The following is a 144,179-nucleotide window of genomic DNA, read 5'->3' as shown; positions in this document are numbered from 1 at the left end:
CCACCGGTGGTGGCTACCATCACTTCCGCTAGAGCATCGTCCATGAGACATGCCTATGCGTTGAAGTGGAACCTCTTCGTCAACCTGGTGCTCTTCCTGCCGAGAAGACCCCAGAAAATGCCCGATCAGTGTCGTGCTTTCCTTTCTGCAAGAAGGGTTGGAGCGAAGGCTGTCTCCCTCCACCCTCAAAGTGTATGTTGCCGCTATAGTCGCATATCACAACGCAGTTGAAGGTAAGTCCGTGGGGAAGCACGACCTGGTCATCAGGATCCTGAGAGGAGCAGTGGTGGAAAGAGTACTAAATAATTGTACTTAAGTAAAAGTATTGCTACTTAAGTAATAATTTACTTGAGTACAAGTAGAAGTACTGAAAAATAATATGACTCAAGTAAGAGTAAATAAGTAGTTTGCTTAAAAAACTACTCAAGTAACTACGTTACAAAGTACTTTAGTATTATTTTTTTTATTTTTACCCAAAATGAGGAGATGATAGCGATATGGAGTGCTAAACACTCTCATGTCAATTCTGTTTCATTCATACTGGAAGCCCAGTACACACTGATTCATACCTCGCGCAGAAAGTCCACAAGTGAGATTCATAGAATGATTCACTTATGACGTTTCAGGAAATGCCAATATGGATATAATAACATGCAAATAGAAATATTTGACTGAAGAAACATGAGGACAAACACATGATAGCGATATCTTAGGTATTTTCATAAGAATGATGTATGTCTTTAAAGGGATAGTTCACGAAAAAAGGAAAATTAGCCCATGATTTACTCACCCTCAAGCCATCCTAGGTGTATATGACATTCTTCTTTCAGATGAATACAATCAGAGTTATATTAAAAAATGTCCTGGCTCTTCCAAGCTTTATAATGGCAGTGAATGGCTAGAGAAAATCTGAAGCCCAAAAAAGTGCACCCATCCATGATAAAAGTGCTCCACTTTTACTCCAGGGGGTTAATAAAGGCCTTCTGAAGTGAAGCCATGTGTTTGTGTAAGGAACAAAATTTAAAACCCAAAAAAGTGCATCCATTCATGATAAAAAAAAAAATACTCCACATTGCTCCAGTGGGTTAATAAAGGCCTTTGGAAGCGAAGCCATGGGTTTTTGAAAAATACCCATATTTATAACTTTATAATCTAAAATAACTATCTTCAGCCAGACGACCGACCATACGCATCGATTTACGGTGGAAGACTAACCCCTGACTCGACGCACAACGTATATATATTATAGAAGAGGAGCTTCAGTTTGTTGCACAGCCCTATTTGTTTAAACCACGAGAGGCGTCTAATCTTACGATACTCCTATATTCTACATCATACATGTGTTACAGGTTACTCTTGTGGCGCAAGTCAATTTGCTTAGTATGCGTACGATCGTCTGGCGGAAGCTAGTTATTTTAGATTATAAAGTTATAAATATGGGTATTTTTCAAAAACCCATGGCTTCGCTTCCGAAGGCCTTTATTAACCCACTGGAGCAATGTGGAGTATTTTTTTTATTTTATCATGAATGGATGCCGTTTTTTGGGTTTTAAATTTTTTCCAGCCATTCAACTTGGAGGAGCCAGGACATTTAATTATGTGTGAGTAAATCATGGGCTAATTTTCATTTTTGGGTGAACTAACCCATTAATGCAATGCTAATCAACATAGCCTGTATTATAGAATTTAATAAAATAATATAATCTCACACATGAAACCACAGAAGTAATTTCAAGTAATTTTGATTTTGAAGCAAAACATGATATTAAACTCATAAATTGTAGTTTTTGACGGTATGCTAAGCAAACATACTAGCTTTCCCTGTTGTCAAGAGAAAATGTTTTATTACTAATCTTTAAAAGTAAGTCCAGGTAAGATCATTTGAATGTTTTTATTTGAATAATTTCATATTTGAAAGCAAAGAAGGTTAAGTGAAAGGTCCGATAAAAAAGAGATGTAGTATGAATAAAAAAGTGCCAGTAAAAAAAAAAAAAAAAAAAAACATTAAGTGGGGTATGGTTAACGTTAAATTAAATGCTCTTTTTTTTTCGTTCTACCGAAAATGTGCTGGGAGCCTACTATTGCTTTTACATGCATCTGATTGACAGACAAATCATGCGATCTTATTTCACTGTTGTTGAGGGTTTTTCAGCTTTGTACAAAGTTTGCTTCATACATTTAGTTTAACTGTATTGTTAAAGAGGGCGAGCTTTACCTTTCAGTTTAACTGTGTTAATGTTTTCAAGATACTTACATTGTTTTTGCTCCGTCCAAGCAATAACGGTGTCCATGTTATGAGCCGAGTTTTTTTTATTTACTTCAACTGCTCAATGCTCTGATAATATCAATGGGATGATCCATTTCAGGAGTTGCCACAATTACATTTTAAAATCAGAATATGAGCATAGCTCACTTATATTCAATAAAATATTGAAACGTTAGCAATACAATATTCTAAACAGGAGCGCCAGTGATTGAATTTCAAAGCGCGGTTTGAACACCCCGCCCCCCAGCTAAACTGGAAGTTTTGATTGGTTTTGCACCCGAGTATGAAAAATAAATGTAGCGAAGTTGAATACTTTATTTTAATTCTACTCAAGTAAAAGTAAAAGTACCACAATTTAATTATACTCAAGAAAGTAGAAAAAATCTAAAAATCTACTCAAGTACTGTAACAAAATTATTTGTAATTAGTTACTTTCCACCACTGGAGAGGAGCGAGGAGACTGAATCCGCCTCGCCCTCCTCTCGTACCCTCTTGGGACCTCTCAGTGGTTCTAAACGCCCTGCAGAGTGCTCCCTTTGAGCCTCTGCAATCAGTGGAGTTTAAGTTCCTGTCAATAAAGACAACACTCCTGGTTGCATTGGCCTCCATCAAGAGGGTAGGGGACCTGCAGGCATTTTCGGTTGACGAAGCGTGCCTGGAGTTCGGGCCCGCCAATTCTCACATGATTCTGAGACCCCGGCCTGGATACATGCCCAAGGTTCCCACCACTCCCTTTCGAGACCAGGTGGTGAACCTGCAAGTGCTGCCCTTGGAGGAGGCAGACCCAGCCTTGGCACTGCTCTGTCCAGTACGCGCCCTCCATGCTTACGTAGACAGAACGCAGTGTTTCAGGACCTCAGACCAGCTCTTTGTTATGGTGGGAAGGTGAAGGGAAAGGCCCTCTCCAAGCAAAGGTTGTCTCACTGGATAGTGGACGCCATTGCTTTGGCATACCAGCAGCAAGGTCGACCATGCCCCCTTGGTGTGAAGGCACACTCCACCCGGAGAGTGGCTTCCTCTTGGGCTCTAGCGCATGGCGCCTCGCTAACAGACATCTGCAAAGCTGCAGGCTGGTCGACACCCAACACCTTCGCGAGATTCTACAATCTCTGAGTGGAGCCAGTGTCCTCTCGTGTACTCGCTTCAACTAGCAGGTACTAGGATCTGCTCATCGAACTGGATACGTGCGATATTCTCCTCAGGTGAGCTTCTCCGAGAAGCCCTGAGTTCCTCCAGCGCCGTTGACGTCAACGCCAGATTTATGCCACCGGCAGCTTTCGCGTTGGCTAGGTGCCTCCATGTGCATGGTTCACACTTTGGGTGACCCCCACATGTGTATTTCCACTGTAAGCCTCTCTGAGCATGTGTCTTTCTCTTGGCAAGCCACCTTGTCACCCCTGAGGTTGAAACATTCCACCCTGCGGGCTGGACACCCTAGTGTTTCTCCATATGCAGCCCGCCCCCATATGCTTACCAGTGTACCTTGGAATTCCTGTGTTAAGTAGGAGTCCTTCGTCCATGCCAGTCTCACGACAGGGAGCTCAGACTTACGCAGGGCACTGGAAGACAGCCAAGGTGGCGTGATTAGATTGGGAACCCCATTCGTCGTCACAATGTAACTCGTAATGACCATGAAAGGGAATGTCTCGTTTACGTATGTAACCCTCATTCCCTGAGTAGGGCACGGAGACGTTACGTCTCCTTGCCACTTCCACTGTACCGCTGGAATGCCTGAGTTAAGTCTCGGCTCCTCAGCGAAGAAACATATCTGCAAGTTGCCAGCGTACTTCCTTATATACCCACGAGGTGGTGCGGAGTTACGCTATGCAAATTACGCAGACCCATGGCATTTCCTTGCCATTGGCTCGTTTCGTAATACTCAAAGGTGAGAGGCTTTCTAAGCAAAACCCCATTCGTCGTCACGACGTAACGTCTCCGTTCCCTACTCAGGGAATGAGGGTTACATACATAACCGAGACGTTCATTCAGTAAAGAATACAACTCAGTCCATTTCATTTTGGTGTTAACATGCTACTAAGTTGATGTTGTGATAGCATAACAAAATACATAAATATTGGTCTAAATAGTCTATTTTAATTAGATTTAAATATTTGTCAAGAAAGATCAGACCTTAAACATTTGCTGGCACTTTGATGGACCAGGCAAACTGTATGGTGCCAATGTCACTTTCAAGGAATCACAACTTGAAAAGTGAAGTGCCACAACGTGAGCCAATGTGGCTTGTGAATGCCTCAACGGATGTTGTCGGCTAACAACTGGACATGAAGAAGAATTGACATTCTGTACTTTTTGAAAAGAAGCTCTGCATTCTGGGAAATTAAGTGTTCTATCACACAGTAAATTGATTTGATACTATGAAATATATAAACCAAACAATTTTGTATAGGTAGGCATTTCAAATACCTATCCATCCAATTATCCATCATCCATCCAATCATCCATCCATCCGATTATCCATCTAATCATCCATATATCCATCCATCCATCTGATTATCCATCTAATCATCCATTTATCCGATTATCCATCCGATTATCCATCCAATCACCCATCCATCCGATTACCCATCCATCAGTCCATCTAATTAACAACCCATTCAGACCATGCAATCTCATGTCTGAAGACCCATGTGTTCTGAAGGCCACTGTTGCATTGGCATCTTGTTCCTTCTCTGCCAATGGGTGGTTTGCAGCTGAAAATTTTCCCTGCAAAATTCAAGGAAACAAAGGCCTTTATCAGAACACTTTGTCATTACTATATAGCATCCGATTCTGTACTTCTAAGAATATGCAAATCTAAAATTCTGACTGAAGGACTGATTATGACTATTACTGCTATCTGATTATGAGTGCTGCAGAAGCAAAGCACATCAAAATTGAGCCTCAATACTTGGAACGGCTTGAAACTAAATGACTGCTGACCTAACATTTCGCATTTAGACAAGAGGTGTCAACAGGGCACAAAAAGCTGGATTTTCTAAAATGATAAAGTTTACAGCTGACCTTTTTGAACACTTTGACCAAGGTTGAGACATGTCAAGCTCATGTCCACTCCTGGTAAAGTGATTTATTTTGAGCTGTAATGAGTGGGCCGGAAGAAATTATCATTTACAAAAATGTATTTAGTCATAATTATACATTTTAAATGACTTGCTATGAGGTATTGGAAAAATAACTGCAAAGATATTAATGTAACTCTTCGTAATGTACTGCACTAGCATTAGTACATCAAGGTATCATGTGAAGCATTATGATATTGAAGGTGGAGTGACTTGTTTTACCCTTGTTTGCATAATATATTGTTTGTAGCTGTTGGCATCTGGTGGGAGGACCGCACCAAAGCCACTTCCTGAAATGTTTAACGTCTGGCAAAACCAAAGTGAGAATTGTAGATAAGGAACAAATAAACCCACCTCACCTGTTTGAGAAAGGAGACAGTCCAGGTACAAACACTGTGAAGTAGGGGTGGGCTTAGCTGTTCAGGCACTCCCTAAGTAAATGTTCTGTTCCCCCCTCCAAATCCAGTTCCTCTTGCAAAACAATCATTTACACACAAAGGAATTAAAAAAAACAAAACTCGGGGGATTCTCTATTAAGGTAATTCCCAAAATAGCCCACGGGGGCTCTTCAAAGGCTCACTGGACATGCAGACAGGTAATTTGGATCAAGACGTTAAGGAATGTGAGTGGGTGTCACTCTCCAGCAGTGCAATATTCACAAACTGACAATTATGAGCATACCTAGATAGTCAAATATCCCATTTTGCATGCTTGGCTGCATTGCATTGACTACTGCACTTGTCATAACAAGTAAGAACAGGACACCCTGCTGGAGAAACGGCTCCTAAGCTTTTAGGTAAGAGTGACTCAGGTGTGAAGGAAGGCCATGAATTTACATACCATTCATAGCAAGTGTCAAAGGTCGTTCTGACATAACCTGCATACATAAAACAGAAATAGTTTATTAACATTTATTTTAGAATTTAATAAAAGAAATAAACTACTGTTGAAAAGTTTGGGGTCGGAACGTTTTTTAAAATGCTCACCAAAGCTGCATTTATTCTGACAAAATTACAGTAAAAACAGTAATATCATAAAATATTATTACAATTTAAAATAACTGTTTTCTATCTTAATATATTGAAAATGTAATTTATTTCTGTGATGGCAAAGCTACATTTGCAGCAGTAATTACTCCGGTCTTCAGTGTCAAATGATCCTTCAGAAATCATTCTAATATGCTGATTTATATGAACATTTCTTATTACACTAAAAAAAATTATAAACGCAACACTTTTGTTTTTGCCCCCATTTTTCATGAGTAGAACTCAAAGATCTAAGACTTTTTCTATGTACACAAAAGGCCTGTTTCTCTCAAATATTGTTCACAAATCTGTGTTAGTGAGCACTTCTCCTTTGTCGAGATAATCCATCCCCCTCACAGGTGTGGCATATCAAGATGCTGATTAGACAGTATGATAATTGCACAGGTGTGCCTTAGGCTGGCCACAATATAAGGCCACTCTAAAATGTGCAGTTTTACTGTATTGGGGGGTTGGGGGGTCTGGGGTCCGGTTCATCTGTGAAGAGATCACCTCTCCAAAGTGCCAGACACCATCGAATGTGAGCAGTTGCCCACTCAAGTCGGTTACGACGACGAACTGCAGTCAGGTCGAGACCCCGATGAGGACGATGAGCATGCAGATGAGCTTCCCTGTGACGGTTTCTGACAGTTTGTGCAGAAATTCTTTGATTATGCAAGCCGATTGTTGCAGCAGCTGTCCGGGTGGCTGGTCTCAGACGATCTTGGAGGTGAAGATGATGGATGTGGAGGTCCTGGGCTGGTGTGGTTACACGTGGTCTGCGGTTGTGAGGCCGGTTGGATGTACTGCCAAATTCTCTGAAACGCCTTTGGAGACGGCTTATGGTAGAGAAATGAACATTCAATTCACAGGCAACAGCTCTGGTGGACATTCCTGCAGTCAGCATGAATGAATGTGTTTGGGATGCTCTGAATCGGTGTATACGACAGCATGTTCCAGGTCCTGCCAATATCCAGCAACTTCGCACAGCCATTGAAGAGGACCCCCCCCCCCAATACAGTAAAACTGCACGTTTTAGAGTGGCCTTTTATTGTGGCCAGCCTAAGGAACACCTGTGCAATAATCATGCTGTCTAATCAGCATCTTGATATGCCACACCTGTGTGGTGGATGGATTATCCCGGCAAAGGAGAAGGGCTCACTAACACAGATTTGTGAACAATATTTGAGAGAAATAGGCCTTTTGTGTACATAGAAAAAGTCTCAGATCTTTGAGTTCAGCTCATGAAAAATGGACAGAACTTTACACACAGTTTGATCTAATATTTTGTAAAATTACTCTAGAGCAAATAAATAAACTCTCAAACCTAGCTGAAAAGCAGAATCCATTGCAATATTAAAACAAAAAACAAAACAGAAAACACACTATAAGAAAATAATATAAGTGGTTTTAAGCTTTAAGATTGGATTTAGTCTGCCTCAGTTTTCTCTGTTTCTTCATGTAATCCCAGATGGACTCAGATCTCCGTGTGGCCCATACTGACTATTGTCAGACTCCTTGTGCATACAAAAATCTCACTGGATTATTACAATTAATGGCAAAAGGAATGTTTGGAAATATAAACTGATATTTCATACTGATACACAAAAGCAAAAGATATAAATAACTGTAAAATAAAGAAATGTGTGTGTGTGAAAATACTAATGTGCCTAAGATTTTTTCAATATGGTATTACTGTAGAATTGTAGCAAATTGATGTCTTATTCAGATGTGTATTATGTTAGGTTTTGAACTTAAGTTTGACATTAACATATGCAAATTGGTCATTTAAATTCTGTAGGTACAGAGAATTTTGGCAGTAGTTGTGTTTGATTGGGAAAAGAATTCATGCAATTTGAGAGATATAGTCCTTGAATGTATTCTGTGCCAGATCAATGAAAAATGATCCAGAGTCTAACCCACTTATATTGCTTTTTTTTGCTCACTGTAAGAGAAGTTTTGACTTGAGTATTGAGAAATTGGTTCTAGTGAGTGTTAAAAAAACTGTATATGAATAGATACATCAATCCATGCCGGCAATTTCAAAATCAGTAAAATAAGGTAAGTTTGATTTGGTCTTTCTTTTATTTGGGGTCAGGATGAGGTTACAGATCAAAGACTTTGGAATGCCATTCTCCCACATGAGGACTCATGTGATTGTGTGCTCATGCCCGCTATCTGCCATCCTCTGGATCTTCCTTTCTTATATCACACTCTGACTGTGACTGTGCCAATTCCACTTTTTCCATGACTGTGCCAATTCCACTTTGCCCTATATCATTTACGTGTGATTCCCTGTATCTGCTCTGAAACATCCCACTGTTATGCGCGTCTCCCCCATGTCGCCTCTTCCCAGGGCTGAGTCAGTGCAGATGAAGCTTCCTGTGCTGTGACTCACTGAACATAGTGATCTACACTACTCAAAACACAAGCTTGGCTAGTCCAATCAGCTGAGAAGATCTGGGACAGAAGGAAACACTTCTTTAGAAATGTGGAGACCTTATAATGAGACCATATGGCATGATTGGGTTGCAGGGTTGTTGTATGTGGCTGCCAGTGCTTATTCCAGAGTATAAACCTGGAACCACACAAGAAACTTATGTTCAGATCCACATGACACAATCTATTTAAAGTATCTGTTCCATCATGCTTGTAAAGGTCTCATTTTATTTTGATAGGCTATATCAAGGACATTCCTAAGGAGGAAAGTCAGGGATAATTAAGAAGTGTTTTCACACATCTCAAAAAATAACGCCATTGATAATGAGAAATGGGATATCAAGTTTCATAGTAATACAAATATTGTCATTTCATTTTCCGCAGCCAATGGCAGAAGAAATGTGTAAACCAAAGGCCATAGGATTTAATGAGAACAGCAAAACATGTGAGAACATGGTCATTCTGACATGCCATTTTACACATTCATCAAGACTCTGAAACCAGCATGTATGGTGTGAAATGCAGGAACACTGGGTAAGGTCCAAGTGTCTTGTGCACTGTGAAGTGGACTTCACAAGGTGTTCAGCCATCTTAAGTGAGATTCCAAATAGGTGTTTGCTCAGTCCAATGGGCATTATGTTTAATTCACCTCCGAAATATCAAAGAAGCATCAAATTTGAATTTTTTAAATACAATTTATAAAAAGCTTTGTTAACATTAGTTAATGCATTAGGTATCATTAGGTATTTTACACCATTTAGTAATCTAGGTTAATTAATAAATGTTCTAAAATTTAGTTTTCATTTTCATGCACACATAAACAATGATTGTAATGAGGAGTCATCGGATTGAGGATCCATCTGCAGAGTCGAAAACAGGTACAAGCAAGGTCGAGGCAGGCAGCAAACATTCACAGAACAAAGGACAGGCAAGAGGTCTGGGCAGGAAGCTGACAATCGCAATCCAAAAGACAGGCAAAGGTCGAGGCAGGCGGCAAGGAATCAAACAACGAGAAACAGTCCAAGATCAAACACAGTAAATAATCCACAGAAGAAACGCTCAGAAATGATCACCACGGCAAATCAAGACTTCGCAAAGGTGGTGTGTGTGTGGAGTGATTAAATAGTGTTTGTGAGATGAGTTGCAGGTGTGTGTGTAATCAGTCCCAGGTATGAGGGCCTATGGGATTTGTAGTCCGAATAGCAACAGTCAATATTCTGGTGAGATCTCCCTCTGATGACCTAGAGGAGGCGGAGAGGAAGCCTCTCCTGTAACAATGATACAGTAGCCTATATACAAATTAACATTAAGCAATAAAAAAATGGATAGTTTGTGATACCTAATACATTATTCTTTTTGCATTTTGCAAAGCTTAACTATTACTATTACATATTAATATTCTGATTAGTTATATATTATATAACTAACTATGATTAATTTATCAGAATATTTTTAATAAAAAAAAAAAAAATAAACTATATGTTTTTAGAACAAATCATATTGCTTTGGATATGATTTTGCATCAATATTAATATTAATAGACTCAATAAAAATACTGGATGAAAACCAGACTCACCAAATAGCACAAATATTTTGCACAAACTATATACATTTTTAAACATTTTAGTTTGAAATTACAGCTTATTCCAGGTTCATTTCAGTAGTACTTTTCTTAAACTAAAAAAGTGCAGTTGTAAAAACAAAAACAAAAAACATGGTTTTACTGTGAGTTTACAGTATTGGAAAACACAATACTGTATTTCTACATTGCAAATGTACTAAGGTACCCAGCATGCAGTGTGGCATGAATAGATTATGCTGTGGAGTTTCTTGATTCTTGTTCATTTTTATCTGTGCAGCTGAACTTCTTTTTGCTTTGCTTTTAGCAGTTTGTGTTGTTGATTTATTTTGTAATGTTGGTTTATGTTTTTATTATTTGTTGAGTGTCACCATTGTTGTGTTTTGTATGTCAAGTATTGATGTCTGTGCATCATTAGGTGATGATTATAAGACGACGTCACATCTTTAGATGAATCTCAGCTGTTGCTTCACTATTGTGAAAGGTCCATCTACAACCAATTATGAAGTTATTGGTAAATCTTCATGCTTAAATAATACTAAAACAAAATCTTACTATTCATGCTAACAATAGTTTGACTAAACTATTTCATATTCTAGCTTGTCATCATTTTATTAAATGTTTTTTATTTGTCACATTTCTGACTTGAACATAGCTAGAACATAAATTTGAATATGAACAGAGGGTCCAAGACCCCAAGCAAATGGAACACTAATCACCATTATGTTGACTTCAAACCAATTACAGTAGTAAATAATTACATTTATTACAGCGGCATGGTTAAAGACAACATTATAATGTGAAATCGCAGTAAAACAAGAGCAGTAAGTTACTGTTATTCCATCATCATCCTGCTATTGATTCCCAGTAATTTGTAAGAAAATGACCCAGCATGCATTGATTTCACAGTAAATTTCTGACTACAGTATTTTATTGTAAAATTTTAATCCTGTAAATTCCTGGCAATTTTTTACAGTGTAGCCAGGGTATATTATATATATACACACACACATATAAACTATATTTTACATTAGAATACAATACACTTTATTCTATGCATTGCACAAATTAATGTATTAAATATATTCATAAATATTAATAACTCATTATCATGAGGCAAACTTCTGCAGATATCCCTACTCAGTAGAGCAGCGAACACTATGTATGGAGTTTGTGAATTGGATCACAGCTACTTTAAATACACAAACCTCCCTCTCTCCCTCCATCTGTGGCTGAGGGGCATTACAGCCGGGACAATCTGTGTCAGCCCTCGTGCCTGATTATGAACATGTGCCATTGTTATTGAGGAGAGGTTGCACGAGGGGTGACCTTTCCCTTCGATGTTCGTGTGTGTTTGTGAGTGGGGGTTTGCAGGGTTGTTAGGTGGGCTGTCAGTCACAGAGGGGAAGTGAAGAGAGGGATGTGGGTGGATGGGGGCGGGTAAGTAGGTGGTGGCAGCAGGAAGCCACTGAAAATGTGTATGTTTACGCTTGAACACGCCTGCATGTTTGTTTGGGGTCAAAGAGAATCCGTGATACGCATGTGGAACAATTAATGCAACGCCAGTGATGGAGTGGGCATGGCCTGCATTTACGCCCACAGAAGACCACTTATAGCCACAGAGTTGTATATTAAATTTGCGAGAATCTCTGCAAATCTGCATGAGAACTCAACAGTTATAAATGTTATCATTTATTTACCAACGCAACATTAAGATTCTTCACCAAAATATAGTGAGCTGGCTTGATGTCAACAGATAAGTTGCTGCTTTCAAAGGCAACTTCTAAACGTTTTATGGAATCTCATAGTGACTGATTCATGGGCAGCAGTTTAATATAAAAAAACACATGAAGCACATACGACTTGACTCAAAAGTGAATTGAGTTCAATTAGCAAGGTGTTGAACTGTAAATTTTACTACTAAACATATTGAATAGTAAAAAAAAAAAAAAAAATCCCCCCAAAATATCAGCACAACTGTTTTTAACATTGATAACAACCTGAAATTTTTCTTCAAAATCAGCATATTAGAATGATTTCTGAAAGATCATGTGACACTGAATCCTGCTGAATACTGAATACTAAAATATATTAAAACATTACATAGATGTTTTAATTTGTTAAAACTGTTTTTAGTATATTTTTTAATCAAATAAATGCAGCCTTGTTGTGCATAAAATATTGAAAAAAACCCAAAAATTTAGCATAAAATCTTTAGAACAGTTGTGTGTATTACAGTGGTCATGGAGTTTCTTGCCTACAGCTTGCTCTCCCTGATACTCCACCCAAAACTCATCCCATGTACCAGATAAGAGAGACCACAGTCTGACAGTGCCTCATCTGCTCAGTGGGAGTGCTGGTGGTAAGTAAATGACAGAGGAGGAGGTAGCATTGACGGAGGCCACCCCACACAGCCCACAAACTAGCACAGTGCCATGGCCTTTCAGCCGTGGCTCCAGAGATGCAAAACCTCACAGTACAGCCCAACACTCAGTAGGATGAAAGTCAGTGGAACTTCTGGTACACGCCAATGTGACACCCACGTGCAGACTGGAAACCACAACTTATTACACTGAAAAAAAGAAAAAAAAAAAGAAAAAAAGAAATGGTTTTGACGTGGGGTAGCCAGAAAAGTAAAAAAGCAGTAGACAGCGGAGACAGTCCTGCCTTTATTTAGAGAGAAATGTTAGTTTGTGTTGTCAGCATTTCAGATGATATATTTTAACGCTGGATACTATAGGGTGCTATAAAACAAGCAGGTGGCTGACAAATGTCCCACACTAATGAGGCAAGGCTCTCTGGTGCTCACAAGCTTAGACTGGAGCAGCGTCACAACGGCACAGTAGGACAATTGAACGAGCTGGCAAAACTCACCTGGCACCCTGTGGCCCATTGCTAGCTCTGTCATTGAGAGGTCACCAAATAGTAAAGAGTGCCAAAGGACACTGTAAGAGTCTGGCCCCCTCGCTTGTGGCTTTTAATGTCTCCTGGTGGAAAAAAATACTGATGTCAGTGAAAATTTAGCCTAGTTGTACCAAGAAAGCATATGAAAATGCACAATTCAGCCAATATGATGATGGATAAGAGCTTTCATATATAATCACAGGCAAAAAAAAAAAAAAAAACAGGGCCTGGAACTCTCTAAAAAACAAATGATCAGTAATTTAAATGGTCAGCTCAATATTTAAAAAATAATGATATGAAAATATATAAAATAAAGAAGGTCATTTAATGTTCTATAATTGTCTCTGGCTATAGGTTCTCCAAAATCAGAGTCATAATTTGAGTCTAAATACAGCTTAAAACTGATTTTTCTAGCAATAAACATAAAAAACAAACAAATAAACAAACAGTGCTGCAGATTTGGCCATCCAACTCAGTAGGGTGTGAAATTACTGATAAACTTATTTTTCTCATAAAAAAAAATAAGAAAATAAAAAATAAAGTAGATTTGGTTGATAATTCTTACAATAACATTGGTAACTGGTTTGCAAAAACTGAGGAAACAGAATGAGAATATTTACTTGTCCTTCCTCCATTCTATAGAAAGAGTTCTTGGGTGTCATTATTTTAAGGCATTTAAGGAATTTTTTCAATGGGAGGGGATTGAGGGTGGTGATATGTGGTTACAAGGTTGCACATTGTTCAACACATTGTCCAAAAACAGATTTGTACATCTAAATGGTTTAAGAAGTCATGTGTACCATACTGGTGGAATGTCACACCACACAATGTCAAAAGATGGATGAAACCCAAGAGACCAATTGGAAAGAAACCTTCAGCCTGAGTGAAACCTTCAGGTTTTGATGTGTTCTCTTATATTTCAAGGTTAAAAAAAACTGTTGGTCATGTAAACACACACAAAAAAAGATGTTTCTTACATTAATAGGTCTATTAGCAGTAATAGGCCACTTTCATTTTCAACCGAAGAGAGTTTTATAGGCTAAGATTCCGAAATAATTGCATCCTTGTTTTTGTCGCTTAAGCACTACAAATGTCTTCTTATGCATTACGTTTACTGCAAATCATGGCTAATACAGATAGTATGGAATTAAAACGATTCATTTAAGTTCTCCCTGATTTCCCTCTCTGAAAACAGTGAAATTCCACAGCTTTGGTGGAATGTTCTCAGTGCCCCTTTGGAGCAGGGGTTTGGCAGGAGGGACTCTAATAGCTAACAGTGGATTTACATTCTTTGTTGAACATAATGGGGGAGCCAGAGGGGCCGTGAGCCAGGAGGGAGCTGCCCCACTGCGATTCCTCCTGTGAAAACAGCAACCCCGTCACTCACTGCACAAGTACCTCATTATCATCCACAGTCAGTTGTAAGTAAATCACTCCAATGCGCTGCAGCAGAGGCAAGCGCCCAGACCGACATGTTCAATGCAAATCATACATACAAACATTTCAGCAGCAGAGGTTTCAGAGCGGGTAGGACATAATACAAAACATAAGACAAACACTTCTGGTTTCCAAGCAACAGAGCCACTCTGAACGAACCCTGAGGGAGGTTTTTCAATGTTTCGGGGTTCATCTCGAGGAGATTTCCTTGTGGTATTTGACTCCTCTGACCTCTCTCAAAAGATCTGGATTTGCGTACCTTGGGAAAGCAGAATTTTTTCACCTGAGGTTCATTTAAAGTACCATCAAACTTTTTATCTGTTGCAATGATTTATTGCGGCATCTGTCTTTGTCATAGAACCGTGAGTGTTGACCTAATGGCTCTTTCATAAACATGGCTCTCATTTGATGTGATTTATTCCTCTCACAGGCACCACAAGCAAGTTTGTGTTAATGCTGCGCTGCTGTGCTACTGACCGAGTTTATAATAAACATCTAGACTGCTTAATATTTTACAGGAGGGAGACAGTTTGAGTAATTTGTGCAAAAGAACAGGATGTCATTGTCTAATAGCTTCTGAAGTCGGCCATAAAAGTCACTTTTTAATTTGCCTGTTATGATTGCCATTCTGGGAAAACAAATCTACACACACACACACACACACACACACACACACACACACACACACACACACACACACACACACACACACACACACACACACACACACAAAGAATTACTTGAAACTGTTACATGAGTCATTTGGTATATTAAACTTTTCGAGATTTTCCTACACTGAAAAGTATTCAAACACTTCTCATATTAGCAAAAAGATATGGATAAGTTCCAGTTAAGAAAGCGGACAGTACAGGTCAAACTGCAGGACAAAAATATGTTCACATATTTGTTTACATATTTTCTCAAGATTGTTTCAGACATAATGATGTCCCTAGTGAAAAATAAATATACTAAAATGTATTTAAAATACATTTATTTTATGCTAAGTATACTGCAAATGCATTTACATATTTATGTACTTAATATAAATACCCTGCAATTATACTTTTGGTATACTAAATTGGTATACTTAAAGTCTGCTAAATTGGAACAACTAATTTTGTACTTAATATACTTTAGTTATCCAGAAATCAGTGCTGAGGTCCAACTAAAGATATTATAAAGTCCATATAAAGTATATTAGAATGTGCTAAAATGGAACTTTTACAAGTATACTTTAGGTACACTTAATATATATTGCATTTAAAGACAGATCATATCCTTACTAATAGTGATATTAAACACATGGGCTTAATATTAAGAAATGTGCATTGTGCAATAAAGAAGTAACTCCAAATAAAGTTGAATTATAATATTTATATCAGTAAGTCTCAAGCGATATGTCGGTACATATGTTAATGGATTTGTAGTATACTTAGAATGAAATAAATGTATTTTAAATGCATTTTGGTATAGGTTTATTTTCACTAGGGGTGAACAGAAAAAATATATGTTCAGGCATCACACTACAGGACTGAAGAAATGACAAAATAAGCATAAAAAAGTTCCAAAAACACATTACTAATAAAAAGAGGTAAAACTATGATGAACTTTCAAGCTTTGAAAATGTCCTCAGTATCTCCTGTTGTGGTCCTTATTAGCACTTCAAGGATCCAAGAGACTGCCTGTTTAAAAATTGATTTTGTCACGCCAAGGAACTATATAATAATTGGAATAATTGGAGTTTTTTTAACACACATTTATAACTGGACTCATTTGTGAAAGCAGAATTGTATTTTTGAATCCTTAAATCTCTGATATATGTACTGTATATCTAGCAGGAAGATATTTGACATAAAATTTGAACAGATTGTTTTATGTTTGTAAATCTGTTTGCTGTCCAACCAAATGCTAAATATCTAAGAGTTGCTTCAGAATAACTGAGGTAATACCTGTTAAAATTGGTGTGAATATATTTTATTGTCTTACTGTCATTTAAACCAGTCAGTATATGAAATGATACTGCTGTTTTTGATAGAAAGTACATTTCTGCAGTATTTTAAAGGTGCTCTAAGCGATGTCATGCGTTTTTTAGGCCAAAACATTTTTTGTCACATACAGCAAACATCTCCTCACTATCCGCTAGCTGCCTCTCCCCTGAACACACTGTAAAAAAAACGTGGTCTGTGTAGCCCAGCCCAGGCTCCACAAACGGCAACAAAAGCAAACTGGCCCAGCCTGGACCACGAAACATAACAAACAGTGTTCCAGCCAATAACCGACAAGAATGATTTGGGTTGGGGGGTTAGTGTGCATGCACATGAAGGGAGGTGTGGGGAGTGGAGGAGAGAGAAGTATGAAGAGCGAAGTTAGCTAGAGGAGAGATGTCCTAGACAACGACAACGACTAACGTTAAAAATGTATAACCTTGAGAATTTTGATATGGCCGACACACGACCAAAGAGACAACGTTCCGATGAACAAATAACAAAGAATTGGGAAAAGGAGAAGGAACGCGCAAAGTCCCGAATTTACATCAGGAAAATTCAGGTGGCTCTGTTTTTGCTGGACAGGCGGGTAAATCCAGTTTGTTTTTTCTAAATGGTTCATGACTGTTTCAGGAAGCACGGAAGGGAGGGGGGTGGGGGGACGGGATGAGGAGGAGGGAGGGTCGAGCTAGCCTCCGTTTTGTTTGACAGTACTTTGAACGTCAACAAGAAGTGACGTCACCCAACATCGCTTAGATCACCTTTAAGTGCTAATAAATTGCATTGTGCCACCTCAAATAATAATATGTCTAGATATACCGAACTTGTGACAGTAGTGAAATACGACAGGGCGGAATGTCACACAACAAAATGCCTACTGTTCTACTTGTTTTTAAGGTTATGGCATCCTGCAATTTGCATTTAATAACATGACTTTTCTATAAATAGATGTTGATATGTTATGCTTAACATTCACATGAAATATATATTTAAAAAAAAAAATATATATATTATTGTATAGTCTTTGTATACTCTTTTTTTCATAAATTCAAATACTAAAGCCAGCAAAACATTTAGTAGAAAATGTGTGTATTATATTTCTATAAATGTGGGGAAGATGGCAGTGGCACCATGTATCCAGCTTCGCCTTCGTCTTTAGGTGAAATATTTTTTTTTAAGAATTTAAATTACCAAAGTATAGTTCAACTCAATGCCACAGCCAGACTATGGGTAACAGCAACTCAGCTTTAGAAAAACTAAGAGATTAATTTGATGGATCTTTCAGCAGAGCACTTTAGTCTATAGTACCCTGACACACGTCTCCTCCCTCCAGCCAAGTGTTCTTCGTACATTTCCTTTTATTTCCTGATTGAGGCCGCCCTCCTGCACTCAGTCCCCCTACCTGTCACACGTTCAATTATCGCCAGCCACCCCGAACATTAGATCTGCTCTTTGCCTTAAATATAATAAAAAAAACTCATTTATGTCACATTTACTTTTGCTCAAACACCAGAGAGTGGCTGCACGTGGAGAGCAAATGTAAGCTTTGGAAGTACGTCAAACAATTCATGAAACGACACTTCGAAATTTGCTCTTTTCTTATCTGAAATTTCAGTTTCAAAAAGTATGTGCAACATAACCAGCTTGTAGCCGTTTCGCTCCTGATTTTCGGCGAGCGTGTGATGCTCTCGCACACATACACACGCGCATCGCGGGGGTGTTCACTGAATCGCTGAGTACCGAATTGAAATGCACTCAGTGGATTATTGCTATTTGAGAGAGGAGTGCCTCTCCGAGGGGCTGAATGTGCCGCAGGAAAACTGACCTGCGCCCATATCACGATTAAAGCCGCCCAGTTTGTTATGCAACAGCGCTACAAGTGCAGTCAGACAACTCCTACAGCTGTTTCATGCAGGAGTCACGACTCAAATGTGTAGGCTCTCCATTACCTTTTGTCCGCTACTGGCGATGCTTTTTCACAGACTGCCGCTGCGACCCATTGTAGCCCTCCTCCACCCCCACACACTGGATTGTGAGCCCCCGTTTTGTAGTGTTTCAAATGGAGATGGAGGTGGTGGGGTGACCCCTCGACAGAGTGTGGGAAGCCCGTTTGGGCACCGAAGGGCTGATTAAGCCTTCCATATCCCCTGTTGTGCTCCACTGTGATGTAACACCTTCTCCTAGACGAATGTGTTGCACAAAAGCTTCAGAAACCCTGATGGATATAATAGGAGAAAACATCAGTATGTGAGTGTTTGAGACGAGAAACTAAGGGTGATGAATAAATATGAAGCCAGTCGCTCAATTCATCCCCATCTGGTTGGACCAGGAAAGAGACATACGAAGGCTCCCAGTTCCATTCGTCTCTTTGTCTTTGCACTCTGCGCCAATGATCGAGTGTATACTGGCGTCTATGTATGCATGTGTGTGGGTGTTTGGTAATGTGATTCTGCAGCACTATCCTAACACTCACTCTTACAGAGCGAGCCTATGGCGTCACCTGTCTAATGATCCAGAAGGTTCTGTGGCATACATGATTTGTCCTTGATGGTACCTCAAATTCTCATTAAAGAGAAAATTGAGAGAATAAGAATTCAGCCTAACAAAGTTCTTCTTTTTGGAGTCTTTATTCCGAAAAGTTATTGCATTCCAGAATATTATTCCTGGTTCTTTATGATTTACTATCTATGGGCAGCATTCAAATTTGTTTATTTAATCTGCTTAGGAAATGCATTTGAAAAAACACTGGGGAAAAAAGTCATCCATTTTGAAACGACCCTAATGCAGCACTCAAAAATCAGGGATCCACCGATATTAAAAAAACATAGGGATCCACCGATATTAAAATTCGAAACAAATAAGCTAACTATTTTCATGTAATGGCTGATAACTAATAAATGGCATATTAAAGTTCTATACTATTTTGTCTAAATATATAATAAAAAATAAAAAGGAAAAACCAACTGTTTTAAAGGCTACAAGAAAATTGTGTCATCACAATGTTAAAATGTACAGTGTGAAAATGTCTATTCATTTTGAGATTGGCTAAAGATTACTTTTACAGTGATAATACATTTTATTTAAAAAGATTCAATTGAGTGTTAGATGACGACCTTATTTAAATGTAAAAATGAACATGCACAATCAAATATTGATAAATTAAAAACAATCTCTAATATCGGCTCATAACCGATATGATACAGATATATATTGTGTATCCTTATTTAAATGTTCTGGTAATAATGGTATGGTAGAATTACTCACTATTTGTCCTTGTTTTAATCACATTCTTTTGTTCACCAGTTTTTCCACTTCCAGCTGGTGCAGGGAGCTCATGAAGGGGATGCGTCTGAAACATCTCTCTTATCAGTCTCACAGTGGCTCAATCTCTTCAAGTCAGCAGGCCAGGAAACGGCAACAAGATACCAGAGTTCCTCTTAATTATTTTTAATGTCTTGTTTCGTACCCTTTCAAAGGTAGCTGCTTGATTTTTTGTGCAACCCACTAGCAACACACTTCCATACTCAAGGCATGTCTGATTATTAGAGAACAATATAGTCTGAACAATAGCATCTTACTGTTGATTACCACACAAAATAGTTTTGACATCCCTCAGTGTGTAGAAATGAATAGAAAACCTCAGTTTGTAAAAATGAACAGAAAACTAGTTTACAGTGGGAGCCAGTGGGCAATTTGGAATGGAATTATAAAAACATTTCTGTTAAAGCACGGCAATAATTTGTTTTATTTAAAAATAGTTTGTTATTTGATCTGTGAAGTTCTGTCAAATTGTTCTTACCCTGTGATTACTTCATTATTATGTGTACTACTAAATAACAACAGACAATGTTGGTAAGTAGTTCCTGGCAGCAGGTTTCATGCAAACATGTGTAATGTTTTATGGTTATATACTTTCAAACAGTGTTGTAGTTGCAGATTCAACATTAATTCAACATGCTGCCCGCTTTGGTGCTAGTGTTCTATTGTAAAGCGCATTACTGTGAACATCCATTGTTTCACAGAATGAGGGACAAGACTAAATTACTGTAATCAACAATATGCCACAGATGCTGTCCATAGCCATTCAATTGTAAACAATCAAGAATATCCCTTTTTGTACATCAAGCTACCATCAAGTAGCATGACTTTACTAACTAACTAACTAACTAAATGTTGGGTTGTTGTGACATGGTGGGCTGTGCACATTCTCAGAACATATACATTGTATACAACATATACACAGAACATTGTTCCGATCTAAGTCATGTAAAGGCGAAAAAGATTAAAAATAAAACAATAACAATAATAATATAACCAACACATGAATTAATGAGATGATCAATTAACATTCCTTGTGTGTATAAGCATTAGTGTTAAAGTCCCCTGACAAAAGCAATTCTATTTATATATTTTATGTTTTATAAATACTAACATGGCAACACTAATCCTCATAGCAAGGCAACCGGCTCTTCAGACTAACTTAACATTTTATGTTCATTAATCACATTAAAGGCTGCTTCCCACTGAGCCAACAGTAGCAGTATTAAGAGATAATGCAAATTAATTAAGTTAGAGAACAGTATCTGTTTATCGTCAATTATAAATAAAAGACTTTTAAGTGTTCTGTCCAGCAACATGACAGCATCTTTATTTAAACCAGGTCTATTAAATCTTGAAAAGATGTGCACACTATATATCACTGGTATTTCGCCATGAACATATACTGACACAGGAACATGAACCAACAGGATTGTTATCATTTTTGTACTGTTTGCCTTGAATGAACTTGTGGGTTGGTATGATTTAGTCTCACATGCTTAAGGGGCTGGAAGATTCGTTGAATGACAGTGAAAGGGAACAATAAAAGCTAAACTAAACCTAAAGTAAATAAACATGTGCATATGTTTAGAATAAATGTAACAGATTGTGAAGGAAAAAAGGTTTTTGGGGGCGGTGTTAACGTAAAGAATATTAAACCGATAAAGCAGCAAGGAAGTCTCACTGTAAAAGTTTACAATAATACAAATTGTAAACTTTTACAGTGAGACTTCCTCGCTGCCTTATCGGTTTAACATTCTTAGCTCATCTTCACACACAGATTAGTGGCTTCAAACGAGATCAACCTGGGGGGCCTCTCTAGATCAGGTGTCTCTGAGGCCATTTCCTAAGGGTCAAGTAGAACTTTAAATAAAAGCATTCTGGAGCCTAATGTAGACACCTCAGCCCTGCGCAGTGTTGTACACACATCGCTTCCCACATAAATTACACAAAGGCACGATCACCCTCTCACTTCCTCTGTTTACCCAGCACTTAGTGATGAATGACCATTAGTCTGCTTCCTTTCAAAGACCCTGCTGGGAATTTTACCGATCAGGGTCAGAGGAGATTGACACATTATCGGATCAATGCTCCGAGTCCTGAAAGCGATAATCTACCGTCACTCTTCACATAGACATTTAATTAATTCCACACAATGCATCAAATTTATACCTTTCATTAATAAATCATTAAACATTATATAATGCTTAACATATCATTAGTTCATATATATTCAAATAGCTTGAAATATAAGATAATGTGCTTGTTCATGTTTACTAATGAACTTTATATGAAACATTGTTTAATGATTAACAGATCATTATTTAATGTAAATTGAAATGCTTAATGTCATTAAACTTCAGTTCACTATAACATAATGCACTTTTTTACATTTAAAAGTGTAGAAATGCAAAAAAATGGATGTTAAACAGAAAATTGAACAATAACAACTACTTGTGTCAAAAGAATTGTTAGGTGTACTTGTGTTCAGGTTCTATTGCAAAACACTTTTGCTGCAATTGAGGTGTGATACAGGTTAGGGACAGGTTTTCTGAGAGAGGTTTTAAGGCTTGGTACAACAGTGTACAGGGGTCAGTTTGATTACTATATGGGAACACTGTTCAAACTTACATTGTTTTGAGAAAGTTACAGCAAAGTTACTTATTGTCAGTAGAATGTCTGTTGGGGAGCATTAAAATAAAGAGATATTTAGAAGACAGTCTACTAATAATCTAATGTGAGTAGACAACAGATAGTATAGTCAACAGACTGTTCTGAAGGGACCATCAAATTAAAGTGTAACCATCCCTAAAAAAGTAGTATACTTAAGCACAATTTATCCGTAAGTACTTTAGTATAGCTAAATTTGTGCACACTATAAATTGGTATACTTAAAGTATGTTAAATTGGAACAACTCATTTTGTACTAAATGCATTTTAGTTGTCCAAAAGGAGGGCTGAAGTTCAACTAAAGTTGTATTAAATATAATTGTTTGTGGAATTCCAAGTATAATTAAGTACACTTTAAATATAGCCTACTCTTGTATTTAAGTTTTGAAATGCAGAATTCACTCAGCTTAAACTTCAAATGTATTTTGGTGACATTACAATTGAAATTCAATTACACCGTAATTGAGTGTTGAACATACATTAATATTATACAGATAACAAATTTTAAAACAAGCAAACTTAAAGTGTGCTAATGGCCTCATTATCGTGTGCTTCAGATAGGCTACAATAAAGTAATCTTTATAAATAATGGCACAGCTTAAGAATTTGCCTTTTACTGACACTATACAGACCCCAACCTGCCCCCCCACCCACCCCCCACCACCACCAAATTTAACCCATTTAGGCTACCCATGAGCATTAATACATAGAGGCAGGAAGAAGTACTTTAGAAACCAGCCTTTATTAATTATTATTGCAGAGATGGGGTTTGGGGCTGGGTCCGTGGGACTGTTTCTGGGGATTCACTTTTTATTTTGCCCACCTTTTGTCTTCTGCATTCTCCTTACCATTGTCTCCTGTTCTTCCCTCAGACTCGTCCCCCAGAAACAGTCCCATGGATCCAGCACCCAAACCCAATCTCTTAAAAATTAATAAAGGCTTCCGCATTTTGTCTCAGCCCTCCCAGTTACATCCGGTGTGGTGAACAAATGAACAAATGAGTCCCACTGAAGAGATGGGTCCCAGCTTAGGACCCATTAGTATGCCAGTAGTATGCCTGATCAGCACACCGGTGCTGCGTCGGAAGCCGTTTTAACATTAGGTGGAGATAATGGCAAATTACACTCGCTGTTTACAAGAACTTCCAGCAGTTAACGTGAATGAGGTTAACGTGAAGGCAGTTAGCTGTCACACCTAAGAGTAAGAAAGGGAAGGGCTTTAAATTATATATTTCGAGCTACATCGACAACTTTGAGGGTGAACATTCTCTCATATCATGCAAAATCCGACTAGCGAATCGGTTTCTAAAATTGTTATCTCCATTTCTGAGAAAATTAATTTTATGAAAGTTTTGCCGCTAGTACACTTTGCTATAGAACGCGGAAGTAAAGACTCTGGCTGAGATTCTACCGGAAATACGCCAGCAGCGTTCGTGCATAGAGCGTATTCATTCTTACTTTTGAAAAACAATAACTTTATATACGGTGCACTTTCAGATTTAAAACTTTGCAGGATGTTTTCATTCACTTAGAGCAATGTTACACACATGAAAGGTCATTTTCAAAAATCCATAATAAGGGCCCTTTAAGAGTTTCAGAGTTAGGTGAGTGACGTGAGAAAACATATGGCAATGGATGCAGAGTCTGCCCTAGTGAAAAAAACCTTTGCCAAAATGTATTTAAAATAGGCCTGTTGTTGGTTGTTTAAAAGAAGGTACTTTACTTAAAGCAGACAAAGACCACTTATAAATATAATGACCACATTATTAAGCTTTTTAGAAGACTTTGAAGAAGAAGAAGACTTTGTCATTTTCAGCAGAGACCACTCAATGTAGTATGATACTGTGAAGATCTTATGTAAACAACGTCAAGATATGAGATTTAGGAAAGCAAAAGATATGAATTTATGGGATAAAATCCATTATAAATTAAGAGGATAAAATTATGTTCATTGTGTGTTATAAATCATCATACTCTTAATTGTTATAACCACAAATACACAAGTATTTTTACTGTTGTAACGATTATTCATGAGATGATACAACACATTATTAGGTTGTTTATAAGGAATTGTGCGTGCATTATAATGCATTAAGAATACCCTTATGATGCATTATAAATGCAGGCTTCATCTGGTGTTATAATGCATTGTACTCTTAAAAGTTATAATCACAAATAAGTATTATAATGTATGGTAACTGTTGTTATGATTTATCAGATGATAGAACATATTTCTAAAGGTTGTTTATAAGGCATTATGCAATGCATTATGAGTTAATGAATAAAACGTTAACATGAATAGTTTGTGAGAACTGCTTAAAGTGACTGCTTAAAATTAAGCTTAATTTGTAAATGTAAAAATGGTCATTAGGTAATGTGAAGTTTAAAGAAATTTAGCATTCAAAACAAATGTAACAAAAAAGTGCATATGAATTGAAAGCATTTTAATTTATATTAAACAATGATCTGTTAATCATTATGTAATGTTTATCACGTTTTTATCACGTTTAACATGTTATCTCATTGCTATTTAAATATACACTCACCTAAAGGATTATTAGGAACACCATACTAATACTGTGTTTGACCCCCTTTCGCCTTCAGAACTGCCTTAATTCTACGTGGCATTGATTCAACAAGGTGCTGAAAGCATTCTTTAGAAATGTTGGCCCATATTGATAGGATTGCATCTTGCAGTTGATGGAGATTTGTGGGATGCACATCCAGGGCACGAAGCTCCCGTTCCACCACATCCCAAAGATGCTCTATTGGGTTGAGATCTGGTGACTGTGGGGGCCATTTTAGTACAGTGAACTCATTGTCATGTTCAAGAAACCAATTTGAAATGATTCGAGCTTTGTGACATGGTGCATTATCCTGCTGGAAGTAGCCATCAGAAGATGGGTACATGGTGGTCATAAAGGGATGGACATGGTCAGAAACAATGCTCAGGTAGGCCGTGGCATTTAAACGATGCCCAATTGGCACTAAGGGGCCTAAAGTGTGCCAAGAAAACATCCCCCACACCATTACACCACCACCACCACCAGCCTGCACAGTGGTAACAAGGCATGATGGATCCATGTTCTCATTCTGTTTACGCCAAATTCTGACTCTACCATCTGAATGTCTCAACAGAAATCGAGACTCATCAGACCAGGCAACATTTTTCCAGTCTTCAACTGTCCAATTTTGGTGAGCTTGTGCAAACTGTAGCCTCTTTTTCCTATTTGTAGTGGAGATGAGTGGTACCCGGTGGGGTCTTCTGCTGTTGTAGCCCATCCGCCTCAAGGTTGTGCGTGTTGTGGCTTCACAAATGCTTTGCTGCATACCTCGGTTGTAACGAGTGGTTATTTCAGTCAAAGTTGCTCTTCTATCAGCTTGAATCAATCGGCCCATTCTCCTCTGACCTCTAGCATCAACAAGGCATTTTCGCCCACAGGACTGCCGCATACTGGATGTTTTTGCCTTTTCACACCATTCTTTGTAAATCCTAGAAATGGTTGTGCGTGAAAATCCCAGTAACTGAGCAGATTGTGAAATACTCAGACCGGCCCGTCTGGCACCAACAACCATGCCACGCTCAAAATTGCTTAAATCACCTTTCATTCCCATTCTGACATTCAGTTTGGAGTTCAGGAGATTGTCTTGACCAGGACCACACCCCTAAATGCATTGAAGCAACTGCCATGTGATTGGTTGATTAGATAATTGCATTAATGAGAAATTGAACAGGTGTTCCTAATAATCTTTTAGGTGAGTGTATATCAACTGATCTATTAGGCACTATATGTTTCTTAATGATTTATTAATTTATAATTTTTTTATTTTATGTAAACCATCTGTCAAAATCATTTGTACATTTTTAAAAAGTGCATGATCATATGAATTGAAAGTTGAATGACATTTGCAAGCATTTCAATTTACATTAAATAATTTTCTGCTAATCATGATGTACTGTTCAATACATTAATTAGTAAACATGAACAACCACATTATCTCATATTTGTGTGAATATATATACAAACTAATGATATGTTAGGCATTATATGTTTGTTAATGATTTATTAATGAAAGTTATTATAAAGTGTTACCCAATATAATGTGCATATTAAAGTTATTTAGCATAGTTGTAGTTAGTATATATTTGGCACTTTCCACAAAACTGGGTAATAAGACCTGAAACACTTGTCAATACATATTTTTTTATTTATTTCTCAACAAATTGTCAGTGAAAACCTTTAGAACATGTTAATATCAGCCTTAGGAGGTTGTAAATACTGTATGACCCGTTTTATTTTTTTTAAATTTTATAGGAAATGCAACCATTTCCCAAAAATTTAGGACATTTATAAATACAGTTGAAAAGTTCCAAGAAATTTTTAAATTGTAAAACATTAAGTAAACATTGAAAGGAAAAAAATATTAAACAAAATAAAAGCTAAAACAAAACTATGCCAAAACCGGCAAGCTTTGGTTTGTAGTTACTTTTCTCATAAATTAAAGAAAAAATGTTTGCTTGATTATTAAAAACTAACCGTGTTGAATTTGAGCTTGACTAATATGGTCAAAACAACATTTGAAAAAAATTATATAAAACTGGATGATTTACTTGTCTTTCTTTCATACTGCAGAAAGGGACCAAATATTGTTTGTCGCACTTTTAAGAAATGTAAATTCTTCATTAAATGGGGGGAAAAGACATTTGATAGATGATAGGTTTACAATTAACTGATAATAGCTAATCCAACAGTTCTCACAACAATAAACATGGGATTTGTGCTTTTAACCGTTAAAAAAAAGTGCCATATTCTTCGAAAGTGCCACACATAATACGTACATTAAAATAATTATGTAAAAAAATAGTAATGATGCTGACTCGAAACTACAGGTGCATTAATCTATCAGTGAATTTAGTTGCCTGGACTACGGACATTTGGATGTAACTTGGCAAAGAATGAGAGAGAGAGAAAGAGATAGAACGAGCAAGAGAGAGGCGTCATCTCTCTGCCTCTTCACCAGCTGCTCGGTGCAGCCCGGCTCTCCTCTCCAGGACTCGCAGAAGTGGGCTGTATTGGCGCAGATAGGCTGAGGAGGGTCAGGGGGGTCCTCTCCTGGGACAGCTGTGGGGGGTGGGGGCTGTGGAGTGGGCTAGAGTGCTTGAAGCAAGGTGGGAAGTTCAACCGCAGAAAAGTAATTCCACTGAGACAGACAGAAAAAACAAAGAGACAATAGATTTGTTTTATTTTTTGCACTTTCTCTCTCTTTTGCACCATCTCTCTGTCTCTCTCTCTCTCTCTCTCTCTCTCTCTCTCTCAGAATCTTTTTATTTCAGAAGTTAACATGCTAATGTAATCCTTAAGTGCAATGACAGTAAACAGATTTGGCTTGCAATGGATGAGACTCGACTCTAAGCTCTTAATTCCCCTCTGACTTCTTAATTAATTAGTGGAAATTAATGAATGTGTAATAAAAATATTAGACATGGTGGAGTTTGAACTGCATAGGAGTCACAGAAGGGAATAAAATGGCTGCTTGTATATCTTCACACTGTGATACTCAGGATTAGATAAACATCCTCACAAAATGCAATTTAGAAGTAGGTGAAGGGGGAAAAGGGTCAGAAAACATTGCAAGCCAAATTCGAACTCACACCACCCAGAAGCCCTTACCACTATGCAAAAACACCAACCACTCTCATTCTGTTTTTGTAACTTCGTCCATTGTTCAGCTCACATCACTTTTCTTATTCTAACATACACTACCATTCAAAAATGAAACAAAATGTATGATTTGATCAAATGTAACAGTAAAGACATTTATATTGCTATGAAAAATATTTCAAATAAATGCTTCTTATTTTTAAGAACTTTAAAAGGTTATTTTGACCTTTCTATTCATCAAAAAATCCTGTATCACAGTTTCCACAAAAAATAAAGCAGACTGTTTTGACAATGTTGCACAACATTGAAAATAAGAAGAAATGTTTCTTGAGTATACCAAATCAGAATGATTTCCGAAGGATCATGACTGAAGACTGGAGTAAAGCTTTGGTTCTTGAAAGAATATAAATTGCATTTTAAAATATATCAAAATAGAATTTTTTTAAATCAAATTGTAACAATATTTCACAATGTTTTCATTTTTACTGTAGTTCTGATCTGTAAATCCTATGAGCTTTTTGGCCTATGTTCATGTGCGGATCTTTGTTCAGATTTTTGAGTTCCTTTTGGATCTACGCACCACAAGAAGATATTACTCATCAGTTTGGGACTAATGTTTGGCGCTACGCCTTTCCATCCCACTGTAGTTCTGATCAAATATGCAGTCTTGTCAACAAGATTAGTGTATATAGCATGACTATGAAAAAATATATATAAATAATGGCACAAAGTAGTTATTCATATCTTGTTAAGACACATCAGAAACAGGTTCTAACATATGCTCATAATTTTTTTTTTTTATCTTAAATGCTCCATAAATTATGGATTATACATGGTTCTGAATTTTATTTGAAGCTTGTGTGTGAACTGTGAACTGTGGATGTATCATACTCATACAGTGGGACATAAATTAGTCGATGACAGGGTCTTTCTCTGGTGAGTCCTATGTAATCTGTGGATGGGGAACTCATTTCATAACCCATGTTGTCGTGTCATCTGTATGTCTGTGATAAAGTGGAGGACAATGCAAGTGTTTTAAACCTCAGAGAAGACAGACTATACTCGAATGCTGAGGGAACATGATATCACAAGTTTGCTATGATACTGGAGAACATTTGACGGTTGGGGAAAAAAGTAACAGCTGAACCTCAGCATGAAAAACCAGAAAGAACGAAACGATCCCCCATGAGGCGAGATGGTTTGCACTTCCTACAGTGGGTAAAAAGGGCTTTCCTTTTTCTGAAAGATCCTGCTAATTTGTCTTGGAGGATTATATAGACGTGGCAGAGTGCTGACAGAAATTTTTCGCCTGCATCCCGCTTTTTTTCTCTTTGCTCGTGGCCTTGATGACAGGAGGTCTGTCTGTCTGCGGGAGGTTTCTAGGCTGTGACAAACAGGGCTCCCTGTTAATTCAGTCATTCAATAACAGCAAATCCACAGCACATATACACCTGCGCAACCTGAGCCTTTTGAGACGAGGCATCAAACTCAGCCTCACGCTCTGTCTTATTGCATTCCAGTGGGAATGAGAGGCTTTGTCTGGCTAAAGAGGGACACTCGTTTTCAATGTAGCTGAAGGCAGCGGCATCCGAGGAGATAAAAAGCTTGCTCGTGCATCACAGACGCAAGTTGCTTGATTAAAGTAGGATTGGACCTTGAATATCCCATTTTGCAAAAAAAAAAGGTGGTAGCGGTAGTCGACTTTTATGTTTAAAATTACATGCGAAAAGCATCAGTCAATGCAAAAAGGGGGGAAAGTCCAAGTCTCTCCCAGCATGTAAAAATACATCAATGCCGTTGACATATTCTAAATTCTGGGGGCAACATGTAGCAACAAAGAACACCTGGGTGAATCATACAGAGAGAAATTGGTCTGACATTTCACAATGATGAGCTAACAGCTCTTGATAAGTGAAAAGCTTTCGCATACATTAGCGCTCGTGTCAACCCTTCCTACTTCAGACACCGCTGAGGGTGATGAGTCACACCGAGACCCTTATGCGAGTCTGCCTTGATAATGTTTAGAGGCCAGACCATCATGACCATTCTCTACTGTTTACTAAAGGCCACCAACTTCTCCAGTCAGGTGTTACAGCCTGAAGCAGGAATCAAAATCACTTTTTGTATTGTTCTTCAAAGGGGAAAAATAAATATTTATTGCTCTGAACTACAAAAAAGAATAAAACTATTAAAAATAACATGAAACAAAAATGTACACTTTTTTACTGTCTTTATGCAGTTTTCTAGTGTACGATTCATTGGTGCACATTCAAAATGTTGCCTTCATATCCTTGTAATCCTTTAATCATTTAAAATAAGGAATAAGTATTTATACACATATATACTTACCCACATACACTTTGGGGGTTTGGGGTCAGTAAGAATTTATTTATTTATTTATTTTGAAAGAAAATGATATATTTATGACATTTTTATTCAACAAGGATGCATTAACTGACAGAAAAGATTGATAATGTAACAAATAAAAAAAAATGCTGTTCTTTTTAACTTTCTTCAAAGGATCTTAAAAATGCATCATGGTGTCCAATTAAATATAAATATTAAGCAACAAATATAGCAGTCTGTTAAGCATGAGAGATTTTTTCATAAACATTTAAAAATTTTACCGATCCAAAACCTTTTGAACCTTGTTTTGAGTGTATTCAGTAAACTACCATTCATTTCTGGCTCCTTCCATTATGCAACGCCCACTTTTCATGATCGAAACAATTACGGATAAAATCAAGCCCATCCTACATTTTTGCTCATTTAATCACTCAGAAATATGACAGATTAAAGGAGCAAAATTGGTTGTGAATGACTCTTCAAGCTAATTTTAATACCAACATATATGCCTTTAGGATTTTCATACTGTACAAATACTATCAATATACTTCAGCACTGCCTGCCTTTATTAAGACTTGAGAAAGCCAACTATCTAATCTTTTTCTTTCTTTCTAACTATTCTTTCTTTCTAACAAATCTTTCTTTCTTTTTAACTAATCTTTCTTTCTTTCTAACTAATCTTTCTTTCTTTCTAATTAATCTTTCTTTCTTTCTAACTAATCTTTCTATTTTTTCTAACTAATATTTCTTTCTTACTAATCTTTCTTTCTTTTTCTTTCTAACTAATCTTTCTTTCTAATTAATCTTTCTCTTTTTTTCTTATCCATCTATCTATCCATCTATCAATCAATCAATCAATCAATCAATCAATCAATCAATCAAATCAATCAATCAATCAATCTATCTAACCTTTTTCTTTCTTTCTAACGAATCTTTCTTTCTATTATTTCTAATCTTTCTATTTATCTATCTAATCTTTTCTTTCTTTCTAATGAATCTTTCTTTCTTACTAATCTTTCTTTCTTTCTAACTAATCTTTCTTTCTTACTAATCTTTCTTTCTTACTTACTTATCCATCTATCAATCTAATATTTTTCTTTCTAACTATTCTTTCTTTGTTTCTAACTAATCTTTCTTCCGTGGAAAACTAATCTATCCATCTATCTATCTATCAATTATTTATCTATCTTTCTAACTAATCTTTCTTTTTTCTAACTTATCTTTTTCTTTCTTTCTAACTATTCTTTCTTTCTAACGAATCTTTCTTTCTATTATTTCTAATCTTTCTATCTATCTAATCTTTTCTTTCTTTCTTTCTAACTAATCTTTCTTTCTAACGAATCTTTCTTTCTTACTAATCTTTCTTTCTTACTAATCTTTCTTTCTTTCTTACTTATCCATCTATCAAGCTAATGTTTTTCTTTCTAACTAATCTTTCTTCTGTGGAAAACTAATCTATCCATCTATCTATCTATCAATTATTTATCTATCTTTCTAACTAATCTTTCTTTTTTCTAACTTATCTTTTTCTTTCTTTCTAACTAACTATTCATTCTTTCTAACTAATCTATCTATCAAACTTCAAACTACTTTAAACTTCAAACTACTTTAGCCAACTTAAAGTTTGTCTCAACAAACTGTTTTTTTTTCAAGACTACATTTACATTTATTAATTTAGTAGACACTACAAAGCAACTTGTAGTGCATTCAAGGTATGCATGTTTCAATTAGCATGTGCATTGGGACTTGATCTCCTGCTCTACCAACTGAGCAACAGGAAATATAATGTATATCTGTGTTTGACAGATGCATATCTCATATATCCTATAAATATTTTACTGGTTTTCACAAAAGACTGTTTAAGACTGCAACACACAGAAAAAAACAACAACATTTAACCTGAAATCCCCATTTTATGGAAAATATGATTAAACAAACTGAGTGATAGACAAAGTAGGCATATTTCCTTTTAGCATTGTCTTCGGAGGTCAGCCTCACATCAGTTCACTTCAGCCACAGTCATTTTCCCATCACTCACACATAAAAAACTGAAAGTGCTCATCTCTGGACATCCCAGAGTGGCCCCAGAGAAGTAGTACATCATTTCTCATCTGCACCATGTGGGTGAAGGGACAGAACAGACAATCTCTCTTTCCTGGAAACTAAGACACTATTGATGTCATACTTCTGTGGCAAGTATGCTATAAAAACAGAGCATAGAACACAAACGTATGATACATTTTTGGGGTTTCTCTGATTAAACAAAGGACATTCAGCATCACACAAAAAAAGTACCATGAGTCTCTAGATAATATCATGATGGCAATACCATTGTATGTGAATATAGCACAGTATCATACAGAACCATGGTGTGTGTGTATGTATGTGTGTGTATATATATATATATACACACACACACACACACACATACATATATATATATATCAAAGTACCACCTCGGTAAGGGTTGTTTGTCCATTTAAAAAGAAACAAAACTGTACTAATTCTTCAAATAAGCATCCTGTTTTAAGAAGTATTTTTGTACTTTTTCCAAAGGTTCAAGGCCTGTTAGAGCCTACACATTGAGATTTTAAAAAAGGTCAAAGTGATCTGAGGTTTAACCTTTGCTGGTGTTTTGATGTGATTGCAGTTTAAGTTGCATGTGGGATTGGGAAATTCTGAGTGTGGATTTTTTTTTTTTTTACAAACACTTGTCCTCTCACACTCTCTCTCTCTCTCTCTCTCTCTCTCTCTCTCTCTCTCTCTCTCTCTCTCTCTCTCTCTCTCTCTCTCTCTCTCTCTCTATTCAGAAACAAACAGTAAAATGCAGTGAAAGCCCATTGGGAGACAAGGCACCCTAGTAACCATGGCCGTTGCTAGGGTAACAGCGGAGAATGGGAGGGTGGCGAGTAGGTGTCCAAATTGAGTCTGCAACAGAAACATGATGGGCTCAATAAGACAGAATGACATAATGTCAGCTTTTTCATTGAAACATTACTCTAAAATAAACAACAAAGTAAACTAACATATTATATTGTTGTTAAAATAGTATTTCATTATCATATAAAATATTTAAAGCAATACCATATTCACAATCATGTTGTGCCAGCTATAAACCAAGAGTCTTTTATACGACAATTGTATAAACAAGGAGTAAATATCAACTTGCATTCTGTAAGGGAGAAGTAAATAGAAGTATTGGTCTCATTCAATATTTGAATGATAGCAATCCACAATCTGTTTTCTGACTTGTGATGCAACCTGGAATTAAACCACACCATGTTCGTTCATTGGCCAGACGAGAACTGTCCCCCGACTGAGCCTGGTTTCTCCCGATGTTTTTTTTTTCTCCATATACAATTACGTTTAATCATTTAGCAGACACTTTTATCCAAAGCAGCTTACAAATGAGGAGAATAGAAGCAATCAAACTAACAATAGGGCAACAATATGCAAGTGACGTGACCAGTCCCACAGTACACATAGCAATTTATTTATTTATTTTTATAGATATAAAATAATAAGTGTTAGTATTAATGGGTCAAGTGTTGCTGAAAACTATGCGTCTTCAGCAGTTTCTTGAAAATGCTTCGGGTAGAGGTGGGCAGGTCATTCCACCAGCAGACAACAGTCCAGGTAAAGGTCCGAAAATTTGTGCCTCTTTGGTATGGCACCAAAAGGCGCCGTTCACTTGCAGAATGCAAGCTTCTGGATGGCACGTAGGTCTGGATTAATGAGTTTAGGTATAGGGGTGGAGAGCCAGTGGTTTTTCTGTAGGCAAACCTCAGTGCCTTGAATTTGATGCACGCACGTAAGAGGAGAGGTGTAACGTGCTCTCTTCGGCTCGTTAAAGCCCACTCTTGCTGCAACATTCTAGATCCGTTGTAGTGGTTTGACAGTGCATACTGGAGGGCCACGCAAGAGACCATTACAATAGTCCAGTCTGGATAGAACAAAGGAGTTGTGTAGCAAGCTCCGATAGGAAGGGCCTGATCTTCCTAATGTTGTATAAGGCGAATCTCCGGGACCGGGCAGTTCTAGCAGTGTGGTCTGTGAAGATAACCCCAAGATTCCTGGCTGTCCTGGATGAAGTTATGGTTGATGAACCTAGCTGAACGGAGAAGTTGTGATGAAGTGTTAGGTTGGCTGAGACCACAAGCAGTTCTGTCTTTGCAAGGTTTAGTTGAAGGTGGCGGTCCTTCATCCAGCAGTAAATGTCTGTCAGGCAGGCTGAGATGTGAGCCTCAACTGCCAGATCATCTGGTTGTTGTTTTTTTTATAAAGAATGTGGCAAAGTCGTCAGCTGTTATGGTTGATGAAAGAAGGAGGAGGGTTAAGAAGAGAGGAGAAGGTTTTGAAAAGCGTGCGAGAGTCCGAAGAATTGTTAATTTTGATGTGGTAGTAAGTCATTTTAGCAGTAGAGACATCAGCAGAGAAGGAAGAGAGGGGGGATTGATACAAACCAAGGTCAGTGGGATCTTATGATTTATGCTGCTTTCTCTCTGCAGTCGTGAATTCAGAATGATGCTCGCAGAGAACATCAGATAACCAGGGGGCAGAGGGGGTGGCGCGGGTTGGCCTGGATGAAAAGGGTCAGAAGTTGTCTATGCAAGATGTTAGAGTGGAGAAAAGAGTATCAGTTGCACTGTTAGTATCTAGTGATGAGAGCTGATTAGGGGGAGGAAGTGTGGATGAGACCAAATAGGATAGGCAGGAGGGGGAGGGGGAGAGTGAGCATAGGTTATGCCAAAAGGTGATCTGTGGAGGAGTGTTTGTTGTATTCTGAGCCAGGTTAAGGTTAAGAATGAGGAGGAAGTGATCTGAGGTTTGCAGTGTAGTGACCAGTGTATGGTCAGTGGAGTAGTAGCACATGTAAATAAGGTCCAGTTGGTTACCTGATTTGTGAGTAGCCGTAGTACATAATTGCTTGAGGCCAAACGAGGCAAGCAGAGTGTGGAAATCAACAGCCTGAGGTTTTTTATGTGGATGTTGAAGTCTCCTTGAACTACCAGAGGAGTACCATCCTCAGAGAAGGATGAGAGTAACACATCAAACTCCTCCAAGTTTGTGGGGAGGGCTGCAGGTGTGGCAGTGTTCTCTGGTCTGATCCAGGTCTCAGTCAGGGCCATGAGGTTGAGACCTGAATGACTAGTAATAGATGTAATGAAGTCTGCTTTGTTTACAGCAGACTGGCAATTTTGTCATTACTTACTTACTTAATTCTGTCACCTGATGGAGTTTGCCACCTTGCCACTACCGCCTTTTGGCTTGGCCCATTGACTCACTGACACAATTGGATGAGAACTGAACTGAGCTGGACGACGACATCACTGTTTTCTGCAGAGCTGCTTTACAGCCGAATTTAACTAATTTAATAATTGATGATCTTTATAAAGGAACTGAACCAACACTGAACTGACAATTACTTTTTCTTTGGTTCTACTTTATTTCGATAGTCCACTTTAGACATTCTACTAACTATAAGTAACTTTGCAACTACATGTCAACTAACTGTCATTAGAGTATTAGTATACTGTAGTAGACTGTTAGGTTATGGTTAGGTGTTAGGGTTCGGGTTAGTAGAATAAATTGACTTGTAGTTGCCAAGTTACTTATAGTCAGAAGAATTTCTGTTGGGGGACCATCAAAATAAAGTGTTAGCAGATATTAAGCATACAGTCTACTAATACTCTAATGACGGTTAGTTGACATGTTGCAAAGTTACTAATAGTTAGCAGAATGTCTAAAGTGGACTATCGAATGGACTTTTTCTAACTCTGTTTGTATCACTGAATCATTATTTTCCTGTTGATCACAGTAAAGCTGCTTTGAAACAATCTGTATTGTATAAAGAGCTATAAAAAAAAAAGTAAAACATTTACCAATCAGAATAAATTATTCCAGAGAGCCACCTAATAATGCCAGCAACATTTTTGCTCTACCAATAAAAATATATAATATAATAATATAATATAATATAATATAATATAATATAATACATTTACCTGAGAAGCAAAACTGCCATAAGTTTCAAGTTTCAATAAATCAGTGTTTTTTTCTTGGTACATTTGTCACTTGTTAAACATGAAACTCACTAAATATATCACTTTATCTCTTATTTTCATACAGATATTCCTGGCAGTATGCACACGTTTACATATAGATTTGGTGTACATGTATCTCACCTCACTGTGCACTGCTATAAAGGACTCCATCATGCGAGTGTGAAAGGATCTGAGGACCCGAGTATAGCCCTGTGCTTTTTACACGATGAATATTGAAAGGCTGTACGACTCCTCTAAGAGTAGAGTGACAGGGAGGTGAGAGGCATATCTACATGTGTCGGTGTGTCTAAGTGTGTCACTCTTTAATAGCGGTTGTGTGGGCTGCCGTACATTCTTCTAGCCTTATTCACAGGACTCGTGTAGGCGGTAAATTCGTGTTTGTGTTCCGCAGGTTTACCTTAGGGGGGAAACGTTTTATTATACACTCTCTTTGAAATCGATGACTAATTGCTTTCTTTTTTTCCCTCTCCCTCTCTCAGCCATGGTCCATTTCTAGATTGCACATTTTCTTGGGTGTGGGGGTGAGAAAAGGTGGGGGGTGGACGTCTCAAGGTGACTAGAGCAGATGGTGAATTGGGCTGGTGAAGAGGTGCCTGAGCAGATCTTTGTTTCTTTGTGTGGATTCTTCCAGTTCTTCGCTTTTGGAGAGAAGACAGGCAAGAGGCTAAAGCTCCAAAGTGATATGCAAACACAGGGGTTCAGTCATTGTGAGCATTTGCATACAAGTGCATGGAAATAAACTGACAATTAACAGAAATATGCAGCCAAATATGTAGTAATGACAATCAGAGGTCCAACAATGAATCAAACAATGAATGGAATTAGTGTTAGCATCTGACATCATCAAGATAAAAAAAAAGGATTTTAACCCAATTACTTCTGATGCTATTACTACCCAATGCTATTCCTGGTACTGTTAAAAGAAGAGTTCACCCAAAAACAAAATTCTATCATCATTTACTCACTCTCATGTCATTGCAAACCTGTAGTATGACTTTCTTTTATGGAAACAAATTTTTGAATAATATGCTGGGGTTTTTTTTTTTCTTCAATTTAATGTAACTGACTGTGGACTGGGACTATGGGAGGCCACATAATTACAAATAAAAGTATCATAAAAGTGGTTAATACTACTTGTGCACTATATTCTAAGTCTTCTGAAGTTATAAGACAAGCACTTTGTGAGGAAAAGACCATAAAGCCCACTGATGATCTTGACATCTGGCCTGGTTCTCCATATGTTCAGAAAAGTTCAAAATAATAATTGAACAAATCACTATTCATTGAAAAGACTGTGACATTGAAATTGGTCATTTGTGAAAGAATTGGTAATTTGAGTCAGATCTTCAGTGATTCATTCAAAGGATTCGTTCACAGTCTCAATGATAGTCACAGCAACTGGAAGAGAAAAAAATCAGTGAACTCTAAGAAAGCTATATGGCTTCAGAAAATGTAAATCTAACACAACTTTACTAATACTTTAATAGTGTGTGTTTTGTCATTTTGGAGCTAGACAGCCCCAGTCCTCATTCCTCCTCTTTATTGTTTCCAAAAATTCACCTTTTGTGTTTTACAGAAGAAAGATGAGGGAAAATTTGTCACATTTAATTGGGTGAACGATTCCTTTTTCAAGATTGTCATGACAACACTTATTAACATATCACAATTTTTGATAAAAAGGAATCTGCTTTTCTATGTGAGACAATGAATAGCATCCTTCCAGTACATAGAAACAAACAAACAGTAAGAGTCCATACATAAGAGCTTTTCCTATGAGTAACACCAAACAAACTGAAGCTTAACATGCTGCAGGAAATTACAAAATGCCTTCATCCAAAGCAAATAATCTAGAATCATTTAAAATGCATTGACAAAGTCCAAATGAATCGTGCATATCAAAGTTGTCAAAATGTATGAATGATTGTGCCTATAATTATGCTCTTGCTGCATGAGTTTCCCTGCTCCTTATTTCAAATGATTGCACTGGCAAAATAAAAACATGTTAAATGTGACAGAGTAAAAGCTGAATTTGGCGCGTTCCTGAGAAATGTGTCTATCATAACCCAATAATATATTGGTTAAATTTTCCTCATATTTGGCATTTAAAAACAGAGCTTTTTCCCTCAAGAATTACAAAATATTAAATAATTATATCTAATCTTTTTCAATTGTAATAATAATTATGTCCTACTACCTGAAGATGCATTTTTCTTATTGCAGAATGATTGCATCCCAAATCATAGTACATTAAAAATAGTTTGTCAAAGGTGTACAAAAGAGGAGGGCTGAGTCTTAAATTTCAGTAAATACAGTATGTGACAAAATAAGTATGTCCGAATTCACAGTACTCATGAAAGATTAGACAAAAAGTACCCGGATAACCTACTACTTCCGGCAAGATTCTGAAGTGTGCATACGATGAACACTTTAATATCCCATGAGATTCCCCCTTCCATGTAAAGTGCATTGAGTGCCAAGAAAAGCGCTATATAAATGTAACAAATGATTATTTAATTATAAATGTATTAAGTTAATATTAATACCTTTTGAATGCTATTCATTTAAATGCTAACACATGCAAGCTAATGTAAACAGTGTTTCAACAAGTTGAAATTCATCAAGGCCTTCACAAATACAGTTAACAGTGTTCATAAAAGACATAATCAACATTTTACAATAAGGTCAATGCATTAGGATTCATGAAGTATAACAATGAACATTACTTTTACAGCATTTACAGTAATAGTGTTAGCTTCTACACACAATAATACAATTTTGGCATTGCAAGTTATATGAATTAACATCCATGAACTAACATTAAATTAAAAAATATATTTGTAAATTAACATTAACCTACATTAATAAATTCTGTATAAAAATTATATTAATTGTTACCTATTCAACTACCTTTAGGTGTTTTCGGTAACAAGTGAAAGCAGAAATTTGAATGTCTGTTGCATGTAAACACCACAGCAACCCCATCTTTTAATTTATGAACATTATTGCTTGGCTTAACTTTGCATTAAACAGACCACATCTTACTACTTATGCTGACTTTCTAAACACTGCTAATATTTGGAAGTCATTACTGGGCTACAAACAGGGTCCGAATTTGTTGAAGACCCAGGCAAATATCAATTTTAAAAGATTTGTAAATGCGTAAAAACATATCTAGACGGGATATTTGACACACTCACAAATAAACGAAAACTCAAAGTGTGTGCCAAAGGCTAGAGGCCAAAACTAAACCCACAAGTGTTTTGGTCTTTGATGGCAGGCTGGCATGTGAATGACTCTGTAGTTTCAAAGGTGACAGTGATGTATGACGTACATTTGTCAGTAACCTAGAGGTCAGCGAATCAGCCTGTGTGTTTGTTTATGTAAAGGGGCAGGGGGGATACCACACAAATATTAGACCATTGCCCTCACATGACTAAAGTCTCTCTCGAAGACAAGCCAGCAGCGTCATAGGCTTCTATAACTAATCAACAGCAGTGAACAAACAACACAGAGTAAGCTAGGAGTCATGCAGGTCTGCTGAATAATAGTGAGGTTTAGCACACTGTGAATAAGGAAGCAAAAACGAAGTGGTGTGTGAGAGAGAGAGACGGCCAAATGAAAGAGGGAGGGAGTGGTTTCTTCATAGCGGTTCAACCACAGTCCATCACTGCCGAAGATAATATGACCTATACTCCAAGAGGGACGTCAAAGGCCTTTGACACGTTCAGATCTGTTTGCTTTGTGTGGGCTGAGTGACGTCCAGTGTTATCAAGCCTTTTTCCCCCATCAATTAAACCGCTTCAGCTGACGGTCAACTGCCTCATCGTACACCTCCTGTAAAGGTCTCATATTGCCTTCCCCATGCTGGTTTTTGTATCGCAAATGGTACAAACTATTTTCAAAAATGCCACAACATTTGGGTAGTTTTACAAGGCAAAAATAAATGTCTGCATGACATAGTTGTGGTGGCTTTTTCCTGAGACATGGCATGCTAAACACATGCAGAGGAGAGAAAATTGGGTGTGCAGAGTACAGAATTGACGACAGAAAACTCTGCTGGCAAGTCATGAAACACACCATTATACACATTTTATCATTAAATGCAACTGCAGAATGATAACGCAGGTGCAGGTTATATTTTGCACAAAATGAACGGGTCACTGCTAAACAACGAACAATTAATTGAAAAGCTGAAAACAGTTCAACGCACTCAGTTAAAGGCTTTAAACAGAATATTACATTTAATAACCACTGTGGTCTCTGGAACCATATCTGCTAGGTGAAAATACTGCTGTAACAGAACAAAGCGATTCCACTCACTTCAGGATGCCAGACTGTCAAAATAAGCACATCTTCCTTGAGAAGCAGCTAGCATCCAACTAATAAGCGGAAGTCTTAAGGTGCGGTCACCGCAGACTTTGAGCTCCGTTCACTCACAACACGCGTGCAAATGTGGGAGAGCAGAAACACAAGCACGTGAAGTTGTTTCATCTTCCACTGTGTAGCAAAGTTCAAGTTTGCTGATCTCTAACCTAATGAAAAGACATTTGACAAATAGAGCATGTAAACATCATATATCTTGGCTCAATACAAAGAATACAAGTAAGATGTTTTATATTCAGCGAGGATGCATTAAATTCGGCAAAACTGACAGTAAAGACATTTATAATGTTACAAAAGATTTCTATTTCAAATAAATGCTGTTGTTTTGAAATTTCTATTCATCAAAGAATCCTGAAAGAAAAAAGAAAAAAAGAAAAACGCATCACGGTTTCCACAAACACATTGAGAAGCTGTTTTAAGCATTGATGATAAGAAATGTTTCTTGTGCACCAAATCAGCATATTAGAATGTTTTCTGTAGGATCATGTGACACTGAAGACTGGAGCAATGGCTGCTGAATATTCCAGTGATAGCAAAGCTGAATTAATTATATAAATATATTCAAATAGAAAACAGTTGCGTTTTGCATTTGGATTTAAATAGGCGAATGCTTAAGAGTATATGATTGGATCATTATTTCAGTGATTATTATGTTTCTAGCATGTTATATGTTTGGCAACAGTTCTTCTAACAAAAATCAATTTTTGGTCAAGATCTTGTATTGACAATACAAGAGTCGAGCACTCTGTAAAGGCTCCTCCAGCACATCCCAAAGACTTTCAATGAATTTAAGGTCTGGACTCAGAGGTGCCAATTCATGTGTGAGAATGATTCTTCATGCTCCTTCCCAACCATCTTTCACAATTTGAGACTTGCAATTGTCATCCTGGAATATGACCATGATGTGTCTTCCTACATGATAAATGAAAACTACACACTCCATCAATTAGGGTTAGAAGAACTGTTGCCAAACATATACTGTAACATGCTACAAACATAATAATCACTGCAATAATGATCCAATCATAGACTCTTAAGGATTTGCCTATTTAAATCCAAAAATAAATCCTTTTTTTTTTCGCCATTTATGTCAGTACTGTGTGTTTCTGATCAATGGATATGTGCTGTAAAACTGGCACCTTCTACACATACATCTATCTAGGGAGAGAATAAACATCTGATTTGCTCAGATAAATTCCTAAAGCATACCTGAATTGGCAGTAGCGTTAATAAGTGATACCTTTTTAATCAATAACTTTATTTAAATTAATTGTTCATCGCAGAATTCCAAAGGCTCTAAATACTTTATTCTCACAATTGTAACTGACTGTATATAAGACAATGAGTGAATCTAAAACCTTCCTGACCTAATTTAAGAAGATAAGATAACGATTAATAGAACATTGTCATCCGTAGTACAGATATCTTCAACACAAGGGGAAAAAAAGAAGCAGAACAATGGTCAAAAACTGAATAAAAAAAGGCCTGATTGTTTCAGCTACTATAGCTTATCATAGTCATGAAATGAATTTTTGGAAGCCAAATTATTTGCACTCATTGCATCATTATGCATAAATGTAACATACCATTAGCAGAAGTAATTTCATTTTAAAAAAAGAGAAAAAAAACTGTACGTTAAGTCTTTTCTCCTCAAATTAAATAATGTTACATCATCTGTGATACAACAGCTTAGAATTGAACACTGAGCAGAATGTGTGAAGATGCAAGATGAAAGAAATAATAAATAAATAAATCACAGCCAACATCACACCTGCTATGTTGGCCGTGATTTTATTCCCTGCCTACAAGTCAGCAAGAATTCTTTCTAAATACCAGCTAAGGGCTTCGATGGTAAAGGGATACTTGTATAACATGTGACGTTTGCTACTCACTGCACAGTTTCTAGGCTATTCTCTGCACAATTCTGTAATCTCGTCACACCACCAATGGCGTGTGAGGGCTGCTGTGATCCCAGCTGATCAGATCAAGGCAAACCGATAAAACCATGCCACGTTTAGTCCGAAAAGGAGAAATGATTTTGCCGCAAGTGTTTCATGTGCCCATAATCAAATGGTTTCGAAGGGCACGAAGGAAAACATAACTCAGATAAGACCATCCCCTGCCCTTTTATTTGGCTAGTCAGGAGGTCGCTTTATCAGGTCGGCCCACTTTGAAACACTTTACAAGGCCATAAATGTGTAAAAAAAGGTATTTGAATATTGAAGAAGCCAGCCCACGCACTCACACCTTTCTTATATTGGTTTTGGATTCTTCGACTGAAGTCTCAAAAGTTTCTGAAACCTACATTTAAAAAGTAATACTGACTTGAATTTGTATGAAACAGGTAATTTTTTACACAGGGGGGTTGATTGTTTGTAAAACCCATGATTTTACAGATGATAAAAGAGATCAGATGGGATAAGGTTACTTGAGTGCCTAGCAACAATGTTCAGTACACAATTAAAAAAATTCGGAGAAGCGAACTGTTTTGTTACCGCACCGTTGACATCAGTGGGCTTTCACAAGCTGATGTGACATAATCAGACTGTAAACTGGAAAGGGCACAAAATGTCATTGACCCCTTAGAAAAACCACTGCACAGAGCCAAAACAAAGAAAATGCCAACAGTGCAAAGCATAGTTCAAACCAACATGATAAGAGCATTGGATGTAAAAGATCACTCTCAAGGGCTCATTTAATTTGAATGCTTTCATAACTATTTTCTTACACATACAGTGAGTAGGCCTAAATTTTCCAATGTAAGGAAAATGTGAGGAGAGTAAACCTAATGCTTTTTTCAGACACGGAAATTAGCCTACTTGAAAAATGTTTCTTGAAATCGGTGGCCTTCTTAGCATGGCTGTCCTGTACTCGTCTCCTCTCACCTGGCCTTACTCATCATCACTAAAGTCGAGGGCTTTATGTAAAGCACTGTGACATCTTTACGGCATCAATCATCCGAGAGAACGGAGAGGGTGGCTAAAGTAGATGCTCTTGACCTGAGGTAGGCAGTGTGTGGGCTTGTCTAATAAGCACACACTCCTGGCCCCTCAAAGGATGTCATCCACACAGGTCTGAGTCGAGAATACGGCAGGTTAATGAGGACTGGCTGAGAGCTGCATGCAGCATTCTGCTGGATTATGCACCGGTTTGACTGTATTGGCTGATGCCTGCTCGTAGTCGCAGAGTCTGAGTTTAGGTCTCGCACGGGGGTTTGACAAAATGACAGAAAGCATCACGTGGATCTATCAAACTTAGTCTCAGACAACGCACCCACGGTGGCCATCTGATGCATACCGCAGTGCACACAGAAGGGGCTGAAATTGCCACTTCTGATTGGCTGATCACCTCGCCACATGCATCACGTGACAAATTACTTGGGAGCAGCAGAAAAGCAACGACCTGACAACTGACAGAAAACAAATTTAACACTTCTAAGAGCCCTCAAAATGTTTTTTTAAATTAAAAACCAGTCAATCAAACAGTCATCATGTACAACAACATCTACTACAATCAGGTGGGTAATCGGGAGAATCGGGAGAATTTCCGGTGGGCCGCTTCACTTTTGGGCCGGTCGAGGAATTTTTTTTTTCTTTTCACATTTGTCACGTTAGTTACATTACACGTTCCGCATTCTGACACCGCAACGCGCAGCCTCTGCATGGGTTGTACCATGTGAGGGAGTTCTCCCCTCCCCTCCTATAGAGTTGGTTGGGTCCATAGTCCGTCTTTTCCAAAAACGTTTTCTCAGGTAGGCTACCGCGGCACCGCCGGCGCCTACCGATAGCTGGGCCGGCCCTACCGTAACGGTACGCGTCAGGGAGGATGGGAGGAAGAGGCCAGGAGGTATGGAAGCTTGTTTCCGCCACAGAATAAAACATTTTAAAAGATAATTGCGACTTTTTATCTCACAATTGCGAGTTTACATCTCGCAATTCTGACTTTATTTCTCAGAATTGCAAGATATAAAGTCAGAATTGCGTGAAATAAAGTCGCAATTGCGTGTTATAAAGTCAGAATTGCGAGATATAAAGTCAGAATTGCCTGAAATAAAGTCGCAATTGCGTGTTATAAAGTAAAAATTGCGAGATATAGAGTCAGAATTGCGTGACAAAGTCGCAATTGCGTGTTATAAAGTCAGAATTGCGAGATATAAAGTCAGAATTGTGTGAAGTAAAGTCGCAATTGCTTCTTATAAAGTCTAAGTGAATTATTATTTAACCTTTACATTATTTGTTGAACCATGGTATTAGTAAACTACACAATAGTAAGAGCTGAACTGTTGCTTCATTTATCCAATTTGGAAAAAGTGCTAATTTGGAATTCCACCATGGAAAAAGTGGGCCTGTCTTGGGCCTGAAACTCCCGGGCTGAAAAGTGGCCCCACTCCGGCCCTGACTACAATATATTGACATGTACTTTTGAATGGCTGTCAATGAAGAAAGAGAAGACGCAGGGTACTTAAATACATATCTGCAAGCATACATGTATACTTTGAGTTGATCACACATTTTACAGATCTTTCTCTTCAACCTTCACAGTTTACTTATAGTTTATTTATAGACTTGTAATTTAAAGATTAACTTATAGTTCATTGTTTGTCACCATTCATTTATAGTTTAAAGGGGTCACGACATGGATTTTAATGTTCTTAAACATGTAATATGTTCAGCTGCTGTCAGATCTAATACAGTTGGCTGCTTCATCTTGCCACAAAAGTTTCTTTGCAAACTCTCCATTGCGCTGTGCCTCGTTAACAAAACCAAATGCTCCAAACAAACATATAATCCTAGGAAGTGATCCGGGATGACATTCAAATAAATCACTCATTTGTTTCCGAAGCTGGGAACCTACTGAAGTCTGTACAGAGATGCAAACAAGCTGTTAAACTGGACGTGTCAAAGCGAACATTCTTTCACTCTTCCATTTGTCCTCTTGTCGACAGACTGAAGAGCTCTGAGTACATCAGAAACTGAATGGGCATTATACTGTATCCCGTGTGGACAACCTCAGTGATTTATAAAGGGTTCTATTTGCTTTTGACATGACAAGACCCTTGCATCCTTTGGAGGCAAATATCAGCCATTAAGGGGCTGAACACCAGTGTGCGATATGATGTGCGATCAGTGATGATGTAAAACTATTCGTCAATGTCTTGCTCTGGAGACAGTCATATGCAAATGTATTAGCCTGTGTGACATCACAGTTCCCGCAATATATATATAAAAAAGCTGTTTTTGAAGCTTTTTCTTCCAATAAAAAAAAAGAAGCTGTTTTTGGAGCTTCATTAAATAAATGCTTTGTTTATAATGAGGATGATGTTTTAAGTTATGAAACATGAACTTACAGAAATGAAATTACCGAATTTATTTCAATATTCATGAGAAATTCTATTTGAATATATTCTTCTAAGATATATAAGAGATATATAAGAACATATAATATGAGAATTATCAGTATTAACAATAGATTTAATCAAGTTGTTTTATACCAGCCTATTAGTGTGGCATCATCAATTTAAGATTCACTTGTCCATAAATGATAAAAACAAAAACTGTGGTTGGTCGTTTTACGTCGTTTCCTGTATATCAGTATCTTCCTGTCTAAGGGGGTGATTTTTGGCCACAACAAGCTACAAAGTGAACCAAACATCATGTCATTAGTAGAAAGGCTGGCTGAGCACCATCAAACAGATGTATGATGGCTTTTTTATCTTTAAATAGCATAAGACAGGGAATTTTCTGTGTACAGGTGTATTATAAAGTCACTTTTTTGTGTGGCAAAGGAAGTAGTGTACGCCGCATGTGCACAGATATGTGCGTGCATGTGTGTGTTTAAGTATGTGAGAGTACTGGGCACGAAGTTACGCCCCACAGTCCTGTTCCCACAGCTGGGTTGGGCCAGGCAGGGAGGATAAAACAAGAACCACAAAAGCCCTTAGGAATGCACTTCCACTAGGACTGGGAAACAAATCTGTTTCGTTCAGGCATCAGAGTGAAATGTGCATTTGTTTGAATGCATGCATCTGGATGTAAGAAATACTCTGAGGATGCAAATCATCCTAGAAAAAAAAAATGTTGTTGACAGGTTGCAATGCAACTTATTGTACAATATAAAAGCAAGAATTTAAGAATGAATTTTCTTATTGAATCTTCTCAGCTGCCTGCAATAACCTAACACAAGGTACACTGAAAATTTAAAAAAAATAGAACATTTTAAGGCAGCAGCGAATAGAAATCATCTAAATCTGTTTTCCAGTGGTGCCTGAAAAAAAAAAAAAAATATATATATATATATACACATATAAAAGAAATCCAAGCATATCCTGGCAACCGCAGAACACAGAATGAAGAGAAGACCTTGGCATTTCTCTTCACATACCACATTTCATTCAAAGCTGTCCATCTCCATCCCTTATCTGGGAAGGAATTAGCTTCCAAGACCGTTTCATTGTTTCCCACACAAGCATTGTGAGCTTAATAACGCGTGGGTGTAGTTTCGATCAGTCAGGTAGGTCAGGTTTCTGTTAACGTGACTGCATACCTTTGAGCCATATCGGCATACACAATGATCTGTGGAATTCTTGGCATGCCTGCCATGGTCGCAAAGACAGCAGTTTAGAGAGCAAACAGTGTTGACCCCCTTGTTTCAGTCTGGTTTCTGCATTTGTGCAGCGAGTCACAGGTCAAAGCGTTCAGAATTCACACACTGCTGAAGCACTCAATATTCAATCAGTCTTTCATTCATTATCTCTTGAATTTGTACAAACATGGACACGAGAACGTATGGAGCAACTGATCTGACGTTCTCTAGATGAATGTGTATGTGTGCAGGCTATAGAGACCACCTGATATTCTTCCAGTCTTTGAGACATAAGACAGTGAAAGCAGTTCTGCAGATGTTCAGTGCTTGATGTTAAATAATTACGTAAATAATATCTGTCAGACAAAGCTTGGTTAATTAGTAATCAAGCTGCTGCCATTGCTTTATACAAACATTTCTGAAATTCTGTCCATTTAAAATGTGGTCCCATTTAGCAAGAAATAAACTGTAATTGCAACATCTGTATAATGAGCTAATCTGATTGATGCCACTATGACTTAAACCACAGACAATAGACCCAAAGTCATTCGTTTCCAATTAAGACCCAGACTGCAGATGCAGATTTTCATATTCAATATTGCCACATTAAACTATTTCAACTTGTGTGACGACACAAAATGCAACCATCCAGATGTGATGCATTCTAATCTTCTTTTAAATCCCAAACAAACTACTTGCAACTTCCGTAGAATGTAACTTTATAAATATTTACACCGTTTAACACTGCAGCCTTGGGCAAAAGTATTGGCGGTCATTTATTTTATTGCATTTCATGCATTAATAATTCATTCCACCATGGTCAATAAGAGGAAGGCAAATACTCCTACTTGTCCTGATTCTGTACAGGAGACGAAAAGAGAAATATCACAGCTTGTTTGGATAAAATTAGACTTCACAAACAAATGAATAGTTCATTAAGAACAGCATAAGGGGCAAATTGCGAAAGTCGCATTCTGAGGTAATTTGGCAATAACAGATATTGAAGTACTGGAAACTTTGGCTTCTCCAGCAACAGCTGCCAATTTTTTAGGTGTTTTCAATTCCTGTGTTACAGGGTTTGTCTACAATAAATTGATTTTACAAAAGCTAATTCATCTTACTATTACCAGAGAAATAAAAGCTAAGTGAAATCTAATCAACTCTCATTAAAGCAGAATCAGTCTGAATGTGTGCAGAGCTTTTCTACAGCTGCTGATGTCCCTGACACAGGGGAATAGATAGAATGCCCTTTATGCTAACAATACACACCTATGTGCCTGTTCTCTTTCACTACGAGCGTGGAGATGTCACACACTTCTCCTAAAGACACAGCTGAGGGAGATGGTCAGCATCCAGCAGCTCTCATTTCATGCCACACTCTGGCAGCAATGCTGACTTTCACCGTCATGCTGTCATCCAACTGAAGCAGGAATATCTTTTACAGAGGGAAGAAATAAATAGAGGTTTGGAAAATAATATGCAGAATAAAATGTCCTGCACTCTCTTGTACTGCATGAATTGGAATGAGAAGGAATGAATAATATGGGAAGGGTTGCAGGCAGTGAAATTTACTGATGAAAATGTTGATACATGTTTAACCTAGAAGAATGCATAAAGTGGGTCAAATTGACCTGACATACCGGTACTATGATTTTTTTTTTTTAAATATATTTTATCAGTGAAAATGTTTATTTATTGGATACCACTACCCCATGCATAAAGGAGGTCAAATTGTATTCATTTATGGAATTTTGACTGTTTTTGTTTTTGTACAGTGTTTTTTGGATACCTCCTTACTATATAGTAGGTGAAAATCAGTATGTGAAATGAGTAGTATGTCTGAATACACAGTATTCATAAAACAGTAGGCAAAAAAAGATGACCTACTACTTCTGCCATGATTCTCAGGTGCTCATCCAATGGGCATTTTACTATCCATAGACCTTGAGAGATGAATGGAAAGGATTCTATGCATCTCACTCTATATCTCACATGACAATGCTGACAAGGTACATTCAGATTACACTCATACAACACACATTCATGCTTTATAATACTTTTCATACTGTATTCACACTTTTTTAATGTAATAAAGTTCTCAGTATGCCAGTAAAGGCCACAGGAAAGGACAGCTGAAGGCCCAAACAAAGGAAAAAGGGTAAACTCTGCACAAAATTTATGCTTAGAAAGGTGCAAATCTTAAGTGAAATGTTCTCTCTCTGTCTGCAAAGATCATTTTTACATGGTCTGTGAGAAAAGTGGGGAGCAAAGGTTCAGATCAAAATACATTTTACAATAGATCTTTATTAGTTTAGAGTTTCTTTAGAATAAGAACAACTGCATTTTAAAAATAATTACTTTAATCTTTTGTAATCTTTTATAATCTTTTGTAATCTTTTTTAATACATTAAAAAAGTGTGAATACAAGGAAAGTGGACAAATAAACATGTTTGATATATTTAAACATTTGTGTATCATAAATTATTTTAATTATTTCACTAATTTTGTTCCTACATGTGAAGGGAAATGGGATGGATTTAGCTTTAATCCATTCAAGCAAATGACTTACTGCATCTGCGGTGCTCAAAATGATCATGTTTCCATTAATTAGCCATTGATTGCACATCGTGCCCTTTTGCTCGACTCTGAAGATGTTCATTATTAACCTCCTATACAGGTGGCTCACATCCCTCACCCCTAACTGTGAAATCTTGAAACTTCAATTGTGACTCACATCATCACACTCCAGGCTAATGTAGTATATTTAATAATAATACGACTATTGATATTCCAGCTGAATTAAGTCTGTGCTCCAGTATCAAATGGCGCTCCATAAACGTGGTACATTAAGATTAGCTGAAAGCATTTTTACATTTATGTCAAGAAAGCACACAAAAACTGCGAGCTCTGTCTTGGTGAAGCAATCTCATCATTGTTTGCTGCACAAAAAGCATCCAGACCCAAGTCGCCTCTTCTCTCCCTCTCCCACTCTCGCGCACAGCCTAACTATCTGTGGCAGTGATTGAATTGCTCTGTCCTTTGCTGCGAGGGCCCTACCTTATTTAATCCTTTACGTAGCAGGTCACTCTGTGAGCGGATGCTGTGTAAACAGTGCGGGCCCTTGATGTGGGGGCTCTGGGGTAAGAGAGCAGGGGCCGAGGGTTATGGAGTCTCCCGGCTCTTGGGAACAATGGTCCTTTAGAATGTGGGGGCAATGGTGCACTGACCCTTAGCAAATAAGAATCATGTTCTGGCATTCCAGCCTTGATTGGCACTTTGAGCTTGAAAAAAATCTCAAAGGAACACAGGAAATGCTCCTTGTGTAATTGGTTATATATTAGTGCTGCATTCTCCTCATTTAAAGGATGGCAAATTCCTGGGTGACACATGGAAGAGACTGTGGCATTTCACAGGTTGAGGTTAGCCGGGGAGGAAGGCAAGATCAAACCTGGGGGCCATGGCGAAGAGATAACTACCTTAACACCACTTGCAGATAAATTATCTTTCTGGCTTGTTCTCTTTCTGTCTGTCATTGTTTTATCTCTCTCGCTTCAGAGTCTCTACTGAAATCGTTTGACTCACAAGTATGGATCAGTAATTGCACAAGCGGCATGTATTAGCACACATATCAGATGGGCAAGAGATCACACCAATGAACGGTCAACTTGAAATTCATACAACTGTACTTGAGCGTGTCAAAAATGGGCCAATATTTTACTTTTGAAATTGGTTACGGCAATGCATTGCTTCAAACAGCTATATGAAGCATAAAGGTACGGTAGCATGTACCATTGCTCTGCAAAAATTTGCAAGCGAAAGAAAGCGGAACCACATATGACAAAATATGATGAATGACATAGACATAATGACAACAAACATCCCAAGGTATTCTGCTGGCTAGCAAATGGCCCAAAATAACTTTTCCAAATGCCTCTTTTTGATGGATCATTTTATAGTGTTGAAGTCTAATGTGATTTTGTTCAATTTCTGCCTAACTGAGAGGCTTGCTAATAAGTCATAAATGTGTTACCAGAAGAACAAGGCAAAATTCTTCATCGCACCAATTACCATTGAAATTGCTGGATTTCGCTCGTGGAATTTTGCCAAATAATGGTAAATTTGACTAAAGGTAATATTAACATTTTGAATAAATAAATAAATAAATGCTACAAGTGAATTTAGGCATCACAATTTTATAATGTACAAAAATTAATTTAGAAATTTGGTAAATATTACATTTAACTATTATTAACAGATTTTAAAGATAAACTTTAAGTGAGCGTTAGATGATGGCAAAGGTCATTAAAATGTAGAGGAAATGAGTACAATAAAATATCTGATATTGACTGATATGATAAATCGAAAAAAATCTATTGTCGGCCAATAACCAATACAGATACTGTGCATCCCTAGAGTAGATCTGTCGAGTACTTGAGTGCACAAAGGATGGCAAAACTGAAGTCAAACATGAAAGAGGATGAATTTTGTATTCTATTTTTCTATCTAGCTATATAGTATGGATTTACCAATGAAATTACAACTTAATTTCTTAACTTAAAAACAACTTAAAAAAAAAAAGTTTAAATTATTTTATATAAATTTAAACGTCTGAAACATACAGACGTAGATGGCAAGGTTTAAATCATAGACGCGAGTGGACATAACCACCTATATGAATTCCAAATCAGAGGCAGGCCACCAAGCAATTTCTTTCAAGATATCATCTTTGTTGAACACAAACCTCAGGATAGGTAGGGCAGATAACACAACACAAGACGCCAAGCCAGCTTAACAACAGTGAGACCATTGCTAGGCAATGGAAACGTGAGACCAATTCTGTGCATGCAAAAACACACACACTCTCTCTCACACACACACAATCCTTGGTATGTGACCTGGGGAGAAACTACAAAAACAGGCCCATCTTCTCATAAATTAAACAAAACTTGTCAGATTCCCACTGTCTCAGCCCATTAAATTCTAAACAAGACATGGGAACCGACTCGGACAGGACCAACCGCCAGCCATCCCTCCTTCACTCCTCATTCCTGTTTTTCCTGTGGAGAGCTGATCAGCCAGGAAGAGTTCGCCTATCACCTGCTCCATGTCCGACACCACAGTGTAGGCCCAAAAATGAGTCACAGAGGAGGGATCAGAATGAGGGCAATGTAAAACATGTGAAATCAGCTCAGGAATTTCAATAGCTCCACGGCATACCGCCACCCCCCGACAGCACCCCACCCCAAGCCAGAGGGAAATCTGATCAAGATAAAGTGTAGAGGTTAAGGAGATGGCCTGCTTTCACTGTAACAACCCGTTTCTGCTCTTGGGTGGGAAACCTGGAAGGGAGATTCGGAAGAGGCACGATTTTGGTTGACACTATAAGATGGCAATTATTTTCATGTAATTGCTGATAACCAGATAACCAATAATTGGCAGATATTTAAATTCTACACTATTTTGACTAAAACCAAAAGTCATCAAGCACAACTTGATCTATTTGGGTTGTATTGATTCATTGATATGGATCAATGCCTCGATGAATTACTTACAATAAAAATTCAGATTTAAAAAAATTATAATTTATATTATTTAATATATATATATTTTTTTTTTTTTTTTTGTGGAATTCCCAATTGAGATATAGCATTTGCAATTTTCAGAGAGTTGAATGAAATTTTCATGTTTTTGGTTACATTTGTGAGTTACTAAAAATGTAACTGGTTGTGTATTTATCACAATATCGTAATATTGGTCACAGGCTTCTGGATCTAATTCTAATCAAATCACAATCATATCGCAGCATTTTTTGAGGTATCAGCAACTATAGCTGGTTAAGATAATCAGTGTCAAATAGTATCATGATGAAACGTCCGATATACATTCTTAATATCTATGGACAGCATTCAAGTTTATTTGGTCTGCTTGCAAAAAATGTCTTTGAAAAAACACTGGGGAAAAAAGTCATCCATTTTAAAATGAAAACCAGCACAATTTTAGAACACAAGTAAAATATCCAGAATATTTAAATATAGGGCTGATACGGATTAAGCTGATAATTATTTTCGTGTTATGTCTGATAAGCAGATATTGAAAATTGATACTACTTTGTCTACATAAATTAAATACATTAATAAAATAGTAAAAACTTAAGCCAATCATTTTAAATGCAACAAGTGCTTTTAGGGATCTCAACAGAATGAAAATGAATATTTCTTTTGAGGTTTGCTAAAGATTACATTTAACAGTGTGGAAAGTATTAAATGATTAATGTTTTAAAGATTACCTTTAATGGAAAGTAATCTAAACATAATAAATAAATAAATACAAAGTTCTGTCATGAAATTCTAGATGGCACAGACTGATAGGTCCTTCAATCAATCTCCTTGCAATCACATCATTCTCTATAGGGAACAGCTGATTGGTTCCTGCTGTATCAGTAGCTAATGACTGATTGGTCAGCATTTGCAATAGCAGTGCAGCACGCTTTAAGAAACCCTCCACCATCCCCAGCTCCACCTGTGTAGATCTGCAACAGGTAACTCGTGTATGCTATTCTGTACAGCAGCAGCATGTCTTACTTGCTCACAGCAGTGTGTTTTGTATATTGGCAGTCGCAAGTCCCTTACTTGCTCTGCAGCAGCAATAACAGCAGCAGCAGTGTACAAATCTATTCCGCCAATACCAAACATATCAACAAGGTCATATCTATTTCCATGCCAAACACTCCAAGAGTTGTCATGACCTAAATAAATAAATGAGCATGAACAATTGGATATGCAATATTAACCAACATTTCTCTAATATTTGTTCTTATAATATATGGGCCCCATGCAGGTACGGCCTCTTTTCACAGGCTGATCTGATCTTGTCTACTTAACGGGTGCTAATACCTTCCAGATTGGAAAAGGATGTACACTAGGAAGATCATGGGTAAAATTAGATGTTTAACATTGCAGCTTCACAGAAACATGTTCCAGACATGACCTATATTCCCAAGCCTCACCAAAAGGCATTCTGACTGATGTCTATTGTATTATAAATAAACATTCACATTCACTCTAATATCTTTTGGACAAACTATCCTCGTCTCTGCAGTGAAAAAGAAAGAATTGTTTCAGCTTTATTTCTGCCAGTCACATCTGATGTTCTCCCATCTAAAGAGTAGGATCAGAAGGGTTCACTCCCGGCATTCCCAAGCAGGGCAGAATTTACCAGTTTCTATCCAGTTATAGACTCTTTAAAGAGCCATAAGTGAACTCTGACATCCTGCGAGAGCTTTTAAAATGCCTCTGTAATCCCTTGTTTGAGCAGTCTGGAAACGTCTTGTCAATGCCTATCAGTTTGCCGTGACTGATGGCATGGGCAATGGCTATAAAACACGCTTATGGGTGGCATACGGTTTTGAGCGACTGCAAAAACAAACGGGTTACGAACACATCCCTGTTTTGAATAATCGTAGATATGGTGCCAGTTAGCCTGCATGGTATTTTGAATGTATGCTAAAGGCATTCCCTCTTAAAACAAACCAAGCTGCTGTGCAGTCTACAGCCACATGAACCTGGGAATGATCTGTTAAACATGGCTGATGGAAGACAGACCGATCAACTCTAGCTCCCCCAGATCACCACTATGCATGTTTCTAAGTGCCGTTACTTGACCCTTATGTTCATCTTTAAAGGAAACGCCAAGGAATGCACGGGTTTGGGGAGAAAAACGAGATAACTGGGGATGTGAATCGACATGTCCTGTTTACACCACAATAACAATCTGAGCGAACGCTGCGGAGAACAAGCTTCAGGCATGCCGGTTATGCACTGCACCACACTGGAGGTGTGTGGGCAGCGCTGGAGGAAAAAATATGAACACAATAGAATGAAAATATGTTTATGTAAGTGAGGAGGGGTCAGGAGTAACTGTGCAAAGTATTTAAATGCTGGAAGGTGCACCATATATTGTTTGAGATCTGGCACCTTAAATTTGTTGATGCTGCATCTGCGTGAAAACAATTAACTGTTTGTTGGGCAAATAGACTATTAGTAAAAAGATAAGAGAGTCTGTTAAGACTGAATCTTTGCACAAAACACTTTGTATAATGACTGAATCATACGAAAATGTAAATAGGCCACTGAAAACTCAAGTATGCGGCTGAACATTGACCACACACATACTGACATGCCATCCATCCATTTTTTACTCAAAAGTAGCTCTCAAACATCCAAGTGACTTTTCTTGCAGAGCAAACCATTCAGTATGCAATATCGCCATCATCTGGTGGTTTATTGTTTAAATGTACATTAGTGTTTGACTAAATCAAACTGAATGTAACAAATGTTTTCGCTCTCATCCATGGAGAAGATTACACACCCTATTGCTCTGTCCAACCTCTCACCTAAATAGCAAGATGTTGAGTCGGAGCACCATAAGAGCAGGCAAGTTTGAACAAGGAGGAGGCAATTTGTGGTTTTGGGAGACCATTAAAAAGATGATAGGTGCGGTGTTCAAAGCATAGCATTTACTTAATCATCACCACAAACTCATGTGCTAGTTATGAAAACAGTCTTAGGCATTTAAACAATATTACACAGACCAACAGCACTGCAAGTGTGATATGCTTTCTATACAGTATTTCAAAAGTATATCGTATAAGTACAAAAGTTCATGTACAGTAGATTAACGTACATTTTAAACAAAATGTAGTTAGCTTGTATATTTTTTGACGCAAAAAAAAAGTTCTTAAAAAAAGTCAAAGCATTCTGCCACTTTGCATTTATTTTGCCATTGTACTTGTTCAATTATGTTGTGGTGTGAAATACAGAAATTTATCAAATATCACACACATAACGGCAACTTTACTAGCCTAATTAAAAACAACTTTATTTGTTGTTTGTATTTTTAGTAGTATTTTTTTTTTATGCATAATTTCATAATGTTCAATATTTGCATCTGAATGAAAGTTTATTGAATGAAATGCTATTTATTAAAAACAAACAAACAGGTATTTCCAACTCACAGAACCGTAACTATTCATGAGTTGAGTGGATCACAGCTTCCATTTCTGAGCCCCACTTCAAGTGAACTTGGATTGATGGAAGATGCTTATAGCCTGTTGACACCAAGAACGATAACTATAAAGTTAATTTAAATATATTAGCGTGCACGCTAACATTTAGCTTACTATAAGCAAATGCTGCAGTTATGTCATCTGCCGCTTAAAATGCTCAAGCTCTTTAAAGTCTGTTGGTTTCTGATTTGCTGTCAATGTTTTATCGTTCATGTGATTTTTAATGATATCGCTCCGCTGTGCCGTTATCGTTGTAGTAGTGATGTGGACCATGTCATTCCTTATATGTTTGGAACGATTGTCGATATCTCTATTGTTATCGTCCTTGGTGTGAATGGGCCTTTAGCAGAGCTCCAAAGACTATTCTAAACTCCAGGCAAGTTCACGCAACTCTACACTGCTCACATACTCTGGTGGTCTGAAACGCCTTTAACACAGATGGACAGAGTGATACATGAACATCTTGCTGTTGCACTAGATACCAGAATAAAAAAAAAAAACATGGCTCTGTGAAATACTTGATTCTGATTGGTCAATTGCGTCATCCAGCGGTAAATTATTCCCAGATAACAACCACTCAAAACAGATAACGCAGGCTCATCCGGGTTACTGAAGTCAGCATTGCTATTGGCCTATGCCTGCTAGGAACGGTTTTTCTTTCATGGAAGTTTTGCACTTGGTGAGCTAATAGAATATTAAAACTCAGTCAAATCAATATTTTGTATACAGTTATTTAATTATGCCATCCAGTATCGTGGACTCGCTCTCTCTTGTTTCATACAAACGCAGCTGCTGCCATTTTGTGACTATTGTTTTGTACACTGTGGATTATAAGATACAAACATTGGTACGATTTTAAAAGGGTTTAATCTGAAATCAATACCTCTTATCTCTATAATTACTTATGTGGCGAAATGCTGTTTAATAAGTGGTATGATTGTAAACCGTATCTCTTGAATGTCCGTCTAGTTTGAACTTGCCGCGCTGCAACTGCTCTCTCCGCGAAGCTTTGCGTTTAAAGAGCTAATAAAATATTTCAACTCGGATCAATATTTAGTGTCTAATTATTTACTTAAGTGGTAATTACCCTGTCTGGGGTTTATTTTGAGAGAACAACCGGCTGGATGTACATTATCCCTTACATGATTTGGAATTAAATGGGCATCAAAAGTGGATAAACAGTGACATCTACCGGAGTTATTAGCCTATTGCAATGACTTATTAACAACAACAGTTTGAACTCTCAGAATGGCACTTTGTAAAATATTGTAGCAATGTTTAAATGTTAAATAAGAGTAATAACCATGGATGCACCTGGCCCCCATCATCAGAGCCAAAATTAATTAGTTTACATTAGGGGTGTAACAATATATCGAGTCACAACAGGCTATATCACTATACAAAAATGCAACAATTATGTAGGCTATCATGGATAGTGAAAATATGTATTGTGTATAGTTCACCCAAAATGAGTGTCAGTACTTGGCTACATTAAACTACTAGCCTTTAATGTTGAATAGAATGCCTAATGCAATGGGGGAATATTTGTGGGTCCCGGTAATGCCAAATGTCTTATGTTACCAGTAAAAAATGGCCTATACATTATTTTAAATATATCTAGTCAGTGAAAGAGTGCAAGCTGTACTTTCAGCTTCAGAATCATGAATATTTTTTATTCTGGTGTCACCATTGTCCTGTGCATTGGGTTACCAGCACCAAGTCCAAGCCTATTTCCACATTCAATTTAATACCAAATTTAGCATTTTAATCAACAGTTTATTTTTGTGAACCTTTTACCGTATGACGGAGTATTCTAATAATTTTTGTTTTGTTTGCTTCTTTACACGTGCAGTAATATGTAAATCCAGCAGGTGGTGTCGCTACAGTGATTCATTAGTATTGCTGCTATTCGACTTCCTTCGTCCATATGATGGTGAATATTTAAAGGGTTAGTTCACAAAAATAGAATTTTTTTTAGAAAATTCTGTTATCATTTACTCACCCTTATGTCGTTCCAAACCCGTAAGACTTTCGTTCAATCTGAGCGATTTCTGTCCCTCCAAAGACAGATACTACCACTTTACCGCTTCAAAAAGTTCATAAAGAGATCCTAAAACTAATCCATATGAATCGAGCGGTTTAGTTTTTTGAAGAGACGTGATTGCTTTATATGAAAAGATTAAATTTAAGCTTTTATTCACATATAAACATTGATCAGCGAACATAAACAGAAGCTCAACCGAAAAGCTTGAAGCACGAGAACAAACCTCATTGGTTCTTGCAGAAGCTCAAGCGCGCTGCGTAATACATGAGAAAAAACCTTATTGGTTCTCTCATGTAAAGCGAACATGCTTGAGCATGCTTGATCATAACTGATTGTGCATAGATGAATGTTTAGTTTTACAATCTCATTACTAACTTTTTGAAGCATCAAAGTGGTAGTTTTGTGAACTAACCAAATTGGGCGGTTGGGAATAATCAAAGTGATGCTTGACACAAGCTACCAGTAGGAGGCATTACAGCCACATCTTATTGATGTAATGTCTTGAAAACCTGTCAAACATTTGCTTGCCAGTTCTTGTACCTTTTTTTCCAGCATAAATGCTCAGTCATCCTCCATTATTGTTCATAGACAAATTATTTTTAGGCTGTGAGCCAAAATAGAATACATCATGCTGTAAAATGTAAAGAGATATGAGATGCAAAAGCTCCATGATTTAGTTTTGTGGTAAAACGCATACCAATGCAATATATTTTCCAACACTGGTCCCATTTCTCTGGCAGAGGAAACAGGCTTTCTGATGCTTGTGTTAATTCTGTGTAAAGATGTTCTGCATCAGGACACCAATTCAAGATAGCCAACTGTTTCAAGTATATTTTATGAGCTGCCAGCTTAATCCATGGGATAAGAGGACATATTTTAGAGGCTTCCATGAGAGTGTGACAAACCGAAATAAACAGCCCTCAATTAACAAACTAGAGGGCCACATCACCATTTGAACGTGTGCAATAGTCACTGGATTTTTAAATAGCCTATGTTGCTCATGATGTCTGCAAAATACAGCGCTAAGCTTTTCAACCTTCACCAACAGTCTTTTTCTGAAAATATCAATATGAAAGAAAAATGTATTGACCACAGAAGGTAAAATGTAAAATTTTATTAACTTTCAAAGGTCCAGGTGACAGCATACTCGTACTTGTGGAGTCAAGCAATACAAAATTTTTTTTGTCTTTCTTCAATATTATTTACTCGAGGGCCTCATTAATTTACATGTGACAAAATATGTCCCTCTTGCTAAAACCACCTTATTATAATTATTCCCCCCACATTCCTCTCTTTGAAGTAACGACAACCAAAACACAACTTTTATTTGGGTTAGAGACCTCTACATATCATTTAAAGTGGAAATTCTCATACTTTCGCTGATTCACAAAGAAACGTGTGATGGCCTAAGTGAATCACAGCCTTTTCCTTGCTTCAGTTTTTAGTTATTGGAAAGAATGTTCTAGTTGGATGATTCAGTTCCCTTTTTGTCACTGCTAGCTTTAACTGCCAGTGAGTTGACCTTATGAAGTTTCCATAAAAGAGGTCTGTTAGATCAATTAGCCTCTGTCATCCTTTCATTATGCATTCGTGCAAGGTTTGTTCAAGCTCTTCAACGGTGCCATAAAAAGGGAGCTTTACAAATTAGCGTAACACATCAAATTATATTATACCAAGGGCGTTGGATGAAGAATGTTCAAGAATGAATTGTTTAAAAATTGTTAAAGGAGTAAAACAAGAATGATGTAAATTTTATGCATAGGTTTTGTTGAATTATTAGCTGCAAGACACATTAGTTAAGACTAACACCCTGTATCTACACCGGACCTGAGTGGCGCGATGCGACATGTCAAAACCCAATAGAACCCCTAAAAACATGCAGTCTACAATGGATGCGGCGCAGTGCGATGCGTACTTTAGCGAGTGGCTTCATTAGCGGTCACATTAGTGAAATTTCACTGGCAAAAAGGTCCATTGTCTTTGGTGCAATGTATGAAACACAGTTCATAAAGAAGTCACTTTCAAACCAAAAAGCTTTCTGTTGGTCAGCACTTGGTCCAGCATTTCTACTCAATTCACTGTGGGAAAAAAAAGAAAAGAAAAAAAACACTGAATAAAGGTAAATGGATAGCCTATGTCATTCTATTTCTGACGTACTCCATGCGCTTGCTGTAATTTTGAGGACAAATAATTTGGAAAGTTCGCTTTGAGTGTCCAGTGTTGACAAAAACATTTTGTAACATTCAAATGTGAATTGCATGAACACCCTGCAGAATGCTCAAGTGTTCACAAACCATCTTCAATTACCACAGAACAAGAAGTTCAGTAATTGCAGTCAAGAGGTTTTCAAAAAATGTGAACTTTAACACACTCCATCTGCAGCAGAACCAATCAAACATGTCCTGACTCCACAAGAAGAGGTTATGGAAAAGTACTGGAAAAAGGATTTTTGGACACAAGCCCATCCAAATTTACAAGAGCAAAGAATGTGTCTCACATTTGACCTGTGTTGATTCAACACATATAGCATATGCTTTATTTACTCTGGCATATAACAGTCAAATTTAACCCGTGCAGATTTAGTTGTTGTGTTTATACATGTCAAAGTCAAAAGGGATTTTTTTTTTTTTTTTACTTTTATAGAGCGCATATTAAATGCCAGAAGTATCCTAATGTTAACATAATTTATTTTGGTAGAGTGTCTCTGCTTAAATTTTCAGACACATTCTGTACAATAGAATAACATTAATTGATAAGAAAAAGACAATAACAGAAGGACACATTTCATGCTCAGTATGGTGAGGTCAGCATTGGGAATAAACCACTGCATGGTAGCAAGAAAACTCAGCATCATCTACAGTTATTCTCGTGATTGTGGGAAACGGCAGGCACTGAAAAAAAAGAGGGCTGGCAATGTGGTATTTGAGCACTTGGAGAGAAACCTTAAACTTGCACTGAAACACTGTTCATTCACTGAAGTACTTTATAGGTATTTTTTCTCTAAACTAGAAAACTTTTCTCTAAATCTAGGTGGAGAAAGGTAAGTTGATAAAGTAAATTGCGTCTACAATGTATTTTTTTCCATTTATTCTGATATCGAATGATGTTAGGGTCTGTTTGTCTTGGATATGGAGCTTAATTCAAAGCTGTAATCCAGATATCACACACAATTCACTATCATTACGATTCTGAGGAAATAAAAAACAGATGTTCCTCAAGGTTTTGTCCATAAGAAATCAATTACACTGGCCCTCAGTAAACTTTTCATTGCCTCACAAATCAATAGATGTCTCACCGCAGCACTGCTATATTAGCCTCAATAATCAATAGTTTGTAAAATAAAAATAAAAGAGTATAAATACTAATGTGACTGTCTAAATTGACGACATCCCTTAAAAGTCCCTCCCAGTGGTGATGTTCAGAAGACCACCATCATAAACATAATTTTTCCTGCAACCAAACATTTCTCAGTGTCAAGTATAGTCTTAAAATTATTTACAGCTAAACAGGAAGTACAACAAAGGTCACATATTTTGTCATAGCACAATAAGAGTCATGTAACCCACCAGATCTGCTTTTCTTTATGGGTGTGTCACCACAAACGTGAAAAGCTCTGGTCCGCTGCATACACGCATACACAGACACACACACACACACAGAGAGAACGAATGTCCACAGGAAACCCACGAGACTAAACCACCACTGATGGTTCTTATTAGAGGACTACAACAGACCATCCTGGCTTTTACAGTCAAAGACACATGTCTGAGTGCTTTCTTCTCATAAAGGAATTCCTCTGAAGAGTAAATGTGTTTTTAAAGTGCTATCATGAAGAGAAACAGAAAAGAAGAGGGTGAAAAACTATTAAGATATACTGATGATTATGAGTACTACTATTCGTTTCTGTATTATTATGTATATTTGCTTTGAATAAAATCTTCTGCTAAATAAATAGGAATAATAACAATGGTGGTGACATTCAAAGTGTTTTGGGCACTCAAAAAACAATGAAGTTAAGTAAATACTGTATGGTACTGTACAAGCTGTACAAATCTGTTTAATTTCTATTCAAGCCTGCAGAAAGGTGTCGAAGAAGTGGGTACAGAAATAACATGCCACAGCATTCCATCACTATTGGCTGAATATTTTGCTTTATATCATAAACACATAGGCTATAACATTAAATCATCACTCATAAGTAAAAGTCATCAAGAGGCTGGTTTGTTTTAAAGGGATAGTTCACCCAAAAATGAAAATTCTGTAATAATTTACTCACCCTCATGTTCTTCCAAAGCTATATGAGTTTGACCTATCCCTTTAATTTGACTTAATGGCAGAAGCAGGTCTTCAGAATGATGGATTCAGCCTTTTTTATTTTAATTGAATTGAATTTCAAGTTTAATGTTAAACGCCATTTTTTCATGTCATTCCCAACCTGTATGAATGAATAGAGACTGAAACACAAAAGCACCTTTAAGTAAGTCTTTGGGATGCATCACTATTTCTGTGTCTTAAACAGTAGAACATGGGGGTTCAATTCTCAGGGAATGCATGAATTAATGAAATGACTTAGTAAATGTTAGTTACTTTGAATAAAAGTGTCTGCCAAATGAAAGAGCATATGATAGCTTTGTGTTCAAAAGTTAAGTTGTGATGCACTTGCCTTGCCCTGCAATTTACAGTCTATAATGGATGAAAGGAAATAATGTCAATTGTGAATTTAAACATGTCTTAAATTATTATTTGACTGGACTGTCAAATCAGGGTTGCCAAGTCGGCGATTTTCCCCATGGAATGGGGCTGCTTTTAAAATGTTGTTGCGCATTAAAGGTTTGACATATTGCATAAATGATATTTGACTAAAATGCTTATATTGAAAATTTTTATATTTTACCAATGATAAAACTGTGCTAGATTTTGTGAAGGAGGGCCACTGGTGAAATACAGCCTTTGAGCTGTATTTATGATCCCTGGCTTTCAGTTTTCATAACAGTGACTGTAAAATATGTATTTTAGGTATGGGAGTGGCATATTTAGAGTTTTGATATTTGGAATATAGTCATATAGGGTTACTTTTAGGCTATTTTTGATTGGCCATCGGGCTAGTTTTGTTAAGCAGACCTGTGCCAAATGTTACACATTTTTTTAAGACAAAATTTGTTTTACAGATACAAAATACCCATTTATTTCCATTATGATAACCTCTCGGACTGGATTCACTGAATTAAACATGCAACTCGATTAAGTTATTTTATATAGTGAGATCATTTGACATGTGGCGTTCTAATTTATTTAAAAGATCTATGATAAAAATCCAAGACAGCAGTCAGAAAATCTGCCAACTGCTAACATACACATGTACATCATGTACACATAACAGCTAATTAAAAATGTGCAGACACAGCCGATTAATTGCTAACATTAGCCTACAACTCTAGACTGACTGGACCTTATACTGTGTACACAAGTAACCTTGGCCTTTTCTCTGTGTGTGTGTGTGTGTGTGTGTGTGTGTGTGTGTGTGTGTGTGTGTGTGTGTGTGTGTGTGTGTGTGTGTGTGTGTAGCAAAAAGGAAGTGGAAACTGGGAGAGAGGTGAATGTGTGGGGGCGAGGAGTGTGAGAGGTGGGTGAGTCCTGCCTGGAGCTGAGCACAGAATGTTGTTCTAATGCCTGAATGTGGAATGCCTTATTCAAACACTGAAGTCAGAGCTGGCTCCTTAAAGGTTTAATATAAAATAGCTGGCTATCCTTCTTCAAACATAATTCCGAGGGACGCATTTGATGTTGTGGGCTGACTGAAAGGTACATCAAATAAACAACAAATAATGAGGTCTTTGAATTCTAATTTTTTAAGAGAGGGAGGCAAGTAAACATTTTCAAACGAGTTAAGAATAAAATGAAAGCATAAAAACCCCCAGTAAGTTGAAACATTCTCATAACGAATGACATCTGAAATGACATACAATTGTTAAATTTTTTCTCAATAAACAAAGTAGATTAGTTTGTTTAAACTAGGATTTTTGACATGCTCTCTGTGAGATGTCCATTTAAAACGCTGCGTTGTTAATACAAAATCTATTTATTATAACAAAAAACAGGTGCTTTATCTGGTAAAATTCAAGATGGTCTGGATCTTATTATGAATAAACCCTATACTAAGAACTAACTATGAAGACTGAAAATGTGGCAGCAGATTCATGATTAAACACAATAAAACTCCAATAATAATGTGTTTCCAGGGAATCGAACCAATCATTTTATCATTGACAGTACCATAGTTAAGCAGTTGAGCTTCAGAAACATCAATCACTTTGCTAAAACAATCACCACGATTATATTTTAATAAATACATTTAACAACATGTTTTAGTGAGAGCTGTGTCGTCCTGATCCCATTCCAATTAAGACATTAAATAATATCCCAACAATGGAAGCCAATGAGGCCCAAAAGAGAAGAAAGTCATACGGGTTTGGAATGACATGAGGTTGAGTAAATAATGATCGAATTTTCTAAATAAAAACAAAATGTTTTAGTCACGGTTATTATTACTAAAACCAAAACCATAAAAAAAATTAATAATAATAATCATTACTTGAAATAAAATGCACATTAACTGAAATAAAACAAAATAAATGTATTTAGTTTAAGTTGAAGTACTAAAATAACTCAAATTAAATCAAACTAAAACTTAATAAAACCTACAGTATATGGGTATAATTAAATCATTTAGAAAAAAAAACAGCAAAACACAAAGCAAAAATACTAAAATAAAAGGAAAAAGAAAATCTAATTCAAAACATTAACAAAAACTATAATAGTTTATCAACGATAATAAAATAGCCTAATGTTTTAGGTGAGCTTTCCCTATAATACATAACTTTTACATGTCCATTTGACATATAACCTATTCTGGGTCACTACACGGTCAAGCTCTACACCTGACAAAGACTGACGGCACTCTGCTGTAATGTTTGCGAGGTCATATGTGCACACTGTTGCAAGCGGTCCAGGTACACAAACAGTGAGAAGGAAATTTATGATTTGTCCTAAGAGTTTAATTTCACATGGAGCACAGACTACACTTCATGCTCTTCCTGTACAGTCTGTTTGACAGAAGTCTGAGCTATAGTGGAAATACCCTCGGAGAGATTATGGGTTTTACCTAGTTTTTATGGGCTGTTGAGGTCATTTCAGCTGGAAGCGGGATGGGACAACAAATGTTTGAGATGCCTTCATTTGATCTGTGTAAAACAGAAAGGAACAAGAGTTGAAAATATTAGCACAAATCATTGTTAACAGGCAACTTATGAAAACCACAGATGTACAATTTCAATTCATTTTATCATAAGTAAATATTTTGCTCGGATACAGTGACATTGAAACTTACATTAAACACTGTATTTTACTTACTATGGTGCCTTGTATTTGTGTGGGTAGATTTCAGACATTTTTTTTTAATATTCAGGTAGGTACTCATGCATGCAGCGTGAAAGTGACATATAGTGTGCCAAAAACTATAAATGGAATGACTTAATGGCACATTTGATCTGAAGCATTGGTCAGGCCATTTATTTTAATACACACAAACTAAATAGCTAGTTTTAATTCTGTTCTCCGCTATTCAACATGTGCCAACACACTGGTCTGTTTCCTGGCTCATTCACCAGTCATTTTTTGCTCTTTACTCAGTGAGGTCCTTGTGTTGTTGTTTATAAAAGGCTCCAAACATTATTAAGAGTGAAAATATGGCTCTGTCCTTAAAATTAAATTTGACGACATATATTAGCCTACTTTTCACCTCTAAGTTTACAATGAAGACTTAACATTCGGAAACAAGAGCAGCTGTGTATTCGATTGAAAGAGGACTGTGACGTTCATGAGTACAGGTTTGAGCAATAGGAATTAGGCATTCTGTAGAGGTCTGTGTCCATATGCAATTTTTATTATTGGCAAATAGACTTTATGCGCCAGACTCAGAAAAAAGCGCGCGGCCATTTTTAGAATTTTGTGTTTGAACTTCCGTTTTAGCAGTAACGTTAGCTCTGTAACGTTATATTTGGCATCGCTTAGCTGATGTAGTGGATTTACACATTGTAGAGTAAACGGAAATTATCGTGAGGATTGTAGGCCTATTGTATTGTTTGAAGCGGATGTCAAAACTAATGTCAGTAGAACGAGAAGGTTTTAAAACGAGCAGTTCATTCATAAATCTGTAAGATCTTACCTTAAAGGCACAATATGTAACTTTTTTGCTTTAACAATAGCAAAAATCACTATATCTATGTTATATATATTTTTTTAGTTGTGTACTTACATTATCCCGACTGTTTCCAACAACTTTCAAACCAGGAGAAATTTTAATTTAATTCGAAGACACTGCACGTTTCTTTATTTCTGTTTTGTCGCAGTCAATGGCGTCATATCCGCGTTGTCCCTGGTTTCCGCTCGTACTGCCATGGTAACCAGAGCTATGAACCAACCAGAGCCCTCTGATAGTAACCAAGGCGACAGACATGGACAATGTAGTTCGCAATGTCTATTTGCACACTGTTGTTGTTTCGTTCAAACATTATGGACCATGGCAAGCAGACTTTGGATAAAAAATGAGAACTAAAACGAGAATCAATATCAGCGCGGTGTTTTCGAGATGCCGAGAGCTCCCATAGACAGTATATAAACGAGAGCTCCACGTCGACCGCTCCTACATGTAACATTACTTTATTAAACAGGTGAGCATTTACATAAAACTAATCAATGTTATATAAGTTAGTTCAACAATGATAAAATGTTAATATGATCTGTATGTTATTCTAATGTTGATCTAGCTTACTGCTAGTCTCATACAGACAAACTAACATACATTTCAACACATTGAAATGCAGTTTAGTGTGCTAGTGTAATGATAGACCAAGTGAAACAGCGCTGCGTTACCTCACAAGTTTAATTTGTCTAATAAACTGACCTGTGAGTTGTAATTCTGCGTTTGCGTGTAGTTCGGTAGAATGAAATGTCCATATTCCTTTTATATCCGCGGGACTCGCGTCGCGTGTGGAGCTGATAGCTGTCTCTTAGCAATCCCGAACTGCTTTATATCACAGTCATGATAAAAGCATCGATGTATTCAGTCATCCATAAACATTATTAGATCTGTCGGCTTGACGTTGACAACAAGATCCATAATTCTTAGCAAATGTTGCGTCATCAAACTACGCCTTTGTTATTGTAAGAGGTTAGCGACCCCTAGCGGCAAAAAAATTACATACTGTACGTTTAATGCTATAGAAATACAAACCGGAAGACAGAACACAACGAGGGGCGCTGAAAAGGGGCGGGGCTACATAAGGTCATACAGACTACAGAGCACATATTACTCTCTGTGACATTAAAATTGTCTAACAGTTGGTGTGTTGAACTTGGTGTTGTCTAACAGTTGGTGTGTTGCCGCAGTGTATAGTTGTCATTTTCCTTTTGTAAGTATTTTTCTAGATGTTATCCATGTTTTATGTCTCAATGACATGCAAGCAAACAACCAAATAAAGGATTTCAAGAAAAAAAGAAAAAAAAATAGGTAAGCTATTCACTTCCTTCCTGTCACATGAGGCTGTCAACTTTCTACCCCTACTTCCAGGAAGCATGGCAAAGGCAAACCCTCCCAAAGAAAGGTCATTTTCATGTTACTATACTAATAAGTATTTTTGTTGACATATATCTGCATAATCATGAAGGTATCTAGAATCATCCAAACAAAACAAATCTCACAAGAGATCTATAGTTTCTTGTATAGCCTAGTCAAAAGTCCAAATGGCAACTATAGTTGCCTGTGGGCAAATGCCTTGTAAGTACATATCTCAGAGACCCCAGGCAACAAAATGTAATTTTGTAACAAAATAAAAAAACAAAACAAATGTAATTTTACATAGTTTATAAATGTTTTTACTCCACATTTGGACATTTTTACTCCACAAAATGTATATAAATAAATTAAATAAGAAATAAAAATAAAAACTTTTTTTAATGTAAAATTCACCTTATAAAAGACTCACATTTCTAAATTTCATTCATGGGGATAACATGGATAATTTGACAAGTTTTATTTTTTGTTTTAAAAGTAAGCTCTAAAAGTACTAAAAGTTTAAAACTAAAAGACATCTTTTCACAAGTTTTTCCAGGTTCATATCTACATATTATGAAATCACAATTATAACAATAAAAGTTACTTTTTGTCAAAGTTTAGCAATTTTTGTACTGGAAAAAATCAAATCATATCTAATCATTCTAATCATTTTTCAATAATGTTACATTATGATTAGAATCAAACCTGATCAGGATGTTACAAAGAGAAAAGTTAGAGTTTTATCATTTATTTCAAACATCTGTTTTTCAATTTGATTCTAATCATAATATAACATCATTGAAAAACTGAATTTTTTAATTTTTTTTTATTTCATAATATGTAGATATGAATACAACTGGAAAAACTTGTGAAAAGGTGTCTTTCAGTTAGTCAAATAGCAAATAGTGGAGCTCTGCAGCCATCTAATGGTAAAAGTGATTGTTACTTTTAAAACTGCATTTTCCAAAAGATGGGCAAAAATCTTACACTAAACCATGTCAAATTATCCATGTTATCCATGAATGAAATTAAAAAGACAAAAACAGCGCACAAGGGTTAAAACAAATGGATTTGTTGTGTTTTCATATTCAAGAGATTATAAGCTAGATGCAGCTTTTTTGGTTCACATCAAATGTTCTTCGACTTTTATACATAATAAATTTGTTTATGAATAAAGATTGATCTGTTGAAAGCTATTTTGAGATAGATGCCAAATGTTCTCCTCCTATTCATATTTGACACTGAAGGGGTGCATACAACATATTTGCCCACCGGCAACTATAGTCGCCACACATTCAAATACGATTTTCAAGAAGAAGAAGAAAAATAAATGCTGATTAGATTAAATGAATAATAGCCTACAATAAAATATTGCATTAGAAAATGTTGTCATAGTTATTTTAAAAAGATCTGCATACTGAAGTGAATCCCGTGCTTCAGAGGGTTCATTTAATGGATTTTATCCAGGCTGTTTTCATCTCTTCTATCAAACCTAATAACAGGGGACTCTGAGGTGGACACCATTACGTCAATTTTCAATTACAGCTCTGTAAAATTAAGGGAATATTGCCAGTGTCTCCCTGTATTATGGTTGGATGTGTGATGAATTTTAGCTTCCAATCCCTCATTTTTGTTTTCTGCTATTTAGTTATTTTCATTACCTTGTTGTAAAAGGCATTCCGTTATATCATGTTTCCCCACTTTTTAAAGCAAACGTCTATTTTTATTCTTATATATTTATGCCTCAGCTCTGCTCAGATGATTGCTTAAGTATAGCGTAGAGAGCCCACACACAATTTCTGTCCGCAGAACTCCTCAAAATGTTCCAAAGATAAAAATAAAAAGGACATAATTTAAAAAGTTCTACACATCCTCTACCCTTTGAATGTTTGTTAATAAATATCATGCTATTTTAAATATATATATATATATATTTTTTTTTTTTTAAGCGTTTTGCCATTTCTCAAAATTCCACAGATTAGCAAAGAAAATGTGTGAAAAGTCAGATTCCATTTTGGCCTAATTAGTAATACGTCTTATATTGGCACAAAGATGTAAAGTGTTATTAGTTTAATTGCACATTTCTGAGATTCCCATCATTTAAAAGGCTTTGTTTGTATGATGTGATGATCTTAGCTGTTTACGCAAATGGTTTTTATTACAAACTGATGCACTGTATTAAGAGCCACATGTGTCGGGAAGCGAGTATGAAGGGTAATAGTGGATTGTAAGCTAAAAAAAAGCCTTGAGCATGTGCTGCATTGGGCTATCTGCTAAGAGAGTAAAACCCAAAGAAAGACACTGGGCTTATAAGCAGTAGAAAATTTCAGTAAAACAAGCCTGATACCAGATGATATCAAATTAGAGGAGAATGGAATAGAATGTGTGCACTGTATAGACCTTCCTCTAGAAGATGTATAGGACCTTTCCCTCTCATAAAATAATAATAGGCCTCATAATAATTATTTCACCTTTGCAATATTTCAGAAATCTGTGTATTGAGTTCAGAGACATAATGCAACAACTGCTCAGAAGAATCTGCGTGTTTAGTGTACTGGTAGGCTATATATATTTTTTATCATGTATGGTGTATGGTGATATACTCATACCCTCTTTTAAAGGGTATATACAGTACCACCATTATATACCCCCTGGATTCTCCTCAGCAGCAGTAATCCAGTTACATCATCCAGGCCTGATATGTGGGGCTGTTTTAAGGCACAGAGCCAAACATGTGCTGAGTGTACATGTTAAAGCACGTGACTTTAATTTCATATTACACATCTCAATTGTTGAGATTGTTTAGTTAGAGTATTTTGACCTGTTAGTTTGATACTTTAAAAAAAACATTAAGCCATATGTTAAGACTAATTAAAAAGATAGGTTACTGTTAGGCCTTCTGACAAAAATATTTAATGATTTATTTATATATTGTTTATTTATATAATTATGTTGTGATAACAAAAACGTCTCAAGATTCAGGATTATGAATGTAAAATCTGTATAATGTTAAATATTCTAAAATATGTGATCCCATTCCAAATGACTTACATTTAAAGCTATTTTCTTTACTCTGAATGAAATATGACCCTATCATAAAGATTACCAGTTACATGCTTTTTATGATATTTTCTATGGGTTGCCAGTTGTTGAATATCTGTGCAGTGTATCAATCCAAAATCAACGACCTTGAAAATGAGCAATGATATGAGAATATTTTAGATTCAACATCTATGTCATGTCTTGGCATAATCATATGCAAATTCTTGCCATTGTCATCTTTAGTTTGCTCATTGGGCACTATTTTCTTGAAACAATATTTATTGAAAATGGTTCCTTCAGATTTATAATTAACATTAGGCTACAATAGTGCAGGGCAAAATATAGCCAACTTTTAATCAAAACTATTTTCCAGATACTATTTTAAGAACTTGCTTAATTTGACATTTATTTAGTTTGCTATAGGCCTATTTCTCACACAGTATAAATGGACCCCTATACATACCTTTTTAAGAAATGTTCACTCGCAAACGGATCATCATGTTTAGAATTTGAGAGCCAGTTTTAAGGTAAAGGTTCATTCTGATTGCATTTACAGGAGTAAATCTATGCGCACTGGCACCCCTCAGCTGCATGGGTTGGTCCCGTGCGCTCGTCAGAGGATACGGAGGCTGCTGTGCTGTTACTTTTTGACATGTCTGGCAAAGCTTCCAGTGATAAGGAGCCGCACAGAGCGTTTTCCATACTTTTGGAAGTATTTCTGACTTCTAATTTTTCGCGACGTGCATTGTGTTGAAGTGGCGCGCGTCAAACTTCTCAAGACTTACTGAGGACCGGAGCTTGACTTCATGGAAACTATTTTCAGTTGGTTAAAGGATTATATGTATTTCAATATAGGAACAATGAGATGAGAAAATTTGGCGCTGGGCAGCAGTTAATGCCCCTTTGCTTTGAATCAGCCATATCTCGCGTTGAATGTTCAAATGTTTCCTAAACGCACTTACAGGTAAACAAAGATCGATATAACTTTTGTCTTTATTAATAAATAATTGTATTGGTGTGTTAAGTATCTAAAGATGGTTTTAACGAACTTTTGCACTGTTTTGCACTGAGCATCAGAATTACAAACTCTATAAGAATACATAGGATCTTATGACTATTTACTGGATTGTATCTCTCTACTGACTTGAGTGTTTCTGAAGTTTTCAAACATGAGGGGAAGGTACATGCTTGGTTTCGGTGTTTTGTGTCTGTTTGCATGGGCTGTTTACGTGTCAGAGAGCAGCCCGACCGATAAACAAGCAAAACTCAGACTGCTGTCCATAAGACGAGCAAGACAAAACAAATCACGACAGGGTCAGATTATCAGAACACATACTTCTTCATGGATCAATGATAAACGCCAGCAGTTGCAGGGAGATGAAGGTATAAACGTTACCAGGAATGTCCAATCCAGAAAAATCTTGGTACAAAGGAGACCAGCACAGGGTGGGACTATGAATCCAATCCAGCAAGATGATGGAACACCTGGAGCCAGGGCCAGAGTATCCCGCATGCCAAACAGTGCCGGTTCTCCAAACTTATTGGCGTCATTTGCGGGGAAAAATCGCCTGCTGGTTATTTCCGCACCCCACGACTCTGATGGTTACTACAGATTGATGATGAGTCTTCTTAAACCAGAGGTTTACTGTGAGTTGGCAGAGCGGCACGTGCATCAGATTGTCATGTTTCACCAGGAAGGGGAGTTGGGTGGGAAAATCAGACGCATTACTAATGAAGGCAAAGTGATGGAAGAGCCGTTGGATACAACTCTTATTCCCAGGCTCATTAACTTTCTTAAATTAGAGAAAGGAAAGTTTGGGATGGTCCTTCTTAAGAAGACGCTTCAGGTAGAGGAGCGCTACCCATACCCTGTCAGACTGGAAGCGATGTATGAAGTTATCGACCAGTCTCCTATGCGCAAAATGGAGAAAGTCAGGCAGAAAGGCTTTGTGCAGAAGTGTAAAGGGGCTGGGGTGGAGGGTCAGGTGGTCGAGGGTGTCCCCAGCACTGACTCCCATATGGACCCACCAACAGAGAGGAGAAGAGAGGAGCGGAAACCCATGCGAAGACCGACCACAACAACAACTCCAACTCCAACAAGACCAACAACCACTACCAAAGGAACTACCACCACCACACGTCCCCCAACTACAACTCGATCCACCACCACAACAACGACAACAACACGGCCGACCACAACGCGGGCCACCACCACTCCAAGGACGACCAGAGCTCATACTACCCCACAATGGATCCCAGCCCACAAGACCACCGCCGAGCCTTACTATTACAACGAAAGGGACAGATATCAGACAACCTCACCCACGACACTTCCCGTCTACACCAAGGCTGACACAGCAAAATACAGGGACAACCGCACTGATAAAAAAGAAAACAACCACAGACATACCAACATTATACCTACACAACACAAACCACCTAAAGTTAAGCCTACTAAGAATAAGAATGGCGATAAGGAAATTAGCAATGCTTACGAGGAGAAATATGATGTAGGCGGGCCCACCGACGGCTATCCTGAAGAGAAGGAGGAAGAGATTGTGCCCGTCAAGAAAGGCAAGGGTAAGACAGATAAAAAGAAGAAAAAGTCGTCCAAGAAAGACAAGGCGGAGAGGAGGGGAAAGGATGGAAAGGGCAGTAAGAAAAATGGAAAGAAAGTTTTAAAGATCCCTGAGAAAGAAGAGTATCAGAAACCAACAAAGAGACCACCGCCGCCGCCTCCACCACCTAAAGGATCTCTGGCAACCTTTTTGGACTATTTTGAAAGCAGAAGGAGACTAATTGTGAGTAGCTTTGCAAGTAGTCTGATTTAGAAATGTGGATTTCTTTATTATAATATTATTTACTGTTCTTCTGTTTTAAAATCTTTACTTCAGTTGATCACCTCTCCAACAGAGGAGAACAACATGTACGTTCAGCAGAGGGATGAATACTTGGAACATGTGTGTGAGATGGCAATCAGAAAGGTCTCCATCATCACCATCTTTGGCACACTTACAAACAGCACCATGAAGATAGATCATTATCAACTTGGTAAGCCACTTTTGATTTTTTACATATTACTCAAACCACCAACCATCATTTCAGTTGGCATAACTCTTACAAAATGATAGGAGAAGGTTTTCATCACTGCATGCATTTTTCCTGTTATCTTTTCCCCTCATTCTTAAACAGTAACTGCTGAGAATCCATGTCATGGTTGACATATGGACATTTAAGCACAGGTTATGCAAGTTCCTGTCAAACATTCTATCCATTCCCACTGAGCCAAACTGAACTCAGGCCACCCATCATAAAATCCTGTAACGTTCATGAAAAAAGAACAACTGTTTCCTGTTCTTTGAGATCTTTACTAGCTGTGACATGCAGCTATGAATGATTAGGCCGAAGATGGATATGATAAACACAAGCCATTTTCTTATGCTGGAGATTTAGAGCTAGTAATTGTATGGCAAACAAAAAGGGCCTTTTATCCAACAGTTGGCACTCACTTGTAAGTTAGGGAAGCACTTTTCCAGATTATGACCTCATATGACACAAAACCTCACAGCAAAGGAACTTGAAGTTTGGTCTGGGAATGGAGTGAATGGTGCTTGTTCAAGTGTCACGGAATGCTGCTAGATGAATCAAATGGAAGATTGGGAGCAGAGTCTGCCATGGCACGTTATTCTCTCTTGTTCATTATCCAAGACATGGGAAAATGTATGTTTCCTTTGTAGCTGATATTCTGACTGGAGAGTTTTAGCTCAGCAACAGCAGTCAGTTCTTGGCAGGCGAGACAGTTTTGTAGGGATTACTCTACTCTTACAATTTCTTCATTCGACATTTTTGATGCACTACTCCAAAATTTAATTAACACCAGAGTTTTATCTGAAAATTTGCTTTCAATTCTACCTGTGCCATTCAGAATTAAATTGAGAATGACATTTAAATTCCAATTCGATTCCTGTTTTTGATGCAGAATTGCATCCACAATTTGAATTGGTTTTAAAAATCGTTTCAAAATCAAGCCAATTCTTCAATCCCAGCGCATGTTTGCTCAGCCCTGGTTGTCACTGTTATTGATAATTCTCCAGACGTCACACAATTAGATTCTACAAGCATTAAGACAAAATGCTGTGAAATAATAATGAAATCATAATCTGGACTGCCTTTGAATGAGTCACTGCTTTGACTTTTGTTCCATATACTCATCAGTCTGGACTGTGTCACATGGTTGTGTGTGAGGGGGTCGCTTTCGCTGCCACAGGATGGACAAATAGAAGCAAAGCAGGTGCTTATAAACATCTCTCTAAAGTGAACACAAGGCTCTCTGTGATCGCATATATCTGTCTGGCACGTTCTGAGCATTTATAGCCTGCCAGCTCACTGTGACTGGTTCCAGTACAGCATCAGAGGTACTAGAAAGGAAACATGACTGACTGTATGATCAGCGGTTCCTAAACCACAATTAAAGGTTCTCTGCTGTGGCTATGGTAGGTATATATAATTAGGAGCACTGCTGAGGCTAAACCAAATCTTTCATTTTCCGTTTGTAATTTCTATGATGTAACTCCGCAGAAAGGCTCTTTCGTTTTATCATTATTATTTAACAATTACAGTTATTTATATTTTATATTAAGATTGCTAGTTGTTGCTTATCTAGTGTCATTGAGTAGGAAATTATTTATTTCATTTTTGCCCTGAGAGATAAATAAAGACCATATTTAATGAAAACCCAATGTTTATACAGTAGGAAGAAATACCATTTTGCCTCCGCTTTGATTCGTTTTTGATTGTAGTTCACCTCCCGTGCTGAAAGTGGAGTGCCTTAAACCATCTGTTTTGTTGTCCGCTAGAAATCAGAGTGAGAAATTCTTTGGATTTTGTGGAAAGGAAAACAAATATTTTGGGTTGGCCGCATCCTCCCGTGCTGTTTAATGCACCCGCAGAGTTTCCACAGACTAAAGAGGGTCTTTCACATGAGTTGCTCTGTTTTTATCTGTCTCTTTTAGAGCAAAGGAAGCCATGTTCCCAGAATAAACACACAGAGCAGCCATCCCTAAGGCCTGCAGCAATTCATTAAAAGACTGCATGTCTGGTGATTTTCCGTTTAGATAAACAGCAGAACAGCATTGGGCTACTCATATAGCAGAGGGCCTCAGTGTCCCGAGTTCTACCGGCGTTGACCCCACCGGAGGGGTCGCCCTACGTACTGTATGTTATGAAAGACACGCATGTCTCTTTGAACTGCAGTCAAAACAAAACTAGCAGACTGTGGAGCCATCTGTAATCTTCTGTATTTATCTCTCTGGTTGGTTGATCAGTCTGTGGGATTTTGTGTGGCGTCTTTGCAGAGAATGATAAGCCCATGAAAGGTTTGAGACAGGAGGATTTGGAGAACCAGGATCTCATCACAGAGCTGAGGAAAGAGTATGGAATGACCTACAACGATTTCTACATGGTCCTCACAGATCTGGACATGAAAGCGAAGGTGAAAGACACGTAACATGACACGCAGTACATTTTCACAGCTTTAAAGCTCTCTTCTTCCACAGTGCTTTTTAGCGGTACGTGAGGTGTGCCAGCGCAAAGCTGAGTTCTGTTTGCAGACAGCTGGAATAAACAAAGAAGCCACTGTGCAGTCGGGAGGTGGATAGAAAGTAAAATTTATTGAAAATCCTCAGAGACACCCACAAATGCTGATTTAATTCTGGGCATGGAGAGTTTAGAAAGAGTTGTGAGAGCTGAATGGTGACATAACTGACTATACATAAATTGCCCACAAATAAAAACGGATCATCACGGTCCTTGTAAATGAGTTTTACTCTTTGTTATGAGAACATGTTTTAACATCCAAAGTAATTTAATTCAGTGCCTTCATGAGCTGTATTTGATGTAATGGTCAATATAAAACAAATAAAATAATGTAGCATTTGCATTAAATGTAGGTGTTTACATAATAAATAAGTATAAATATTAGTGTTATAATAAATATTAAATATAAATTATATTCAAAAATAATAATACAAAGTATAATAATACAATTAAATAATACAGTTTAAACACAATAATAAAAATGACAAAATAAAATAACTTCCACAGAAGAAATGTGATATTGGATGTTGAGTTTTGCATTGCATTTTTGCTTGAACAGCATGTTTGTTGTGGTTTGCAGAAAAATGTCAAGAATTCTTCACAGCTCTGTCAATTTGACACATAATTTTAGGTTCGGCATTCTTGGCTGCTCAGAACCTATTGAGAAAATCCCCTTACTAGTAAAGGTATTCGGTTTCTAACCCTCTATGAGCCTGCATATTCTCTAAGGTGTATATCTCTTTTTATTATTTCCAGCAATACTATGAAGTGCCAATTGCAATGAAGGCTGTTTTTGACTATATCGACACGTTTTCCTCGCGCATCAGAGAGATGGAACAACAGAAACGTGATGGGGTGACGTGTAAAAAAGAAGACAAGCCAAGATCATTGGAGAACTTCCTTTCCAGGTAAAGCTTTTTCCATTGAAATTGTGCTGTGCTGGAGCCAGGGCTCACAGGGGGATCTCCAAAAGAATGAAATCTGTGCTTTTTTGCCATCACAAGCTGTCTTTGATGTTATTATATATACTGAATACAATTCATAGCATTTTACTCATATTTGTAAATATTTTTGTTTAAATGTATTTATATTTTTTGATACAGACGAAAAGGAAAAGCACATGTAAAAATATTAACAATAATGTATTTGTCAGATGGTCCAGATGGTGTAGTTACACTTACAGAAATCTACCAAGAGTTAACCAGACCATGCTAACCAGCAACACCAGACATATCATTTTATAAAAGCTGTTCAAACATGTTTTGTTTAACTTTTTTATCTGTTAGGTAAGATCTAAAATGTTCAATAGGGGTTCCATTCAATCTGTCAAGTAAATCTCTCACAAATAGTTTATGAAATAAAACATTTACACACATGCACATGACTCAAATGTTGTATCAATAATAATCATCATAAATATTAGTGATTAAAATATAACTGATAATGGCTGTTCAAATGTGAGGTGATTCAATCTCTGCTGGATTTTTTAAATGGGGTGGCACAGAGTGGACCAAGAACCAGTCAGGGGGGACCAGGGAAAACAGAAATAAATACTTCGTTGATGATACATGCTATATAAGGGGATTTTACGGTACTAAATATTTACCTCTAAGTTATGCACTATTTGTTAACATGGTGTAACCACTAGATAGCTGTAAGCCTATATATAAATATTTAAACATGGCTGTGTATTCCCTAGTTGCTTGGAACATTGTTTTCAGACATAACTTGTATTAGGTTTTGCATTTGGATATATATTTAGACATTTTTAAAGACTACTTTTTGTCAAAGTTGAGATTGTTTTTTGTTAAGTTAATTTGAAGTGTCAGTTTTTGCATAATTTGTTAGAGTCAAATCAGAGAAAGCATTTTGTTACTCATACTAGCTACATAATAGCTTGATCAGTCACACAAAAGTAATCAGAAAACTGACTAAGTGCGACCAGGGCTACATTTCAAAATATATAATTGAGTGTTCATATACCATGAACAGAAATCTGGTCTGTGGTCTCTCCCCCTGTTTGAAAATTTCTGCATTGCAAATCAATCAGCAATTGACAACTTCAGATTCAAGTAGTGTTATTAGCATGGTAAAAAGGCTTTACATTGCCAAAGCATTGACAGGGCTCTGATCCAACTGTGTTGAGAATTGTCAAATTTTGCATGTACTGCTCATCAGTTGCCTGTTATTTTAAAACCTCTATCCAGTAACACTATGAATTACTAGTAATGCAGAACTAGATCAGAAAATATTTGCAAAAACCGCTGAACAGAGGCCGCCTGATCAGGTGGGCCCATTGCTACAACCTAGATTTGCCTATGCATTAATCCACACTTGCACTGATCTAATGATTTTGTTCTATCATCGCATAGGTTCCGCTGGAGACGTAGGTTGTTTGTCATATCTGCACCAAATGATGAGGAATGGGCCTATCAGCAACAACTCTATGCGCTGACCAGTCAGGCGTGCAACCTGGGTAAGCATGATAATCACTGAACTATATGATGTCATTGAAGGAGAATTTCGATAAAATTACCAGATCACATTTTTGCAGGAATAGTTATTCTTTAGGGACTCTTATTACAAATTGATCTTTTTACCCGCAGGGTTTGCATATGTTTCTTTCTCATGTCTCAAGTTTGCCAAGATAATATCTCACATTGATTTTCTCTTGTCACTCAGCGAAGATTGAAACCAGATCGTTGTTACTGTAGTTCAGACCAAGCCAGTTCTTATAAACTCCACTGAGTTATGGATTTGAAATTTTTCTTGGTATTATTCCCAAGAACAATGTGTATTCCCGATGATACTTGACAGTCAGAAATGTTTCCCACTAAATAAGCTCGACACAACAGCAGCCATTTTGTATCTTGTCCCAGAAATCTTGACAAGCATATAACTCATGTAATTAGCTAAGCATTTATTCATCATTGCAGCAAGCTCTTGAGTACCTCCTTTTTATATTATAGCTTTGCATAGACTAGGTGGATTTGACTTATTTTCAAGAATATATATTTAGTACGGTAGTTGTTTTCTAGCCAGTTCTATACCCATTGGTCTAAGTGTTGACCAAGGCCAGTGACCACACCTGGAACAGCTAATAGTGAGGTGTAACCTCATGTTCTTAGTCCAGAAGAAGCCCATTCCACATGAAATGAGTGTGGAAATCATAGAGATGTTCCTAGTTGTAAATAAAATACTAAATAATAGCAATTTAACAACTTGTTAGCAACTTACATAAAAAACAGCTGCTTCATATTTCACATGACATATGATTTGTGTCACCTGTAAATAATAATGTGTATAATTTTGGTGGTGTGAAAGTGTCTTCAAATAATGTTAACCATATGCCTTATTTTACTCATAAATTTTAAACTGCTATTTAAAAAACAGTATTATAAATACTTACGTAGCTCTGTAAAAAGAATATTATGTGGCAGAATGTGACCCGGAAAAGATCTTAGAACAATAAGAATGATGTTTGACAAGACATGAACAAAAAAAAAAAGAAGAAGGAAAAAAGACTGGCTTTCTCTTCCATTTAAACTGACATCGGTTACCACAGTGGATATGAATTTGGCAATCAATTCAAACATAAATGACTTGAGAAATATTTCTGTGTATTAATACATCACCCACATATTCCATTAGCAACAGTTAAGCCACAGACATGCCATTAAACAGCCTAAATGTCAACAGGGGAACATTTGAAGTCTCAGAGGGGTGTTTAGATTTTAGTCTGTTACACTTTAACCTTACAATTCCTTTTGTGTTGGTCGATTTGCAGGTCTTCGCCATGTATCAATACTGAAGCTGGTTGGGACAGATATGATAGACATGGGAGGAGTGTTAGAGCTTTACCCCATCAATGGTAAGACCACTGCCGCTGAAACACTAACAAAAAAAGATTTGACACTTCCGTCTACACTCTTTAAAATGAAAGGTTCTTTAGTGGCATCGTTTGTTGCATGATGAACCTTTCCACTGCACAAAAGGTTATTTTAAGTACTGTTCACTTAAAGGTTATTTGGGGAACCTAAAATGGATCTTCTACCTCCTTTAGTAATCTTTATTTTTAAGAGTGCTCCTAAAATGTAATATATAGACTTTGTGGTGCGAAAAGCTCTATTAACGTGAATGTAAACATTTGTAGAAATGGTTTAAAAAGCAGTTTAAAATATCAGCTGACCCAGATGCTTATTTATTGTGGTCACTTGTATGAAAATATGAAAAGCATACCTGTTGTCACAGCAGCCAGGTGCTTAGTAAGTGTGTTAAGGGTTAATCAGCACATTAGATTAGAGCGGTGGTGTTGTGTTGACATTGGCTGTTTTTTTGTCAGTCAAAAGTAGCCAGTAGCCTCTGGTTTCAGGCGCCTCCCTGCATGAGTCAGCCTCTCCAGCTCCAGCCGGGCTCAGAAATGTCCAAACAGTTCCCACAGGAATTATATTTTGCAGGACGGGCTCAGGTGTTTACATATTTTCCATCATTGTTGAAACTACAGACAGCTTTGCCTTCATTGGCACCCAGGCCCCTGTGCATCAGCAGTCTGTCTGATACATTAAGATCAAACAGTGATTCTGGGAGCTGTATTTAGAGTGCTGGAATTCAAGTCTTCTATGTAAGATAAAAGCAATATCTGATGAAAAACATGTTGGTTTCATAAAATGAAATCTGGTTTCTATTTGAAAATGTTTTGTCAAAGATTTGTATTACTATATTAAAAAGCTCTTCATTTAGAGACGGTCAGTGTTATTTAGTTTTGAAAAAAGATGAATAAATGGAAAGAAAGTTGGTAGACCAATATATCTTATTTATTTTATCATTTCAAAAGGTTACTAAACATCCAAGAAATCATATTTTCTACATTTTGAAGGACCTCCCCACCACATTATATATATGTATGTATGTATGTATGTATGTGTGATCCTTTATATAAATTATTTTTCCCATAAAATCGAAGATTTTGGGGTCAGTACGTTTTTTCCCACAAGAAATGAATACATTTATTGGGCAAGGTTGCATTAAATTGATCAAAAGTGACAGTACATTTATAATGCTACAAAAGATTTCTATTTCAAATAAATTCTGTTTTTTTCTTCTTGAAAGAAATGTATCACGGTTTCCACAAAAATTCTAAGCAGCACAACTGTTTTCAACATTGATCAAAAAATAAATGTTTCTTGAGCAGCAAATCAGCATATTAGAATGATTTCTGAAGGATCATGTGACACTGAAGACTGGAGTAATGATGCTGAAAGTTCAGCTTTGCCATCACAGAAATTACACTTTAGAATATCATGAAATAGAAAACAGTTGTATGAAATTGTAATATTTCACGATATTACTGTTTTTAATGTATTTTTGATCAAATAAATGTTTCCTTGGGGAGTATAAAAGATTTGTTTCAAAAACTAAAAAAATAAAATCTCACTGATCCCAAACTTTTAAACGTCAGTGTAGTGTCACTATTGAGATTTTTCTTTTAAATAAACTTGTTTTGCATTAAACACCAAACTCAAATCTATTAAATATTGTGAAGTTCAGTATCCTATTAAGTCATTTGTGGTGCACAAATGGCAGAACTTATATTTTGCCACCATATTTTGTTTATCTGCATGGTGCACACCTGTTTCTGACACCCTGTTTCAGGAAGTGCAACGGTGGACCGTGAGGGGATATCTGCCAGTCTAGTGCGGGACATTAGAAACTATTTCCAGATCAGCCCTGAATATTTCTCCATGCTGCTGGTGGGAAAAGATGGAAATGTCAAGTCCTGGTACCCGTCTCCCATGTGGTCCATGGCCATCATCTACGACTTGATCGACTCCATGCAGCTCCGCAGACAGGAAATGGCCATCCAGCAGTCTCTAGGCATGCGCTGCCCAGAAGATGAGTACGGTGGCTACGGTTACCACCACGGCTATCAGGATGGCTATCATCAGGGTTATGGATATTAGGGTTTATAACATTCTTAAGACAGTGTCATGGTAAGAAATAACTGAAAACTTCCTTTCTGAACTGGTTTTATAATTATCGTATACAGCTGATATATTTATATTTAAAGATGCATCTTATCTGCTATACATCTGTCCCTATGGACATAATCTTTTGTAGATAAAAGACGTTGACGAAACATTTGTATTTATTGAATGTCTTCACTATACGAAGTGATCATTTTTAAAGGTCACAACCTGCTTTTTCGTGTTGAACTATGTATTGTTACTCTATTTTTAAAGAGCACTGTCTTATTTATAAACGTATAAATTGTGCTTTAATTTCAATAAAAAAATATATATTGAAATGCCTTTGGTCATAATACATTCTAAATATTGCAGGCCATTTTTAGCTGATCTAATGTATACTACAGTTGGGAATTATGCTTATGTGACGCTTGAATTTCCCCCCCTTATTTTATGAAGGCACTGTGCTGATACAGCCTACTTAAGCACTATGTCAAACTGTGACTTTGACTTTTTCTTTGCTTTATTTCCCTCTGCTGGTCAGTGATATGTTGGCAGTTGCCACAAAATATCAGTATTAAGCAATTATTTGCACATATATAATTCAAATGTGGACTTTATTATTCCAAAAACCCAAATATTTTTTTTAAAAGGTCATATTTCATTAAATACAACATGCATCCACAGTATGGCACATCATACATGGTGCTTTGAAATGTGATTGTTCCAATTAGAGATGTTTGTTCCTCTTACCTTAATACCTTCATTGTAACCTTATGATATACAGTCAACTACTGTATGAAGAAACAAATAACTTAAATAACCAAACAATAAAAATGAAAGCAATAATTTCACAAAACCTCCTGAGGCTGTAACATGCTCATAATGGTTATACAAACAATTTGTAAGAGAGGACAATATACAGTATTAAACAACTCTTTGATTCAACTAGACATTCCACGTGATTGAAACACTCATCATTCATTATACATATACACAGGCTGATTCCAGAATATTTACACCATAATTACAGAGATTCAAAACTGACTTAAAAAGATTCTTCTTCCGATTCGCTCTCTGTGTTAGCCTTGGTAAGCCTCTCCAACTCTTCCCCATCCTAAAATAAAAACATGACACACAATCATGAAATACTATATCATTTTTTTTTAGACCACTGTAGTTATACAGAAAAACTTGACAGCTTATAGTGATTTTATAGATGATACAGTAGATCCAATGAAAAAGGTTCATACAGTACTGTATGTTCTGGAAATAACGGGGTCGTTCATACAGAATATGATTTTGCATTTAAAGTCGGCATGCACCTGAAGTTGCGATACTCTTTTCTTCCCTATTGTGACGTATACCGGCTTCTCGAACAAGAAAGAATCTAGGGTGGGACTTGATTTTGTCAATGGGGGAAATGATTGGATCGTTGGATTGTTAAAAACACATCATTAGAGAAGAGAAGAGCTGTTGTTGCAAGAGGAAGGGAAGTTATTTTGATTAAAGATTATGAAGGCACATGGATTTTAATAAATAATTTATAAAAAAAATACTGCAATATTACATTAAAAAAATAAGAATTTGACTTAAAAAATGGAAAATAACTCAAGCCATAGAAACACATTTGTTTATAGATTACCTTTTCTTAACCTGACAGAGTTTAAAATAAATGGCGGTCAAGTGAGACACCAAAAGGGCAATGAGAAGCGAAGGACCAGTCAAATACTTACGTCTAGCAAATGTCTATATTAAAAAAGACGTGAAAAACACACACAAATGCGTTCTGTGTAAATCGGCCCCTACTAAATGGACAACACAAACTCGTTTGGAACTTTGTAGGTTGTTGAAACAAGCACGGCTGGTTCTCTCGTTTTTGCGTTACACTGAGTTGCTTTTAAGTCATTTTTCTCTGTAAACATCCGTTAGACATGGGGGTCTTAATTTGAACGTTGCGCAGTCTCACGGCTATTTTAAATGCTATCAAATCAGAAAGAAGTTAAAGTGAACTTTTAAAAAAACGGGTCTTTTCCACTCGGCTGCGTCTCAGAAGAATGCGTTCTATAGAACTGCCAACAAGCCTCTAATAGAATTCCCTGCTGCATGATATATTTGATCTAAATAATGCAATAATCTAAGGTAGGGCTTTGCTCCTCCAAATTACGTTTTCTTTATTAGGAATTCCGGGTTCTTACTCTTCCACACTACTTAATCAGATTATAGTTTGCCAGATCTCCTCTACAAAGAGCCCCTTGTTTAAACTGTCAGTGTGCACTTCAAAAATTAAGGTGGAAACGAATGGGTCGAATTAAACAAATGATTAGCTTAGCTGCAAGTGACCTACGTCTTAAAATGAAGCAAGTCTATATTTGACCCTTACCCCTCTTGACCTCTCAAACACCTCTCCATTGATGACCCTGAGCCTCTCCTGCAGCAGAGTGTACTCTGGATCTTTCAGTCTGCTGCTGTGGTAGATAAAGATGGCTAGCAGTACTATAGGCGCCTGCAGGAAGAAATCCATCGATGGGCGAAAGTCAAATAGGAAGAGAGAGAGCGCAGTGATGATGACCGTGGTGATCTGACCCGTCAGAACGTGAAACATGTTATCACGGAACTTGAGAATGAAAGCCACCGACAGGCCTAGAGCGGCTGTGGCGAAGACCAGGGCGATGGAGAAGATGTTGTGGCCGTAGAGGAGGCCGCAGTGCAGCGTCAATTCACGGTAGTCAGAGTGCAGGAGCAGCGTGAGGCTGTTGAAGATCAAACCGAACACATACAGCTTGCTGTTCTGGATGAAGATGCTCTCCACGAGCTGCTCCCCCTCTTTGAGGATCTTCTCGTTGTAGATGTTGGCCAGCGCAGAGATGAAGCACTGCAGCAGCAGTAGGACGTAACCCAGGCCGAAGCTGTTCAGCTTGTGGATGAGCTGACTGTCCCACAGCTCACGCCAGTACGTTTCATTATGGTTTTGATGCTTTAGCTCGGGATGGGCGTATTTCAGACAGCTGTTGGAAGGGGTGGAAATGTTGGCTGGGTGGAGGCCATGTACGGCGATGGCATGCTGGTCACCACTGCCAGTGGTCAACGACACAATGGACAGAAACAAAATGATCACAGATGCCCACTGCACCCAAGACAAGCGCCTCCTGTAGGCCAAAGGATGAAAAGTCAACAATGGATATATTTCAAGGATAGATAACAGATAGATAACAAGAAATGCCAGTACTTACTTCAGAACAACTCGGAAGAGAAGGGCTGTTGTAAAAATAACGATGTTGGAAAACATTACTGCCATAGCCTATTAAAACATGAGAAAAAAATGATTAATTACATTCATTGCTAATTAAAAGTAACAGTAAAGACATTTATAATGTTAATGTTATTCATCAAAGATTCCTAAAAAAAATGTAACACGGTTTACACAAAAAATTGTAAATAAGCAGCATAACTGTCTTCAATACTGATAATACTCCCAAATAAATGTTACTTGAGCAGCAAATTAGAATGATTTTTGAAGGATCATGTGACATTGAAGACTTGAGTAATGATTGCTAAAAATTCACCTTTGCCATCACAGGAATAAATTACATTTCAAAACATATTCAAAAAGAAAACATTTGAATTGTAATAATATTTCTCAATATTACTGATTTAACTGTATTTTTAATCAAATAAATACAAATAAACTTCTACCCAAACCATTAAAAAAAATATATCACTGATCCCAAACTATATTGTGTTACGAACATCAGAACAATCAATATCGAATATGCAAAATCTCACTGACCCCAAACTATTGAACGGTAGTGTAAATAAATAAATGTATTTATTTTTTATATGAATTTAATTACACTAATGTCAGAAGATTTTTTTATTATTATTATTTATATAGGTAAGTAGTAAATGCAATTAAATTTGTTATTTCACTACTAACATATTATAAATCACTAAAAGTTTTTAATAATCCAACATACAGGTTGCAGATAGGTCATCACATAGAAGATTATAAGGTTGTCAAGGAAGTAGAGGAATGCAGGAACAGACCACTTCAGGTAGCTGAGAAAAGAGGCACCAGATGAACATCCCAAATCTTTATAAGAGCGGCCCTCTGGAAAACAAAAGCAATAGTTCTAGTCCCATAACAAATCACTCATATGCTGAAATAATGACATACATCACAATCCAACAGACTGTATATACAGTATAGCTTAGTATATTAATGAGTATGGTATGAGAATGGTATTTTGGGACAACAAATCTGACTCACCTTGAATGATCACCCGTACTGACATCACTAAACAAAATACTAGTTTGATGGCCTCTGCCATTAAATTCACAGATGCAGGAAGAAAGTCATATTTGTTTTCTGTAATTTAGAAAAGGACAGATTTAACAATATTTAAAATTCTCTACATTGCAAAAAGTAAAGTTATCTATTGATGGTATTAAGGAATCATACATCGAGTTGCTCCATGGTGGTGTAATATGTTACCTTCATTGGCTGAGAATTTTAGTAATAGGATACGACTGGTTCCCAAGGTGACAAAACCCAGACCCAGAGCCAAAGTGTAGGCTGAAGATCTTGAGCACAGCCGCGAGCAGGGACAGCAGCAGCGGCATGAAGAAGAGGAGGAGGAAGAGGAGGATGACCGGGCCATTATGGAGAACGTGAGCTGAGGCTGGTCATAGGAGGATGAACAGGATCACTGAGAAAACATCAGACAATCATATTAACCAGACTCATAACACTGAAAAATTATACATGTTTTCATGAAATAATAAATCAGATTGGTCTCTAATTTATCAAGACCTGCAGCCTTCTGTATCTAGTGCTTTATTTTCAACATGATTCACAAGCACAAATTATGAGTCAACCAAAACATGCAGCGATGAAATCATGGAACATTGTGGTTTAGTGTTTACAGATGGTTCGGAATGGAAGGAACATGAACATTGTGTCTTATGTGAAGGCAAAGACATTGTTTAAATGTTAAATCTTTCAGTACAGCACTGTTTATAAACATCAAACTACAAAATGAATAATAACTATAGACGATAATGACTTGCTATGATCTTAGAAACATAGAAATAGACATTCTTTTTGTAAAAAAAAATTAAATACAACGCAAATTAATAATAGGATTTGCAATGATGTGGATCATCACATTTCCAACATTGTGCAATTCGATATTGATTGTTCTGATGTTCGTAACGCAATGAAAAAAGTAGTGCAGCGTCCAGTTACAAGAAAGGATATTTACAGGATATTGTCAATTATAATGTGAATGTCGTGATGAAGCACAAACAGATTCATATTCGGTGCTTTATTTACCTGTCCATATGTTCTCACTCCAAACAAACAACCTGCCCACGACTTCCGCATCTTTGCGCATGCGTACATCAAAAGCTACGTCATCGTTTTATTTGACGTTGCAGGGCAACAGGCTTTCCTTATTAATATTAATATGATCACACTGGCTTTCAACGGCGAGGGCTCGGTTAGCTGATGAATATTAAAATGATCCTTAGCCACAGTTTTTCCGCTAAAGAGGATTTTAGGATTGATTTTTAATCACTGAATGTAATTTTTTATTTTATTTAGGCTATTGGTTGGATAATGAATAAAGTGTTAAAATGTTTCTAGAAAAAAATAAACAGGAAAAATATCTTCTGAAGTTTTAGTGTATTTTTGTTAGTTTACTTTAGGATTGAAAGTATTTGTTGGCTATACAGTATTTATGTAAGACTGAATAATTGAGTGCTTTCTCTTCAGATGACAAAACGACATTTCCCCATCACTTTTAGCATGCAGTTCAATGCTGTACATTTTAAAGTGTAGGCTATTTAATGCTGTAGAGTATTTAAGGCTTAATAAATAAGTTTTTGTTTATTAGCTTGTGTCTGGAACATTTAACAAGGGTAGTTTGTTAGGAAATTTCAAGTAGCCTATGTCTTCACCCAACAGGCACTTCTTAGGGAATGTGGTCATGTGTGAGTCATGCGCCAAATCACATAAAGTTTGGTTTGTAATAATTTTCTTTATTATTGTTATTATTATATGACGTGATGCTCATAGTGTTGGAGGTAAGTGCACACAAAGTCCAGACAGTAATCTTCAGATGCATGACTCATTTTACTCACACATTTATGCAACTTGTACACTGTAAACAAACAATGTATTAAGAAACTATTCAAGGGAAATTAAAGGGATTATGAGTAAATCCTTATAATTTAATTGGTGTCTGGGGCGGAATAGTGTTACGATGGTATTTCACAGGAAACTGAAGCTCACATTCATTTAGTTCTGATTTCATGATTACGGTGTAGAAGTAGAACCTCTTCATTTTGTGCAGATAGTAGTGAGTTGGTTGCATTATGAAAATTTGCAATATTTGTGCATGTGTAATCTATGCCTGCATGCACAAATTATAAGATTCTACACTAAGTAGCATTTGTTCCCAAAGGGAGGGATTCAAATGGCACTGACAAACACACTCAGAAAAGAAGATCAGGTCACTGCGGGGCAATATGCTAAGGCACAAAAGCAAAAAGGTACATCTTCGTACCTTATTTACCTGTAAATTGTACATACTTTAAAAGTACGTATTAGTACATATTGGTACCTTTTAGCTTTTGTACCTTAGGGCACAACCCCAGTGACAGCTTTGTACCTTTTTTCTAAGAGTGAATATGTTCATGGAAACTTAGTGTTTTCCATTATTGTCAACATAAAATAAAATAGTTTTACATGTTCAAAAAGCCTCAGAGTACTAATGATGACTAAACAAAAACAAGAAGTTTCAGTTTTTTTAATAATGATAGTGTGCTGCCCTTGAAAGTGCAAGTGAAAGTGTGTGTCTCTCTCTCTGTGTGTGTGTGTGTGTGTGTGTGTGTGTGTGTGTGTGTGTGTGTGTGTGTGTGTGTGTGTGTGTGTGTGTGTGTGTGTGTGTGTGTGTGTGTGTGTGTGTGTGTGTTTGTGCATGTGTCTGTGTCTGTGTCTGTGTGTATTCAACAAAGGGGTGGGGGGATATAAAGCTCACTGTCATTTCCCTGAAAGTTCAGAACTTCCTAAACTCCGGAACAGACCGTTTCTACCTGGAGTTTCATTGTCAGATATGAAACTCCACTCCTGGCCAGGGGCCCTGTGTGGTTTGGCCCTTCTGGCATTCCTGTGTCATTGTGCAACAGCTGTGGAGAGACGCTATTACATTGCAGCTGTTAATATTAACTGGGACTACACATCTGCCGGACACCAAAGGTATAAATAACATTATTTGTTGGGGTTCAAATTGATTCTTGTATTTTTCTAAGCAGTTATATTAAATGTTTGTCTTTTATTTGCTGGGTTCTTTGGGTATTTCAGAGATAAAGTAACTCACTGTTGTAAAACTGTATCAAATAATTACATATCTGTCCTGAGACAGTTTATTATCTGACAAGAAGTAGCATTCAAACAAAATATTTTAAATATCAATTTTACATGCAAGGCAAACAAGGTCATTTTTATATGAAAAAAAAAATAGACAAAATGTTAAACCAGCATATATTGGTTATTTTTCATATTTTTCATATAAAAAATCATGTTAGCAATATATTTATTGTTGTTGTACACAGGACTGGACCATCGTATAAAAAAGTAGTATACAGGGAGTACAATGAGGGATTCACACAGCCTAAAACACATCCCTTGTCTTCAGGTACCTGTTTTCGAACACCTATTGACTTTGTTTCAACATTAAAATCCAATTAGTAATGCATGAAAATACATGCTTATGCATAAGTCATTTACACTACTGTTACATTAAGTTTTAAATTATGATTGTTCAAAACGAATGTTCTAGGGTTACTTGGGCCTACATTACGCGGACAAGAGGGCGACACAATCGTCGTCACATTCAAGAACATGGCTGATCATCCCTGCAGCATCCACCCACACGGCATTGCTTACGAGAAGCAGTCAGAGGGTGTGTTCTGATGTGTTTGCGGTAACAGTATGATTGATGCAATAGTGTTGAAATGTAGAGCATTTTAGTAACAAGTAGACATGGTGCTATGAAATAATAGAGATGATACATTTCAAGAGGAATGTTGTTTAAAGGACATTATGGATTATTTTAGTAGTCATCATTTAGTTGAGTAAACACCTTGAGCAACACAAACAGCTGTGTTTGATTTCTTTGGAAATATTAACCCAGGATACAAATTAACCACAGGCTGTACCTAAGTCCAAAGCATTGAGTCATAAATAAATATTTACCTATACAATATCTCCATGTTTTTAAGTACAATTTGTTAACCAAGATACATGGTTTAGTTTAATTCGTATACATCATCATTAGTTTCATTCATATCAGCATTAGTTTAATTTGTGTATGATGAAGCTGCAACCTTTTTGCACCACTAATGTTTCCATATAGGATCTTCATACTTTGACAACACGTCACTTCTTGAGAAAAAGGATGACATCATTCTCCCCGGCCAAGAGCACACATACTATTGGGAGGTGACATCTGAGGTGACCCCGACAGCTGCGGACCCCCCATGCCTCACCTACACATACCTTTCCCATTATGACATTGTCAAGGACTACAACACAGGGTTAATAGGCACTATGCTGATCTGCAAGAAAGGTATGTGAGAGAAAAAAAAACTAGATCCTGGATTTAAAATGTGATGTTTATTATGACATTTGTGCTTAGATGGGTTAAGACTCCCCTTTATCTTTTTCCTTTTGACCACTACATCTAATCTCAACACATTTGCTAAATAGCTATGCTGTTATTTCCTTGACTGTTAAATATATTCCATCTGAACAGTTATGAGATTAAATTATATATTTTCGACAAGGATTATAGTGGTCTGTAAATGTATTCTATGTTAGATATTAAAAGTGTTGTGGACATAATTCATTTAGATTTGTACAATACACTTCTTTTTTTTTATATATTTAAGTGAAAAGCTCAAGTGAAACTCTGGGGGCAAGATGCTCCCTTTAGAAAGCTGCTATATTTTAAATATAAGATTTAAAATGGAAACGTTGATTTACTGTCAATTGTAGTATACTATACAGTAGGTAAGAACCCTCTAATACAGTGAAACCAATAATGGAATATTTTATTATAGCAATAATATAACTAATAATAGGCCTAATACTAGTGCTACCATTGTACTGTAAAATAAAAAAATAGCATTTAATAATAATAATCATTTTATTTTATCCATACATAATGTCTTTCAAATGTTAAACCAGAGATTTCATTTTGGTTAAAACTGTGATTCTATTTTCAACTCTTATAAATCCTTGCAGACCTGTTATGGATTTTAAATGGTGATTTTTGTAGAAACCGAATCATTCAGGCTACATTCACACTGTCAGTCTTGAAGATTGACAACCGCATTTACTTACTGATGTGCATCTCGGAATGTCTCATTCGCACATCTTACAGTAACGTCTCGAATAGGCCTGCTGTCAGTATGAACGTGTCGAGTTTATCTGTCAAATCTTCATTAACCAACAACAGCAGCTTTTATAGAGCAGAACACCAAACTAGCATGAGCCCCATTAGAGAACAGTGACTGGATGTATTGGGATCTAAAACGTTCAGATATCACACAGCTCTTATCTCTGTCACTGCAAGTTATCGTAACTAAGAAAACCCGCAAAACACGGAAGACGCAAGTTTATGCAGCTGAGAGGCACTCTCGCACTGATGTGACAGACAACTAGTTGTCCAGTCCACACGGCGCGTTTTTTCTTAGAATATGGTTGAAAGTCCTGAAATTTTATGGGAGTTCAGATATAGAATGTGGCCTCAGTCAAATAATGTAATACATTGAATGATGCATCATCATCCTGTAGGCTACATGCTGAACTCATTTTCAAATGTTCAACAATGCAGTGTCCCCAGCTTATCATTTTGACTTTCCCAGAAATTACACAACTATAAACAGCTCTGTTTGTTTAGAAGAATATGTCCTTGTCCCACAGGCACCCTAGACAGCTCCGGAAATCAGATTCATTTCCATCAGGAGGCTGTGCTGTTGTTCGGAGTGTTTGATGAGAGCAAGAGCTGGTACAGCACAGGGGACCCTGCGCGGGCACAGGATGTCAAATACACTATAAATGGCTACACAAATGGCACTGTACCAGGTTGGTTTGATGTATTTCACACATAGCATGGTCATTTCTGCAAATCTACTTACGCATAAAACTTCTTGTCATCCTCCAGATCTGGACATCTGTGCTCACTCCAAAGTCAGCTGGCACCTGCTGGGAATGAGCTCTGAGCCAGAGCTCTTCTCTGTACACTTCAATGGGCAAGTCCTTCTGCATGATGGGCACAAAACCTCAGCTGTTGGCATCATTAGTGGAACTGGCACTAGTGCCAGTATGACTGGTGTCCACCCCGGCCGCTGGCTCTTTTCCTCTCACATTAGCAGGCACTTGGAAGGTAAGACCTGCCAGAGAAACCAAAAAACATGAATTATTCATTAAAACACTAACATATACAGTCTCTATTTCATCGCTTTGTAGAATAACTATTAATTCTGACAGTTTGTACTTTTATAAAAGTGATTACAGTGCCATACACAGTAAATGTGATGTCATATTTGCAGCTGGGTTGCATGGATATCTGAGTATCAGGACGTGTGATGAGTACACAGCACCAAAAAGACAAATTACTATCCAGCAGAAACAAGAAAGCCAAGAGTGGACTTACTATATAGCAGCAGAAGAGATCACTTGGGATTATGCTCCAAATATGCCAAAAAACATTGATGGGTATGTGTGTGTCATGATTCATCAACAGGACATGCTCTTGTGTGAGCTCCATTCTAATGTTTTTTTCTCACTTTATTCCACTCAGGGATTTCCGGACAAAATATTTAAAGCAGGGGTCTCAGCGGATAGGTAAAGAATACAAAAAAGCTGTGTTTACCCAGTATAAGGATAGCACGTTTAAAGAGAGAGCGGAAGAAAAGCAGAGAAAGAAGGAGCTTGGGATTCTCGGGCCAGTGATAAGAGCCCAAATCAGAGATGTCATAAAGGTACAGCTTCTCACATAATCGCAGCTCTAATCATTATTATATTATTTTATCTTGTGATTAAAGGTAAACAGTATAATATCTCCAATGTTTCTGGTCAGGATGCATGATGATTGTGATGTTGTTTCTATAGATTGTCTTTAAAAACAAAGCATCACGTCCGTATAGTATCTATCCTCATGGACTGACAATTGATAAAGCAGCAGAAGGAGCCAATTATCCTGAGGGAGGTTCGTCTAATATCTATGAATCTGCACCACACGCATGCAATTCATCACTGTATCTCTATTTAAATAAGCATACATCATTATGAGATGTTCTGATATCTCTAATATAGGGTTGCACAATTCATCTAAATAAAATTTAAATAGCGATATGGCTTAGTGTGATTATCAAATCGCGAAGGCTGCAATTGAATTCAATAATTATATGCGTTGCTTGTTTCAGAGGTAAGTGCGCCACTGTGCTCATGATCCAGTTTTTGTTTCAGTGAAGCACATGAAAAAAAGGAGTAGATAACAAAAAGAGTCTTTATTAAATCTACACAGAAATCGCAGGAGATCGCAGGAGGAAACAATGACAACCATGTATAACACTGATGATACAAGACAATAAACTGAACAAAACAGGGAATACAGAGAAGCAAACAAGGGAGCTAAATGATACACGTGTAATTCATCAGAAACCTAGGTAATTATGAATCAGGAAACATGGAAAACCAAACTAAAACACAATGAAACTAAACATAACTGTGACTCTGTGGTTCATTTACTGTGAACTGAGCTGCTCCGATACACTGAAAACACAATTATCACACGTGTAAATGAACAGTGAAACAGCTTCACTCTGAAACAAACAATGCATATTTATTTAAATCACAGCCTTTGATAATCGTCTGTTTTTTTCTCCCAGTATCATGCAGCTCTAATCTATAAACTTTCTTTATCCATGGCGAAGATACATGTAAAATCGTAAAATAAAAGCTTAAGTGTGACTGAACCGAGAAAAGTTATTTAAACAAACCTGCTGTTTATTTGAAAGGGAACCAGACACATGGCATTCAGCCAGGAGAGACCTACACCTATACATGGAGTGTGTCTGAGGAAGATGTACCAATGGACAGTGACCCCAGATGTCTGACCAGGATGTACCACAGTGCAGTGGACATTCCTCGAGACATTGCGTCTGGTCTTGTGGGTCCTCTTCTCATCTGTAAGAGCCAGTCTCTCACCAAAAAGAATATACAGGTAAGTGTTCTGTTTGCGAAATATTAGGTCACTGAATCAGAGTCAGATGCTCAAATAATTCAAATGAATCCATTCTATATAATGGCTCTATATAAGGCATCACAGGAGCACCTTGTATGGGACGACTGTTCCAACCAGTAGGCAGCAAAGTAAGAAACTTTTTTAGCCTAAAATAAGTATAGGGCGACATTGTGTGTACCATTTACAGATAAGACGATATCAGAATGTGGTGATAAATACAGCTATACTTATTTTTTTCATGTACATTTTATCCAAAGCGACTTACATTGCATTTCAAGGTACACATTTTTCTTATCAGGTCTTGCTTTCCCTGGGAATTGAACCATGACCTTAGCGTTGCAAGTAAGGAAAGCGTTGCTACAGGAAAGCTACATTGCATTTTTCAAAAATGCAAAATAGGTCTATCTATAAGTTGTATATAATATATATATAGCGGTTTGTGCATAGAGTTCCACATTGTTACCTTAGTGACAAGCTAACATCAAATGTGAGTAATGGTTTATGGAGTTGCTGCTTATGTAGAGTGTTTTGAAGTTATGAGGCGCTATTATGGTTGACATGCTAAGTGAGATGGTCGCAAAGCAGCTCACTCGAAAGCAATTCTTCTCTTTTTCAGCTAAAAGCCGACAAAGAACAGCATGCCATGTTTACAGTTTTTGATGAGAACAAGAGCTGGTACCATGATGAGAACATTAACACACACTGCAGTGACCCCAAAAGAGTTAAAATAGATGATCCAGAGTTTTACATATCAAATGTTATGCACAGTGAGTGATTTTCTGATGTAATCATGTCAGTGTTGTCGATTCATACATGGTATGATATGGTAAATAATGTATTTATTGCATCAACTCTTACAGCAATCAATGGTTATGTTTATGAAAGTGGCCAAGAACTGGGATTTTGTCATGGTGAAATTGTGACCTGGCATGTGTCGAATGTTGGCGATCAAGATTACATCCAGACTGCCACTTTTTATGGCCATACATTTGAACTAAAAAACAGAGAAGAGGATGTACTCAGTCTGTTTCCCATGACTGGCGAAACTATCTCTATGAACATGGTTAATATAGGTGAGTATCCAAATTACTTATAATTTTTATTTTATTTTAAGATTTAAATATTGACTATACACATTCTCCACATTCATATATGACACTCTCCACTTTATAGGTGTTTGGCTTTTAGCATCATTGAACTCTCATGATTCCACTAAAGGCATGAGGGTGAAATTCAACGATGTTGAATGCTTCAGAGATTATGTAATGGAATATGATTATGAGCCAGATAAGTCAGATAAATTCACTGTATGGAAACCTGTGTCCATCACTGACATCAAAAAAGAGGCACCAAAACCAGTAAACCCTGGCATGGTTGACGAGGATACTGAAAACTATGCAGACTTCTTAGGCTTGAGGACATTCAAAAACTTAGCAGATGAAGTTGAGCAAATTGATTTTTCAATGCTAGATGAAGATGATGGTTTATTGCCGACTGTTGAGGCACAAAGTCCGGCCAACTTAGCAGTTGAAGTTGAGCAAATTGGCCTTTCGATGCCAGATCATCATGATGATGATTTATTGCCGACTGTTGAGACAAAACGTCCGGCCCTAAGTAACGAGTTGGACAAATACAAATCACACAATGTTACTTTAGGAACTTTCAATCAAACTCAGACTCATGGTTTATCAGCTGAGGCGGCTGGTTTGGACAAGATACAATCTTCATATAAAGTCTTGAATAAGAGCAAAGAAGAGGCATTGCTAGACATAGTGAGCATTTTTGATTCCATTTCAGAGGACATGTCAAACAATGAAACAGACAGTATTATCTCACATTTTTCGGTTGTAGAAAGAAAGGTTCGCAGTCTACCAACAAAGCCAGTGAATGAAACGGAAAGTGTCTCCACAAACGACACTCTGGATATTCAAATGAATGCAAACATAGCAGAAAACGGCAATTCATCATTAGAGACAGAAAGTGTCCCTGCTAATACTACTCGTGCTCCAATAATTGAAACAAACATTACCAACACAATGAATGAAACACACAGTTTCCCCACTAATACAAGTATCACTTCATCTGATGCTCCAAATGGTGAAAGAAACATCTCCATGGAGGATGAAAATGCATCTTTAAATACATCTGCATTGAAGCCCCTGCTATCAAACCAAACCTTAGTAAACAAAACAGTTATTCAAGAAGAGCTAAACGCTAAAAATAGCACTGACGTAGCAGATGGTGACCGGGATAGTTCGGGTCACGTCTTCATATACAACGTGCCTAGTCCTGACTCTCTGTCCAATATCTCAGAGACACAAGTTGAGGAGAAATTTGTCCTTCTGGACATTGATTATCCCTTAGAAATTTCAACAGATTTAACGACTAGGTTGGAATATGATGTCTCAGTATTGGACACACTAGAGGACATTGGTGAACTAACTGAAAACACAACAAGGATTCTGGAACTCAACAGCACAAAAGGGAATAACACCAGTGAGATGTTTTCGCAGATAAATTCTGAAACTGATAGCATTTTTAATCTCAATTTGTCTTCGCCTTTGAGAAACAGCACCTCACAGAGCAATGAGTCTGAATCTTCAAATGAAACCTTGTCTGACTTCAGCCTCCACCTTGAACCTGAAATAACAGAGAACATAACATCATCCACTAATGATTCAATGCAATCTCACAGTGAAATTTCAAGGAATGCATCACAGTTCTTCCCTTTAGACAGTAAAGAAAGTACATCCTTTTCTCTTGGCCCTTTCAATGTTTCACAGAAGACAAACGGCTCAGAAAGCGAAGGTGAAGAGGAAGTGGTCATCTATCTGAAGAACAATCACAGCGAGGCCATACTCACATCTCATATCGACCCAAAAGAAGAGCACTGGGGTTATGAAGGCAAACACGAACTTGTTCATATGGAGATCCCAGATCACATGAAAAAATACATGACAGACACAGCAAATTTAAGTAAGCCAAAGAGTGAAAAGAAAAAAAAAGTAGTTCACCAAAGGGTAAAGCCGAAAAAAGGACATGGCATGAAGACAAAGAAAAGGAAAGAGTATAAGCCTCAGCCACGTTCTGCTTTTTCTCCAAGGGGTCTTTCTCCAAGAGGTTTTGGACCTTCTGTGGGAACCAAGCCTGTCTCGAGTGAGGACGACTTGATGGGGAAGGCCATCGTCATAGGAGTGCCAAGACGGGATTTCAATGATTATGATTTATATGTTCCAAAACAAGGGCAGGAACCAGATTTTGATAGTATGTTTGATCCCCCAGAAGAATATGAATATGTAGAGTACAAAGACCCTTATAGCAAAACGGCAGATGTTCAAAGCCCATTTCTTGATACAACATCCCAGCATTTCTTAAAAATGGCTGGAGACAAGAATACCAGGACTTATTTCATCTCAGTTGAAGAGGAAGAATGGGATTATGCTGGCTATGGGCAGAGGTACTGTCGGCATCATGCATTTCAAATAATAATACATTTTGCATTTCTAGAAATAAAAATAAAGAGTGTAATTAATTTGTGAAATTACTTTGTTTTATGTTTCCAAAGGAGGCTTGATAAAACATCTCAAAACGAAAGGCCCACAGCTTTCAAAAAAGTGGTGTTCAGAAAGTACCTGGACAGCGCCTTTAGTATCCAAGACATCCGAGGGGAAATGGATGAACACCTGGGAATTCTGGGTCCGGTTATTAAAGCTGAAGTTGATCAGACTGTTCTGGTACACCATTAAATATATGAACATGCTTGTGCAGAAATGAGAATTAGAAGCAAATCGAAATAAACATTAATAATTACATTCCTGTTTTCTGTGCTAGGTATTTTTCAGGAACCGTGCCAGCCGTGCTTACTCTTTGCATGCAAAAGGAGTAAAATACTTAAAACAAATGGAAGGCCTGAGTTATGATGACGAATCACCATACTGGTTCAAACAGGACGACGCAGTTCAACCAAACAGCACCTTTACCTACATGTGGACTATAAATTCCAAATCTGGACCTCAAAATAATGAATCTGACTGTCGAACATGGGCCTACTACTCTGCAGTGAATCCTGTAAGCATGAATGTTCCTTCATATTCCTTCAAGGAGCAAGCACTTTACCCAAGATTGCTCCAGGGAGCTATCCATTTAATGAATGTACTGTAAGTTAATTTGGATAAAAACGAGTGCAAAATGACTATTATTCATTTTCACTTAAACTGAATTACTTTCGTGCATAGGAGAGAGATATGAACTCTGGGCTGATCGGGCCACTTCTGGTGTGTAGGAAGGGTACACTGGCTAAAAAGCCTGTGGACAGAAGAGAGTTTGTCCTGCTCTTTATGACGTTTGATGAGAATAAGAGCTGGTACTACAAGGAGAATAGGGAGAGGATTGAAAGGAAAAACAGAAGAGCAATCATGGATCCAAACTTTCATGATAATTTAAAGTTTGACGGTAAGAAAGTTATTTTCAGCTATTTTTTTTGTGCAAGTATTGAGATAAAAAAATAGTTTTACATAAAATTACTTAATATTTATACTATCCTATTTGTACATTTTATTTCATCAGCTATCAATGGAATTATCTACAGTCTCAAAGGACTTAGAATGTACACAAATCAGCTAGTGAAGTGGCATCTGATCAACATGGGCTCTCCCAAAGACCTCCACAGTGTCCATTTCCATGGTCAAACATTCATAAATAAGGAGTTAAAGGACCACCGTCAGGGTGTTTACCCACTTTTACCAGGTTTGTAGTGGTGTTCGAAGATATCTACTTACCTAGATGACCTAAAAAAGCCATTCACACTCAGCCCCCATCATTTAGGTGGATTTGCCACATTGGAAATGCTGCCTTCAAAGCCTGGTCTCTGGCAGCTGGAGTCTGAAGTTGGACTTTCACAGCAGAGAGGAATGCAGACCCTATTTCTTGTGTTAGATAACGGTATGACATAGACATATGGTAATTTATCATGCTGATCTTATTACACGAAAACAACAGATTTTGTCAGATCTTAAAATCTTACCTGGTCTGTTTTGCAGTCTGTGATCACCCTCTTGGTCTCAGGTCTGGAACTGTGCAAGATGAACACATAACAGCATCAGACTATAAAGGTAGGATCTGAAAGCATAGCTTTTTATGTACTATAGTCATGGTTGGTCATACTATTAACACATTTAACTCTGTGTTTAAGAACCATGGTATCCTCATTTGGCCAGACTACATAATACAGGAAAATACAATGCATGGAGTACAACAAAGACAGGACAGCATATTCAGGTAACCAATCATAATGGTGTGTAGACAATTAGCCCATAAATAAAGAATGCTAATGACCAGTAACTTAAGGTGGCTGTATCCTGCTTTCCAGGTGGACTTTCAGAGGCCAGTAGCGATTAGTAAAGTTGTCACACAGGGAGCCAAGCATTACTTTGCACATCATTTTGTGCAGAACTACACCATTTCCTACAGTACAGACAAAAAGAAGTGGATCTTCTACAAGGGAGACAGTGATACTGTCAGAAAGGCAAGTGACTATTTCTGTGTGGTTGTACACTAAATGTACATTTCAGCAAACTGTTCACACTAAACACGTTTTTCCATTCCACTTCGCTGCTTTTTAGTTGTTTTTCTATGTAAAAACATAGAAAACACAATAGGGCAGGGACGGTCCTGGAGGGCTATGCTCCTGCAGAGTTTTGCTCCAACCCTGATAAATCTCACCTGCCTCAGCTTTCTAGTAATCCTGAAGACATTGATTAACAGTGTTAGGGGTAACGCAAGTAATCAGATTACTTTTTTTTAAGTAACTAGTAAAGTAACACATTACTTTTAAATTTACAACAAAATATCTCAGTAACTTTTTTTGTAGAGTTTTCCCATTTATTGATCGACACTTTGTAAACATGATGGTTATTGACTGTAGTTCTAGACTAAGTGTGAGCATGCATTTACTCATCTCACTTGCACAAAAGCAGATTCAGTATTCCTCCTCAAAATGAATAAAACAGTGTAATCCAAACTTAAAATATTACACCAACCTAATTAATTATGTTAAATAAAACAAATATACTTTATGTATTTAAGCTCACTTTATTGCTACTGACCTTCGATGATCCAGTTCAACCATACTAAGTAAAAGGGGTTTGTTATTAAAAAACAAACAAGCAAGTCCACCTCAGGTGAGGAAAAAGTCATGTAAATCAATTAGGTACTTTTTTAGGGAGTAAAGCAATATTGTAACGCATTACATTTGAAATGAACTGTTCCCAACAGTGTTGTTTAGCTTGTTCAGGTGTGTTTGATTATGGTTGGAGCTAAACTCTGCAGGACAGTGGCCCTCCAGGACTGAAGTTGCCTATCCCAGCACTAGGGGGCCTAAGCAAACTTCCAAGGTGGCCTTAATGATTTAACCCTTTCACGCATAGTGGTCACTACAGTGGACAGCTATTAAAAAAGCATTTTCTGGAATTTGCACGGGTTTTTATGGCAAAGTTGCACATCAATCTCTTCACTGGACCCTGGTGCATCATCCTATAAATTGCAACCAACTGGCAAGCCGTTTTGGTCAGTCAGACATGCCAAGTTACTCCGGAATATCCACCCATTCCTTCTATCCTAGAAGATTCTTGTAGGTAAAAAAAATATTGCAGCATCAAGCAATATCTAATGAGTCATATCACAGTAAAATTTTCCAAGTTTTGATTTCATATTGAGAAAAATCTGATTAATCACATGTCCACTGTAGTGGACGTCATGCATGCAATGGCTATATTTCAGCTACAATTCATAATTATAATGTGAATATTGTTTTTGAAACTTAAAACTTAAAAACTTAATCTGCAGTGACTTTTTTACTGTAAATAAATGTATTTGTATTATTAGAATGTAATTTTCATTGACATCGCAAAAAGTCATGTGATTACATAATGTATGACACTTGTAATGCATTACTTTAATTGTTAGATCAAAAAGTAATCTGATTTCGTAATGCACGTTATTGTAATGCGTTTTTTTACTCATAACATCAAAAAGTAATCTGATTATGTAATGCATGTTACTTGTAATGTGTTTATTTACTCATAACATCAAAAAGTAATCTGATTACGTAATGCATGTTACTTGTAATGCGTTTCCTTACTCATAACATCAAAAAGTAATCTGATTACGTAATGCATGTTACTTGTAATGCGTTTCTTTACTTGTTACATCAAAAAGTAATCTGATTAGGTAACGCACATTACGTGTAGTTAATTACTTGTTAGATCAAAAAGTAATCTTATTAGGTAATGCATGTTACAATACATTACTCGTAACATTAAAACAAAACTGATTACGTAATGCATGTTACTTGTAACACATTATTTTACTTGTAACATCAAAAAAGTAATCTGAATGGGTTATGCATGTTACTTGTAATGCATTACCCCCAACACTGATAATTTCAGATGAGATTGAAAAAACGTATCGCTAGGTTTTCTCAGAGGAGGGCTATGATAGAAATGTGCATGTCCATCTTGAACATAATCAGAATTATCAGCTAATAAGGGTAAATCTCCATACTCTGGTGCACTGGAGGGAGCATCTGAGTGGTTTCCACAGTTGTACCTTGACAGGCTGAAGAAAATTCTGATGGAATCACGTCCTCATGTTCTGATATCAAAGATACGCGATGTGCAACTTGTATTAAGTTGTATGAAGCCTTTGGAATATTTTGCATTTATATTTTTTGTATATATTTGATAGTTTTCACATGATTTGATATAATTGTATTGATTAGTTTGTTAAATTCACATACTTTATCTGTTTGATTATTGTCTTATATTTAATACAGTATATCTTCAGTTTAAACCATAACCGCATGCTGTCCACTCAAGTGGACATCTGAAAATCTCTTAAAAAATCTGAAAAATTTGTAAAAAAAATAAAATAAAAATCAAATCTTGTTTTTCATGCCCTAAGAGCAATAAAAACACATAGGAAAAAAATCCTGACTGAGGTTATCATAATTCATGCATGAAAGGGTTAAAATGAGATAAAACAAGCTAAAACAACTAAAATATATTTATTATTTAAATTAACCTCCTCAGCAGCTGTTTGCTTTCTTTCCTACTGTCTTAGAAAACCTGGATTGCCTATATAATGAAAAGTCATGTAAAACATTCAGTTACAAAAATCTGGAATGCTGAAATTGTATAGTTTATATGAAATGATTGTAGTCTATTTTACAGAAACTAGAAGTGGCCATTGATTAAAATAGGCTGAAAACAAAACTAGGGCTAGGGGGACCTTTGAATTTTGTTGCAGACATTAGGGGGTCTTGGAGTAACTTGGAACCACTGCAATAGACGGATGGCTTTGGCCTTGAAGCTGCTTCTCACTGCTTTTTTAGCACCACATTTTTAAGATGCTGTGTCAAGTTAATCATTTAAATGCCTCTCAATACCCATTATAGGATGTGAGCAATAAACTTTGTTTTTCAATGCCAAACAGGCTATTGAAGGGAACAGTGATGCTTCCAATACGAAGGAGAATATATTTTTCCCACCTCTGATTGGTCGATACGTGAGGCTGCATCCTTCACATTCTTACAACAACCCAACTGTCCGTTTGGAGTACTTTGGTTGTGAGCTTGATGGTATGGACTAAATCAAACAGATTTTGTTTCCCTATATGGTTCAGATATATTATACCAAACCTCCTCATTGTGTTGGCAGGTTGTTCTCTGCCATTGGGAATGGAAAGTGGCCTCATTGAAGATACTCAAATCACTGCCAGTTCTGTGGCCTCCAGTTGGTACTCTGGACAGTGGCATCCTTGGTATGCACGCTTAAATAAGCAAGGCACCGTCAATGCATGGCAAGCCAAGGTAGCTAAGACATACCTCATAAATGAAACCTTTAATGGCACTGTTACACTGCAAACAAACCTAAAGCCTCACTAAACTGTCTGCAATTTACAGAACAATGACATTCAGCCATGGATCCAAGTGGAACTCAAGGATATAACGAAAATAACTGGGATTACAACACAGGGGGCCAAAACGTTACGCAATGAGATGTTTGTGACAGCATATACTCTGGAGTACAGTGAAGATGGAAGAAGATGGACAAAGTACACAGATGATGAGGATTATGAACAAAAGGTAAGCAACCTCACTTTTTGGGATTAGATTTGTGGAAAAAACAACAGTGTTTTATGTCTTCAGAATGACAGAGAGTGACTTCTTTTATTTCCAGACATTTCAAGGCAACACAGATAACAATGGCCAAGTAAAGAACTACATCTACCCACCAATATATTCCAGATTCATCCGAATTATTCCAAAACGATGGCAGAAATGCATTACTATGAGGATTGAGCTGCTTGGTTGTGATTTTAAATAAACACATGCACTATCTTTCACTAATATGACAACACGTGTTTATATATATATATATATATATATATATATATATATATATATATATATATGTTGTGTGTTAGTATTAACTGTATTATGCTAAAACTCTGAATACATTTATGGATAATTTCCCAAAAGGTGAGGTGGATGAACGCAGAAATTTGTTAATGTGTTCCCACATTTATAATGGCTATAATTTCTTATCAGAATCAGAAAGAGCTTTATTGCCAAGTATGTTTACACACATAATGAATCTGTCTTGGTGACAGGAGCTTCCACTGCAGAAGGAAAGTAAAGACATAGTGCAGACAAAATAAATATAACACAATCATTATGATCACAGCATGCATACGCCACCTAGTGTTGCATAAATGTCTTCTCGCTCTTTCTCTCTCACACACACACACACAGACACAGACAGTGTTTGATATTATATTTGAATCTATGTTATGAAACTTAATTCATTTTCAGATTTCTCATTCAGACTAAGCAAATAAAACATTTTGTTTAAATTTGTATTCATAGTATTTTGCCTATTCACAGAATGTCAGCATCCGAGCAGTACTTCTTAACTATGGGGGCCACAAGATGATTTAAAGTTATTTAATTCCTGTAATTTCACCCTTTAATTGTATTTACTTTTTATTTATTTGATGTGCTATGCATTTCAATAGGCAGGCCTATGCATTGGCAATATTGTAAATGTTAATAAGCATGGCAATAAAGTTTTATTGATGTCAAATATAGATAGGTAAATGCCCTCCCCACTCTCCAAGAACTGTACTCATCCAGAGTGAGTAGATATGGGCTGTCAAAATCATTCTGGAGTCTGGACCCCTCACACCCAGGCCACTTCCTCTTAGAACTTTTGCCGTCTGGTCAGCGCTCCAGAGTACTGAACACCAGAACAGCCAGGCATAGGAACAGTTTCTTCCCTAAGGCAATCCATCTCATGAACAGTTAATGCTCCCACTTGGCAATAAACATGTGCAATACACAACACTAATTATACATTTGTTTATTTAACACACCATACTTATTTATATTTCTCTGTATTTGTATAATATACCATACCTGTATACACATATAACGTCTATTGTCTATTTTTGTATATTGTGTTTTTCCTGTTTACTTATTCTATTTTTATTCTTTTTATTATCTCTGTCCTGTCACTGTCATTCTATTTGTGCTGTGGAAGCTTCTGTCACCAAAACAAATTCCTTATGTGTAAACATACCTGGCAATAAAGCTCTTTCTGATAGATAGATAGATAGATAGATAGATAGATAGATAGATAGATAGATAGATAGATAGATAGATAATAGGCAATAAAGCTCTTTCTGATAGATAGATAGATAGATAGATAATAGGCAATAAAGCTCTTTCTGATAAATAGATAGATAGATAGATAGATAGATAGATAATAGGCAATAAAGCTCTTTCTGATAGATAGATAGATAGATAGATAGATAGATAGATAGATAGATAGATAGATAGATAGATTAACTTAATAACTTTACTTGAGATACAACATCTATACAGGAGAATATATACTGAGTTTAATTTGAGTGTTAAATTGTAGGCCTACTTGTATTATTATACTAGGCTATGTGTTGTTGTTGCTCTAAGATTGAACATGTTTAGATATTTTTAGTGGAAAACAGACATAAATACCGATTGAACAAAACAATTTGTAGTGTATATAGATATTATACCCCATCAGAAGACAGTAGAACACATTGTGTGGTCGGTGAGTGAGAGTGAGACCCTCTGGACTGTCTGCCGTAGAGACGGAGGGAACTTTTCAAGACGAGGGTTTTCGACGCCATTGTGACGTCACCAGCGCCTCTTTATTCACCGCCGACCGCAACAGCCGCAACAAATGAACATCCCTTAATCGTTTGATACTTTGTAATTGTGTTGAAACTTCGAGCATGCGTCTCCGAAAAGCTTTTTTGTTCCGCGTGAGCGTGAGAAAACCCAGCATCTTGCAGGAGGGGATAAAGTTTTGGGATTAAAGTTAGTAGTCGCCGCTCACTAACAAAGCCAGCCGGAGCAAGTTACCAACCAGCACTGCACTATAGCGGGATATCGCCTGGCCCGGGGAGCTGGTACGTTATTCATACATCTATCATTTAATTGGGATAAACTAGGCATTTTGAATCTAAAGAATCAGGAGCACATTTTTTGAGCAATGCAAAATATCGCTGTTGTTGGAAATTTGAGAAAGAAATCTGCTTGCGGTTCACTCTCTCGGCTAGCTGATCACATTGCTGTGCTGTGGTTGTTCATTGAATGGGCATCATGGTGAACGATTTATTGAAGAGGCATGACAGATCCACATGCAGTGGCCCCAAACGCATTAGGATACTTAAGTCACACATAAACTGTAAACAACTTAAACATATATGTTATGGTTTGATATTTTGTTATCTAATGCAGTGATTATTATGTGCAATGTGTCCAACTATTTTTTTGTTTTTGTTTATTTGATTTTGTTGTCATTGTTTTTATAAAATAATTTCTGATTATCTTAATCTCAGTACTGTAAACGTATTGTTATCATTAGTCAGCCGCCTACAGTAAGCCTGCTAACCTTATGTAAAGCTTGCATATTTTGTGTAGCCTACGTATAATACACAAATTATGCAAAATAGTTGAATAAATGTGATGTTCTCTGAATTCTTCTCAGCTCAGTTATATGATTTCTCATTATCTTAAATCAAATTATTTTAAACTTATTGTTATTTTTTGTCAGCCATCTGCTGGAAGCCTGCTTACCTGATGTACATTTTTGTGTGCCTATAGTTGAATAAATGTGACTTATATATTTTATTCACATGCTGTGATTCTGGTAGGAGTCTTATTTATACTTAAAATCTGAGATCAAATGGTCTCTGAATTCTTCACAGCACAGCTCAGTTCTTATTAACAAAAAGCACATTGTGAGAGTGTGTGTAATCCACTTTTGTACAATGTTTTGCATTGTACAACTTTACTCAGTACACCCTTGAATTAACCACACCAGATTATTTCTCAAGTTCCAGACAGATTTAACCAGGCTGCTTTTTCTCTCATATGTTGTAGTTTGTCAACATGTCTGTCCAGTCCTGGGTAGCCAGCAGCATCCCATAATGAACAGCTCTAAGAATGGGACAGCGGTGGCCAACTCCACTAATGGCCTGGACGACGGTGGGCTCGTGGTCTTGGAGTCTGTCTCTATCATCATCATAGCCATATTGGCATGTCTGGGGAATCTGGTCATTGTGGTGACGCTATATAAGAAGCCCTACTTGCTGACACCCAGTAACAAGTTTGTCTTCAGCCTGACTTTGTCCAATTTGCTGCTGTCTGTGCTAACGCTGCCCTTCGTTGCGGCCAGCTCTGTGCGTCGGGATTGGATGTTTGGGGTGGTGTGGTGCAACTTCACAGCACTCCTCCATCTTCTCGTCAGCTCGTCTAGCATGCTTACACTGGGAGCCATCGCGATTGACAGGTCAGTCATTGTGTTATTATATCCTGTAGTTTGAGGAATCCTTGAGTATAAGGGCCAATAAAAGTGTTCATGATAAAGAAAAGGAACGAACTTTGGTTACATATGGTTTCAAGGAAAATAAGGGCTCTAAAAAAGGCCTTGTGGTGTAACCATCATGTAAACATATTTTCCTTACACATTATACTTGTGAGTGTACAGAATTTTACATAATCTGTTAAGCTAAACATTATTATATACACTTTTTTTTTTTTATGTGAAAATATTTCTCAGCATAAAAGTATTTTTATTTTATTTTTTACAAACATCATGATTAATACATCAATATAATTCATTTTAAAAGTAACTCCACATGGCATTTTACAGCTTGAACCATGTCATAAAAATGTCAAATTATTTTAGATTTTAAAAGATGAATTGACCTTGACACAAGGTCATAAGGGTTTGCAGGGGTCCTCTCTATGAAATAATTTCCTGTTTTATGTTTGTTTCAGTTAGTTAGATTTGGTATTAATTATTAATGAGCACTTTTGTTTTTCATTTCTTCCAAAGAAATAATAATAAAAAGATTTTTCCAAACTACTTAATAATATTTTTGACATTATACGGCAGAAATCAAAAACAGAAATTCATTACAGAAGTTGAAAACATGCTTATTCAAGCCATGAATTGCATTTTTAATATATTTTTTAATAAATAAATTGTACAGATTGGAAACAAAAAAATAATGTAATGCTGTTGACCCATAAGTAAATGCATGTGAATGTTCAATCACATGTTGTATTATTATAAAATCTCTAATTCAAGTTAATTCAAGGACAGTTCTTGGCGAAACATGCTTTTTGACTGCTGTACTCAATAATCATAATGTAATTCTTTAATTCTGCAGTTCACTATGACACTGAAGTCTAGTCTTGCTTGAACAGTTCCTCTGTTTTTAAGAACAAGATACACATTGAAAAATATCAGACCTATTCAACTCTATCAATACACAAACCATTGTGCCCATCTGAGAAATGTAAAGACCAATCTTTATTTCTGGCAGTTTGAGAGTCTTAGAGAAAGACCCCCTTGTCGTTTCATTGGCTAGTCATGTGTATCTCATGAGGAACTGATTGAATTGTATCTGTTTTATTTCAACGTCTAGGTACTATGCCGTATTATATCCCATGATCTACCCCATGAAAATCACGGGAAACCGAGCTGTGCTCGTTATTGTTTACGTGTGGCTCCACTCCCTGGTCGGATGCCTTCCACCGCTTTTCGGTTGGTCCGCTTTCGAGTTTGACCGCTTCAAGTGGACCTGCACGGTGGCTTGGCACAAGGAGATCAGCTATACAGCCTTCTGGGTTACGTGGTGCTGCCTTCTTCCACTGGTGGCCATGCTGGTCTGCTATGGCGTCATCTTCCGCGTGGCTCGCATCAAAGCTCGCAAGGTTTACTGCGGTAGCGTGGTGGTGGCTCAGGAAGAATCCAGCTCTCAGAAGAACGGCCGCAAGAACTCCAATACGTCCACATCTTCTAGTGGTAGCCGCAAGAGCCTGATCTACTCTGGGAGCCAATGCAAGGCGTTCGTCACCATTCTGGTGGTTCTTGGGACGTTTCTGACAACTTGGGGTCCATATGTGGTAGTTATCAGCACCGAAGCACTGTGGGGTAAATACAGTGTTTCTCCACAGATGGAGACGCTAGTGTCCTGGCTGTCCTTTACCAGTGCCGTCTGCCTTCCACTTATTTATGGGCTGTGGAACAAGACTGTGCGCAAGGAGCTGTTGGGCATGTGCTACGGTGACCGCTACTACAGAGAGTCTTTTGTTATTCGGCACCGTACCTCTCGTCTCTTTAGCATCTCTAACCGGATAACGGGTGAGCCTGCTACTGTTATCTTTATTTCCTGGGGTTCTTCATAACCTAACGTTTGGATGAGATGTCTGAGAGTCTTTGTTGTTTAACAGATCTGGGGATGTCTCCTCACCTGACGGCCATGTTTGTGGGTGGTGGGCAGCTCGTGGGCCGTGGCAGCAGCACGGGAGACACTGGCTTCAGCTATACACAAGACTCAGGTAGACCTTCTACTGTTGATCACACATGGGACAAAAAGCTTTTAAAGGAATAGTTCATCCTGAAATTAAAGTTCTGTCATAATTAACGCACCCTCGTGTTCCAACCCTGTATGACTTTCTTTCTTCTGTGGGACAAAAAAGAAGGTATTAAGCTAAATGTTCTGGGTGCTTTTTTCTCATAGAATAAAAGTAAATGGAGGCAATTGCTTTCAGTTTCAAAAAAGCATGTGAGCATCGTAAAAAATTGTCCATGCTACTCATGCTGTGTTTCAAGTCATCTGAAGCCATACTAGATACATTTTTTGTAAGGAAAAGGCCAAAATTCATGTTGCTATTCACTGAAAATCTTCTCTTCTGCTGTAGCTCTTGAATCTCATTCACACTTCTGCATAAACTGACATATTACATTCAGCCACATGGTATGCAACAAATACAGTTAGACATAAGAGAACTAGCGCAACACATTGCTCCACTTTTGAATATATATGGAAACCGAATCAGATTTGAGAGCTACAACAAACTAGAAGGTTTTCAGTGAATAGCAACTTAAATTCCAGTCTGTTTGTCACACAAAATCAAATGGCTTTAGATGACTTGGATAACTGATGAATGGTAGACTACTTTTATGATACTTTAACGATTCTTTTTTGTCATTTTTGGAACTCAGCACCATCCGTCACCTTTGAATTCCATTGAGCCGCGCAAACTTTATGCATAATATCTCATTTTTCCTTTTCCATGAAAGATTTTAAAATGGATGAGTACATTGAAAAAACTGTTAATTTTTGAGGAGGTTAAATACCTTTTTGGTTTTGTGATGATATCCTTTTTTTGTATGGATCCACAATATACAGTAGTCAACATTTGAAGTGGATCAAAGCCTTTCATCAAAGTTATACATGAATTTTGAACAATACCAGTTCTTGATCCACTTTTTTGGTGACTTGATGAAACTTTTTTGATCCACTTCAAATGTTGACTACTATAGTTGTAGTTGTACATTGTCCGATATTAGAGATTTGTTTTTGTTTATTTTGTCTGAATCAGCCAATATTGTATAATCATTTATGCATGCTATTTTTACATCTAGATTACCTTTGTCTTCATCTAATGTAGTGGTTCTCAACGGGGGCGTTCAGAGAACAATGGGGGGCGTTGGAAGCAAGATTTTTGTAAGGGGGGCATTCAGGTGTTCATGGGGGGCGTTCACGAGTTTACACCAAAGATCCAGGCAAGACCAGATTAAACATGTAATTACTTGCAAAATAATTGCCTACAACATTCTAAAATCTGCCAGTTTAATGCGACATGTAAGCTATGTAGCGTTTCTTTTGAAACGACACTATTATTTTTCCAGTCCAATGACAGCCCATCTAATATCTACTTTGAGTGGCATGGGAGAGAGTCGGAAGTTCATTTGTTGCCCCTACGAGTTTATAATAGCATATTTTAAGATTTTCAAATGGATAAAAAAAAATAAAAAATGCCTAAATGTTGGCTTTGTTAAACTATGTTTTAAACAAGCGAATAAACAGGCTCATATGTCTATTTATTTTTAATATAGACCTACTATTTATTAATTTATTGTTCTATTTTATTTAACATTTTTACATTTAACATGAATAATCAAACCTGGATAAGGGACCTGGAATATTGATAGGGGGTGCTGGCCCAAAAAAGGTTGAGAACCACTGATCTAATGCTTATGTTAGTCTTTAAAAACACTGTTAAATGTAATCCTTAACAAATATAAAAGTAAATGTTTTGTCACATTTGTCACATATATTATTGTGATGCCTAAATTCACTTTTCAAAATTCTAATTCAAAATTTTAGATTTTTTAAAAATTGAAATATATTTTTTAAAAAATGGAATCAAATATTAATTTCACCATTTATCAGTATCAGCCAGAATTTTGATATCGCGGCATCCTTACCTCTTTGAGTATTAGAAAACCAAACAGCAGCAACCCCCACAGCTCTGAGCAGTCAGCAGAGGTGGTTTGTTGGCCTGCAGACTGCTGTTATCAGGGTATGCCATTTGAGGAAACACAGAGCCCATGAGTATCGCATAACAGACAGACGGCGATGCTCAGCGGCTCTCCCACAGTGTCCAGACTGGTGTGGGTGGTGGTGAGCAGTGTTAAAACTGATATTTGATTGAAAGATGCCCGCTGTGATTTACCCACTAGCTACAGACGTCATGCTGTTGGACAGCTACACCTCAGAGCCCTCCCACTCAGCCCTCTGTGTTGCCAATAAGAGAAGAAGTTCTGTCACATTCGAGGACCAAGTGGATCAGATTCCTAAAGGTATCTATCATGGTGTTATTTTACATCTGACTAATGCAAAAATGTATTTTTAGTTGTCATCAGTACAAAACCAAGCAAGTAGATCCTTGTGAACAGTTGTAGTTTACAAAATTTTGATTGGCACCAATACAATTGGGTTTATTCTGAATGAGGTCGGTATTTTTTAATGTTTATGAAAGTGTCTTATGCTCACCAAGGCTGCATTTATTTGTCAAAAATACTGCTTAAAATAACTGTTTTCTATTTTAAAATGTAAATTATTCCTGTGATGCCAAATTTGAATTTTCAGCATCATTGCTCCAGTGTCACATGATCCTTCAGAAATCTCTAATACGCTGATTTGGGGCTCAAGAAACATTTTTTTTAAAATCATTATCAATGATGAAAATGGTTGTTTTATAAATTTTGTGGAAAGTGATACAATTCTTTAATGAATAGAAAGTTCAAAAGAACAACATTTATTTGAAATATAATCTTTACATATTTTTTATTTTTATACAAAAACAATGTAAAATAATTTTGAGTTTTGATCAATTTAATGCATACTTGGTGAATAAAAGTATTAATTTATTTTTTAAATGTTATTGACCCACGCTTTTGAACAGTATTGTGTGTATATATATAAGTGTACATACACACGTTTAGAAAGTATAGTCATAGGACTTTATACGCGTTTACTTGAGACTAATGCAGTAAAGCACTTTGCAACGTTATATCCAGTCTGTGGACTGTTATGTCCATGTTAATCCATTAAAATGGGTTGTTTTCACCTGATACATTTATGGAAATGTAGACTTGCAAAATAATGTTTGTGCATACTTGGTTTAACTGTTTAGAACTAGTCCCAGATTTCCCACAGTTTGTAAACCTTTTCACAAACTGACAGAAAACACTAATTAATTAACAAAGCAGCATCTGAAAGTGTCAGATATTTAAATTTTCTTCCATTTCTTTTTCTCAAGGTGACCCCTCAATAGAACAAGTGACAGCAGACGTCCATAACTCTTTGGACAGCTTTGCGTCCTCTCTGGCTAAAGCTATAGAGAATGATGCCAAGCTACAACTCTTTGGGGAATGGACTCAAATTCCCACAAGTCTGTTTACAGTACGAAACACACAGAGAGCTCCCCGTTACCTGGATGGACAGAGACTCAGGATGGAAAGCATCGATGAAGGAATAGTTAAAGATGATGATGATGAGGAGGAGGAGGAGGAGGAGCATGAGGAAAAAATAGGTGACAGTTCCATGTAGTTCTTTCACTCAGTGAACCACTTAAACAACCAGAATCTTGTGTAATCTTTAGCTTTTAAAGGTACAGAACATTCAACAAACACATTGGCAAATGTTTACAAATATACAGTGGTTTATGTGTAATTTACATACTAGGTAACGAACTTATACTTGATTATTTTAGAAGCAACTGCTGCTACTTGGCTTGGTGAGACCAAAGACCTACAATGATGGCTGTACCTGTAAGGTATCAGGTACTAGAAGCCCTACTGTCACTCACCAGAACAAGTTATGTTTTTATAACATACAAGATATTGTAAAATCATGTTCAGCCCTCATATATTGTCAGGTATTTTGCCTCTTTTGGGTACTGTATGTATTATGTTTACTCTTTTCTTACAAGGAAACTGTAACCACTCTGTTTTATATGTACTGTTTGTAAGAATGAATATCCTAGAGAAAGTCTTCTCTCTACTTTTCAAGTTCATTATTAATATATTCAATTATTTTTTTAGTGCCACAAGGTTTAAAGAAAATATACCAAATCTCTTGGGCGTTATATTGATGTGGACAAAGAAAAATAACCTATTTTCAGGCCCTTAAAGTGAAAGGGCCAGTATTTTTCCAGGCATTGAATTGGCATTGGAGAATCATGTAAAGGAAGATACTGGGCATAATGTAAGCTAGAACGTCTCTTAAAATGCATATTTTATCCATAGTTTCCGGTGGAAAATCTTGATTAAAATGCTTTGGCTGAATGTAATGGTGTGAGAAAGCAAGAACAGTTGCTGTGTCTACCGTGTCATTAGTCAATGGTACAATTGCACTTGAAGATTTTACCTTTGATCAGTGACTGATCACATTTGTGTTTTCACTCCTACCTTTTTTCGGTTAGTATACTCTGAAAATGTGTTCGGAAATAAGGATAAATCATTCCTGTGGAATCTTCTTTTTTTTTGCATTGTGCCATTTACAGTTGTGGTCAGAATTATTTGCACCCCTGGTAAATATGATCAAAGATGGCTGTAAAAATAAATTTGTTTATTGTTATCCTTTTGATGTTTCGTTTAAATTTTTTGTGTGACAAAATCTAACCTTTCATTGAAGTAAAATAATTCAAAGTGTGGGGTAAATAACATTATGAAATAAATGCTTTTCTCCATAACACGTTGGCAATAATTAGTCACCCTTTTATTGAATGCTTTTTGCAACCTCCTTTTGCCAAGATAACAGCTCTGAGTTTTCTCCTACAATGCCTGATGAGTTTAGAGAATCCTTAAGATTCCCAGATCCATGTTGGTGCTTTTCTTCAGTTCACCCATTATAAGATTTCTAACAGTTTTTGATTTTTTATTTGGTATTTGATAGAATCCATGATGCTATGTATCTGTACAAGATGTCCTGGACCTCCAGCAAAAAAAAATAGGCCCACAACATTAAAGATCCAGCAGTATATTTAACCGTGGACATGGGGTATTTTTTATCACTGTTTGCACCAAACCTATCTGGTGGGTTTACTTCCAAAAAGCTCTTCTTTTAGTTTCATCTGACCATAGAATCCAGTCCCGTGTCTGACAACTGAACATGCTGGAGTTTGTTTTTGGAGTAAGAAGAATTTTTTTTTAACCTTCCCAAACAACATGTTGTGATGTACGAGTTTTTTTTTTTCTTTTTTTTTTCTTTTTTTTAATAAAAATTCCAGTCCTTGATTCTGATTGGTTGAGCCTCGTTCGAAGCCGTTATAAATTACTCAACAAACATACACCTGTGACCGCATTACATTAGTATAACTGCGCAACTGCAGTTTGTGATTCTTTGTTGCTGCATGCGTTGCTTATTAGCAACCTCTTTGGAACTACATTGCTTGGCGGAGGAATAAATGTGTTATAACGTTATATTTTTGTTGCTGGTGTTTATTTTATGAATAAAATAAATATTAAAATGAATATTTGTATGGAGTAACCGTTTTATCCGCTCCACGTCGTGCCTAACAACGCCCCTTAGCTGTTCTAAATCCACTATAAAACACGGCTTCGCGGGGCTTATTGCTTAATTTTAAGGCTTTCTGACCCCAAGACTTTACTAATCTCTGCAATTCTCCATCTGTGATCCTTGGAGAGTATTTGGCCACTCAAACCTTTTACACCTCGCAGTGCATGAAGAAAATATAGACACACGTACTCTTCCAGAAAGATTCGTAATATGTTTAGGTGATTGGAACTTCTTAATTATTGCCCTGATGGTGGAAATGTAGATTTTCAATGTTTTAGCTATTTTATTACAACCACTTTCTATTTTGTTAAGCTCAACAATCTTTTGCAGCACATCAGAACTATATTCTTTGGTTTTACTCATTGTGATGGATGATTAAGGGAATTTGGCTTTTGTGTTTCCTCATATTTATACTCCTGTGAAACAAGAAGTCATAGTTAGACAATTGCATGTTCCTAATCGCCCTGGTGTGCTTAAAACAAATAAAAATGTAAATATAAATGGGAATAAATGGGTGTTTTTTTGTTTTTTTCATAATGTGATTTTTCCCCCACTTTAATTTCTTTACTTCAATGAAAGGTTAGATTTTTTTTTTATGAAAGATTAAAGGATAATGCAAATGTATTTGTATAGCCATCTTTGATCATATTTACCAGGTGTGTTGATAATTCTGACCACAACTGCATATACCAATATAAATAGTTTTTTTTTGTTTTTTTTTGTCAATGGTGGCACTGTGTTATTAAATTCTTAATGCGTACTCAAGCTTTCAGTCATGTTTTGTTTAAAATCATAACACATTTAATATTTAAACTATCCTCTGGTACATTGTTTGAAAAGGAACTGAAACTTAATCTGAAAATCTGTAGACAAACATTTAAAAAGATGGCTTGCATTCCTTAACAGTGCTGAATGAGGTTAGCACAGAATGGCACGCTGGATTCATCGCTTCTCCCAATGATCGCTAGTCACTTAGCAGAATGCTCAAGCCAACAGCTGCCACAACAAAAGGCCATCTGTGCTGTTAGGAGAGAGAAACACGACCTGCTAACTAATGCTAGAACCATTTGGCTAAACAGCAGTGGGTTGTATGTATAGACAGAGTCAAAAATGGTTCTCATTTTAATAAACTTTCATAAACATTCCGCAGTGTAACAATGTATAGTGCCTGTTTTGGATAGTGAAATATTGCAAGTAGTACCTGTAATTGGGGTTAGGCAGAAGATGTCTGTGCAACGCAAGATTTAGTAATGACAAAAAGAAGAGCCATTTTTATACACAACATTGTTAGAGACTAAGAGAACATGTTTTCAGCAAACTCATGTTTGACATGCATAATTCGTGGTATACAAACATCTGAGTTCTTCATTTGAGGCTACAATAAGATTTCACACTTAACACCGTTCAAAGCTCAACCGTTTGATTTAACAAATTAATATTGCACTTAAATACTCTCAAGCACCAGCCGTCTAGTCCCGTCTTTCGATTTCTTACATATCTTATTTGCATGAACTCCCCAGACGCAGTTTACTCTCATATAGAGTAATTAGTTAGAAAAGTCTCATTAAAAAATAACAATGCCAAAAACTGAACTAATAAGGAAATACTCTATTTTGTAACTTGTACAAATCTCAAATGCTCAAGTGCACTGTAGCAAAAAACCATTCACTTTTAGCAGGAGGACTACTGTTCATCCTCGTTCTCTTGTCCAGAGCCTTCCGAACGGTCACCCTCCACACGGTCTGAGGAAGAAAGATCAGTCAGTTAGACACCCGTTCAAGGTGGTAAAACCAAATGGTAGTACAAGTATCCACTGACAAACATTGATAAATAAGACTTCTTTTAAAAGATAATTAGACAAAAATTCTTGGTGTTGGGAGTGCTTTTGCTTTAATGACAGCAGAACTCAAGCGGCATGAACTCCACAGGTTTGGGTAAAAGTTGATGATTATGTTTTCCAGCTTGATATGAGAATGATTCAAAGAGCATCTTAGGCTTCAATGGAAGCTGGAAATCGCATGATCAGTGTGAAAAATATACAATACCATTTTTTAATACTTTTATTCAGCAGGGATGCATTAAATTGATCAAAAGTGTAAGTAAAGACTTTTACATTGATAGATGACAAAATTACAAAATTCATCTTTGCCATCACAGGAATAAATTACATTTTAAAATAAATTAAAATAGAAATAGTTACTTTAAATTGTAATAATATTTCACAATGTTTTACTGTATTTCTTGATCAAATAAATGCAGCCTTGGTGAGCATAAGATACCTCTTTTTCAAAATCCTACCATCTCCGAACTCTTGAACAGTAGTGTACATTTTTGATTAGAGACCTAGAAATAGTGCAGGATCATAAATATGTTTTGAATTTTTGGTCATTAACAAATTTTGATTTCATTTTTTTTCCTTCGAATTTTCAATGTGGTTTAAGGCTTTTAGACCTCACCACAAATTTGCTACATGAATATATGTGAATGTGACGGATCAAATCAAAAGATATTCAAAAAGGAACAGGAAGAAGTTCACCTGTTCTGATGTGATTTAATGATGCCAGCATTCGGAGCATGAAGGAAGCAGGGACGGTGATGGTGTTTCTCGTCTCTTCCAGCATTAACTCATTACGAGCAATCACCTACAACACAGAAACAGAATTAAATCCATATGTACATTTATATAAACGGTCACTTTACTCCTATAGTTATAGGCATTGGCAGAGATATACATATAAAACTGCCTTTAAAAGCCTCTATTTAATAGATTTGCGGGCCTGTAAATCAGAAACAGCTTAGACAACCTAAGAGCTCTGGTGCTCTCTAGTGGAGATTTTAATTACTTCTCCAAGCAAACAGCAGGCCTGTGTTACTGCATGCACTTTATACAAAACATCACTTTATTCAAACAGAATCAAACAGAAAACATTGTCCATACCTCATCAGCAAGGACTCTGTTAAATGACGGTGACTGTTCTAAAGGCGACCACAGCTTAATGTCATAGTCAATTCCAGATGAAGCAAGAACTGCAAAAAAACAAAACAAATTATGAGATCCAAATCATCTAAAATAAAGCCTTTAATGCTTGCTCAATCTATAGTTTTTATGTGTTTTTTTTTTTTTTTTTTTGCTCACTGGGGTCAAAAGGGTGAGGCTGCAGGCAGTTGACCACATGGTTGTCGGCCTCCAGCAGCATCAGGTGCTCTCCTGTGTGTCTGTCCCAGATGAAGATGTGGCCACAATCCGACCCGCTCATCACAAAGTTATTCCCCCAGAAACACGACTCCTTAATCTACATGCACAGCCAGGTCAATAAAGCCAAATGTCTGTGAATGGTTCTTTACAAAACATGATTGTTTATGTACTAGAACTAATAATGAAGTAAAAGCAAGTTGCTATATGCATCAGACTGTGAACAGACTCTAATACACTGCCAGCGTACCATGGTCCTGGAGTTGCGGTGGCCCTTATACATCATCTTGACAGAGGGTCTCCTGATGTTCTGAGTCTCACTCTCCTCCATCTCACGTCTTTCTTTTCTCCTGCGGAACAGCTCCTGGATGCGGGCTGCGGCGGAGCGTCTATAAAAATGGAGCACATAGAATATCGCTCATGAAATGCACAAAAACACACTACAAATCAACAGCATCTCAATGCAATATTAGTCCAGGATGGTCAAATTTTCACAAGCTTAAACAGTTTCGATACATCTTTCAGCATTGAACTAGAGAGACAATATTTTATCTGAATTGATTTCTACATATTCTGCAGAAAATATAAGTGTCGCATGACCGTGCAAAACTCGACAAGATGCTAGGGTGTTGTGGGTCAGTCCTCAAGTGTTTTTTCTATATCCTGGTCACTAGAAATAGCTCAAATCTGTCCTTTAATGCAAGACTACGGCCCGTTTTATCATCCACCCATATCATGATCTAATAATAATAATAACAGAATTAACTTCTATGTGTATGTTAATATTATGAATTGTTTTGTTGATATTTCACTTCCTACAAATGTGTTTTCAATGGATATACAGTGGGACTTTGTATTTTGGTTAATGTCTCTTTAAGAGAACATTTTTGGAGTTAAATCAACTTTTAGTAGAGAGCTGTGAAAGCATGGAAACTGTGGAAAACATACACTACCATTGAACTTACAGCACAACTGTTTTCAACAATAACAAATGTTTCTTGAGCAACAACTCACTCAGAATATTAAAAAAATATCATTTTTGAAGGATCATGTGACACTGAAGACTGGAGTAATGGATGGTGAAAATTCAGCTTTGCCATCACAGGAATAAATTACATTTAAAAATAATTCAAAACAGTTCTTTAAAATTTGAATAATATTTCACAACATTAGTGTTTTTACTGTATTTTTGATCAAATAAATGAAGCCTTGGTATAATTTTTTGCTAGTTTTTGTGGAAATCTGAATACAGGTTTTGAACTCCAAACAATTACACCCAAGGTAACTTGTAAATTCATGCATGAAATTAATTAGCTAGGTTAGTAACTAACCAAAGGTTCATTGCTCACACATTTTGTAGTCTCACATTAATAGGAAATTTGCATTACATACATTAGTGAATAACATTTTACACAGCCACACAATATAAAATGTCAGGTTAATGACAAATCAGCACTCCTTGAAATTAGATAATATTAGTGGCTGTCTTTGAAACATCACAGTACCTTATCATCCTATCACCTACAGCTGATCCTCTGAAATTAAATCTAATGAGAAGAGTAGAATTTTACTACCAAAAGATAAACACTGTTTAATACAAACATGCTCATATTTTATGGGACTTCCCGTCTGTCATAACATTTGGCTACACATCGTGAGGATTTGCATCATTATACATCTTGACATGACGAGAGTCCATACCTCTGTCCCTGACCTCCTCTGTACCTGGCAGAAGGGATAAGGATGGGGTCGTCGTCACTGTCATCAGAGTCCTGATTATTTCGGGAGGGTTGAGTCGAACCCTGACCGCCGGTTCCTGCGGTCTCGCTCCTCCTGCAGTCCTCCGAACCAGCAGCCTGGAGCTCCTCCAAGGGACGAGCGGTGTCTTCAGTAGACAGGCCCTCTAGTGGTGCCGCCGGTGGCGTGCTGTTTTGAGAGCTGATGGAGGGTTTCTCATTGCCACTGTCTGCAGTTTGCGCCCCATCGGGTGTGGGTTGATTCTCTGAGGGTGGGCTTGACCCTGGTTAAGTGAAGTTAAGATAACCCACAAAAATAAGCCACACATCCTACACAACTTCTGTAGCAATAGGCATATGGTTGTTGACTCACTCTGCACTGAGGTTTGTCCTGTGGGCTCCTCTTTGGTCTGGCTCTCACGCACCTCCACAGGCTTGTGTCCTCCACAGCTGCCCTTGGCACTGGACGCTGGGCTGCTCCTGTACTCAGATGCCGACAAAAGTTAGTCATCTGTTTCTTACAAAAAGCTATTCTTAAAAATGACACTCAAAATAAACAAAAGGAGGAAGCCAGGGATAATTTCAGACAGACATTTGCAATTCGTAAGAATGGGTCTTTGTGAACTTGTTTTATATGCATATATTTGACGTCTGGCTGGCTTGAGAAAACTTAAGTGTCCAAGTATTATTAATATACAATAGTATTAATTAACTTTTTGAATTAGATTTTATTCCTATATTATAAATTGGAATTTTTTGTAATTTTGTAATATGCTTTTTTAAATGTAATTTAATTTCTTTTTATCTTTAATTGAATTAATTTCAGTTTTAGTTTTAGTCATTTTAATACTTTAACTTATATTAAGTTAAATTTTTTTCATCTAAAATTTGTTTTATTTTATTTCAGATATATTTCAATAAAAAAAATGTATAGTTTAAAATAACAATAACAATATTTCTATTTTATTTTATTTTATTCTAATCTATTTCTCTTTTTAGTTTTAGCAATTCAACCTATTTTATTTCACTTAGTTGCCAAGACATTATTTATTTTTCTTTCTTTTTTTTAGGTTTTTCATCTAATATTTATGTTTTATTTATTTCAGCTTTATTTCAACTAACAAAAAACTGTTTTTATTAGTTTTAATTTTAGTTAACAATAAAAACACACGTTCAATTCTCAGAGAATGCAAGAACAGATACAAATTTATGCAAGTACACAATGCTTCGTTTTGAGTTGAATGAAAGTAAAGACTTGTGCTTCAGTAGATGAGTCACATATTGATTCAGTATCCACTCTTGCAGACTCAGTGAAGGATTTATCAGACTGATTCAAAGTAATATATTGAGAATTTGTGAGCCTTTATGAGCCTTTGCTTGTGAATCGGATTGCACAAGTTGCACAGTATGTTTGCTGTTTGAACAACACAAAAGAAAGACATATCTTGGCATTATATCAAGATATGGCGATCGGCTACCATGTGCAAACTAGGCATTTGACAGCGAGCCTTGTGTGAGTGGTTTGTGTGCGGTGGTCAAGGCTGATTCTCTGGCCACTCACCACTCATCGGTGAAGTCCAGTTTGATGGTGCTAGTGGTGGTGCCTTCAGTGCTGTAGTGCAGACTAAGGACCGGCTCTGCCGTGCCCGTCCGGCCAGGCCCTGGAGGAGTGCTGCTAGTGCCAAGTGAGGGCGCTGATGTGGATGGCACGGTTTCTGTAGTCTCTCGGGAAGCTTCACTGATACTTGCACTCCGATCACCGATTACATGTCCTGCTGCTTCTGCACCTCCTGGAAAGAAGACAGAGGAAACATGAGGGCTTTCCTTAGGAACATTACATTCGTCATAATTACAGCTAATGATGCTGCTGTTCTGAAATATTTTCTTGTGATTGTCGTGCCTAGTGCAGTTGTGAAAAGTACCGCTACGGTGGTACAAAGTTGATACTAAAATTAAAAAAATTTGAATAATAATTGAGAAACACCTCAATTCAGTACACACACGTAGCAGCTTTTGATGCTCAGATTTCATTAAGAAATATTAGCTTTTTTAAATTTGTTAATATTTACATGAATGCTTATTGTTTTAAAAAAAAGGATTGTAACAGCACTTTCATTTTGATTTGTATCGTGGAAACCCTAGTGCCTAGCATAGTCTCAAAAAATGAAATAAAAAAGGGAATTGTCTTTGATGCAAAACTGAAGTACACATATATAAACAATATATGTGGTGGGAAAGTGAGCTGCATACATGGACTTCATGCTCTAAAGAATTAGATTAGAGTTTGTTAAAGTTCAACAACTGCAAGCAGTTAACTCAAAGCAAAGAGATTTAGTACAAAGAAAGTCAAAGTAATCAAAGGAGTTTAAGCTTTCTTTGAACAGCTTGTTCTGAAGGGGAATATGTGCAGACACCTGTATGGAGTAAAGAGGACTGCCATAAAGAGGAACTATTTCCAAAATCTGTGTTTCCACAGTTCCTAGGAAACATTCCATATTCCAAAGCAGAATAGCAAGATCATTTTAAAGGAGTCATATCATACTTTTTAAAATCGTTTTATTCATTTAGTTTTTTCACTTATAAATGGACCATAAACAAACATCATTTAAAATATTATAATTGAAAAACATCAACAAAAAATGCAAAAACTGAAAGTCTGCACAGTATTTGTCTTATCTCCCTCCTTATTACTTCACCAACAGGCCTGCACCATTGCATGGGTGTTGTTGACATACACTACCGTTCAAAAGTTTGTGTGTGTATATATGTGTTTTTAAAAGAAATTAACACTTTTATTCAGCAAGGATATAATAAATTGATCAAAAGTGACAGTAAATACATTTATAATGTTACAAAAGATATCTATTTCAAATAAATGCTGTTCTTTTGAACTTTCTATTCATCAAAGAATTCTGGTTTCCACAAAAATTTTAAGCTGCACAACTGTTTTCAACATTGATAATAATAATAATAATAATAATAATAATAATAATAAATGTTTCTTGAGCACCAAATCAGCATATTAGAATGATTTGACACAGGATCATGTGACACTGAAGACTGGAGTAATAATGCTGAAAATTCAGCGTTGCCATCACAGAAATTAATTACGTTTTAAAATTTATTTTAAATTGTAATAGTATTTCACAATATTAATGTTTTTACAGTAATGTTAATCAAATAAATGCAACCTTGGTGAGCATAAGAGACTTTTAAAAAACATTTCTCCAGACTTTTGAATAGTAGTGTAAATGTGGAAAGTCCTTTGTTAATATTGTTAATATGACATTGCCCTTTTTTTCTAGCTTAGTTTCAATAAATACTATTTTGAACTGGGAAGGAAGTTCTGTGATTCTGGAATTTCCAGAATGTTTTTATAGCACAAAAATACAATTCTCGTGATACGACTCCTTTAAGATAAATTCTGATGTTGCAAGCCCACATCAGTCTCACGGAGGGTGAACTCATTAAATAAAGAATGAGAAACAAAAAAATAATCATGTGTGCCTGTCTAGAGGAGATTATTTGAAAGATGAGGTTTATATGAACTTGGCCCCATAGAAGGGGAGAAAAAGTGGTACAATTGTGAGAATTATTGACTTAAGCGCATGTCCATTAACTGATGATGCTTCACAGATCTTTCTGAAGTTTCTCTGTTCACTGAAAGAGTCTTCTTAAGATGACTGAGGACAAAGACAGCTCCAATCACAGAAGCACAGAGCTCAGGCGCAAGGGAGTCAAAGAAAATCAGGAAAAGGGAAGGAAAAAGAGGAAAGGACGCACCCTGCTCCTCATCCAGAGTCATGGATCCGAGCTGTTTGTTAACCACAGATGAGGGAGAATCTGAAACAAAAATAAAATGTACTGAAAAACTGAAACAACAACAGAGCCGGTACAAACATAAAAGTGCAGCCCTAAATCCTCAGGAAACACACTGCAGCACAGGTAGGATAAAAAAAAACTTCCCACAGCAAACTCAAAAGCCACAAACTCTGTAAAGATGAGGCTTAATTCTGAGTTAAAGACACAAAGCCAAGGGTTAAAGATTGTGTAGGCTGTTCCTAAAAAACATTCAGGAGGTCAGCAAATAAAGGAGCACAGTTTATAAAGAACAAACTGATGCACAGCCTTCTTTAATGCAGTATTCACTTCAAAGCAGAATAAGTCAGACAGCAATCCGTAGTTCAGAGGTTGAGGATGACGGCGACAGAAAAGTTTATTCAGATGCCAGACCTGCGTTCACACACTGACAGTGACTTGCAGCTACAAAGCAACCAGAAGTCATTCATTTTTGTTATAGGTTTGTGAATGATGTGATGTCAGGATGTTGTTAAGCTAATAGCTTTATGCCCCAAAATACATAGCGCACAATAGGGCTATCAAATAAAATGGACTATTCCTGAAGTGCCTGGCTTCAAAGAAAACAAATATGTTCAGTTTCATATTTTTCTTCAAAGGGCAGAAGAACAAGAGAAGGCTTGAAAAGAACAAGATAAATGTGTATCAGTGTTGAAAGTTTAAATTGGAGGGAAAAAATGCCAAACAGCACCAACCAACTCTATATATATTTGTGTGGTTGCTTTCCAAATGAATTAATCAACAGATGGCATACACATATGTTTGACATCTGACCTCTGCGCCAAGATCTAGTAAATTACCTCACTGTCTACTATCCACACAAGCGCTGCTTATATTCAGTAAAGATGCATTAAATTGATAAAAAATGTCAACAAAAAAAAAAACATTTATAACGTCACAAAAGATTTCTATTTCAAATACATGCTGTTTATTTAAACTTTCTATTCATCGAGGAATCCTGAAAAAAATATTAATATTATTCATTCTTGAGCAGCTAATCAGCATATTCTGAAGGATCATGTGACACTGAAGACTGGAGTAATGATGCTGAAAGCCATCACAGGAATACATATATAATATTAAAATATATTAAAATAGAAAATTGCTAAATATATTTCACAATATTATAGTTTTTACTAAATTTGTGCAGCCTTGCTAAGCCAAAAAAAAAAATCCAACCAAACCCAAACTTTTGAACACTAGAGTATGTAACATTACAACAAAAACTAAGGGGCTGCTTTTGCATCGGGTTTGCATCTGTGATGCTTTAAGATGTCACAAGGTTTTGAAACAGAGCTCTGCTTTTGGTGAATGTAAGTGTGAATGAGCAGAAGTTAGATGTGTGGGCGTCAGTGTGGCAGAGGAAGAGGAACACACTTGATAGCCAGAGGTGCAGCAGCAGCAAATCAGGACAGCCATGAGACAGGCAGCCAGAGGGGTCAGGAGGTTAAAGGAGAGCGGGGATGCGGGCTATGAGGGGACGGTAACCTGCAGGAGGGCCTGTGTCAGAAGCAGCAGCAGCAGCAGCAGCCGTGTGGGCTGAGCTCCGTGGTCTGGAGGTCACGGGTATAGAAGGGATTGTGCGTCTGCCCTGTCCAGGGGGGTCGGACAAGAGAAGCAGTCTCTGCAAACGTCTACACACTAAACTTACCGGCAGCCGGTGAGGACCATATTCTGACAATGTGGGGTCAGAGGGAGAGAGAATGGGAAAATTGATGGGAAGGGGGGAAAGAAGAGAGTCAAATCATAGATAAGGAGGAATGATGGGTAAAAGCGCAAATTAAAGATTGAAGCTGTAGGCTGAGTGATGACAGAAATGACTGCAGGGTTTCATAAGAAACCAAAAAAAAAAACTCACGTTCTAACGGAAACGCACACATAAAAATGCCTGCAATGACACCATGAGCAAATAGGAAGGATTTATCATTCCATAAATAAGAGAAGGCAAATGACATCTGCATGTTTCATCCTGCTTCTGTTTGTGGGATTGTTGATGCAGGCCTTAACGGCACTCAATGTTCAAGAAAGAAAACCCACCTGAGGACAATAAATCGGTAACACAAAGGCCTTAAAAAAGGAAGCACATAGAGATGGATGATTGAAAGCTGATAAATGGACCCATTATAAAAACTAAATGAGATGAATTTGATTAGAAAGTTCATAATAACCACATCATATTTATGGAGAAACGACTGCATTTACATGCACAAGAAAATTCTGATTGCGCCAATGTCTAATGTAATTTAGGGAGCTGCATGGGGAAAACAACCAAGCCATCGAAGAAACATTGGTGTTTTTTCCTCCCCAAAACATTAAAAGAAATGAACATATAACAATATACAACACAGTTTAAAAGTTTGGGGTCTGTAAATTGTTTAAGTGTTTTTGAAAGCGGTCTCATTCTCACCAAGGCTGCATTTATATGACCAAAAAAATACAGTAAAACAGAATTACTGTGATCACAAATAACTCTTTTAATATGTTGTTTTATTTTATTATTTTTGTGGAAACCGTGATACATTTTTTTCAGAATTCCATGGACAGAAAGTTCAAAAGAACAGCATTTAATTGAAATAGACATCTTTTGAATCATTATAAATGTTTTTAATGTCTCTTTTCAATAGAAAATCTTACTGACACCAAACTTTTGAATGGCATAGTATATGCTTGCTGATTAATATGTATAGAGGAATATTTTAATAGCTGTAGAGAATAAAACCATAATAAGTACTTTAAATGGCAAATGATGTGCATGTAAACATGCTCATTGTCTCATAACACGTAAATGCAATCTAAAAGATATGTGACTTTTGTCAATTGTGTCATCTTACCTGATAAAGCTGCCTCTCTAGATGGGGTGGGTGTGGCTGAAGGAGTGGGTGTGGCCGAGGGAGTGGGCGTAACCTCATCCTGACTCTTCTGCTCTGTGTCTGGGGAGGAGAGGAGAGAGGAGGATGCACCGCTCTCCATGGAGGAGGAGCTAGATGGGGGAGGAGCTGTCACCGTGGAGGAGGAGCCTGAGGAGGAAGAGGAGGAGACAGACTTGGGGAGAGGCTCTGCAGGTGCAGTAGGAGCAGCAGGTGCGAGTACAGCATCAGTGGCAGGCGTCTCCACCTCCATCACTCTTTCAGCCGACACCACAGCAGGCTCCTGTGCCGGAGTGTGCGTCTCCGAGGTCGCAAACGTCCCTTCTGGTCGAGCTGCTGTACCTGAAGCCAAATCATTAAACTTTTTAAGTAGAGGACATTTAATGATTCAATGGATGATGTTAATTAACAAATAGATCAAAGTTGAAATTGTCTCCATAGAGTTCAATGCATTGTGGACCTGACCTGTTATACCTCTGGGTCGAGTTTGAGGACGTGCTCTGCTGCTCTGGGCCTCGCTGGCCTCTTCGAACCAGCGTGACAACATGTCCGACATCCTCTGCATGAGCGATACATTTGGACTCTGCTCTCCTGCAAAGACAACATATCTCTTCATAATCAATATCAAACCAGATCAGAACCTCAAATCTTTCCACTCACAGAAAGCAGAAGCACTGGAAGCCTGCTGTTCGCTTCAAGAGCTCGCTGCAATACACCGGGAAGTAGTGAAGTGAAGCAGTCTTTGGACTAAAACCCTGTGAAAAGCTAACAAGCTCCCCGGACTGTGAGTGTTGTTGATATTCATAGTCGGAGGTACTGAGAGAGATTAAAGATGTATTGAGAGACACTGGAGACTGAGGGCCTCAGATTGTTAAAATAATGGAGGAGAATGCCAGTGCGGATAACAGTTCTGTTCATAGAAGAGACAGCTGGAGATGAAGTGGATGTGCAAATGAGTTGTGGCAAATCAGGAGTTTCTACTCTGATACATTCTTCAGCAAAGATGGTCTTGAACTTTTCAAAAATTAAATATAAAAATGAAATAATAACACAATAACAACATTTTGGATTAACTATGATATTTAGAAATACCTATTAAAATTATATTTTGAAATAAACCTAACCTTGTTTTTGATGATTACAGTGGTGTAATTTAAAGTGTTTTACAACAAAGTACTACAAACAGCCATGAGCATGAAGCTTATAGGTATTAAACACGAGGCGGGACTGCTTACACTTATCAGGGAGTGCTGATTCTCATATAAAAATATGCTGCTTTATGGCATTTTGGACTGACAGATGTTGTATAACTAATAAAACAAAATAAAACTGAAATAAAAATATTAAAATTAACTTTGATATTTTGATAAACCTTTATAACTGTTTTTTTTGGTGATTACAGTGGAGTAATTTACAATACTTAACTACAAAGCACCACAAAAAGCCATGAGCAAGGGGATTATAGGTATGAAATATGGTGAGGGATGACTTACATGAAGAAATGTAATACTCTTGCTAAATCCCTTGCTAGCTCAAATTCCCAACCCTTAGATGGCAAAAGTAAAAAAAAGTAATGTTTACCTCAACAGCTGGAAAATACGACATCTGTTAAATCAATCAACGATTTGTGATTTCTGATATAAGAACACTTATATCTGAAGATCTGTCTGTTAACAGAGCCCTCCGTGTTTATTTGCCCGTGTATATGTACCATCCGTACTGCTGTGTCTTAGGCTGCGTTTACACCATGTTTACACTTGGCATTAACATGCGACCTGTATCCGGATGTTATCCACATACACATTGAAAAGACAAGTGTACACGCGTTTCTGATCGGAATTTTATCGGATCAGTGTGTCCTGGTCCAGAGGTAGTCGAGTTTGTGATCGGATCTCAGTGTAATGTAAACGCAATCTAGCCATCGTATCTGCATTCACAGTTCGACGTCATATAAATCTCTTGGAAAATAATGGCTGGACGCTGTTTTGACAAGAAATGAAATGCATTTCAACTTGACAATAATTTAAAATTGGTTATTTACACTTACATGATATCATCTGTGTCATCTTTTATTTGAATTGTGCAACATTATCTGAATGAGGTCATTGTCAGCACTGCCGGTGTATTCAGTTGTGATTTTAATGTTATATGTGTTTATTGTTTCACCATGTTTATTATAAATAATATCTAATTTCTGTCTACAATAACCCGGATGATATGACTCATATCATGATCAACCCAGTATTTTTTGAATAATCAACTTTGGAAATATTTATACAGTAGCTTACGCGTTCTCCTTTCGATCATGGAATAAAATGCGTCGGAATAACATTTTTCAAGATTAATGTTGGGAAACTGGTAGATTAAGTACCCTATTTGAGATTGTATATGAACAAATCACAAAAATCATGTGCTATATGAGCACTGCCGTTGATAAAAGCGAAAAATGTAAATTGTAAATAAAGCGAAAACTGTTTTATGCTCCATGACAAAGGCCTATTACATACCTAATTTAAATATTGTGCAGGTAACAGAAATCCAATCAGTTCTCCAGATACAGATCTGTGAACAAATGTAAACGTGCTTATTGGCTGATGATCAGATCTGCTTGTTTGGATCACGGTGATCGCATGTTAATGCCAAGTGTAAACGCAGCCTTAAGAATTTGTGACATCGATAGGGCATGTCTGCGTGTTCTCATCTTACCATCACGCTCCCTCTCGCTCTCAGGCCGAGCGCGCGGTCCAGTGTCTGACCAGTCCCCTCTCAGACGCAAGCGCTTCACCGGCGGCTGCCTCAGCTGTGGGAACACACATCAACAAGCTGCCAATCACAGTCAAAACCTCTCAGACGCCCTAAAAATAACACTCTCTACCCCGAGCCTTGACATCACTTATCTAGACTGGCACGTTTGCAGGAATAATGACCAACAGACATTTATATGAGGGCAAGTCATATACCAATAATGGTAAAGGAGGGTTTAGATGCCCAACCCTACAAAGTGAAACAGAACATCAACATGGTTTTCAATTACAATATTAAGTTCACTTCAACCAAAGCTCAACATGAGAAGTTAAAGTAATGTCTATTTGTTTCACCAATTACAATGTAGTACAATTAACATGTGATGACTCTGTACATTAATATCGCTTATTTTAATGGCTTTAGCATAATAAAGTTTGTAAATACATTAATACTGTACAATACATATGCTTTTATAGACTAGCCCTAAAAGGGATAGTACACTAACAAAATATTCTGTCATTATTCAATCATATTCATGTCTTTCAAAATTAAAAGACGATATTTTGAAAGTCAGTGGAGTCCAAACAACATTGGATATCATTGATTTTCATTGTATGGCAAAAAAAACAACCTTTGTTCAACAGAATAAAGAAGGTAAATGAAGACAGAATTTTATTTTGGGGTGATCTATCCCTTTAAAATTCAACACTAAATTTGATACATTGTGTAACAGTATCCAATCCAACAAGGGGTCCGTGGTCTGAACAAATTTAAGACCTTGAGATGGTGATAGGATAAACTGTATTGAGGCCACCTTTCCACGTGCCTCACTCCTCACACAACTTTCACCATCTCAGTCAGTCAGGACACTCTATTTTGGGTGTCCGGGTGTATTAACAAGACAAGCACCAGCTCTAACATAGCCACATTAGACTAAACAGAGCACATCAGAGACCAATGTGTTCATTCTAAAAATAATATAATAATGAGCACTGCAGCTTCTCCCTACTTCACAAGAAGGGATAAAATGAGCTAATCTTTTTTTACTTTGTTAAGAGGCTGGAGAGGACACATGCAGACTGTCAAGGTGCTTGTGGTTAAGGTGTGAGTAAAACTTGCAGAATGGCTCTGTTACAAGACCATTTATAAATAAACATTATACTTAAAATGTAAATTTGAATACTTGATTGATTTAACCTAGTTTATCAGCAGTTAACCTCCATTCTGTTTGGACACCATTCATAAGTAAACCATACTCAGCCCTCAACAATTTGACACCGCACCAGCTCCACATTCACTGATCGCAAAACAATTGATTAAAATCTTGGAGTTGTAGCAAAGATTTATTGAAGTCAACGGAACCTCCTTCGTTCTCGCTGGCAATCATTGTACACTAGGTGCCTATTTCTGTCTCGGCAGTGGAGCTCTGCGTGTTTCTGCACCTCTATTTGGAAAGGAATGTGATCGCGGGGGATCCGGACACAGCTGATCACACCGTACGACAGCTGAAGGGACCAGAGCGGTGACCCAGCACATTTCACCACTACTATCCCAACACAACACAAGTCTGTAGACTGGCAGTTTAGATCAGAGAGACTTGATTAAGTAATAGTAAAGCAATTAATAATGTTCTATTCGATTTGACCAAATCAGCATATTAGTGTCATTAAAGACTGGAGTAATGGCTGCTGAAAATTCAGTGTTCAATCACAGGAATAAACTACATTTTAAATTATATTAAAATAGAAAGCAGTTATTTTAAATTGTAATAATATTTCACAATATTACTGGTTTTATTTTACTATTGATAAATGTAGCCTCGGTGAGCATAAGAGAAAAATTATTTATTTATTTAGTTTTTAATCAAGGGGCACGTCATGCTTCTGGCTGATTGGCTGATATTGTCTTTTCTGGTTGCGAAAAATCTACTCATTGTGACAGAGAAATTACTTGTTGCTGGAAACGTGTTGCATCAAGCCTGGTTAGTACATGGTATACCAATCACAAAGCCTGTCTAACTTTCTTTGCCATTTCATTCCAAGGTGCACTCAGTCATTTATTTCCTAAAACATTTTTACACGTAAAATAAAGGAATGGCCACGAAAACTGCACAATTTCACTTGCAGAATAAATCAATTAAACCATTAATATGTTTTTTAATATATAAAGATCATTTTTTCATTCCCTGGCCACAATTAGTCTTAACAGGGGAATGTCACTCAGAAGTGTAGCAAGCAGTGATACACATCCTAAACCAAAGCAGCAATGTCTTTTGATCCATCCTCTCTGACACTTCTCTAAAAAACTCATTTCAAACTGCATCACTGAAGCACAATACTGCTGAGGATTACACAGAGTACATGAGACAAGTGCGCAGAGAACTTCAAAAGTCCTTTATTTAGTTTTTGCCTTAGGCAAGAACAGTAACTGCACACACTTGCCCCCAGCCCAGTCGCTCTTGACTTTCAGATGTCTGGCTCCATTTCCATTAGGGCTTCACATCTCATGGAATTAAAATCGAAAGTGCGATTTGATCTTGTGCGATTAATAAACCGCGAAAGGTTGCAATTTAATTACATAATATATAGTCTGAATGCTTTAAAGTTAAGAAGTAGCACTCTGGCGTCTGCAGTCGAGTACACATACTGAGAGGGTGTAGGGGGATACTTTCACATACTAATTCAGTTCACTTTAAATTCGTATTGTCACTTGGGTAAATTTAATGTATTAATTTGAAAAGTTTAGTTTAAAATCAGCACGAAATGTCAGTTAAGATAGTCTTTTCTTCCCTATTGTGATGTATATCCGAATTAAACGGCTTCTTGAACAAGATAAAATGTTGATTTTGTCCATCAGGAATTGATTAGATTAACGGATCGTTATGGTTTGCTATTGCATACTGCAATATTTAATAAAAAATATAAACACTGTCAATTTGGATTTCATGGTGACCACGAGTTAACCATCTCACTGTTAAATACTGAAATGTCTGGTATTTGTAATGTGACTAATGTCACAAGAACTTCTGTGGCAAGAGATATATTTCAGTCTAATCAAGCTCTGTGTTGTGGGTTTTTGAGCAGTTCCTTTTTGTTCTGCTCTCACAATGTGAAAAACACAAGAGACACTGTGTTCTTGTGATCTTCTTATCCTATTTAAATATTTTCCATAAATTATTCCACTAGTCAGCACTTGGAATCTATCGTATCTTTCCACAAATTCTCCCTCACATCTTTCTCTCTGCCTATTTTCACAGGGTGCTTTAAACCCCTACTTTTCTTGATCCCTATTAGCATCCCGTACTGAGGGAGATTTTCTGAAGTAGGGAAACGCAACAGACAAAATATTTTAATTTTGATCTTTCTAAAATGATGTAAAGCATTTTGAATTATCTGTCGATGTTTTTCAAATTTAGTAAATTAACTCTTCTCTGAAACAAATTACCTCAGGTGCACACCATAAGCTCTAGTGTTAAAATGGCTAAAGAACATCCTGCTGATATCAGCTTACCTCCTCTCGCCGCTCTTCAGAAGGGCCCTTGAGCTCTCTGGCCTGGTCATCTTTGGGGTCAAACAGGTAGATGTAGTCAGAGGAGTAACTGACCAGCACTTCTTGTCCATCTTCACTGTAACACAGAGAGGTGACGCGACAGGATTTGGTGGACAGGTGGGCTGGGACAAAACGCACACACATGCCGGTCGTCCCTCTGCCCATGTAGTTACCTAGCGGAACAGAAAAACATTTATAAGACAACATGACGCAACATTCAAAACTTAGCTTAATATTTTAAACAAGCTTAAAGTAGGAACTGAATTTTTCGGTGATTCAGAGAATGTGAAGTGGCACCTAATGTTAAATATAAAAGATTGTGAAATCATGTGGTAGGTATTTGTTCCTCTCTAAACATGATTTAAAGAAAGGCTGAAATGATGAACATGAACCATTTCTCACCCGTAGCTCTTGTTCCCAGCATTCTTCTGTCGTAGATCCTCACGGAGCTATCTGAACAGCCCACAGCAAGATAGTAGGGGACTAGGGGGCAAATGGATATTGAGGTAGCGGCTCTCCGGCAATTAATCAAAATGTCCTGATAAGGGACAGCAGAGAGAGAGAGAAAAGAGAGATAGTGGGGAATGACGTCAAATAGACAAACAGAAAATAAATATGTGGGATGTAACATTTGAAAATCACAGCACAGGTTATCAGGACATCAGGACATTTACTTGATAAAAAAAAAAAACAGTAATAATGTGAAATATTATTACAATTTAAAATACCCATTTTTACCCATGTACCCATACCTTGCAGTATCTTCACAGATGAAGGCATTATAACAAAAAGCACACCTTTTAAGCATATCATATAGTCCCGCCCACACAAAAATCTCATTGGTTCAAATCCCACTTCACATGTACTGTATATTAAATCTATTTGATTCTACTACTGGCAGAACACAAGCAGAGTACAAACAGTGTGTTGTCTCTGTCTTACAAACAAATGCCTTCTGATAGAAACAGAAAGCAATCATGCCTTCAGGCCAATACCGTCCTCACAGCACACGCTCTGTGGGTTGAGAAATCGAGGTTGCAGGCTGCTTCCTGAGAAATATATCTGAGGTGCATGCAGCACTGCATCAGTGTTATTCACCAGCGGGAATGGTGACATTGAGGGATGTGGGAGGGGAGTCTGATCTCAGATCAGTACAGCAGCCCCTCCCCAGAGCACTACCAGGAAGAAACTTGCTGAGCCTTTGGGTATATTTGGTGATGTATGTATCTACAACATGTTCAAAGCATTCTTACATCTTTACAGTCCTCCTTTGTGCAGCTCGTCTTCATCCGCAAGTCAAACCACCTCACTGTACCATCTTCTCCACAGGACAAGAAGGTATAGGGGTCATTTGGCACCGTCATTATCTTTAGACAGAAACAGAAAGTAAGAAATATGTGAGACGTCAACCTCCACCTCACCACACATCGACTACAAACAAAGACACTTTGAGAAGCACACTTTGTGGATTTATTTCCTCTAACACCTTTACCTCATAAGCAGTGCCATAGTGACATGTGAACTGGCACTGTCTGTTGATTTCTTGGCTCTTTTCTGTGTGTGTGTAGAAAATGATGCCGTCTCCTGAGCAGGACACAATCTGTTGATCGTTAGTGTGGGGCATGAACTTTGCGCTGAAGATGTTGGCCCGATGTCCTGAACGAATAGTCGTCTTGACCTAAAGGAAAAAGCACAACGATTTTAAATGGAACAAATATGTCAACAAATACGCCAAAGTTTGATTTAATAACGCTTTGATATTTTAAAATGATCAGCATTCAACGCATTAACCTTTCTAGATAGCTTAGAAAATTCTGGCTGATACAAATACAGATAATAATTTTCATGTTATGGCCAATAACTAATAAATGGCTGATATTAAAAACTCTATATTCTGTGTTGTATATAATTTTATCGAAATAGTGTTTTATCTAAATAAATAAAAAAAACTAAAATGCTAAAATCAATCATTAAAATAACTCAACTTTAAGTGAGCATTGGATGATGGCAAAGGTACTCTAAATTTCCTCTAAAATAGAGGAAATCTTATACAATATCGACTGATACCGATAAATAAAAAAACTTCAATACAGTCCGATAACCAATATGTTACTGATTGTACGCCGGCGATTCAAAATAATCCATTATTGTAATAAAATGCATACAGTAGCATGCATAACAAAAGTGAAATGCAGTTTTGTCTTTAACTTACCTTTCTGTTGTAAGGGTTTGTGATAACCAAGTTAGTGTCATCGGAACCTGATAAGATGTATTCTCCTGTTTCATTCCAGGATATGGTGTTAACCTTTAAAGAAACACGAAAACCAGCTGCTATGAACACCAACATTGATCGCTCTAAAAAAGAAAAGCTTAATTCTTCTGTCCCATAAACTGTGCCATTATTTAGCATAGTCCACATCCTTTTCTTTAAAGAAATCTTTCACCATAAATGAAAACTCTGTCGTCACTGACACAAAAACCCATATCATTTCTTCTTTGGAACACAATTTTGAAATATTATTCTTTTGTGTTCCACTAAGTTTCTATTTGATGACATCATTAACTGAGCTCCACCGATAACACCATTATTTTAACCATCACATAAATTCCTGCTTTAACATTTTAGAGCTGAGGTAGAGTGTGCTGCCTGTGCCTTTAAGAGAAAGCAATCAATATTTCATTAACTCAAGGTTGATACGCTCTTTTCCTCCCCTTTCTAGAGCAGCTCAAACATCATCACACAGGGTCCATTTCCTTTGACCTCTGCCTTTCAAAAATAACATCATTGGGAGGGATTAAGCATTTATCCCTCATTCTGCTCTTCCGCTTTTCACTCTACTGCTCTGCTTTGTGTAGTGGGGAGATGGATTTAGATTGTGTTAGATTTAGTAAGATGCATTGCATGTTAAAATAACAAGTGTTGAAAGCAGTCTGAACTGTGTCATTAGGGAATGCGGGGAGTCTGCTTTATAATGAGGCAACACTGGAACAGAACCTGAAACGTTACCCCAAAGTCAGGTGATAAAAGACATCTATCTCTTCTTGAAGTTAAAAATGCACAGTGTGCATTTGTCCTGGTTTTATACACCAGCTGACACAGTTAAAAAAGGAAGGCCATAGAGAAAGGCCATCTGATCAAATGGAATAAACAAACTGTTTATAAACTGAATCTGTTAATAATTTTCACAAACAGGGATAGCTTTTATAAAGCAAAAAAAGAGACACAAATTCTATGTTCTTTTTAGGGAGAGAAATAGATATGTATGATAGGCAGTTTATGGTCAAACACATATTTTTCTTTCATTTATGAGAAATATTTAGCCCTAACAAAGAGAGAGATTATCTATTGTTAGTTGCAACCCTATTACACATTCATTCAATAAATTATACTTTTATAAAGGTTTGCTTATTTAATGTTTATATCATTTAAGTAAAAAAACAAAACAACGGATCCGTCATTTAGGTCTTTATACAACCTGTATAATCTGTTAGTACTCCATTTGTCTCAATGGATTTATTCTGAGCTATGATGTGAAAGGAAGCAGATAAATTTCACACATTTTAGAGTCCTAGAACAAATCTGGCACTTACTACTGACTACTATAATATAATGAAATATTTAACCCCTTAAGTGTCACCGTCCCACAGGTCCATATATATTTAGAACAATAATATCTTAGTAAAAACCTAAAGTAATATTGACAAACTATATATCATTTGAAAGCTTACAATCTCTAGTTTTCATATTTGGTGGCTGTTTTTTAAAATAAATTTTAAATTTATTAAAAAAGGAGCAGTAATTTATCAATTTGCAACAAGAATATTTCATATTCATTAGGCATGTTTAGGCCTTTATTTTGAAATAGAAATAAACATGAAAAATCATGAAAGATTGGTAGAAGCCTCAGTTTGTTTTCATGCCAAGAGTTCAAAAGATAACACCAATTAAATTTTATGGGAAAAAAAGGTCTGAAAATGTTTTGAATATAAAGAAAAATATTATGGATTCTCGATTTGTGATGCGGCAGCGAGCTATAACGCACATATGTGCTCTTTTTATGTTTATTAGAGGTTGAAATCAAATCAAATCCTGCCAAAACACCCATACTATTTCTGAATAGGATGTATACTTCATAAATTGTATGAAATTATGGAAATACATGGTTCAGATCACTCAAAACATATATGAAAATGGAGATGCCCTTATATGGTCAGTAAGGAAGCTGGCTGTCCATCTAGTGAAAAGGTTTGGTACTGCGCCCAAATAAAATCTTACTGAAAGCTAATTTTTTGAGATATCAACCTAAAATTTGGAACACAACTTGTTTAGATTTTTGGCTTTAATTTTCTAGCAGTTTTAGAGTAAAATATATTTTGTAATATATATATTTTATATAAAATATAAATAATATATTTTTATATTGTACATTTTCATAAACTCAAACTTATATAACTTTTTTTCTTTTTCACTTTCATAATTTATTTCACTTCTACAATAATCTGGCAAATGTCTTCTTAAAAACAAGACCAACCATATATCTATATTCCAAAGCATTCTTGAATTACAACCATTTAAGTTTGTATAGTGATTTTTTTGTCTATGCGAAAAGGGGGGGGGGGGGGGGGGGGGTGACAGTTAAAGGGTTAATATTTAAATGTTGCTTGCAAAAAACCTACACTACTGTTCAAAGATTTTTTTAATGATTTTGATAAAAAGCTGCATTTGATTAAAAAAAAAACATTAAAATATGATTACAATTTAAAATAAAAGTTTTTTATTTTAATATATTTTAAAAAGTAATTTATTCCAGTGATGGTAAAGCTGAATTTTCAGCATCATTACTCCAGTCTTGTCACATGATCCTTCAGAATTCATTGTAATATGCTGATCTGAGGCTCAAGAAACATTTCTTATCATTATCAATGTTAAAAACAGTTGTGCTGCTTAACGTTTTTGTGGAAATCATAATCGTTTTTTTCAGGATTCTTAGATGAATAGAAAGTTTTAAAGAACAGCATTTATTTAAAAAGAGAAATCTTCTGTAACACTGTAAATGTCTTCACATTTGCTTCTGATCAATTCAGAGCATCTTTGCTCAATAACAGTATCAATTTCTTTAAAAAACAAAAAACAAATTCTGAACCCAAGCTTTTTAATGGTAGTGTATTTCGTCAGAAAACAATATCTTTTTTTTTTTTTTAAATGGCTGTCAATTGAGAAAGATGCTCATTGCAGCCAAATGGTGTACTTATGACATCTAGCAGCAGGGGTTTTACAAATGTGATGTGTTATATCTGCTTATTGTGAACAATCCTTGGTAGACCATATTAAACTGCTGCATTCTGTTCAGGCCTCAAATCCTCACGGTACTGTAGTAAAATACAGAATCCTTTTCACTGATACAAACAAATTGAAAACTTGCGCCAGCTCGGTACTGCAAGTTTTTTTAAAGCCCGTTAACGGATATTAGACTTGCAATTAAAATAGAGTACATGTCCCAGCAGTAAAGAAACATTGACAAAATGACATCCCCGGTGGCTGTCTGGCGCCTATCAGCTTTTGAGTTTAAATCACTGACAGATAAAGAACAGGAGCCACAGATAAGTGGGTAGAAAGAGACGCACACACAACACTCACACTCAATACAAGCACAACGATTCATTCCCCTGAGACAAAATAACCCAGACAGACACATTCTCCTACAGGCACATTTGTCAAGGAAAGAAATTAATCAACAAAAAAAAAAGACTGCTGGGGGGCAAGAGCATCAGACACAAATGGAGACTTGAGTACAGGTGAGACAAAGGGTTTAGTGACTTACACATCCATCGTGCACACTGAGAACGGCTTCAAGCTTCAGTCGTTGCACAAACTCTTTTCTCCCTGCAGAAAAAGAAATAACACATTTTATTGAGGCATCTCCTTTCACTTACAAACTCAGTCCTTTGCATTGTCTGTTAAACCACACAAGAGAGTATTCACAAGGACGTACAACTGATGTGACCCACATTAAATACACATTTAATTCAGCCCTTTAAAGCTGTCATTTCTGTGCTACCAGCAGCACCACATGTAATTGCACAATTGACTGTTTCCAAACAGGTTTCTTCCCATCATCAGAATTTTGAAAGAAATTTATTTAGCAAGAATTAAACAATAAAGGCCTTTATATTGTTACAAAAAATGCTGTTCTTTTGAATTGTCCATTCATCAATGAATTCTGAAAAAAAAAAAGCAAAAAAAGCAATTCAGCATGATTTCTGAAGGATCATGTGACACTGAAGACTAGAGTAATGACTGTTTCATCTGGGCAATAACAAGATGAAATTACATTTTCAAATGTACATTTTAAATTCTATTTTTAAAATGACAATATTATGTCACAACATTTGATTTTACTGTATATTTGATCAAATAAATGCGGCCTAAAGAATGGTAGTGCAAGTAGATCCAATGCTGAAACATCAGGCCACTCAAACAAACAACAGCAATGTGTTAACAGTTTTTGGTTGGAAGTTGGAAGTCAACCACTATTGCCAAAATGACACCTTTCAGTTTAAACAAGATCAGCATATGTCCCATTTACTCTTAAGTCATTTACAAGACAAGGTTCTATGTCAAGAAAAAAAGAACTGCTGGAGGGTAAGAGCATCAGACACAAATGGAGACTTGAGTATAGGAGAAACAAAGGATAAAAATATGAATTATTATATGAATAACATGCACACTAATCTAAGGTTGAAAGCGCATTTATGTTGTAAATCAAAGCTGGAGTGTGTATAAAACTATATTATGTGCCTGAGGAGGCTGGAATGATTGTTAATGGCTGCCGATATATCTTCACTGCTTTGGAGAAATGCCAAAACGCTATTACGTTACCTCCTGTATTTGCTGAGTCGCTGTCCAAAGACGGAAAACATCCTGTCATACACTGATGTGGTAATTTCAAGTTTGTGGATGTTGTTTTGTTTTTGTTCGTCTAATCTCTAATAAAATACCATAGACTTATTTGACATGCAAATACTGTAGTTTAGACCCAACAATGCTGGTGCACTACAACGACAATAGCAAGCCACAACTGGCACTTCTTGCATTAAGAAACATTTACATCATTTATGCTTTTATTCCTGACAAGCAGATAACTGCGTGTGGTTGGTAAATGACAGATCTTTCCATGGCTGTATTTTCAGCCTGTGTAATAAGGAGCTACAAATAGCAAGAGGCAAACTTAGGCCAAACATTTTCAATGGTGCAAGCCTGGAGAAGAGCAACAGCCTGAGATGACATTGCTCTATGCATTGATAGTACAACCTCTGTACTGGCAGATCACACGTGCCAAAATCAAGCAAAAGCTGGTATTCACTTATAAAACGCAAAATCTCAGCATTTTGGACTGGATTGGGATTTGTAGACTAGAATTTGAGAGCATTTGTAGGGATGTAAATCTACTCTCACTCCATTCACAAATGCATAAAACAGATACTCTGTTGTATTTTTGGCTGATCTTTGTTTCTAACGGTTAGCGCTGGCAGGTTTCATAATATGAACAAGAGCCGAGCTAAATTTGGCACACTCTGAATGATATGCTATCATCACTATCTGAATGTGAGATCCAGAGCAAAACAGCTCACAGACACAAAACACTGAACATATTGGAGCAAGTCATTAACCAAACAGAATTCAGCATCCAATTTTTAGGGTACAGAGAAGAAATGAGCTGAGCTGGTCTTGTTTAAAATACATATTTGGGTCAGACCAGGTGGATTCTATTACGTAAGCGTGCTTTGAAGTCTGCCAAGACTGGCTGACACTTCTCTCAGGTCTCTCAGCTCAAGTGTAATGTCGCAGAGAGGGATGTCTGACTACACAACAGAGCTACGTATTATTCACCAGTGAAGTAAAATATTCTTTTGCCTGATTTGAGTGAAAATGACTTTTAGAGGTCAGATAATGTCAGATTCTCTTCACTGTCAAGCCATGAGCACAATTCCTATTTATTCCAATAATAAATGTTCAGTTTATGGAGGCACAGTGACAGGGTAATACTGAATCAAAATATGATTGTGAATTGAAAATATGAAGTGAATGAAAATTCTGTCTACCATTTCAATTCAATTCAATTCACATTTATTTGTATAGCGCTTTTCACAATATTGTTTCAAAGCAGCTTTACAGAAAATGCATGTCTACATTACAATTTAGAGTGATCCGTTTCAAACCCTAACCCTTACACAAGGCGATAATATGGCTTTACAAGACTAATATAGTGCAAACTAGGTTTGTGGTACTTTTAATGTTGTTTTTTTGTCATTTTGGATCTTAACGGCCTCTGTACCTCTTCACTTTCATTATATGGAGAAATACAGCATGGACAATCCATGATTTAACTAATTTTGTGTTTTACAAATGAAAAAAAATCAATAATGTGAGGGTGAGTAAATGACAGAATTGACATTTTTGTGTGAACTATGAACTTTTTTGGAAACATTTTTCAATCCTGATTTGGTAACACTGAGGTTCTCGATCTAAAAATGAATAAGAGCTAAACTATTTATGGCAATAAATAAAATATATCTGCAAGCCATATCAATCTGTAACTGAAAATCAAAACAACAATACATGTTTTTTGTCAAAATCAAAAGCGCTTGACTAACAAGTGAAATTTTGTGGAAAAACAAGCTTGCTAATGTAAAAAAAGAAAAACCTTCTGTCTAAAGTTATTAAAAACATAACAGAACAAAAAATAAAACAAATCAGTGGCAGTGTTGTGTTTTGCATGTTTTGATGGATTATTACAACCTCTTCACACTATGATTCCCTTCAATAACATAAAGACTTGACAGTCAATTACGCAAATTTGCAAGCATAAAAAAAGAACAGAAACCTAATAATATCTCATGTTTCATAACATATAGATCCTTCTTCGTATTGCTCTTAATTGTTAGAGCGATTTTTTTTTTAAAACGTTTTTGGCACTTATGAGCCATTTTATAAAAAAAAAAATAAAAAAATAAATCACATATACATAAATGTTTTCTTCGATATTTTGGAACATAACCTTTTGAAACAAAGGACTTATGAATCATTGATACCTAATGAATCATTGGTCTATTTCATTTTTTATATAATATGCAATTGTGAGATATGCATAATTTAAATGGGTAAAATTAAAAAGGAAAAAAGGAAGAAGAAAATTGTAGCCAAAATACAAGTAGCCTACTTCCCCTTAAATCTGAAAATCTGAGACAGAGCTCTTTCCAGACCAATCAGTTTGACATTTCATTATTATTTTTTTTCTATTCTTAACCAAAATGTTAACACTGGTACGATTCCATTATGCCGTTCTGAAAACAGATCAGCATCAGAGTAACAGGTCAGATGATCTTTAACCAGTCCCTGTCCTGTGTACAAGCTCAAATGACAGCTGTCACCTAAAAAGGTCTTCGTAAACAAGTCTGATTTTTAAGTGTGTCATACATACTGGTCGTAGTTTCTTACCTAAATATTTTGTCCTGACCGCAAATGGATCTGTGCATCCAATGGTGCGTTTTCTTACATCCCAAATGAGGTTGCCAGAGCAGGACATGTTGTTTAAACCTTTAACGTTGAGACATGCATGGATGAAAAGGGGAGAGCAGACGCTTTTCTCTGTGTTTGTCTTCCTTCCGTGTCGTTTGATTATTATTGTTTCCCTGCACAAAGCCTAATACAGTCGGTCATATAAGTTCATCGACAACTGATACTGGATGAATGAGAGAATATTACTCCTCGATATCGACACCCCCGCGGCGATCCGTTTCCGACACTACGTCCATGATTGCTTTAAGGTGTAGTAAAAATATTGTGCTTCTTGTTTGGCTATCCGCTTTAGCCTCTGCTGCTCTGGTACGTCAAATCCATCTCGAGCCCAAAGCCAATGAAGGGAGAGAGGCGCAGTATGTTGTCTGTAATGAGCGGCCCGCTCTCGAGAGCGTCAAGTGCGCGCACAAGTTACGCCGAATCGCTGACTGGATAAATCTCAAGAACATTTTTTTAGGTATTTGTACACTAATATATATATATATATATATATATATATATATATATATATATATATATATATATATATATATATATATATATATATATATATATATATATATATATATATATATATATATATAGTATAAATCCGTTAGATACACAGATTGACATACAAATAAAAACTCGACATAGTAGGCTACTGTCTTTAATAAAATAAAATAAAAAGGTTAATAGTGATTGGTTCATACTTAAAAGCGTTGAGAAAAAAGCGTTTTCTCTTAAAACAAAACAAGACAATACACAAACAAGAAAAAGAAAAGAGAAAAAAATTAAGAGGGATTTAA

At 36.8% G+C, this 144,179-nt stretch overlaps 5 protein-coding genes across 27 annotated transcripts; 3 read left to right on the top strand and 2 right to left on the bottom strand.

Moving 5' to 3' along the window:
• Positions 1-72,089: 72,089 nt before the first annotated feature.
• Positions 72,090-83,668, top strand: ccdc80 (coiled-coil domain containing 80). Its single transcript, XM_079880800.1, has 7 exons — positions 72,090-74,299; positions 74,393-74,549; positions 76,853-76,989; positions 77,850-78,001; positions 79,466-79,569; positions 80,881-80,964; positions 82,746-83,668. Exons 1-7 carry the CDS (start codon positions 72,668-72,670, stop codon positions 83,051-83,053), a joined length of 2,574 nt encoding a protein of 857 aa, XP_079736926.1. The 5' UTR covers positions 72,090-72,667; the 3' UTR covers positions 83,054-83,668.
• Positions 83,658-88,471, bottom strand: slc35a5 (solute carrier family 35 member A5). Its single transcript, XM_079880805.1, has 7 exons — positions 88,392-88,471; positions 87,552-87,765; positions 87,327-87,425; positions 87,034-87,167; positions 86,290-86,357; positions 85,440-86,205; positions 83,658-84,173 (listed from the first exon to the last, which is right to left on the bottom strand). The coding sequence occupies exons 2-7, from the start codon at positions 87,715-87,717 to the stop codon at positions 84,105-84,107; spliced, it is 1,302 nt and encodes a 433-aa protein (XP_079736931.1). The 5' UTR covers positions 87,718-87,765; positions 88,392-88,471; the 3' UTR covers positions 83,658-84,104.
• Positions 88,472-90,120: 1,649 nt separating this feature from the next.
• Positions 90,121-105,771, top strand: f5 (coagulation factor V). The gene is made up of 25 exons (XM_079881011.1): positions 90,121-90,317; positions 90,674-90,756; positions 90,901-91,023; positions 91,477-91,689; positions 93,048-93,209; positions 93,289-93,510; positions 93,677-93,842; positions 93,928-94,108; positions 94,239-94,335; positions 95,147-95,352; positions 95,990-96,140; positions 96,234-96,446; positions 96,547-98,830; positions 98,939-99,107; positions 99,205-99,441; positions 99,609-99,825; positions 99,940-100,119; positions 100,198-100,314; positions 100,413-100,484; positions 100,565-100,650; positions 100,742-100,897; positions 103,864-104,008; positions 104,088-104,239; positions 104,333-104,515; positions 104,610-105,771. Exons 1-25 carry the CDS (start codon positions 90,175-90,177, stop codon positions 104,754-104,756), a joined length of 6,105 nt encoding a protein of 2,034 aa, XP_079737137.1. The 5' UTR covers positions 90,121-90,174; the 3' UTR covers positions 104,757-105,771.
• A 1,047-nt stretch (positions 105,772-106,818) lies between these two features.
• gpr161b (G protein-coupled receptor 161b) lies at positions 106,819-114,928 on the top strand. 2 transcript variants are annotated; one of them, XR_013822255.1, is made up of 7 exons: positions 106,819-106,884; positions 107,861-108,269; positions 109,414-110,132; positions 110,222-110,329; positions 112,521-112,640; positions 113,603-113,953; positions 114,056-114,928. XR_013822255.1 is itself a non-coding variant. In XM_079881034.1 (7 exons), exons 2-7 carry the CDS (start codon positions 107,908-107,910, stop codon positions 114,100-114,102), a joined length of 1,629 nt encoding a protein of 542 aa, XP_079737160.1. In that variant the 5' UTR covers positions 106,819-106,884; positions 107,861-107,907; the 3' UTR covers positions 114,103-114,225. The 2 variants fall into 2 exon arrangements, 1 of the variants encoding a protein (XP_079737160.1); XM_079881034.1 differs by having other exon boundaries at positions 113,603-113,875; positions 114,056-114,225.
• Positions 114,929-116,972: 2,044 nt separating this feature from the next.
• On the bottom strand, positions 116,973-143,787 carry dcaf6 (ddb1 and cul4 associated factor 6). Of its 22 annotated transcripts, none has more exons than XM_079881012.1 (21): positions 143,311-143,730; positions 139,634-139,695; positions 136,024-136,116; positions 135,304-135,489; positions 135,065-135,178; positions 134,214-134,349; positions 133,773-133,984; positions 130,224-130,317; positions 127,983-128,108; positions 127,482-127,859; positions 126,139-126,324; positions 124,576-124,635; positions 122,354-122,582; positions 121,166-121,272; positions 120,758-121,076; positions 120,562-120,603; positions 119,307-119,445; positions 119,000-119,156; positions 118,802-118,890; positions 118,400-118,505; positions 116,973-117,605 (listed from the first exon to the last, which is right to left on the bottom strand). In XM_079881012.1, exons 1-21 carry the CDS (start codon positions 143,396-143,398, stop codon positions 117,547-117,549), a joined length of 2,982 nt encoding a protein of 993 aa, XP_079737138.1. In that variant the 5' UTR covers positions 143,399-143,730; the 3' UTR covers positions 116,973-117,546. The 22 variants fall into 22 exon arrangements, with proteins under 22 accessions (XP_079737138.1, XP_079737149.1, XP_079737154.1 ...); XM_079881023.1 differs by having other exon boundaries at positions 127,992-128,108; XM_079881028.1 differs by having other exon boundaries at positions 120,782-121,076; positions 127,992-128,108.
• Between the last annotated feature and the right edge of the window lie 392 nt (positions 143,788-144,179).

Source organism: Squalius cephalus (genome assembly GCF_949319135.1).
Source record: "Squalius cephalus genome assembly, chromosome: 9".
NCBI lineage: Eukaryota > Metazoa > Chordata > Actinopteri > Cypriniformes > Leuciscidae > Squalius > Squalius cephalus.
Note: the sequence above shows the minus strand (reverse complement) of the source record. Positions and strands in the feature narration are given on the sequence as shown.

Excerpts from the sequence above, each read along its gene's own strand:
- f5 (XM_079881011.1), top strand. The coding sequence starts at position 90,175 with ATGAAACTCCACTCCTGGCCAGGGGCCCTGTGTGGTTTGGCCCTTCTG. Across the intron at positions 91,024-91,476 it reads TTACGAGAAGCAGTCAGAGG|GATCTTCATACTTTGACAAC; the intron begins GTGTGTTCTGAT and ends GTTTCCATATAG. Across the intron at positions 99,442-99,608 it reads ACTACTCTGCAGTGAATCCT|GAGAGAGATATGAACTCTGG; the intron begins GTAAGCATGAAT and ends TTTCGTGCATAG.
- gpr161b (XM_079881034.1), top strand. The coding sequence starts at position 107,908 with ATGAACAGCTCTAAGAATGGGACAGCGGTGGCCAACTCCACTAATGGC. Across the intron at positions 112,641-113,602 it reads AGTGGATCAGATTCCTAAAG|GTGACCCCTCAATAGAACAA; the intron begins GTATCTATCATG and ends CTTTTTCTCAAG. Across the intron at positions 113,876-114,055 it reads GGAGCATGAGGAAAAAATAG|AAGCAACTGCTGCTACTTGG; the intron begins GTGACAGTTCCA and ends TGATTATTTTAG.
- ccdc80 (XM_079880800.1), top strand. The coding sequence starts at position 72,668 with ATGAGGGGAAGGTACATGCTTGGTTTCGGTGTTTTGTGTCTGTTTGCA. Across the intron at positions 74,300-74,392 it reads AAAGCAGAAGGAGACTAATT|TTGATCACCTCTCCAACAGA; the intron begins GTGAGTAGCTTT and ends TCTTTACTTCAG. Across the intron at positions 76,990-77,849 it reads ATCTGGACATGAAAGCGAAG|CAATACTATGAAGTGCCAAT; the intron begins GTGAAAGACACG and ends TATTATTTCCAG.
- slc35a5 (XM_079880805.1), bottom strand. The coding sequence starts at position 87,717 with ATGGCCCGGTCATCCTCCTCTTCCTCCTCCTCTTCTTCATGCCGCTGC. Across the intron at positions 87,168-87,326 it reads AGTACGGGTGATCATTCAAG|AGGGCCGCTCTTATAAAGAT; the intron begins GTGAGTCAGATT and ends TTTGTTTTCCAG. Across the intron at positions 86,358-87,033 it reads TGATGACCTATCTGCAACCT|GCTATGGCAGTAATGTTTTC; the intron begins GTATGTTGGATT and ends ATGTTTTAATAG.
- dcaf6 (XM_079881012.1), bottom strand. The coding sequence starts at position 143,398 with ATGTCCTGCTCTGGCAACCTCATTTGGGATGTAAGAAAACGCACCATT. Across the intron at positions 121,077-121,165 it reads AGGACAAACCTCAGTGCAGA|GGTCAAGCCCACCCTCAGAG; the intron begins GTGAGTCAACAA and ends TCACTTAACCAG. Across the intron at positions 117,606-118,399 it reads ATTAAATCACATCAGAACAG|ACCGTGTGGAGGGTGACCGT; the intron begins GTGAACTTCTTC and ends TTTCTTCCTCAG.